Raw genomic sequence first — 144179 nt, forward strand, 5'->3', positions numbered from 1 at the left:
CATGAACCTGAATGTTGCGTCATGCAGCTCCAGGCGCCAGGGCCAGTGCTGCGCAATACAACATCCAGCATCAATGGGTTAATCAATTTATTGAAGTGTATTACATGGATTATAAGGAGCTAATGGTTGTGCGTCCATCGTTGCCTTTATTTCCTCACATCCCTATCCATGGCTGAAATGCCCTTGAGAAAGGCAGATAACTCCAACTATAACCAATTCCATGTACCAAAAACAACTGAGTTGCTTTGGATGAAAGTGTCAGTTACTGTAATGTAATAATCAGGGCTCTAAATTAACACACGCCAACCCGCCAAACACGGGTGAAAATTCATTTTGGCTAGTAGAAAAAAATACCTACCCGCCAATTTGGCTAGTAGCGCCCGAGTACAGTAAATTATGAACGGTAATCCGCTGCTATGACGAACGTGCGCACGTTAAGTATGCAGAGCCCTTAAGGCGAGATTTCCTACAATACCCATGGACACTAGCGTCACGACGTAGCCTCCCACCGTGGCCTTTCCAGTGCAGCGAGCGGCAACTCCATGCTGTTGCGCGCGCCAGCATTGAACACATTTCAGACGACCAGCCTTCTGTCAGCTACGCTCACACTATTCTGACAGGCAGCTCTCCTCCTATGCTCTCGTCGATTTCGCTACAACCTTTTTAACGTCACTACTGCTATTATTACTAGGCTGAACCTTGCTGTAACAGGCTGCCTTTTTGAAGCAGCGAGGCCCTGACCGTTTCAATAACAGGACTAACGAAGATTATGCATAGAGCTACTTCTGTTCTGTAGGCCTATGTTTTGTGCGAGTGATGAGAATGTGGCGGGGGTTAGAGCAAGGTTCTGTGTGTTGGTGAATGCTAGTAGTAATTGTAACCGTAATAATAGTGACGTTAAAAAAGGAGTGGTTGTGGAACGAAATAGCGACAAGGGCAGAGGAGGAGAGCTGACTGTCAGAGTAGTGTGAGCGTAGCTGTCAGTTCAGTTGTCTTCTGAAATGTTCCGAGTCCTGGCGCAACTAAGTGGGAAAGCCCACACCATCGGAAAGAAAACAAATAACAGAAAAGCAACCAACGACGAAGCTGTGGAAGTACCAAAGGAAGCGAAGATTCCCGTGATATTATTTACTTTTAGTTAAACTAGGCTTCTTGTCATTTTGTTGCGCATGGTAGATAAGAGAAGAGAGCCTCCTCTCTCCTCTCCTTTTCCTCTCATCTCTTTTCCTTCCTTGGGGTGTGCGTATGTGAGGTTTTGGAGAGTTTGGCTGTGTGCTTGGTTACTGTATGTTAAAGGTCTGTTATCCGAGTGGCTTGTGTGATGTGATTCAGCTGTTTTCAGAGGAATTGAACAAAAACGAATCAAATTGATTAGGCTTAAGTAATGAAAGTAAAACATAAAGCTGAAGTTTAAAAAAAATGAAAAAATATATAGCCTATAATAGGCCTATGCTTATAGGCATAGGCCTATAGCAGGGGTACTCAATTAAAAGTCCCCGAGGGCCAGTTTTTCAAAATTCCTCCCAATAAAGGGCCGGGCCAACACGACCCCCCCCCAAAAAAAATAAATAAAAATAAATAAAATAAAACATGATAAGTCCTTTGTAAGCACAATACACACGCACTCACACCAACAGCAGATATTTAGTTTCTAGTGACAGGATGGGAGAACATTTCTCTCATAAAGGGCCTGCATTGTGGGGTGAGGTGCCTGCCTTGCTCTCATTGCCACCCACCCTTCAGTATTTTTTTTAAATGACATAAGATTATCTGATAGCCTATATTTGCAGACTACGTTCATAAAGATTTATTTCTTAGTGAGAAAACCAATAAGCCTGAAGATAACACTTTTCAAACACATCTTGCTTATTATGACTTTGTTTATGCAGCTCTCACATGCATAATGAGAATCAGAGGCAATAATGGACCCAAAGAGGACACATAGATAGGAGAACACCAAGTTTTGTCAACAAGAAAATGGCACATTTGATGCCATGTTGATTAAATGCAAAAGCCAATAATAAATTGTCAAGTTGCTCATAACTTTGTTTGCAGTCTTATGAGGGTCTTTGCATTCCAAACGAACTATGGGGGGACTGTTTAAAAGTGTTGGGGACTGTTTAAAAGTGTGAAAATCAAAAACGATGCATAGAGAACTTTGTGAATAATTTATTTACAGGCTCTGATACAGTCCTTCCCTTGTAGTCTACCTCACAACCTCTAATGCCAGCGTCGTAGGTGCTTCTGACCGGAGCCTGCAGTGACTGACACGCTGACACAAAGAGGGAGAAACTGTCTGAGGGGGCGGGGCACGGCACGCTTCTTCATTGCGTCTGTGGCGCGATTTCAAAATAAGAGCCGACAGCGCGATCGGACCAAAAAAAAAAAAATTTTTTTTTTGTTTTTTTTTTTTCAAAATTATTCGAGAGCCAAAAATAGATGCCCCGAGAGCCACAAATGGCTCGCGAGCCGCTATTTGAGTATGGGGGGCCTATAGTATGCAGGCCTATATATAGTGTATCTGTGTTGTAGAAATTGTTGAACAAAATTACCATAATTTAAAAAAAATAACTAGCCTAACGCATAGTTTATTTTGGCGAGATTTTAAAAAAAAATGGCTAGTTGAACTTCTGTTTGGCTGGTAAGAAAAAATTTCCACTAGCCAAATTGGCTGGTGGTGGAAAAAGTTAATTTAGAGCCCTGGTAATAATGTAATGTTAAACCCACATAGGAATTATTATGAAACCCCGACCTCCGCCGCGGGAGAGTGCAACAGAACGGGTACTTCAATTGAGGTTTCGGAACACAAACTTGGAGCAGTTCAGTGTACTCTGAGTTCGTAAAATATTAGTGTGTTTTTTTTCTTCACACATTTGTGTTGTCCCCAGCTGTTGCAATAGAATGCAATTACAACGGATGTCGGGAGAACAAACTCGGGTCTACCGACAATCGAGTTTCAAAAGAATGAGCCATTTCTCTTCCCATGATTCAGAGTCAATAATTTAGCATTAGGACATGCTTGCTGCAGGATATGTGTGCACATGCTCTTTTCGTGTATGAATGTGCTGCCATGCAAATTTTATGTTAATTTTGTGCGTGTTTAGTTAGCATCAGTCACTCTGAACACAGACGCGCCTTATTGTCATTAAGAATGAAAAATCTGTCATCAATAACAACACTGCATAGTTTCGTGTAAAGCGTTTTGAGATTATTAACCTGTGAAATGTAACATGCCATAAGTCCTTAAACCCCAGAATCCCCCTATATAAACACAATCCAGGATCTAAACAGTAGTTCAGTAGTCTTATCATCTCCAGAGTTTAACAGGCTCATAGAGTGCATTCCAATATGTGACCTTGCATCCTCCACTTGTGCTTGTGGCCTCGCCCCGCCTCCTGGCCCCTCCTCCTTGGAGAAAATAGATAAGTTTCACCGCTGTCAGCCTAGCCAAAACAATTTGTGGGGGACTATCCTTCATTCACCATCCAGTTTGCAAATGAGAAAATGACTTTACAATTGAGCTTTTGCGAGATATTGAAATATAATGCTGTTGTCAGTGATGTCATCACGACATATTACTTCCTGTTATGAGGCCACAAGCACAAGTGGAGGATGTAAGGTCACATATTGGAACGCACTCATAGTATCTGTGTCTGAGTGTGTGTGAGAAACATGACCTTTTTAAATTGCTGGGCCACTCTGCTGAGATTGTTTAAGTGCCATATGTAGACATACAGCCTATATCTGAAGACTGAAGTCTATACGCACCAGGTTCTGAGTTGCAGCACTAAAGTGCAGAGATTGCTGGTGATCCAACTCACTGCTGTTGGTGAAAAAAGCTATTTTGACGATTAAGTTATAATAATGCTATGACACGAGATTATAAAGTTTCTCTTTCCAGAATCCATGCTGCCCATTCACAAAGTTACCTTCTTCACAAATACTTAGCACACTATCAAACTCTAAGTATTCATTGTGATTCATGAGGAAATTGCACTTTTCACACATAAAAAGGTGGATCAACTATTTCTGGAAATTCAAAATGGCAGACATGACGTTTTCATCTGCAAAACATACTGTACCTTGGTCATAATAGTAAATACTTATTATTTAGTAAACCTTGTGGTGAATTGGGGAGCATTTGAACCTATACAATACACCACCCTGTATAAGTTTTTATATTAAAAAAATGCCTCTTGGCTTCTTGTTGACAAGCTACCTACAAGTACAAGCTTTGTTAAATCTCTGGCCCACATTTTGCATTGTTTTCATGTCTTTGTGGTGTATAATTATTGGGATCCAGGCACCTCTTCCAACAGATAAATTGGGTGAAAAAAACGTTCCTAAAAAACGTCCCAAAAATAAGCACTCGTATTCGGAAGATGAATTTTGAGCTGCCACAAGAAGACAATGCAGAATTTATTATGTTAGTGTTTGTATTAGTTTTTCTGTGTGAAGTGTGAGTGTAGTGAGTGAGTGAGTGTGTGTGTTGACAGAATGAGTGTGTGTTGAGAGTGTGTGTTGAGAGTGTGTGTGTGTGTGTGTTTTGGTGCTCGACTCTCAGTGGCCTCCAAAGCCTAGCATATTGGTAATCCAACTCAGCACAGAGCTTGGCTTTTGCCCCTGAAAGTTCTCGGCCTGGCCGTCGCTGACTTCCTCTACATTGATCACCACCTCGTCTTTCTTTGCATCGGTCTGGCCGTCGCTGACTTCCTCTATATTGATCACCACCTCGTCTTTCTTTGCATCGATGGATCCTGTTGTTTGGGGGACTTTCGAGATGATGTCCTGAGGTTTCTCAACCGTCGTCCAGTCCTCAGAGTCAAAGTCTTGTGCGCTGTCCATTTTTTTCTCTCGTGCAGCTATGGGTGCCTCGCTCCTCTCCAGCTCCAGAGCTGCTATCCTTGCCTCCAGATCTCCAATCCTGTGCTGTTGCGCTTCCCTTTCTTGCTCCTTCTTCTCCCTCAGAGCCCTGGCTTTCTTCAGAAAAGCTTTTCTTCTTTTTTCACTGATGACGTTTACAGGTGCTTTGCTCTTCTCCTGCTCCAAAACGGCCAGTCTCTCCCCGAGATTTTTTATTTGGCTGTCTTGCGCTTCTCTTTCTTCCTCCTGCTGCTGTCTCAGGGCCCGAGCTTTCTTCCGAATGGCCTTTTTTCGGTCTTCTGACAGCATGTCAACGTGTGGCCGACAACTGGTCTGACCTCTCTCCTCTGTCTTCTCCACGACCTCTGCCCTTGTTCTTGCTTCTTCAAAGGCTCTGCGGATCTGTCTGAGCTCTAGATCCTTTTCCTTCTGGGCCTCTGCTCTCCTCCTCTCCAGCTTCCACTGTCCCATCACTTGGTCCATGGCGTTGCGTTGCACGTCCAATTTGTATTCGGCATCCATCCTGGCGATCTCAAGCTCTCGCCTCATCTCACCAACCACCTTCTGTAGCTCCTTCAGCTTTCTCTTGTATAATTCTCGTTCCATTTCTGTTGGGAAAGGGGCTATTTTAGTTTCTTGTTGTTTTGTTAGCCTCTATTGTGATTAGTTTCAGTACATTGTTCAATTACAGACCTTGACGAACAAAACATTTGACCCTGCTAAGAATGCACATAGTGTGTGTCAAATGAACCGAATTACACAAGTGTTTATGGAAGCCGTTTCCATGATGATGTAATTGTTACAACATGACAAAGTATTATTGACATCAATATACATTTGATTTGACCAATGGGCATTAAATAAAACAGAATGCTTATTTCACCTAGCAATGTCATTATGATCTTATGACTACAGTATTGCACACTGCACACAAATTGCTCTTATTGGAACCCAAGTTGTTATGATGTCATGTTTCCAAGACAACCAAATCATCCAATGAGACTTGTTGGATTTAATATATTGACAATATTCATGAATATCTTCCAAGTAATATGGTTATCGTGACTTTCTTAGTAGGTGTAAGACGGCATAGTTTTTTTGTTCATTTAAAAAAATCTGTCATTGAATATTATGTAGTATGTCATTTAAAACAATTTAGTCGAAGGGCATTAATTCAATTCACAGCCAAGCTATGAATACACATTAGGCCTATAGCCTGTAAAATCTAAAAAGGGCACAAATCTTCATATTAATTAATTTCCCCCTTCTACGTTATCAGGTGGATTCTTTTTCCTCCAGACCAGTAATAATCAGGAAATAATGTGCTTGGAAATAGATTTCCCAATATAAAGTCACTCAAGTCACTCAAAGTTTTAATCAAGAAATCACAGGTGGACTTAAATGTTTCCTATTTACGGTAATATTGCCAAAAATAATTTGTATCAGAATTAACATTGCACCCAAATAATTAAATAAAATTTCTAGTAAGTAATATGTATATAATAATTATTTACATTTAGAAATTGCTTAAATCATTTAAAAAGTTGAGCAGTTCAGTAACTTACCTCTATCTCTTGTCTGTTCATGTGTAGAATGAGTGTCTTTGGGGTTCTCAAGGCCAAGATTACAGCAATGGAACTTTGGTCATTGTGACATCATAATAATAACCATCTGCATTGAAAATCTCTACCATTCATAACTGAGTAGGCTAGATTCCATACTTTTCTGACCTGAAATACCAGTAGTAATATTTATATCAATGTTGTCTATTTGAGATAAAGTCCATGTTTAGAATTGAATGTGAATATTTGAAAATTCAACAAGAATGGTCATGTGGTGTTTTAATGGTGCACTGTTAAATATTTTGACACTTCCTTTCCAGATTCCATGCTGCCCATTCACAAATGTTAACTTACTTTCTTCAAGAATACTTATCACCACCACCGCCACATTTTAAGAATTCATTATTACTGGGGAATATAGTATTTTTCATACATGAAAAGGTGGATCTTCTCCATGTCTGCCATTTTGAATTTCCAGAAATAGATATATTTAGATGTAAAACTTACTGTACTTTGGTCATAGTAAACATTAGTTTGCCATTTAGTAAATATTTACGAAAAGATCAAATTTAGCCATAGGCAGCACAGTTTCAATGAGCAGCATATTTGCAATACATACTCTGACCGCCATCCTACACAGTGCTCCTTTTAAGTAAAATTGTGGGCAGTTGAGTAATCAACAGGTGTGATGCTTGTTCATACAAAAGGCTTAACGGTTTCAGTCTCGCTGTGCTCTGAAGAAGGCTCAATCACCTCTACACGTGGGCACTTTTTTTAAAAAGTGGACATGTCATTATAATAAACACATTTTAACTATACTTTTTGGAGTGCCTTGGTGAAGTTTTTTTCCTTTTCAAGTACCTTGTCAGTACCTTGTCCTTGAACCAAAGATCACCCACCAGAACACATTTTTTCACATTTTCTAAAGGGACTGAGCACTCCTCTGACAGTCTGACTTGCAAAATTAAGTAAATATAAAACTTGGTCAATACAATTTAAGTAACAACGGCAAGCTCATAATGTAGGCTGTGTATAAACAGCTTTAACCCATTTTAGCCTAAGCCCTTTTTGGGAAGCCATCTGCCTATTAAACCTAAATATCACGGCCTCCGACGCACATGCAAACATCATCAAATAAGTTGCATTTAAAAGCTGGAACCTTCATTTTGCGCTAGAATGTGTTCATTCAGCTCCAACATACCCACATGTTTAATCAAACAGCTCAAATCTCAAGAGCCTGAATGCAGCCTACATGTCACTGCAGGATACAATGGGTTAAACAAATTCTCACTCCCGCCATGTGTTTCTTTTTCCAGATCTAAAGCAGGAGCTGGCCGTGAAGCAGAAGCCTCCCCTGAGTGTCTCCAAGGGAGACGCAGACAAGTCGGAGGCGCCATCGTCACAACTTCCTGGCCGTCCCTTCATCCCGAGCACACCAGCCAACCCCTTGAGCTCTTTCTGCACTCCCTCAACAGCCTATAGAGGTGAACTATTGCTACACTTAATCAAGCAGAACTTCTTTCTTTTCTTTTTTTAAAAGTATTTTTTGGGGCTTTTCAAGGCTTAATTATGATACAGGACAGTGAATGACAGACAGGAAGAGAGTTGGGACGAGAGACGGGTAAGGGCCGGTAAGGGATCCGGATGCGGTATTGAACCCGGGTCGGCCACGTAGTAAACGAGTGCCCTACCGTTACGCTACGTTCAGGGCCCCTAAGAACTTCTTTCATGTACTGTATGTGTCCCTGTGATGGCTAACGAAAACAGGTGGGACTAGGTTTTCAAGCTTTTATTTTGATTCATTCTGAACAATTTATATTTGACTGAATACACAGTTTGGTATGCTCTCACATGTTAGTCCAATGATGTTTTTAATTCTGAATTAATGATTCAGAATTAAATAGTTCCATTGAGTTTACATTGCAATTTCATTTAATTACAAATTGGGAGGTGTTTACATCATGTTTCAAGGTGAAATTAAGTTTTATTCAGAATATATCTCATTTAAAGGGACACTGTGTGAGATTTTTAGTCGTTTATTTCCAGCATTCATGCTGCCCATTCACTAATGTTACCTTTTTCATGAATACTTACCACCAGCATCAAATTCTAAGTATTCATTATCTCTGGAAAAATTGCACTTTTCATACATGAAAAGGGGGATTTTCACCATGGTCCGCCATTTTGAATTTCCAAAAATAGCCAATCTTAGCTGCAAAAATGACTGTACTTGGACCATACTTGAAAATATATGTTTAATACTTAACTTAATAATTAAACTTTCATGTAAAGATCAAATTTGGCAATAGGCAGCCCCATTTCAATAAGCAGCATAGTTGCAGTACCTTTTTTGACAATTTCCTGCACAGTGTCCCTTTAAAACAAGGCCACTGTAGGAGATTTTGCTCTATCCAATTTCATTTTTCCCCTACCCCCCTCCCTAGGTGTATCCATGACGGGCACGCCTCTCACCACATCGGCTCGTATCTCTGCCCTCAACATTGTTGGAGAGCTGCTCAGGAAAGTGGGGGTGAGTGCTAAAAACCTTAAGCCTCTGTCTCTCTCCGGCTTTTACAACGTGCTGCACACTGCACCCCCAACATTGCGTTGCAGTTATTTGCAGCAACATTACACCTGTACACTTAAAATGACTCTGGGGGCTATTTTTGTCCACACCGCTCCTTTGTGTATCGTAATGGATATAGATCGAATTTGATCATGCCGGCGTCTGGCGGAGGCGCTGGAGTGTACTGTTCTTCAGCTGTGCATATGTCTGCCCTTCACGCACAGAGTTTTGTCTTTTTTTTCTGATGTTACTCTATGAAAGGTAGACAAAGAATTTGTGGAATTTGAAAGTACACACACACACACACACACACACACACACACACACACACACACACACACACACACACACAGAGCAACCAGCACCTGATTGAATATGAATATGGAAAGTGTAGTGTAGCCCGTAACCAACATAATGCAAAAGACCAAGCAAAGTCCACTATCCAGGTTCAGAGGTAGTGCCAGGGTCAAGCATCCATACAGTGACACACACACACACACTCACTACGGGTAGGTAGCGCGTTGCACACAAGTAAAAACTCTTCTCTAAGCTCGGTTGCAGAAGTCTTTGTGTGTGTTTCTTTGATTGTATGCTTGACTGCTTTTCACTTTGAGCACAGCAAAGATATACAGCGATAAATCACTCGTAGAACTTTATAACTGTCGGTGGAGGTTATTTAATTATGCAGATCACACGCATAAGATATAAAGATCACTATAAGAATTAGGATACCTGTTGCTAATGCATACTGTATACTCTGTGACTTACTGGCCCTTCTGAAAACAGAACCTAGAATCCAAGCTGGCTTCCTGTCGAGACTTTGTGTTTGACACGTCGACCGGCAGACCAGCGCTCCCTCCCGGCACCGCCTCTCCCGCCACGCTCAGAGACCACCACGACGTCAACTCCCCCAGCCAAACTCAGCACTCAGGGTGAGGGCACTTGGCATTTGATTCATGGGCATGATATGATATGAGATTGTATTTTTTTAATGCACGTGTGTGTGTGTGTCAGGGGTGGATATACAGTATATGCACTTATACAGTCATAGACAAATGGGAAATAACATTTCCCAGCCGCTCAATACTAAATTATTATATTGTGTTTAGAATTTTCCCGTAATCATTATATTTCAGATGATCGGTGACTGGTGCAAATTCCCATAATGTGTGCATATGTAATACAATTACATCAAAATAACCATGCAATAGCAGGTCTAAAGGCTTTGTAGCCTTCAGAAATGTTAAACATCTATCTTCTTTTATCAGACCGTTGATTGGTTAAAACCTTACATGTGCTCTGGTCTGAACACAACAGTCTTCTCTTCTCTCCTAGTTTGGTGAAGCGTCTGGAGTTTGGGCCAGCGCCAGCACACACCGCTCCATCGCCTGTGCAGTCTCCGCAGGCAGGGGTGAAGATGCTCCTGTAGGAGCTACTATTACCACACTACCTCACATACTTATCAAACATCCCTGTGGGGCTCTTTTTTATTTGTTTGTTTGTTGTTTTTTTGTGTTTGTTTTAGGCTGCAGGTTATTCTATGTAGTTCCTCCCGTCCTTGCCTCCAGCCGTGTGAAAAGTTTCAATTTTTATACCTAATTTTAATATCAACGACAGAAACATTATTCATAAGTTGTTCACTCATTTGCAACTGCGATGAGGGGCTAAGTACCAGAAAAGCTACATTTCGCGACTTCATGCAAGGAGGCACAAGGCCAGAGTAAAGGACGGGATGTACTACAATGATTTCCAGTCTAAATGTCTCTGTGTTTTCCTCCTGCGTACCTCATAACATTACTTCCTTTCGAAGTATTTCAAAACCTGCTCGCTTGCTGCTTGCTTTTTTATGACTGTCTACGAAATTGTAGAGTAACCAGCATCCAGCTATCCATCCCTTCTTTTTACCAAGTTTTTTTTCGAGTTTGTTGTGTGTTCGTCTGTTCGCGGTGCGTGTTTGTTACTGTCCACCAGAGAGCGGAGGTGCGCTCTCTGAGTGCTTTTCTCGTTCTTTTCATGTTAGCCATGTTGTGTTAAGTAAGTGTTGGTGAGAAATAAACTTAGCCGCCCTCATGGAACCAAACTGAAAAAATACTCTTACAACTGCTAAACCCTTCATACGTACATGCTAAAACCAGCTTTGTATCTTTTTTTGTAGTCTTTGTCTTGAAAGAGAAGTTCTTCCTATGGAAAAGCAATATTCTCCCGTTTGTCCTTATTCATCATTTTCACCTCATTTGACCCGTCTTTGGGTGTCTGTGTGGGCCAATAGCTCTCTCTGTTTCCCAAATGGGGACAAGAGGCTTGTCAGGGAGTCTGTATCAACATCACTCCTTCATAGTGGGTGGATTCCAATATGCGGACTCCTGTCCTCCCTCGCTCACTTGCCTACTTGTGACCTCATGATGACGTCACAGACGACTAGGGCTGGGTATCGCAGCCATGTTCCTGTATCGATTCGATTTCTATTCTTAGGGCTTTGAATCGATAAATCACGATTCGATTCATTCCGAATCGATTCAATCCGTTCCCTTCTTGGTGCCAGGATTTCCCCCAAAAGATGCTGTTGCCTATTTTTATATAATAATGGCTTGACAGTGTTAACAGATTGCTACTTTGTAATAAGTAGGCCTAGGCCTAATTGACTAATATCTACTGTGTATTTTCCATAGACCTAAAATTAAACAAAAAGAAGAAGAACCAAAAAAATCGATTTTGTGCCCTGTGAATCGATGATGTGAATTTCGATTCGATTCGATCGATTATCAATTAACTCGATTATTTTACCCAGCCCTACAGACGACAGAAAATTAATTCAATATCTTGCAAAAGCGCACTTCTAATGTCATTTTCATATTTGCAATTGGGATGGTGAATGAAGAACAGTCCCCCAAAAGTTGTTGTGGCTAGGTTGACGGTGGGGAAACTTAATCGTTTACTCCATGGAGGCGGGGCGTCAGCAAAACGCGAGGCCACAAGCAAAAAGGGAGGACGGAAGTCCGCATATTGGAATGCACCTACAGTCCTGAGTCATTGTTGCCTGGAGACTCGACGCCATTGAGGTCAGAAAGTTAGAAAACAAAGGACAAAAGAGGGAGATGGTGTATGTGGAAGCATATTCCAATTGACCTGGTTTTACCAGGACGCCGTGATGAGCAGCCTGCATTCATAAGCTTACCATCCAGTGCCACATGCTTGAGAGACCCCTGAATTAGGGCAATCACCTGGCTGAATTGGACAGGTAAGCCCAGGTCGTCTAGCACTATAGCTGTATGTCTATGACTGTAGCGTCTGAATCCAGGCTGCCCATTGCTGCGTAGAAGCAGGTCTACACGTGGTGCTTGATTCCTCCACCTTCCCTTGATTTGTTCTTTGTGAAGGGCGACACCAAGTCAGCAGGAAACGGCTAGAGCAATGATATTGATACGGACTCTGGAGTCTTTAGCTGTTAGCCTTTTAGCCACTGCTGCCTTTGACTGAGATATCTTGACGTCTGTTCAGTACAATAGGACGCTTTCGCTGTGAGCCACGCGCAACCCAGCTTTCCATCAGCGCAGTGGCGGAACTACTGCACACAGCAGGGCCCCAGGGCTAAACACTGACCGGGCCCCCCATATGGCCTGCAAAGGTCATAATGGGGCCCCCACCACCAATACGAGAGGGCTCGGGGCAAATGCCCTCCTTGCCCCTCCCTGTTGCTCTGCCCCTGCATAGTGAAGTCACTGAGCGTGATGGCCGTCTGCGTTTCTGTGGTCTGCGTTTCGTTAGTAGCTGCTGTTGTAGACGGCTATATTTGCACTGCGACATGAGACGTCACTTCGCTATAGTGCTGTTTTTTATAACGCGGCTGTTAGTTGCCCCGAGGTCTTACAGCAGGATCTAGGTCAGATTGTACGCTTTACATAACTTTTTTTATTGACGTTAAGAAAGCCTTTCATCTACTTTGTCACATGATTTACACAGCCTTTTACTTCAAACTTTGTTTAAGAGTATAGGCAATTAAGATTCAATTGGTTGGACGACACATTAGAGCTATTTTGGCTGTCAAATCTGGTCTTGCCACACTGCTTGGCTCCTCCATATCTAGTTTTAAACCTACAGTAGTGACGTACTAAAGGAGCAATAACACATGTGGTGGTTATATTCCTTCACTGTATGTACTAATATAAACATTTAATCTGTATGTCTTGAATTGATATATATACAGGAGCTGCTGTATTTTTTGCCACATAAAAGGCAATAGTAGAAAATGCCATTGCAGCCCAAATATGTCTTCTGAAGCTGGTGATTGTTAACCGTTTTTAAATGTGGTCAACTTGTTTGCCAGGTTATAGATTTATAATGTAGTATTACACACTTATGACATTCACTGACATATCAGCTAGGTGTGTGTGTACATCTCAAAGAAAATGTCATTTTGAGGAGGTACGGCAAAAAGAGTGGTGGTTCTACTGACTTGGAGGCCCTAGTGAGATATGGATATGGGGCCCCTCTTGAATTAGTTTTGCTTGTATTCACCACGGCAGGGCTGACTGTTGAGGGCCCTTACAGAGGGCATGTTTTAGTGGGGCCTTGGGCAATTGCCCAGTCTGCCTATTGGTGAACCGGCTCTGGCAGAAATATGCACTACTTAGAGAATTGTACGGGGCCCTTAAAATGACATGTGAGAGTAAAAAAAAACAAGGGTTTCTCGTGCCCACCAGAAACTACAGTTTTAGGTGTGCATGCACAAGTTTCTGGTGGCCACGACAAAGTTTCTGGTGCGCACAAGAAACACTTGTGGGTTTTTTTACTCTCACATGTCATTTTAAGGGCTCGGTAGTATTGAAATAGCCTGTGTGTACAGTATTATAGAAAGATTAGGCTTAAAGGTCAAGATTGTGGTATTATTGGAGTATGACAGTTTTTTTTTTAATGAAATTATTCGTCATCCACAACATTGGAAGGTTTAATTTTTTTTACACTTTCTCTGAACCAAGGTTGTAAATGGTCAAACACGAATGTTATAAAGAGAGGTTTTTCATCGGATTTGCATTCTTTTCCAGACTGTTCACATGTTTTTGAGTGGCATTTAAAGAGATATTAGTTCTGTTAGTTATTGTCTGTTCTAGTCTAGTCTTAAGTTCAGTCAAAAACGACGACATTACTTTGCTCCATAGTGGTTTACCCTTTATTTTGTTTATTGCGCTGTCATTTTACAGTGCATTTTTTTTTTGTAACAAACAGCACAAGAAACCAGAGCGATGGTTACAGGCCCATAATTTGCTGCCCAGCATTGAATTATTTATTGAGTAAATACATTTTTTTCTGTATTGATCAACTCTGATGATTTTGGAGTAATGGGGTGAAAAAGTCACTGTGAGATATGAGATGAGAGCAATATATGCAACAGAATAAGAGTGTGATGTTGCAGTTGTTTTTGATACTGTGCTTCTTTGTGTGGAGAAATAGCAATAAACAGATAATTAAACCTGAAGTGTATGTGTGTTTTTGTAATTTGCATGCCATATAATCAAGTAGCAGTTCAATTTGAAATGGCAACATGGATGTAGTGTGAGCAGTATTGATAGCTGTTCGAGGTCTTCCCAGAGTAGACTATGAATGAGCTGCATGGTGTGTTTGGTGTTGTATTTGCGTATTGACACCCCTTAAATGTTCAGGCAAAAGACACACAAAACATCACAAAAATAAAAGGACTCAATGGACAGGGTTTTGTCAAACTTTATTTTTAAGTGCAAGTGGTTCATAAATTTGCAATGTTTAGTGACATGTATGCCAATTTATGTAAAATAAAATAATACATATATTTTTTTAAAGTGAAGTGGTATGAAGTTCAAGGATATATTAAGATATATTAAATTAGTTATTTTAAGAGACCACAGATTGCAGACTGCATGTGAAATATGTGATGTCAATTGTCAATTGAGTCAATTGTTGTTAATGAGGAGATTGCATATGGCTTCATAAGGCAAAGATGGCAGTGACAGAAGTATCAGGTCCTTAAACTTTGCTAATCATTTTTTTTAACATTTGAAATATGTTGTTTTAATTTTCTGACGAAGTTGCAAGAAATAATATACAATAAAAGTGCAGAGAAATTCATGGTTGGGGATCGTTATCATTGCTTAGATTTTTGTTAAAAGTAATTTTAAAGTCATTTTTAAAAGATGAATTAAAAAAACTTTTATCCCCGTTAGTGGAAAGCAAAAAAAAAAAAAATTAGACGTACCTGAGAAAAGTGTAAATCACTAAAAAGTACACAATCATCAAATGTTCTAAATAAAATAGTTCAGTGCAGTTAAAAAGAAAACAAAATGTGCCGGGGAAAATAAGGTAATACGTATAGGCCTACTAAATTAAATAAATTTCGTGTTTGTTTTAGACTGGCATGATGGTCGCTGCCAACACAATGTCCTTGTGGGATCACATGTCTTAACAGCTTGTGCGGCCGGGAATATTTAAACATTTAAGCATGTAATTCTTCTAAAATATTTTAAACAAGTCCCACCAGGAAGTTAGTTAGTAGTGGCACAGGGCCCAAGGCCTTAGAAGAGGCCCATGTGTGGTGGTGGTGGTGAAAAGAGAGAAAAGGCTTTATTGCAGTGTTTTTGGCACGGCCAGCAAGCTAACGGGTAACTTCAGTGTGTGTTTGTATCTGTATGTGTATGTGTGCTTCAGGGGGTATTCCAAGAAGCTGGTTTATATCAGGGGCAATCCAGGTTAAGTTATCCAGGAGGTGGTGGTAAATCAGCTAATAGAAGAGCCTGGAGTCCTCATTTTCTTAACCAAATGACTCCCAAAGGCTTAAAAGAGCCCTGTCTATGAAAACATATAGCCTGATAGACCACAATTATTCTATAGCCTGGGTTCCTTTTAAGAAGAACAATGGAAGGGGAGTAAAATGTAAAATATCTTTGCTCCATACGACGATAATAAAATATCTTTGCTCCATACTGTCTATTAGCAGGTTTACCACTGTCTGTAGGTTAACTTAGCTAGGCTAGTGATACTTAACCATGTTCTTGGAATACCCCCCAGGTTTATGTAACACAGCAGAAGAGAGGGACGGGACGGGGAGAGTGTGTACAAGTCATTTCTTCAAACCAGCCTCCTCTGTCCTAATTGTCGACCTGGGTAACAGACAGTTTTATGATGGGCATTCACCAAGCATTTAAAAATACAAATGCGATCTGTCTGAAAAATAGCACGTTATCAAACTCTGAACTCTGAAATGCAGAATAACAGCCTCATGTGCCATAGGCGTTCATTTCTTTTCCAGATATTGTGCATCACGATTGTAGTTTGGATGTTCAGTGACTCTCTGATATAAAACTGACTTTGACTGACTACCCAAGTCGAGGAAAAGGATGCGAGTTTGGAGAAATCACTTGCATACCGTTTTTTTCCCCCCCAATATCCTAACTCCTGTCCTAGACTTGTGCTTGTGGCCTCATGCTTCGCCCCGCCTCCCTTGAGAAAACAATTAAGTTTCCCTGTTGTCAGACTAGCCACAACAACTTTTGAGGGACTAATCCCCATTCAGCGTCCCGATTGCAAATTACAAAATGAAATCTGAAATACAATTTTTCGAGCAATTGAAATAACCTTCTATCGTCAATGACGTGTTGCGACGTCATCGAGCACAAGGCCACAAGCACAAGAGAGGATGGGAGTTAGGATAATGTAAAGAACCCACACAGTACAAAATACAGTGTTAATTTAACACTTAGAGAGTACCCTGGGACCAAATACTCGTAAATTTACTCTCTAAGTGTTGAATTAATATGGCATTTTTACTGTGCAGGGAGTGAGAGCATTAAGGAGGTGTAACCGGCGGGTGACGGGCCCCTCTACTCTACTCTCCTCTGCTCTCCTCTACTCTCCCTTGGTGCCGTTGTAGTCTCCGCCCATGCCCACGTCGTCCTCCATGGCGTCGCTGCTGTCAATCACCGCCCTCCTGCTGCTGGACCCGCCCCCTCCGGTGCGCCTGCTGGGCGTGCTGCTGAAGGAGGGCGTGTCATTACCCCGTCTGGAACACATGACACACCACACCAGAGAGGGGGGGGGGGGGGGGGAGATATAGAGGAGGAGAGAGAGAGAGATGGAGAGAGGGGGGGTGGGGGGGTGGAGAAAGAAAGAGAGGGAGGGGGAGAGGCAGAGGGAGAAAGGGTAGGAAGGATGAGAGAGAGAGGGACAGTGGTGGAGAGAGAGGGTGGGAAGGATGGAGAGAGAGGGAGTGAGGGAAGGATGGAGAGAGAGAGTGCGGGAGGGAGAGAGAGAGAGAGAGGGAAAGAGGTAGAGGGAGGGAGGGATGGATGAAGAGAGGGAGAGGCATTAGATTAGTTAAGTGGAAGAGCTTAATGACTTGGCCAGAGATTAGGGTTAGAAGATGGTCAGCATAAGCACTTTGCATGTTGGGAGACTCAGCTGCCTGCTGGTAGTAATGGTGACCTGGAAATCCAAAGCAACCTTGCTGTGAATGAAGAAATAAAAAGTGAGCAAAAGTAGCAATGAACACTAAAAGTATGTAGAAAACTGAAAGGAGCAAAGATAAACAGCTGAACTGTAAAATTTTTCAACCCAAGACATGACTCCAAATGATAGATATGGAGGTGTGTTGCAGAAATGGTCTTCAGTCCAAAGGCAATTTCTGGATATTGTCAATAAGTCTGGATATTTGTAGAGATGGTTGTGTTCACTCTGGACAGTATTAAACATGATGACTTAAAGGTGCACTGTGCTGGATGGTGGCCAGAGTAAGCATTGCCACTATGCTGCACATTGAAACTGTGCCACCTATTGCCAAATATAATCTTTTCATGAATATTTACTAAACAATAAATTAATGTTTACTAGTATTACAAATGTATAGCACGTTTTGCAACTAAAAATGTCTATTTCTGGAAGTTCAAAATGGCGGACCATGGACAATTTTTCCAGTCATAATCAATACTTAGAATTTTATGGTTGTGGTAAGTACTTGTGGAAAAGGTAACATTTCTGAATGGGCAGCATGAATTCTGGAGATAAGCTACTACAAATATAACACAGTGCACATTTAATGTGTTTAACCTACAAAGTGGGATTCCTCCACTTGCATATGATTCAGAATAAGGGCTTCCGCACACCGGCTCCGACAGCACTGCGGTGCACTTTTGCTTCCGACAGAATTCGGACCCCAAACCCAATTTCACACCAACATAGCATTGAAAGTCAATGGGCGGCGCCAACAAAATAGAACTTGTCTCTAATTGCTATCCGACATCGGTGAATGTCCGCGGACATCGGCGCCAGTGTGCGTGGTTCTATTGAAAACAATGGAATCGAATTTTAGCTGAGCAGTGCTCAGCACTTTGTCGGAGCCGGTGTGCAGAAGCCCTAAGAATAAGAAAACGTCACAAATGGATTATTACATCATCGTTGGACCATCTTGCTAATGGTGTTGTATGATTTGTTTAATTTCGAAAGCCATGGAGCTGGGTGGTGGTAAGCAGGCCTGGACTGGGGGATAAATGGGGCCCGGGCACTTTTGTCTTAAAGGGGCCCCCTCATAATTAGTGGTGTAGAACTAACTCACCGGTGGGCCCCGCACGCTCGTGGGGCCCTATTTTCAGAAATGTGTAAAAAAAATAAATAAATTCATCTCTGAGAATAGGGGCCCACCGGGAAATGCCCGCTATGCCAGATGGCCAGTCCTGCCCTGGTAGTAAGATGACATGAAACGTGAATGAAGCGGCAACACTGAAAAAGCCTCCAGTCAACCAAAGCCTTTCAGAATTATGATTATCCACCAGGCACTTACAGGCCTTTGTGGATTACTACTCATCTGGGGCCTCCTTACACAAACTGCCGAACTCTGAAATCCAATCCTATCTTCATACAAGCACTCAAACACAGGAAAAACAATTCCCTAATGTGACCTATTAACAGTAGGCTACCCTTAACTCTTAAATATGCATTCCTATCTTAACCCTCCACTTGTGTTCGGGTTGCCACCGACCCCTTTCAGTTTTTAAAGGTGAAAAACAACAAGAAGCAGATTTGGAGCTACAGAATGTTTTTTTTCTTGTCTGTGAGAGCTGATTGAACTGAAAACCGACCTGGACACAAGGGAAGGTAACAGAAGTTGAACACAATACGAGGGTTAGGGTAGGATTTCAGAGTTGGGAAGTTGGGTAATTAGGCCTTACCTACCTCTAGACCACTTTTCAAACCCAGTTACCTGTATATATATGGATAGAATGTGGATATCATGCCAAACGTTTCCACAAAATGTAATCAGTTCAATGCAGAGCTGTTGTAAGTCTATTAAAAGTGACCGTGAAGTACGTTTGCAGTACATGAACATGTCACTGTTCAGTTTCTCAGAGAATAGATTCGTCAGAAGTGACTGGACAGAAAGATTTCAGTACAACATTGCTGTACTTGGCAATTGGTAGACTCAGGTCATAAAGGTATAAATAGCATATTGCAAAGACAATATGGTGAGGAGTCGCAACATAAAATAAACTGTTATCCCAATAAATATTTTTGAAGCATCTAAATGTGGCGAAGTTAAAGCTTCATGCACAGTCACCTGATTGAAACAAAACCATATGCAGGGGTTTGCTTGACCAATCAGAGAAGGCAAAACAAACACAGGAAAACATCATAGTACACACACAACACACAACACAATTGATTAGAGCAGTTTCAGAATAAAGTGTTAATATAGCTGGTGCAACTCATTTGAGTCTTCTCCACACAAACAAATGAGTTTGGTTTAGAGAGATCTAAACCATGCCTTGAAAAATGAGAGAAATATGGTCAAAATAATGGACCTTCTCATCTTCTCAACATTGTGCTACCTTCAGGTGTCCCGTTTTTTTGTACTGTGAATATTGAAACCAAATACTGTATGTTTCATTTTAGCTTTTAAGGTGCACTGTGTAAGATTGTGGCCAGAATAGGTATTGTAACTACTGTATGATTCTCATTGAAAGTGTGCTGCCTATTGCCAAATTTGATCTTTTCATGAATATTTACTAAGTAATAAACTAGTATTTACTAGTATGATCAAAGTACAGTATGTTTTGCAGCTAAAATGCCTATTTCTGGAAATTCAAAATGGCGGACCATGGAGAAGATCCCCCTTTTCATGTATGAAAAGTGCAAATTTCCCAGTCATATTGAATACTTAGAATTTGTGTATGGGCAGCATGGATTCTGGAAATGAACTACTGAAAATATTACACGGTGCACCTTTAACAAAATAATATTATAGCATTAACCATATTTCACTCTGGAAGAAAGAAGAACAAAATGGCAAGTAAGAGGTGCTCTGTGACCAAAAAAGGTATCACAATGTGATCCACTCCTAGGTACCTGCATAGTCACTGCGAAGGCTCAGGATTGCCTCTGTAATACAGACAGACACACTTCTGAATCTCTATATATATATATGAGTTGTTTGACTTAAATGCCACTGGACAACAGAAATGTAAAAAAACAGTGGCTAAAATATAAAAATCGTTTGTTTGGTCGTATGTTACCATTGTCAATCAGAGCTGTTTGATGGTAAGCATGGTCACTTTATGTTGTGACCTCATGATGACAGTATGCTCCGAAAACGAACAACAGACACAAATATGAGACAAGACAAGACAAGACAAGACAAGCGACTAACAGACATTGGGACACTGACAGAAGAGAATACAATATGCTGCTGAAGCCATGTCACTTCAATTATAACCACTCTTTAATTGTTGCGGTCACTGATTCCCAAACCCTGCCCAAACTGCCACCTCATCCCATGTGTCTCTCCCCCTGTCCCCTACTATACCTGAGTTTGGTCTTGAGGGAGTTGACCTCGCGGGTCATGGCATCATTGGCCTCGGTGGCCTCCTCCAGCTCCCTCTGTAGCTTCCTGCGGGCGGCCGTGATGCGCTGGGACTCCTCCTCCGACTCCTCCAGCTGACGCTTCAGCTGCTTCATCCGCGAGGTGGCCTTGTCCGACTGGAAAAGGACGAGAGGCAGCACGGCAGAACAAATCCAAAAAAGTCAGAGAATGCAGTGCACGCACATGACATCAGCAGGGAAGCCGACAAGGGGGGGGACAAAGGTGTCAGTTGTCCCGGGCCCAAGGACATGGGGGGCCCATAATTGGGTTCTCATTACATTGAATGTATTGGGTAGGGGCCCCTTCAGATGAATTTGTCCTGGGCCCAGCCAAAGCTGTCAGCAGCCCTGGACATCAGTAACACAGTTGCTGGACCAAAGAGAAGATAACTGTTACTGAAAGGGAATGATAAAGGTCTGCAGCAACAATGTTCTATGCTCCCACAAAAATGGTGTAATTGCAGGACGTTTCAGACGCCCTATCCTTCATCTAAGTGCATCAGCAGTTGTCACTGCATACACATCTTCTAGTTAAAAATCAAGTAAACAAAGTTGCAAAATCAAGTAAGGTTGATCTAGAACTGACACGAAGGGAATCAGTAATCTGGAGGTAGTTTATCTGCATACAACGGTGGTGCATTGAAGTAAAGAAAAATAGACATAAATAAAGTAATACAATAAAGTAGCAATAAAGTGATGGGGGAAAACATGTGTAAGCATGGGTTTAAATTACTGTCATGCAAATTGGGCAAATACAGGGCATTCTAAAATTAAAACGAAGTGAAAAAATATATTCCTTAAATGTTTTAAACATATCCATTACTAGTTGTGAAAATTTACAAAATGGCATGAAAAAGGGAGGTGGCAAAATAAAAGTTCCTTGTGCATCATCGCACCTGGTCTTTGTACTGCTCGGCTTGTTTCCTCTCATCCTCCACCTGGATGATCAGATCCTTCATCTTCTTGTCCTTCTGGCGCAGAGCCTTGGCAGTGTTCTGCTTATCCCTACACAAGGCACAGTCGCATACAATCAGATTGTGTCATAGCAGCAGTTAAATGTTTTGTTTTCTTTTGTTTATTTATTTTTTGTTCTTTGTTTATTAGGCAGGTAGGCAGATGCTGACGGCTAAAACCTAACTTCATCAAAACATTGTGGTGATATGTGTACATCTTAACGTCTTTTTAAAATGTATTTATATGGATATATACAGTATTTCGCGACTTCACCAATGTGACAATAAATAATTGTGAGGCTGATAGCAATACTGATATAGTAAGTATACTTATTGCTATTTATATGGTTCTTATATGTGACAATATAGGCTACACATCACATTACACACTTCTGACGATGTCCTTATTAGTAAATGTAGTAATGTAATGATTATTTGAGTTGGTTATTATACATGACAATTAATTTATTAGCGCACAAGGAGAATCCTTCAATCAATCAATCAATCAATCAATCAATCAATCAATCAATCAATCAATCAATCAATCATTTGATCAAGCCCGCACATTATCATTCAATGCTCTTTGATCGCCATTTAACCTATTGTAACCTGTTTTGTAAAAAAGCCTAAACCTAAATATCTCAGCCTCCGAAGCACATAAAACCCTGAAATAAGCTGCATTTAAAAGCTAGGACCCTCATTTTGCATTCAAATGTGTTCATTCAGCTCTAACATACCCACATTGTTAATAAAAAAAATCTAAAATGTCCAGAACTTGCATGCAGTGTATACGTCGCTCCAGGATAAAATGGCTTAATTGTCATGCAATGTCTATTGGGGGGCTACCAACCTGTTCTCCTGCTCGAGCGCCTCCTCCAGCTGTGCCACCTTGGCCTCCAGGGCGGTGATGGAGGACTTGAACTTGCTCTTGACCTGGTTCTCCATCTCCTGCAGCTTGGCCTTCAGGTCTTTGTTCTGCCTCTCCATCTGCTGGCGCGCGCTCTCGTTCTTCTGGGACGTGGAGCGCTCCGACTGGAGCTCGTTGTTCAGTTGGTCGACCTGAAGAGATTTTAGATTGAGAGTGATGAATGTTACTTGTAAAATGTCAGTGGTAATGGCATCGCATTATATTGTAGTGCTATAAGATGTGCTTGTGCTTGGTTTTCCGTCACGTGTGTTGCATTAAGTTCTTGATCCGCATCACGTTCAAGTGAATCATCTTGTTGATAGAAAAAAGGGGCTACTGATAATGTCCACTTCCACGTCTTGTGGAGTTGAAGACATCAGTGAGAACAGCAGCTCTGACTTCATGCTGCACCCAAGCAGCTAATGGTGTATACTGTATACTACTTGTACGTACGCTGTAAAATATTGCAAGCCAGTTAAACGTAAAAAAGTAAGTTGCCCTCCTTCCTTCAGTTTGTAAGTGAACTCAACTCAATGCTTATCTCAATTTCAGTTAGCAGCAGGGCAATGTTTAATTGGCTGCAATGTTTTACAGTACACTGACATCTCAATTTCACTTTATTGAATGGTGTGAACGAGTAGAGATCATTCTCAGTGTTCACCTGCCGTTTCATGTCATACATTCAATCTTATATAGCAACGTTACCTGCTGTGTGCTCTTTCTGAGGCGGTCGTTGACCATCTCCATGTTGCTCTGCTCCTCCTCCAGCTCCTCCTCCAACTGGGAGATCTTGGCCTCCAGTCTACGCTTGTCATCGATAAGGGCTGACCTGCACAACGTCCAAAAAATGTTAAAGGTGTATCCCCATAATGCACGTCGTTCCACCACTAGAACACTGTGATAGTCATTGAAAGTTAACTACCATAGTACGTACTTCTCAACTATGACATACAACAGGGCCTTTAGTAATGCACTACAACTTGGTCATTGCCATTCTAGTAACAAGAAATGTATAACGCTGTGTCGCTGCGAGGTGGGCCAAATGAAATTAAACATTTGAATAATGTCCAACGCACTTTCCAGAAGAGTTGCTGGTCAGCTCATCAGCAAGTTCATCTCTCTCAGACTCTGCTTGTTTCTTTCCTCTCTCTGCAGCAGCCAGGTCCTAAATAAATGAAAAACATGAAGTGAAGAAAAACTCCAAAGTCCTCAGAAACTGTTGAAAAAGACCTTGCAGTGGGGGAAAAACAATGTCTCTGTTTTGCCCACATGTTTTGTCCACATGTTTTTAACTTAAAAAATGCCCGTGTTTGAATAAAGGCTTTTGAACATTTTTGGATGAAGAGTGCCCTGGACTCCCAGTTTGAAAAGAAAAAAACATTATTGCAGTTTTACACATGTAAAATAATAACCAATCAGAACTCTAGGCCAGATAGCCAGGCCGTGCCCTCTTAGTGACGCAACACCTTCAGCATTGCTACTAGTCAGGCCAAGAGCAATACAATTTTGTTTCTGAGCTCCCGGAAAATCGGAAACTCCTCCCACTTTGTCCCGAAGTATACGTACAACCATTAGCAAACCAAGGGAGGCCATGCCGTTTGGGAAATGTTAATTATCATGCTCTTGGTTAATTATGCTCTTGGTCAGATCAAGTCTTGAAGAGATTTGAAAGTCCATGATAATCAGGCTAGGGCCAGCCCAGTACCTCCTGCAGCTGCATGAGTTCTGCCTCCAGGCTCTTAGCCTTCCTCTCGCTCTCCTTAGCGGTGGTCAGCACCTCCTCCCGGGCCGAGCGAGCATCGTCCAGCTCCCTCTGGTAGTCCTTCATCTGGGCCTGAGAGATGAGGAGAGAAAGAGTAGAGTAACTTTACTGATCCCTGAGGGAAAATTCAGGTGTCAAGTAGCTTACATAAATACACATAATGCCCACATGAGCAATTAAGACACATACGGTACCTGTATAACAGAGGTTAAGTCAGGGAGGGGTAAAATAAAAACTAAAGAAAAAATAAGAAGGCAATGTGCAAAAACATATTCTGATTAGACAAATGTGCAAAAAAACACTCAGAGTTCAGGTAGATTTTGGGATTTTTAGCCTTTAAAAAAAAAAATACTAATGAATTACTGTACACGAGACTAAATATCTTGTAATATCGTCATAGTCACTGGCCACAGATCTCACCTGGATTTTGCGTAGCTGCTTGATGGCCTCGTCTCGGCCCTTGTTGGAGGTCTCGATCTGGTCCTCCAGGTCCTTCAGGTCTCCCTCCATCTTCTTCTTGGCGGCGGCCATGCTGGCTCTCTGCTTCCTCTCGTCTTCCAGCTCCGTCTCCATCTCACGCACCTGCAGTGTTGCCAGATGGAAATGGCCAGATGCTGGATTATCGTACCAAAACCTCAAACCTATCGTTTTTGGGGGCTTTTTGGGAGGAAATTATCGTACAAGACCCAAACTGTTGTACTGATCTAAATGAACTGAATGTCAACTCTGAAATTATCGTACATCATGCTTTTTTTGATCGTAGAGAGGGCAAAATGGGCAGAATTATGGTACAAATACGATAATTATTGTACATCTGGCAACACTGCGCACCTGCCAAACGTGCACACACGTTTATTTTTTTACATTTCCCAACAGCTTTCATGGTTTTTTTTGTCTATATTCTGGTCTTTTGTTGCTTTATTGATAGGAAAGTGAAGATTATTTCAGGCAGGGTGGGAAAGAGAAATGTGATAGGCTTGGGGAAAGCCAGACACAGGCAAGTAATCTGCAATGCACTACTGCCAACCCCTTCTTTTTACATTGATGACATTGAAGTTCAGGCGCCTTTGAGTACCAAGAAAAGCGCAATATAAAACGGATCTATTGTTATTATTACAAAGTTTGTCAATTTGACTTTTTTTTAGCTTTGTTTAAATGGCCTCTCTTGTGGTTTTCAGGCCGACCAGAACGGAGCCGGAGCCAAAGCCGGTGTCGGTGCCCGCACCAGTTAGGGCTTCCGCACACCGGCTCCAACAAAGTGCTGAGCACTGCTCAGCTAAAATTCGATTCCATTGTTTTCAATAGAACCACGCACACTGGCGCCGATGTCCGTGGACATTGGCCGATGTCGGATAGCAATTAGAGACGAGTTCTATTTTGTCGGCGCCGCCCATTGACTATCAATGCAATGTTCGTGTGAAATTTGGTTTGGGGGTCCGAATTCTGTCGGAAGCAAAAGTGCACCGCACTTTGTCGGAGCCGGTGTACGGAAGCCCTTCTGAGAACCACTCATGTTCATACCGGGATCTGAACTTGTTCCGCACATGACTATGTTACCCGGATGAACCTGCTGATGGCCACATTGTCGTCACGGTTCGCGGAGAAAAAACAAGTGTTTTGCCGTTCGCATTGCGAAACAACTTTCCAACTTTCCAACACTAAGATATGTGGCGTGAACATGACGGCCGGTTCGTGATTAGGTGCAGGAACGGGGACTAGCACGGTTCCCAGTCTGCCTGAATGCGCCATCTGTGGTGTACTGTGCTGTACCAGAGAGAGTAGAGAGAGAGAGGTTCCATTGGCCCATTGTTTCCGGGTTCTATTATTGCAAGGGGGAGGGGGGGGGATCCCCCTTTAGGCAGACCTAGACAGACCTAAGGACTGTTCTATTCAATGCTAGGAGCATTATGACACGCCCCTTTAGGCAGACCAGAACCTGGTCATGTTAGGTGCCTATAGCAACCTATTACATTGGCATATCTCTATATACTTAAAGAATCTCTGGCTGTACTGTACCTGCTTCACCAGTTGCCTCTTCTTGTCCTCTCCCTGCTCGTCTCTGCCCAGCAGGTCCCTCTCGAACTGGGCCTTCATGGCCTGCATGTTGACCTCCAGGCGCAGCTTGGCGTCCTCGGCCGCCTGCAGCTCGTCCTCCAGCTCCTCCAACTGAGTCTTCATCTCCTCCACCTGGGCCTCCAGGCCACGCTTCCCCTTCTCCAGCTCGTGCACCTGTCATTCAGTAGTAGCGTTTACTTACGTATATGTAGTTTTTAAAGGTACTGCAACTATGCTGCTCATTGAAACTGGACCGCCTATTGCCAAATTTTATGTTTTCATGAACGTTTACTAAGTAATGAACTTATATTTTGTAGTATGGCCCAAGTACAGTCATTTTTGCAGCTAAAAATAGCTATTTCTGGAAATTCAAAATGGCAGACCATGGAGAAGATGCCCCTTTTCATGTATGAAAGTCATAATGAATACTTGGAATTTGATGGTGGTGGTAAGTATTCATGAAAAATGTAACATTAGTGAGTGGGTAGCATGAATTCTGGAAATTAACAACTAATAATTGTGCACAGTGTACCTTTAATCAAATGCTATGGCACACATGAAGGTGGCATAATAAAACTCACGCTCTTGCCAACGTCGTCCTTAGAGCTCATCAGGTCCTCCATCTCGGCCTTCAGGGACTTGTTGACCCTCTCCAGCTCCTCGCGGGAGTCCTGTGCCTCCTCCAGGGCGCGGGCCAGAGACAGCGCCTTGGTCTCCTTCTCGCGGGCCTCCGCCTCGGCCCGGTCCCGCTCGTCAGCATACTTGCTGGAGATGCTCTTCTCCTCAGCCAGCATCTGTAAAGAGAGGCAATCCGAGGTTAGCATCTGACTTCAAGTAGCCTACGCAGAGTTGTATACAGCAAAAGTATAAGTACTCTTACAGATGTAATTACAACACTCATAGTATGATATTACAAAGTTGAAACTTTTCATGTTCATAAGGGCTGATGATCAACGTTTGTAACGTTACTGGATCACTTTTCATGATCTTGAGGGCTGATGATCAATGTTTGTCAGTTTCTCATCAGACTATGAATGGCTCATATTTCATCATAGCAGGCATTGTGCATTATACCAACCTGGGTTGCGTTTCCCAAAAACTCTTAAGTAGTACTTAAGCCTAAGTAGTACTTAAGTATGAGGGGCCGCCTAGGCAATATACCACATCACTAACAGTTTATGCATACAATAATTGTATAGGTCTACATACAATATTTTTTTTCTCACACATGCAAATAAAATGGTTGCGCCAAGTACATGTGTGAGGTAAAATAGTGTATGTATAAACTTTTAGTGATGATGTCAGACCTATTTCTCATATATTGCCTAGGAGGCCCCTCATACTTAAGTACTAATTAGGCTTAAGTACTACTTAAGAGTTTTTGGGAAACGCAGCCCTGATCTAACTGTCAATTGTTCAATTAAATTGAAGCCAAATTCAATTTAAAAACTCATTCATTCATTAACGCACAGCGAAATAATAATGGATTACGAAAAAAACTTCAGTGAATAATGTGCATTATTTTAATGTCTATTTAAGATCATAACTACCGGCCCTACCAAGGCCTAATGGTAGGGCACTAGCTTACTACGCCGGCGACCAGGGTTCTATTCCAGCCCGGGTCACTTGCTAAACCTTCCCCGTCTCTCTCTCCCCACATGTTTCCTGTCCCTCTCACTATCCTCTCTCAAATAAAGCCCAAAAGCCCACCGCCCAGACCTCCAAAGATCATATCTACCATTTACACGTCACATGTTACCTGGTCGAACTTCTTCTGCTTCTTCTCCAGGTTGGAGACAACGCCGCGCTGAGAGTCCAGGTCCATGAGCACGTCCTCCAGCTCCTGCTGCAGCCGGGTCTTGCTCTTCTCCAGCTTGTCGAAGGCCGCCGCCTTCTCCTCGAACTGGGTGTTGGAGGCCTCCAGGTCGCGCTGCAGCTTCTTCTTGTTCTCCTCCAGCATCTCCACGTTGCCCGACATGTCCTCCAGCTTCTTCTTGAAGTCTGACAACTGTGTGGATTGCAAGATTCAAGATTTACATAATATAATAACCTCATAATAACCTCCAGCATCTCCACGTTCCCAGACATGTCCTCCAGCTTCTTCTTGAAGTCTGACAGCTAGTACATTTAGCACAAATCATATGTAGTTTAGAGATATATAGGCCTACAGGTATAAACAAAGAGTATAAGCAAAGAGTGTCTATTAGAGTTAGATACTTCTAGTCTGTCCTCCAGCTTCTTCTTGAAGCCTGACAGCTGTGAAGATTTCAACATTCAAGATTCAAGATTTACAATTATAGTAACCTCGGCTCAAGCAATTATTATGTTTCCGGACATGTCCTCCAGCTCCTTCTTGAAGTCTGACAGCTAGTGGATTTCAAGATTCAAGATTTCTTTTATTACATCTCATTATAGGTGTATAAGACACTAAAAGTCTTTTTGTTTTGTCTCCTCAAAAGATAGATGAAAGATGAATGTGTGTCCTTCAGCTTCTTATTGAAGTCTGACAGACAGCTGTGTGGATTTATAGATCATATAGTACAGGGCCTCAAAATATGGAAACCGTTACCAAAAAGGTGGCAAAGGCGACAATACAACTTCTTAAAGCTTGGAATCTCAGCTTCTCAATGATGTGTGATGGCCATCTGACAAGAGTAGCTGTTGTGAGATACTATAAGCTTTCAACAAGTGGAACCGCATGGTGTTGACTGTGACTGTATACTTCATAATGAGACACACGATCTCATCTGACAGCTGTGAATTTAGCACACCTGGGTGTGCTGACACAATTGCAGTGGTGTAGTCTACGTAGAAAACAGGTATTCACAGTATACCCACCTGAAAATGTTAGGGATTTCAGAGTACCCACCTTAAATTGATTGATTCAATATTTACAATAGTAAACACTACTAATATACACTATGGATGTTCTTGTCTATTATATGGAACTACTATGGCAGGCCCGTGCAGTAATCCATCCTCACCTGGATGTTGAGCATGCTGACGTGTCTCTCCACGTTCCTCTTGGCCTCCGACTCCTCCTCCAGCTGCTCCTGGAGGCTGTTGCGGTCATCCTCACTCTGCCTCAGCTTGGTGGAGAACTGCAACTTCTGCCTCGTCTCCTCAGCAAGCAGCTCCTGATTACATTACATTACATTACTACATTACATGATTATTATATTATATTATGGAACTATGGTAACAGCTTGGTGGAGAACTGCAACTTCTGCCTCGTCTCCTCAGCAAGCAGCTCCTGATGTCACACACAGTTCATTTTGCAGTGTTAATTCAAGCATTTATTATGAGAGTAGAGTATTATTATAGGTCACAGAAGGTCTATCTATATACCAATACCTAAAAAAATACACTGGTCTGTTGATCTTGCTTAATTACATCATTGAAAAAACCCAATATTTTGTTGATTAATCCAAACCTTATACTGTATATTATCTGTCCTGATTATGGCTCCCCAATGTGCACAAGGCCAATAAAACTCTGAGGTTATCTCTCCTGTCGATCATGGTGGATGTTAATGATGACAATGGTCACTGACAGAGAAAAAAGACTTGATAACTTTACCTGTGTGTCATGGAACTGAGTGGTCAAGATAGCCACGTCCTTGTTCAGCTTGATGTTCTTGCCCTCTGCTTCGTTCAAGAGGTTGGTGACACTCTCCAACTCGATCTATCATGAAGGCAACAACAAATGTAAGTTCAGGCACTCGCATGCAATATGTCATAGTCATACAATCCTATACAATGTACAATGTAATGTAAAACTTGTATCTCTAAGTTCATTTGAATCACATTTTCATGACATGGTATGTGGAGGAGAGGAGTATGTGTATGTATGTGGATGTATTAGGATATCTATCTGTATGTGTAAATGTATGTGTGCTTGTATATGAGATGTGAATCACAAAAGATCTGACTAATGCTGATCCTGATGGAAGTGACCTGTCTGATGTGAAAACTCAAATTTCCCTATGGGACTAAGACTCTAATCTAATCTAGTCTAGTCTGGAGTAGGGCTGCACAATATTAGAAAAATATGCGTTACACAATAACATGACTATATACCGTGATATCGATATTACTCGCGATATTTCATATATACATATATTTTCCCCTCTCTACTTGCCATTCTACACTTTATCATGTATAAAACAACTGATTTGCTGTTATTTGGCTGTATATTTTGCTGTAATTAAAAATTAAAAACTTTTTGCGAAACGTGTATTGCAAGCCGTGATATCGCGATAACGATACATTTTCGATATATTGTGCAGCCTTATATTGTGTTACTCACGGTGACTTTACAGACGCGGTCGTTGAGCTCGGCCTTCTGCCTCTCTCCCTCGTTGAAGCGGCCCTGCAGGTCCCCGAGCTGTCCCTCCAGCTTCTTCCTCTTGTGCTCTACGTCCTGCTTGGCGTTGCTGATGGAGCGGATCTCGATGTGCAGCTCCGACGTCTCCTTCTCCAGCGCCTGCTTGGCCTTCTCCAGGTTCACCCTCACCTGAACAGAGCAGGAGCAGCAGGAAAAAGAAAAGATATTGTCATTTTTTGTATTGGGCATTGCATTGCAAAATGCATTTTAAATAGGTTTAAAAAGTATGTTCTCAAAATATTTAAATGGCCAGAATTCATGCATTGACGAAAGGACGTCTGAACAGTCATTTTCAATAATAAAATGCGAGAGTCAAATAATGGTGTTTCACCCATTGATGCCTAAAGCACCTGCAAAAAATGCCATCTGAATGCCTAAGCCCCTGTTGGGAAAGTTGTCCTCAGCCTTTTAAAATCTAAATATCTTAGCATCTGATGCACATACAAACATGACATAAGTTGCATTTAAACCCTAAGACCCTCATCTTGCATTAGAACGTGTTCATTCAGGTGTAACATACTCACATTTTAATTTAAAAAAGTTAAAATCACAAGAGCCAGAAAGCAGCGTATATGTGTCTCCAGGCACCAAAGGTCAAACAACATATATAAGTCATCAGGCTAAAACGGTGTTAAAGTAATTTTCCAGTGAAACTCAACGTACCCTCTTGGAGGCCTCCACCTGCTCGGTGAGCTCCTCCACGGCCTGCGTGTGCTTGGTCCTCATCTCCTGCACCTGGGCCTCGTGGTTGCGGCTCTCCTCCTCCATCGCCCTCTTCAGCACCGTCACCTCCTGCTCACGCTTCGCCCTGCACGCCACCACCACACACACCACCACACACCACACCACAGGTTCCAGTGACACAGCAGCACATTTAAAGGGAAAGATAAAGCTCAGCAACACTGTTGGATGCTCCCAGACAAAGTTTTTTTTTTTTTTTTTTTAATATATTTTTAGGGGCTTTTATGCCTTTATTTGAAAGGACAGTCTGAGAGGGTGACAGGAAGTGAGTGGGACAGAGAGACGGGGTGGGATCGGGAAATGACCCCGGTCGGACTCGAACTGGGGTCCCCGTGGGCATGCAAGCCCAAATGTGGGGGGCTCAGCGTGCTGCGCCACAGCGCCCCCGCTCCCAGACAAAGTTTAATGGCCCAACGTTTCGATCTCTCAGTCCTTTATCAAAGCACTGTGCTGTGGGCCTTTATCTTCTCCTTTCAGTGCACCTGTGCTACAAATGTGCGCGCATTCTCTGACTTTTTACAGCAGCATGTTTACACACAGTAAAACAGCAAAGTAGCAGTTATAGTAGTATAGAACTTCACTGTTCCTCTCCTAATTTCAATAAGCACCGCCCCCACCCCACACACACACACACCATATCACACCCATATCAATACAGGGTCCAATAGCACAACAGCATATTTACACATAGTATATAAACTTAACTTTATTACAGGATAGAGGCCCACAAGGGAAACACATTCATCAACTAGAAAAGTGCTCAGCGAACAGGGTGCACTGCCGCCCTCTGGTGGACAGAAACACTCATGCACCGCGAACGAACTAACAAGGTGAACAATATACTAACAAAGAAGAACATACATTTGCAAATGAAAATGAATCACCCATTTGCCACTGCATTTTTTAGTAAGTTAGTTCTGCTTCCTTGCCGTACATTAGACTGAATGGGCAGGAACATTTCCCCACCAATTTAACTACCGGTACTGCTTTTGTGAGCCACATGTAATGGCACAAACAGCAGCTAGATGGCCTTATTATCCCATGAATTGGAGCAGAAGGACCTCTGGTGAGGTTATATCTGTTGTTATTCTATAATGATTAACAGTGCAGTTATCTATGTACACTGTAGTATGGGTTTTATGTTCAACTAAAAACATTGATTTTTTTATTCAGACAAACGAAGATCCAGCTTTAAGCAACACTAAGTTCTGAACAGTTCTGAAAGTTGCTGTTTCAGTAGTTTATCAACGTGCAACTGGGTAAATAGCCAAAACAGTGGCAAGGGAGAAGCGGAATATCTGTATTTCACATCCACCTACTGAGGTGCTGCTTAAAAATCCCTCAACTTGTTGAGGCCATGGTGGTTTGGATGGTTTAGGTGTTTATTATGCTTTTCTTTATGAACTTATGAACTCTGGGTGAAAGGAATGTCTGCATTCCATTTGTATTCCTTGAAAGAAGGAGGGTGCTACTTCATAGCCCCACAAGTCTTCTGAGGTCATGATAAAGTGCGGAGATTGGATTGTGTGTTGACTCTGAAGGAAGCTCTTGCCCACCTGAGCTCATCTTTGGTCAGGGGTTTAAACGCAGTAGCGGAGCAAGTACGGGGCCGAAGGGGCAATCGCCCCAGGCCAACTGGGCCCAGCTCTGTGGAGGGGCCCACCCTCGAGGTCGGGCATGCAGAGCCATTACCAGTGGGTACGAGTGGGCCCTAGAGCGGGAGGGGCTCCACTACAGGAGGGGGGCCCACTACAGGTCGCCGCCCCCTCTGCAACGAACCCCTAGCTTCGACCTGATTTAACAGGTTGTATTGTGTTTACTCTGGAAGTGTCTCCTGCTGTGCTAAGGTAGTGTAGTGTGCAGGCAGTGTGTACTCCAGCAGCAACAAGGAGACTTTTACCGTCAATTAATTAATCAATCAATGGATTATCAAATCTTCATGATAATATATCGTGATAGCTATTTTCACGATATATTGCATCAATTCATGACAATGTATTGCGATATTTATTTTTACGATTCACTACAAAAATTGAAGACACCAAAAATCGATTATTTAATAATAATAAAAATTGTGAACCCCTTGCCAATACCCACCCCTGTTATCAAGTAATTGATCATTAATAATCAATCAATACCAACCTTTTTTAATGATGCTGTGAGAATTAAGAGTTGTAAAGTCTGTGTCCAAGAGTGTGGTGTGGTTACCTGAGCTCCTGCTGTGTGGCGGTGGTGTCCAGCGTGTCCTCCAGCTCTGACTTGAGGGCCTCCAGCTCCTCGCCCAGGTCCCTCTTCATCTTCTCGGCCTTGTTGCGGGCGGCGCGCTCCGAGTCCAGGTCGTCCTGCAGGTCGGAGATGTGGCCCTCCAGCTCGCGGATCTTCTTCTGGGCGTTGTTCTTCTGCGCCGTCTCCTCCTCCAGCCTACAAAGTGGAGTGAAGTTTAAAACAAAAAAAATGTGTAAAAAATTTTTTGGGGGTCTTTTTCAACTTTATTTGTTAGGACAGTGTGAGAGGTGGGCAGGAAGCGAATTGGGAGAGAGACGGGGAGGGGTCGGCAAAGGACCCTGGCCGGAATTGAACCCGGGTCGCCAGAGTAGTACCCTACCGTTAGGCCACAGCAGGGCCGTGAAGTCAAATTTAGAACAAAAGGGAACAAGCTTCAGCAAACAATCCGGTGCAATCCAGAAAAAATAAGGTGAGGTGGGTGCAGCTCAGATATCATCTCAAGGTTTCTGCTCATTCAAGATGCATAACAAATTGAGTATTGTTTCAATATGAGTTGTATGTCTTCCAGGACTCTTGAAGACGTCTTCTTCAGAGGCATATTGAAATATTTGTCATTTTTTTATGCACCTGAATCAACACAAAAGTAAGAGCACCGGCCATACTCACATATGACATTATTAAGTGAAGTACAACTTCTTATACAACTCTTTTCACAGGTAAGACAGGCACAAAGAGCTTTAACAATTATGATTATAGCCAGGATGAGAGAGAGAAAATAGAGCAGTCATAGAAGCAGCAGTAGTAGCAACACAAAATAAACAGCAGGATTTACAGAGGGCAGAACGAAGTAAACAAGACAATTACAGCCCATTAGAGCCAATTACTGCTATGCCTTTGAAACTATGTTTTTCAGTTACTATGTCATTGACTGATGCATCCCTTTGAAACTAAGTTTTGCTGAAAATAAAGCATTCCATTCCTTACCTGGCCAAAGCGTTCTGAAGCTCCTCTTCCTTCTTTGCGAGTTGTGCTTTCAGGTCGGCGATTTGGGCCTGGAGTTCTGCGATCTGCTCGGACATGTCGTTGCCCTCGGCCTCCAGCTTCCTCTTGGCCTTGTCCAGCTCCTGACGGCTCTTCTCCTCTTTCTTCAGGCGCACTATGTGTACATACATTACATTACATTGCACTTAGCTGACGCTTTCATTTATTCAAAGCGACTTACAGTTATTATTTGTCTGGGTATTGGTTACAGTCCCTGGAGCAAATGTGGGGTTAAGTGCCTTGCTCAAGGGCACTTCAGCCATAAAGGGAGAGGTCAGGGGGGATTCGAACCTGCAACCCCCAGATTGAAAGATCAACTCTCTAACCACTAGGTCACGGCTGCCCCCACTACATACATGGCTTTTTGGTGAAGTGTGTGTTTTCAGTCAGTAAGGGTGCTTTTATCGAGGTTGATTGATAAGGGGTTGAGTGGATTTACTCATTGAATCACCACACACCTACAGTACATAATACTTTAAATTGGATTTCTGAGTTGTTTTCAGTTCACAAAATTACAACCATTTGGAGTTATGGAGAAGCTGAGATGGAAATCGAGATATGTCAAATAGAAATTGTGTATGTCTTCTTTACCCTCAAGTTCAGAGATCATTGATTCAAATTACAATCATTTGGAGTCAAGGAGAAGTTGACATGGAAAAAAATCGAGATATCATGTCAAATAGAATTGTGTATTGTATGTCTTTACCCTCAAGTTCAGAGATCATTGATTCATGTTTGTTCTTCAGCTTGGTGAGGTTCTTGGACTTCTCCTCTTCCTCAGTGAGATTGGAGCTCAGGTCGGCCATTCTCTCCTCCATCTGTTTCTTTTCCTATATAAAAAATATTGGTAACATGTAATAATAATGTCTGTTTATAAAGCATTAATAACATGTAGTAAATAATGAACAAATGATGAATAAAGCATTAACAAATGTTTGAAAATGACTTGTAAATGTTTGTAAATGTTTTGTTAATATTTTATATTCATCAAACATTTTAAATTGCTTGGAAATGACTAATAAGTAAGGGTTAACGTTCGGCGAGAAGGTCGCTACCGTGGAATAGCAGCACGACAGAGAGAATCTTTAGACCCCGACGCGGAGCGGAGGGGTCTTGTTCTCTCTGAAGTGCTGCTATTCCACAAAGCGACCGACTCGCCGAAAGTTAACCCGCTTATTATATGGATATACTTAAATGATTCACACATGCGGGCTCATTTCTTTAGACCTATTTAATGTTAAGATTGTTGCTGCGCAAAACAAAACAGTGCCGTTGTGGAACACCGCTAGGCAACAGCTAGGTAGGCTAGCCAGGACAACAGGTGTTGTCTATCACAGCAGCTGATTCGAGTGACAAAAGACCGGACCCCCTGCGGAGTGATATGAAACATTTGCTTTAGCCACTGACTTGTATACAAGCCAGTGGCTTTAGCAGTGAACGTCTTGTTGCCATTGACAGCGGTAGCCAGGAGAACGGGTGCTGTCTATCACAGCAGCTGATTAGAGTCTTGTTGAAAAGTCGCTTTAGCAGTGAAAAGTCTTGTTGTTGCCATTGACAGCGGTCTGTTATAGACCAACCCGTCCGTTATCGAAAAATAACAGACGTCCGAACGTTGGGGAGCCCCGTTGAAATGAATGGAGCATTCGACAGATGACGTCACAACCATATAATAATACTCTGTTAAAAGATTTAAGGGTAACACTTTATAATAATGTCTGCTCAATAATATGTTCAAGAATTTACAAATCAGTTTATTGGTAACACTTTATAATAATGGCTGTATATAAAGACTTAGTAAATAATAAACTAATGATGAACAAAACATTGGAAAATGTGTTCATTGTTGACTAAATTGTATTCCTGCTTTATAAAATATCTACAAATAATATTTTCAAAAAATTATATTAATACAAGAGTATTTTACACATTTACAAACAACTTGTAAATGTTTGATGAATATAACATATCGGTAACACTTTATAATAATTCTATGTCATGAACGTTGGATGAATACAAAGTGGTCAGAAATTGAAATAAACATTAATTTAATGTGAGTATGCAGCAGCTCCATGCTATTATTTCTCCACAGTTTATACAAGTAAGACATTGTAGTGATATTTACTTTATTTTACTTTTTATGTATTTTTTTGAAGAGCAACAGGAAGCGAATGTGGGAGAGACGGGGTAGGGATGGCAAATAACCCAGGCCTGATTCGAACCCTGGGTGCAACCCTTGGGCATGCAAGCCCAAATGTGGGGGGCTTAGCACAAATAAATTGTAGTGATTTTGACTAAAATGTTTGTTGTACGCATGCTCCTAAGCTTATCAGACCCCTCATTCCTCTGACTTAGCCATCAGTGGGAGCTCAACGAGCCATTGGAAATGATGGATTTTCACCGGCTCCATTTCAGGGGTACAATTTAAAATGGAAGGGATAGCCAGTTTGGCTGGACAGACTTGTTCGCAACATTTGATACAGCGTCACGGGAAGTATGAGCAGACCTAGGCTAACAAGCTAGGCCTGGCACAAGGAAAGAAATAGGATGACCGCAGCTGCTCAACTCAAGTGATCCTCCTCCTTCACTTGAATTAAGTCCTTCCTGTTAAAGGGGTATGCCACTATTTTGGGGCTTAATACAGTTACAATCGCTGGCCAGGGTTTATAAAGGTGGTAAAGTGTCTTATTTTTCATGTAAGCCGTTGTCTTGCTACATGCTACATGGATCCATTGACTTTCACTAGCTTAGCGACATACTCCCTCTTTTAACTTGTCTTAAAGCAAGACAATGCTTAACATGAATAATAAGACACTTTACCACCTTTATAAACCCCAGCCAACGATTTTAACTTTATTAAGCCCCAAAATAGTGGCATACCCCTTTGATGCACCGGATTGTGAGGTACTGAAGCGCATACAGTGCATATAGAACATACTATACTGCTTTTTCTACTTGGCCTGGCACATTTATAGTAGTACAGGTAGTAGTAGTGTAGTTGTAGTGACCTTCTGCAGCTTGTTGTTCTGGTCGTCCATGACGAGGATGTCGTCCTCCAGCTTCTTGATCTTGCCCTCACAGGTCACCTTCTCCAGCTGCAGCTTCTGACGAGCATCCTCCTCCTCCTCGAGGTGCTCTTCCAGCTCCTGATGGAGAGAACGAGAGAGAGAAAGAGAGACAGAGAGAGGGAGAGAGAGAGAGAGGCTGACCGATCGACCAAGACAGATAACCTAATAAGAACCTCAAATCACGTCTAATGCCTTCAGACAAGTCAGAACAATTTATACAAAGTATGATATTGTGATGAAGTTCACGTATCGTGATAAAGTGCACTTTAGCACGCCTCAGCCAAGGTAGGTTATCATTCAAAATTGCAAGAAAAATCCTTCACACTGTCCAATCCACATGTACTGTGTGTTTTTGTTCACGCCAACATTCTTCAGTAGAGGAAGGTTGGTATGACCAATGCTTTAATAAATACAGCATACTGGACGGATACTATGACACATGTTAAGAGACTGGACGCATACTTACATCTAAGCTAGTCTGGACGGATACTATGAAACATATAAGTGAGTATTGACGGATACTATGAAACATATAAGTGAGTCAGGATGGATACTATGAAACATATAAGTGAGTCAGGATGGATACTATGAAACATATAAGCCAGTCTGGACGGACACTATGAAACATGTGCATTGAGTCTGGACGTGTTACGGAGGTCTTCCTGCACCTGTTCGTCCCCCTCGGGCCGCAAACCTGCGACCTCGTCAACTACAACGGTCCAGCAATGGGAGGCACAATACAATACCGCTGGACTAAAGGACCAGTCCCCCAGCCCAACGGCATCGACACTGTATGAGGTTATCGGGAGGGAGGTTTACTAACGTTAACTCTGCTAGTTAGTCTCCGTTACAGATGGATACTATGAAAAGTATGTGAGTGAGTCCGCACCTGGACTTGCATCTGCATCTTCTTCTTCTCCTCCTGCAGCATGATGGAGCGGTCCTCCTCCTCCTCCAGCCGGTTCTCCATCTCGTGCAGGATCTCCTCCAGCTCCTGCTTCTTGGTGGCCAGCCGCACGCGCATCTCCTCCGCCTCCGCGTACAGCTCCGTCTCAGCCTGCAGCTGCTCCTGCAGCTGGTTCCTCTCCTCCAACACCTAGAGAAACAAATAACGAAACACGCTTATAATAACACATTTATGCCATGTTCACACCAGTAGCGACCAAGGCGAACGGAGCGACGAAAGTCATTATTTCTCATGGAGGGTGTGCCACGACCAGCGCTACCAGAGCGAATTCGCCAGGGGCGAAGCTTCCTGAGCGATCAGAGCGAATTTTAACGATAAAAAGTCAGCTAATCTTATGTTGGAATGTTCATATCAACGAATGTTCTAGGCTGTCAAGCCAGAGCCGTTATGTGATTAGCTAAATCAAACATGTCAATGCCACGTCCAGAGCGAATACAGCGAATTCAAGGTGAAACTTCTTCTGATACCTCTGCTACCAGGTAGCGTAGTTCGCTCTTGGTCTGAATGAGGCATTAGAGAGTTGAATTAACATTGCATCACATAACAACAACTGGTTCCTCCAGCAGCTGCAGAAAGGAGAGAGACATCACACATTTAGAGAGTTGAATTGACACTGCAAAATGCACTGTATATAACAGAACTTTTTTGGTAATTGGACTGCATTTATATAGCGCCTTTCCACTCCTTCGAGCACTCAAAGCGCTTTACATTGCATGCCTCACATTCACCCATTCACACTCGCATTCACACACCGGTGGCAGTGGCTTCCACCCTGCCACCAGGAGCAATTGGGGTTAAGTATCTTGCTCAAGGACACATCAATGAGTCAAGCAGAGCCGGGCTCGAACCTGCAACCATCTGGTTGCCGAACAGGTTCCGCCACCACCGGCCCAGCTGATTCCTCATCTCGACCCGCTAAAGCTTGGGTGGCCATAGCTTGCAAGCCAAGTTTAAAGGGGATGGTCAAAAGCTGACCAAAAGCTTAGCTACTAAAACTTGGTCAAAAGATCTAGCTTAGCGTGCTGACATTTTTTGTCAAGAATCCTAGTTTACAGAGAAACATCTACATGCGTCACAATCATATAAATTAAAATAATTATTGCATAAATACATAATATTACATTGTTGTACTTATAACTTAGTAAGTAATGTAAAAGCTGCTCTGAAGAAAAATAAATAATAATACAATAGAGTTAACAGCTGAACTGGTGTGAGATGAGCTATACTCGTGCGGTAATATAGGTGTACTTGAGTGTGGAAATAGCTTTACCTGAGTGTGCTTTAAGGAGATGTCCTTGAGCTCTGTCTCGAACTTTACAGAGTTCTCTTTGATTTTCTTCAGCTCCTCTTCCTTCAGAGTCATCTCCTCCTCCTGCCTGGTCACCTGGAGCAGAGGCTTGACCTGAAAAAGACAAAGCAGATGGGAAGAGTCGTTAGACGCACCCGCAAATATCAATTGTGCACAACTAGGAATCAAGAAGAATCAAGAATCAAGAGCTTTTATTGTCATTGACAAACAAATTTGACAATGAAATTGCGTTTAAGACTACAATGTACAAGTATTCCCTATTATTGTATCACATTACATTACATTAGACTTAGCTGACGCTTTCATCCGAAGCGACTTACAGTTATTTACAGGGTATTGGTTGCGTTCCCTCGAGCAGTATGGGATTAGGTGTGAGATTAAAACCTGCAACAATCTGATCTGAAGTCCATCTCCTTAACCACTATGCCAAGGCACGATTATATTTTGATGACACTTGGTGGCTGGCAAATGATAAAATATGAAGGAAAATGTTCAAGTATCTCTTCATATTACAAGAAAACCCAACAATGCGAATAGTGCATTTTCTCAGAAGATTCTCCTCACATACACACACACACACACACACACACACACACACACACACACACACACACACACACACACACACACACACACACACACACACACACACACACACACACACACACACACACACACACAATGGCTAGATGGTCTCACCTTTGTGAACAGTCTCCACCACTGCCAGTTCCTGAGTTTGAGGTAGGCGGCACAGTTCCTCTGGATGACCTTCATGGCGGTCAGCTGCTGCTGTAGCTTGGCGAAGGCCCTGTGGTGAAGTCACAGCATTTTCAGGGGGTACGTTTCTCGAAACCATAGTTGCTAACGTCATTAGCTAGTAGTTTGTAAAGCAATTCCCCATTGGCAACTACCCAAGTTGCTAACTAGCTAACACCTACGCTTTTGAGAAACGCACCCCTGGCTTGCTTCAGGTAATAATTGGTAGTCGTAGAGAACAACGCAAAGCAAACCCACCTACAGTAGATTCTTCATTGTGATTTACATACTTAATTTAAATGTGTGTTAAATGTGAAAAAGGTATGTTGCCCTGCTGCCTTAAGTTTGTAAGTTAAGAGTTGAGTTAAAGGGGTATGCCACTATTACAGTTAAAATTGTTGGCTGGGGTTTATAAAGGTGGTAAAGTGTCTTATTTTTCATGTGAAGCGTTGTCTTGCTTTAAGACAAGTTAAAAGAGGGAGTATGTTGCTAAGCTAGTGAAAGTCAATGCATCCATGTAGCTACACGGATCCATTGACTTTCACTAGCTTAGCGACATGCTACCTCTTTTAACTCGTCTTAATACAAGACAACGGCTTACATGAAAAATAAGACACTTTACCACCTATGCAAACCCTGGCCAACGATTTTAACTGTATTAAGCCCCAAAATAGTGGCATACCCCTTTAAGTCTAAAGTTGAGTTAACTTACAAACTTAAAGCTGCGGGGCAACTTCCTTCTTTTACGTTTAACTGGCTTGCAACGTTTTACATTGTCCAGTATGCGGTGTAGAAATACAATATTTTCTTTGAAATACCGGCAGTAAGTATGTGCGGGTGACATAAAAAAGTAGGTAACACTTAAGAATAACTACCTATTCACAGCTTTATAAACACTTTACAAATAATGAACCAATTATCAACAAAATGCTAACAAATGTTTATAAATGGGCAAGAAATACTATGCTAACACAGCAGACCAAGCGCAGTCGCATCGGTCCTGGATGGAAGTTTCTCCTCCAAAGACCAGAAGGCATGAAACTACGTAAAACTCACACAGTAGAAGTTGATTCCCATTCCACTGTGCAGTCGTAGTTTGGTTATTACTCATTTTCAAACATTTGTAAATGCTTTGTTAAATGTTAATTATTATTAAATGTTAATAATGTGTTTATAAAGTGTTTGTCACCAAAAAGTACATACTTTCTGGCCAGGAATCCTCGTGCCTGGGACTGGAAGGCAATGATGACGACGGTAATCTTCATGTCTCTCTCCTCCTCCAGCTGGGCCAGCACTCCCGTCCTGAAGAAGATCTTACTCTGGCCGATACGGTACAGGTTGGTGTCCAGGTCCAGACACTTCATCTGAGTGGCAGATATTCAGGGATGTAGTAGCGTTTTGGAGAGCGCACGCATCCAGATATAACAGGTGCCGGACTTAAACACGATTAAAAACATGAAAAGAAGGAAGGTCCGCACACTGTTGCTGCTTCCGGTTTATTAATTTCTTCGTCAGACCAGACTGGTCGAAATGTTGTATTAATAGACTGGGAGCAGCAACAGTGTGCAGACCTTCCTCAGATATTCAGGGATGGTCAGAGTGGATTGATTAATTAGTTTTACAATCCAGTGCCACATATTCCAAATCACTTGGTTTTACCTGTCAATTCAGCCAGGTGATAGGCTGGTTGAATGATATCCTGGTTGAATTGGACAGGTAAAACAAGCTTACCATGAGACAAACAGCTTGTTTTCCGTCCATGAAGCCTTTGGGGATAGTGCCGGCAGCCAAAATTTCATATCTAAAAAGACAAGCAGTAGACAAATGGTATCAGACAAATAAATACAATGAAAGAAAGGAGTGACCGGAGCATCTTCAGATGTGGAAATGTACTTGTTTTATTGTGCAAGTGCTAAGACTTAATGTTTTGACGTTCTCACGTCTTCTTCAGAGTCAATAGTCAAACAAATACAATACCTCAGATTATCACAATAGTCCTCCTGAAGCATAACAATTTGAATGTCTTGCAACATTTACCTCTGTCTGAACTCCTGGAAGACGATTCTGTTGGGGAAGCCCTGTCTGCAGATACGGATGCCCTCCAGCACACCGTTACACCTCAGCTGTTCCAGCACCAGGTTAGCATCCAGCTTTCCTGCCTGCAGTAATGACACCGTGTATTTTCAGTGCTTATTCAAGACTGAAAAAATTGCTCCTACTCCCCTTGCTGAATTCATTGAATAATGTATTGTGGGAGTCAATGAACTACAATCAATAAACTCAATCCAATCACCATCAGAATTACCGGGCGAATACACTGGCCGCGACAAGATCAAGCGACAGAGAAACGCTGGACTGTGCTGCAAGAGCGATGCGAGCGATAGAAGCGACAGAGTATGTCCGTTAAAAGCAGAATGCAAGTATTCCAACATTCCCATTGGCTGTGACGGCTGTCGCCGAACGGCATCATAGCTCATTTGCATAATATTCGCTTAAGTCCAACTACAAACTGTCGCTCAAGTCACCTGAATCACGGCGACTCAATACAAAGACAATTACTTCCGTTGCTGGAATCGCTCATGCCGCACTTGATCTATTCGTGCCTTTAGCCCCTTAAGACACGGCATTATAAATGAGCCGTTACCAGAATGGGAATGACCAAGTCGTAATGCATTACTAAAGGCCCTGTGCACTATCATAGTAATGTAGTATTATATAGTTAACTTTCAATGTCTATTACAGCGTGCCACAGGAGGTACGGCGTGCATTAAGGGGCTACACTTCGTTTACATGTAGTATAACAACTCAAACAAGTATATTAAATTATGCTACATACTGCACACATTCGAGTCTTGGACATATGATATCATCTCACATTAGTGCAGCACTGGTTTAAGATCAAATTTCATAGCTGTCTGTTCTTAATAAATGGGAAACAAGAGAACAAAAGCAGGAACAGATCACTCTCGTTTGCAATCATCACCATATCACTTTACCCTCTTCTCGTGGTTGGGCCCGAGCGAACCTGATGACGCACAGAGGCGAAACGCGTTGTTCGCTCTGAATAAACGAGCAAAAAAAGTCAAACAAATACAAATACTTTACCCTCTTCTCGTGGTTGGGAATGATGCAGCGGACGAAGTTGGGCTGTGTGTTGTGGAGCGTGGTCATGAGCTTGGCCAGGGACTCCTTGTAGAGCTGGCCCACTGTGCGGAACATGCCCTTCTTGGTCTTAGAGGCGCCGGGCCCAGAGGTGTCGCTCATCTTGGCCATGGTGTCCAGACCCACCACTCTGTCAGCTGTGGAGGAAGTATAAGAGTTGTAGCAGAGATATTCTAGACAGAGATACGTCATTCTAGTTCTTTTCTGGTATCCACTTAATGTCGGGTGAACGCCCCTTTAGGAGACCTTCGGTTAGGAGACCTTCGAAGTCCTGGGGTTGAGAATAAATGGAGTCCCCTTAGCGCTGTAGATGGCGGTAGCACACTTCTTGTGCATACACCTCAAAAGTAGAAGGAGGAGGGGACAACACCCCCTTAGGACACCCAACTTGAGCACACTCCTTTGCATTGGATGGGCGGGGTTTGTCATATCTTTCTCTCTTAAATGATTTTTGGTTGTGGTATTAGTTACTGATGTGGGCTGTTTCCAAAAACATTCAAGTAGTACTTAAGCCTAGGTAGTACAGTACTTGACCCCCCGCCAATATATCACATATAATATTTTTGCAGGCCTACATACACATGTTTACACATACAATAATTTTGTAGGCCTACATACAGTACAATATATTTTTCTCACACGTGCACTTTCACATTTCGCAAGCATTTTATTTGCATGTGACAGAAGATATATTGTATGTAGACCTAGGTAAAATAGTGCATGTTTAAACATTAAATGATGATGTGAGACCTATTTCTGATATATTGCCAAAGCGCCTCCTATTTAAGTACTACTTAGGTTTAAGTACGAATTTTAGGAACACGTTTTAGGGAAACGCAGCCGTGATGAATTGAATTATAACAAATAACAGGAATAAAAAATAAGGAATTCACTGATTCATAAAAGTAAAAACTCCACATAGAGAGAAGAATATTTTGTACAGCATATATGGTACACTGTAAATGTGCCCTTTTAAGTCAACACAGCAACACAGGGAGTATGTGTGTTAAATTAACCCATTTTAGCCTGGAGACACATATACGCTGCATTCAGGCTCTTGATATTTGAGGGTTTTTTTTTATTAGACATCTGGGTATGTTAGAGCTGAATGAACACATTCTAATGCCAAATGAGGGTCCTAGCTTTTAAATGCAACTAATTTCATGTTTGTATGTGCATCGGAGGCTGAGATATTGAGGATCTAATAGGCAGAGGGCACCCTTTCCCAAAAAGAGCAAGGCTGAAATGGGTTAAACCCTCCAGGTGTTGAATTAACACTGTAAAATGTCCTGTGCAGGCAATTAATTAGTTGTGACAGATAATGAAGAGAAGCTTCTCACCGTCTCTCCACAGATCTGCCATGAAGTTGTTTGAGGAGGCGGTGAGCAGTGCGGTGACGTTGTCATTCAGAGGATCCATGTTCTTAGTCAGCCACGCTCTGGCATTGTAGTCCACCTGCAGAAGGGAAACCAAAAACGTTGGCATGTGCACCTTTTTTAAACGTTTTTTTGGGCCTTCCAGCCTTTATTATTACAGGACAGAGGACTGTGTGTACCTTAACTAAAAGCCGTGTATTGCTTGCTGTAACTGCTCCACAAAAGTAGTGATACAAAAAATGCCATAAAAATGAGGCACCCACAAGGCTCAAGTTAGAAAAACAAACAGTATTTTGAGGCCGAAAAAGTTACAGACGTTACAGAAGAGCTACAGACGTTTCAGACCAAGTCCAGTTCAAGTGTAATGGTCCAAAACGTCTGTAGCTCCAGTTTTATCCACTGAATTCTTTTGTTACTTTTCGGCCACAGTTTTTTGACTTGGGCCTAGGTTTTTTTCGTCATTTTTAGTCATTTTTGTATAAAAATACTCTAAGGGTTGGGTGGACAAATCTCCACACCGACAAATCACCAACTTTGGAAAAGCAAACAAAACAAAAAAAATTGTCAAATGTGGACACCTCTCCGCTCTCGTTTCTTTTCGAGGGTGGACAGTTTAGTGGACAGTCTCTACCAAAGCGGACATCTCTTGATAGGCAAATTTCTAGAGCTTTTTTCCAAAATGAGACATATCCATTTTGTAGAATGTTGGGAAATTGACATTTTTGTATTGGGCATTCCATTGAATTGCATTGCAAAATGCATTTTTATCTAGGTTTAAAAAGTATGTTCTCAAAACATTTGAATGGCAAGAAGTCAAACATAGATGATAAGATTTTGTAACAGTCAATTCCAGTATTAAAATGCAAAAAGTCAAAAATGGTTTATATCTCATTTTGGAAAAGAGCTCTTAACTTAGTGTCATCTTAGACTTAAGGATTGATTTGGTAGAGATTGGTTTGGTCTAGACACAGTTTGAGATTGATCCCACATAGAAAACACGATTTGTCAGACATCCTGAGAAAAGGTGGTGCTTCAAGTTAAGACTATAGTACCCGGGGGTGCTGTGGCGCAGCGCGTAAAGCCTCCCCACATTTGGGCTTACATTGCCTATTTCCCAATCCTGCCCCATCTCTCTCTCCCACTCGCTTCCTGTCACCATCTCATACTGTCCTGACAATAAGGACATAAAAAGTCCCTAAAATATAGTATATACTGTATATATATAAAGACTGTAGTACCCTTCCAGCGTAGTGGTGTACAGAGAACTCTGTCTTGTCCTTCAGCTGCTTGGGTTTGGAGAACTTGGGTTGCTGGCTGTGTGTGTTGACCAGCTTCTCCACAAAGGAGACGTCTGTGGCCTTGGGGAACCAGCACTCCTCGTCCAGCAGGGCCAAGATGCCAGGAGGGTTGTTCTGTTGAGGACATCACACACATGTTCAGTATAGACAAAACATGCACATCCGTCTCAAAATATTCTGAGTGCAGGACCAGCAAAGTCACATGAAAATAGAAAATAAAATCTGCACACCAGGCTCCCGTTTCTTTATATTTAATGTGACGTTTCGGGCAGCATGCCCTTCATCAGACATCACACACATGCACACGCACACACGCAAACACACACACACACGCACACACACACACAAACACACACACACACACACACACACACACACACACACACACACACACACACACACACACACACACACACACACACACACACACACACGCACACACGCACGCGCACGCACACACACGCATGCACGCACATTTTTCACCACACTTCAAACATATTTCAATACATCATAGATATAATCTGACACAATTCAGGGGAAAAATGCAAACACACTAATCAGGCTTTCAATTAGTTCAATTCACAGCTGCACAAACATACTGTACTTCATTATATAGTCTAAACTACATCTTGGAAAATAGACCAAACGATAATAAGATTAGATAAGATGAGATTAGATTATCCTTTATTGTCTCTTCAGGAGAGAAATTCAGAATGGACATGAGAAAGTGTGACACACATGACACACTAACCGTTTTTTCGATGAGTTCAATGCAAGGCTGCAGGTCCAGGCCGAAGTCGATGAAGTTCCACTCGATGCCCTCCCTCTGGTACTCCTCCTGCTCCAGGATGAACATGGTGTGGTTGAACAGCTGCTGCAGCCTCTCGTTGGTGTAGTTGATGCAGAGCTGCTCAAAGGAATTATCCTGTAAAAAAAGGAAAAAGAAACAAAGGAAAACACCCATGAGCATGAGTCAAGAGTAAGCGGTTAGGGCTTCAGACTTGTAGCCCAAAGGTTGCCGATTCGACTACCAACCCGCCAGGTTGGTGGGGGGAGTAATTAACCAGTGCTCTCCCCCATCCTCCTCCATCACCGAGGTACCCTGAGCATGGTACTGTCCCGCCGCACTGCTCCCTTGGGGCACCATTGGGGGTTGCCCCCTTGCACGAGTGAGGCATAAATGCAATTTAGTTGTGAGCAGTGTTAACTTGTGTGCTGTGGAGTGCTGTGTCACAATTACAATGGGAGTTGGAGTTTCCCAGTTGGGCTTTCACAGGCTTTCACTTAATATGGCCTGGTTGAAACCTGAAACTTCAAAGTGTCATTACTGTGGTTAAACAACAGGGCAGAAAAACAAAGCCACAAACCTCAAAGATCTCAAGCCCAGCCCGCAATAGACTATAACCATTTCATTACAACACAGAGGCTCCCTAAAGTACAGCTGTCAAAAAACGTTGACACACTAACCGACTCTTTCAATTAATTCAATGCAGGGCTGCAAAAACATACCCTGGTCCTGAATCCTTTGGCGGAAGTACGTAGGATGGCTCGCGAGGCTAGCAAAAACACATGTTCTCGTGTCATATATCTAATCTTACATAGATCTTAAAAAAACAAACAAAACAAAAAACAAATGCAAACACACTATTCATTACTGTAGTTAATAAAAAGAAGAACGTTGCTATTTGCCTGCACGCGAACAGCTTATAAAAACAGTTGGGAGTTGGGTGTGCACTTTCTGAATAAAGATAATAAAAAGAAAATTAAACAAAAAAACCCGTACAAACCTCAAAGATCTCAAACCCAGCGATGTCCAAGATCCCCAGGAAAGAAGCCCCCTGTCGTTTGGTTTTGTCCAGGGCCTTGTTGACGCGGGACAGGATGCGGAGGAAGAGACGTTCGTACATGGCCTTGGCCAGGGCCTCCACGGCGAAGTCGGCCTGCTCTTTGGTCTGGGCCTTCTGCACCACCTCGCGGCCCACTTTAATACGGGGAGTCAGGATGGCCTTGGTGAAGTCGATCACGTTGATGCCCTGAAGATGGCACAGCTTCTGGGCAGCTGAGGACAACAAGAAAAGGGGTGAGGTGAGGCAAGTGGCTGGATCAAAGAACTTGGATTTAGCAAGTAGCGAAGGTCAGGTACTTTATGGGAAACAGTCAATAGGGGGGGTTTTGAGTCAGTTTTGAGTCAAATCCGCCATTCTGGAGTGAACAGGCAGTCACGTACGCCATTCTCGAATGAACAGTAGCCATACAAATGAACGTGGCTCTAACGTTAGGCTAGGCTTAATATGGCTAGCTACTTTGGCAACTTTAGCCTTATAGATAACTTCTGCACTGATTGTGCCGAAAAAACACATGAGATGGTATGAGCATTCGTAAATGAAATCATGGGGCCAACTGTTGCTATGGGACGTTGTATTGGCCCACTTTGATACGGGAAGTCAGGATGGCCTTGGTCAAGTCGATCACGTTGATGCCCCGGAGATGGCACAGTTTTTGTGCGGCTGAGGAACAAGGAAGCGAAGGACAGCACTCTTCATATTTTTTCTGTGTTTATTCACCCATAAACATTTTGGGTAGAGCCCTTCTTCAGCATGTAATGGCAATCGATTGATGGTCAAAACTGCTAATTACTATTCCTCAGAGTGACTGGTGCAAATGTCTATCTCTGTTACACCCATGTGTGTCAGCTCTTTGGAACATACATAACACTTGTGTCCCGTTAGTAACCTCACCTGTGTTGTCTGGCATGGTGGCCTGCTCCTGGTTCCTCTCCTTCTTGAACTCAATGTTCCCCAGCTGCAGTACAGATGAGACCACCTTGAGGACATCTGAAGGGAGAAAAAAAGAAGAAAGTAGCTAAAGCAATGATTCCAAAACTATTTTGGCATGGGACCCCATATTGACATCCCAAATTTCTGGGGACCCCATACACATTTTTCAGGACAAAAATGAAAACATGACTGAGCTGCATAAGTTGTAGGGTATTAAACATACAGATACATATGACAGTCCAAGATTGCGCATGGTGTTACAAGGAGGATACTGAATAGTTATGTTATATTAATTAATATTCTTTTTTTTCACACACTTTCAGACATTTCAGGCGACCCCATTTGAATTCTAGGCGACCCAAAATGGGGTCCCGACCCCAGTGTTGAAAAACACTGAGCTAAGGTAAAAGGACTGAACCACAAGAAACCAAAACAGAATTCGTTTTATTAACAAACAAAGATGGTCTTGTGCAACAAATCAGCCAAAAAAGCAGCATACGTGGGTTTCTTACCTTACAATTCATGGTATGACATGATAACCTGCCATCTGATATCTAAACGCAATCACTTTTTTTTCTCTTACCAGAAACTGTTTTGAAACGGGGGACCCTTCATTTTGCAATGGCCCCATACCTTGGAAGCTTAGGTTTTCAGTACCGGCATGTGGCCTGCAAACAGAAAAGTTTGCCCACCCCTCATCTCGATCATCTCCTTTGTCTACTCACTGTGACAGCTTTTGGCCGAGCCCAGGACAAAGTCATCTCAAAGCCCCCCCAATACATACAATGCAATGAGCATTATTCTGGGCCAACCTTTTTCCTTGGGCCCAGGACAAATGACCCCTTTATCATCCCCTACCCTGTCTTCTACTTTGATGTTACAAATTCTACCTTCTGCTACCAGCACCTTAGACCACCAGATGTTCTCAACATATGCAATTCCTGAAAAACGTACCCGAAAGTATGGAGAGAAAAAAAGAAAACGATTTTTTGCACTATTTTAATTTTGGAGTCGTGAAATGTCGTCTTTTACCTATCCTCTCCTCCTCTGAGAAGCCCATGATCTCCATGGCCTCCATGGTCTCCACGTACATGTCGTCGTCCTCGTTGCCGGGGATCTGCACGTGGCCCTCCAGGAGGAAGTTGTACTTGTTCCACGGCTCAAGCAGCAAGTCCTCTGGGGAACATCACAACCGCACAAAACAGAACAGGCCCAGTGAGTTGACATATACTGTTCAACAGTGATTCTCAACCTTTCTTGAAGAAGCGCCCCTTGGCCTCATCACAAGCCTCCAAACGCCCCCTTGACATCATCACAACGTCCCCCTTAGTATTAAAAAAATAAAAGGACCAATGCCCCAGAATGGCAACTAAGCACCACCCCCTCTCAGCTGTATCCTTCTCAACCCCCCCCCCCCCCCACCCCCAGCTCTCCAACGCCCCCTGGGGGACTGTACCGCCCCCGTTGAGAAACACTAGTTTACATGCAGTTCCTGTAGTGTTATTTTCCAAGGGTTAATTTCATGTCCTTTCATACCTCTCAGCTTGTCCTTTGCCCCGGCCACCATGTAGTAGAAGATGTGGAAGGCTCTCTCTGTTTTCGCCTGCCTGATACAGCGAGACTTTTCCAGAAGGTCTGGAGGGATTCACCTGTTAAGGAGATTCCTGGGAGATAGATGTTCTAGATATACACTGTAAAACATTGCAGCCAGTTAAACATAAAAAAGCAAGTTGCTATGCTGCCTTAAGGTTGTAAGTTAACTCAACTTCAGAAAGCCTCAAATTGAGTTAAATCTCGATTTGAGTTAACTTACAAGCGTAAGGCAGCAGGCAAACTTTTCTTGTTTTTGTTTCACTTGCTAGCAATGCTTTACAGTGTACCAGAAGCTACGAATAGTGAAACAAATAGTGAAACAACCTTAGACTGTGCGTCGTCAGTAATGCTTGCTGGTGTTTGAGATGTCATTCAAGTATGTCTCAAATAGCTGGTTTAAAATGCTTGCTTTGGCCTAAAAGGTAAGACTCTTGGGGTCCAACATAAAACCATTTGAGTGATATAAGATTGATCACTCCTTTTGTTGGTCTTGACACCACATCACTCCTTTTGTTACTGTGCCCAGAAGCCTTGCTGTGTTTGCTTAATATCAAGTGTAGCCCCTTGGGAATTTTCATAGGCTGGTGATGAGAGTAGTGGAGTGTTGCAGTGTTCGGCTCTGTGTGTGTGTACTGTGTGTGTGTGTGTGTGTGTGTGTGTGTGTGTGTGTGTGTGTGTGTGTGTGTGTGTGTGTGTGTGTGTGTGTGTGTGTGTGTGTGTGTGTGTGTGTGTGTGTGTGTGTGTGTGTGTGTGTGTGTGTGTGTGTGTGTGTGTGTGTGTGTGTGTGTGCGTGTGTTTATGCTGCTTCACAAACGAAGGATACAGGTCTCAATGTTGGCACCGACGATGTAGCCTGTCACATCAAAGTTGATGCGGATGAATTTACCCTGGGGATACAAAAACACCAAGTCAGGAGCAGGGAATATCAACTAAACTCAACTAAATAATCAATTAAACCTTACTGACAGTAGTTTGCTATGTTTTCTAAACAGAGCATAAATTGAGTGTTTGAGGTCATAACTCGCAACTCTGGACGAGTTGTCATTATATTGTCTCTTTCAATTCAACTGGATCTCACTGACAGTAGTTTGCCACTGTAGCCTATGTTTACACAACAGAGATTAAATTGAGATTTTGAAGCCATAAACTAACAAATCTGGGAGGAGATGTATTTATTTTGCCTATTTTAATTCAAAAAAATCTTCTTGACATTAGTTCACTACATTCATCGGATACTAAACTGATTTAAGCTATAACTCACAAGTTGATGTTATATTGTCTTTTTCAGCAGTTTGTTACTTTTGGGCTTCAGAGATTAAAATGAGAGTCATTGAAGCCATAACTCTCAAATCTGGAGGAGTGTCTGTTGCTTTGTCTATTTCAATTCCATCAAATCTCACTGACAGTAATTTGCTACATTCATCGGATATTAAGCTGTTTAAACAGTGCTATCACTCACAAGTTGTTGTTTTGTCTTTTTCAGCAGTTTGTTACTTTTGGACAAGTAGTTTATTACTGTACGCAATTAAATGGACAGTTCAAAGACATAAACTCAGTTGGCGTTATTTTATCTGTTTCAATTTTAACAAATCTCACTGACAGTAGTAGGTCAATGATGTGATTAGATTGAAGGATTCCAAGTCACGAACTCACAAATCTGGAGGAGTTGTCGTTCTTGATGGTCTTGGCGTTACCGAAGGCCTCCAGGATGGGGTTAGCCTGCAGAAGCTGCTTCTCCAGCTCCCCCTGCAGCACGGAAATACACAAAAGTTTTTAATCCGGGTGTTAGAAAACATCTGCGCCGTAGACGGAGTGGCAAGAGGCCACTTGGAAATGGCATGCAGGTAACAAACACAGCTCTCCAGTGTCTCTACTGCACTACAAGTACCAGTCGCATGCTTCTCAAAACACACACACACAAACACACCACCCAGAATCACAATGGTCGGAGAGCCATTAAATTTAAAAAATAAATACATTAAATTGAAAAAAAAAAGATGGAAGAAAAACACACCATTCTCCTGTATGACAAAAAATAATTTAACGATTTCCAGAGGGCAGTCAAAACTAACCTGAGCTATCATATCGTACTCACGGAGAGTTCAACGTTTTGCTAAAGTTCAGTCAGCCTACCACTGTTGTCACCCTCCGTGTTTTGGTCTGTATAATTTCACATCTCTACACAACCCCTCTATTATCAGTCTATTTCTCTCTTTTTTTTGACTAAAATAGCAGCCCCGGATGACAGTGGATCTTCAACATAAACAGTGAAGACCCAGAGCAACCAAGAGTACACGACTATTCTGGCAAACACAGTTGTGCACTACACACTACACACACTCGGGTCATGAAAAAGATTGAAATTTAAGCTGATAGCTCATTCTTTCTGCGAACTTGGAATGCTGCTACCCCAAAGCCCTTTCTAAATGATGTGTGATTAAATGTTGTTTTAGTAAACTCACTGGAAACATAATCTTTCCATTAAGTCATCGCAAGAAATGAATTTGTAAAAAAAAAAAAAGAGAGAGAGAGAGAGAGAGAGAGAGAGAGAGAGAGAGAGAGAGAGAGAGAGAGAGAGAGAGAGAGAGAGAGAGAGAGAGAGAGAGAGAGAGAAAGAAACAACAGATGCCTAGTAGTTTCAAACTGAATTTCTCACATGTTAGGAAAGGGGAAAAAGGAAAAAAGAGGAAAGATATGTACCAGAAAGGTTTCATCACAGGAATGGACAGGCCTGTTTGCCTCATAAGCTGGTAGGAAAGAAGAAAAGAAGAAAAGACAAAGAAAGCAGCAAGGAAACAAAGAGTGACAGGACAGGTCTGGAAAAAGGAACAGTTCAAAGAGCAGCACAGTAGATTTTGCAGTGCAACGTCAACACTTAAAGAATTAATTTTAACACTTAGAGGCCCTCATCTGTAAGTGTATTAGAACTGCTAATTTACAGTGTGATAACGGATAAATCAGACTAGACAGTGAGCAGGAGAAAATGAAGTTATGCTTGGCTAGTTAGGAACTGCAGAATAGGCTCTGTAAAAGGTTTCTTAGAAACTGCCCTATACAAGGAATTTATTCACACCCAGATAACAAGCATATGTATGCACTTGGATGCAACTGTACAGTACACAAGGTCAACACGGCAGTATCTCTGTAGTCACCAGAGAAGAGTGAGAAACATAACGTTGATATGGTAACCTACTGTCAAAGAGCATCACCCTTTGATATCTTTGGTCAAAAGTGAAAACAGAAGCTAGGTTTGCAAAGCAAAAGTGCTGAGAAAAAGTCCACACAGGTGCATCAAGGTGTACCACTTCTAATCACTACGGGTAGTACTGGAACAGATCAATCAGTAACGCAATCTGTAAAGCATAAATGTACTACTACATACACGTACATGATTTAAATAGGAAGGATAAAGCATTTTAAAACCTTCACTATGCATTGCCACACGTCTAAGTGATATCTAAAACATTCTTTTTAAGTCTTAGATCTACTCCAAAGACCTACAGTTAAGGCCTATGGCAGTGCGGCTTGCATGGTGAAGGTATTACAATGCATTGCACACAAAACCAAAAGCAGCAGTGCCAGCTTTTAGGCTTGCCAGAGGGTGTTACTGATTAACCTTCGATAATGAGTGAATGAAGGAAATAAGTCAACCAGGAGGTACGGTAGGTATGTGGTGGAAGGACATCAGCTGCTGGACTGATGAGCAGGAAAAACAAAAAAGTAAAGAGGATGGCATGCTCACACACGGTGCTCAAGGTCTGGTGACATCACCGTTTCAATGCCAGCATGGATTCCCGTCGTGGCAGTGAAAGAGTTACAGTAAGAGGTCCCCTGAAGAGAGTGCTATCCCTTTCTTTTTCGTGACACCCTCCCCCTCGCTCCATTAATATCTATGAGACAGCGGGTAAACACTGTACATGGAGTTTAGATACAGCTTGTAGCATGTACTGTAGGTTGCAAGATCCACTGCATGTAAGAATTAAGATTGATCGCAGTGAATCCTTTGAGGGCTTGAAGTTCACAAGGATTGGGGGGGCCCCTCTTGATAACAAAAAGACCACAGTCGAGTCTTATTTTCCCACCCGCTCTTATTTATTAATGTCAGTGACCAAATCCAGCATGCAGTATAGTTCTTGACCCAGAAATTGCACACACACACACACGCACACACACACACGCACACACTCATGACACGCACACAAACAGAACAACACACGACACACGACACACAACACACACGCGAGAAAAACTCCAGGCTTTCCACCCCTACTCACAAAGGACAATCCAGAATCCTTTTGCTGCTGTTTGGGAGGAAATTGTGATACAAGGTTACACAGTCAGCATCCTGTCAACTACACACCATGACCCAATCAGAAAAGAATAGTATGGTTATTTTACTGTTATTAACTAGAAATTATAGCGTAATTGCACTGGAAACCGTATGGTTATTTTGCTGTTGTTCCTAAAAACAAACAGTTATTACTATAAAAGTACACTGATATTACTATGAAATGAACATGAAATTACCACCTTATTAACGATCCGTAAAATAAAGTGTTACCGAATAGTACATATACAAACAACTAGAAAATACCTTGATGAAAGAATAGAATACTGCATATGAAAATGAAAATGAAAGGAATAGCCTACTGCATATGGGTCAATGACGCTTAATTGGGCTCAGACATCAGTTGGAAGAACCATAGCTAATGCCCATAAATGTATTAATTACAGCATGGGAAATTAATCCATTGATGCCTAAAGCACTTGCAAAAAAGGGTGCTGAATGCCTAAGCCCTTTTAAAGAAAAGTTGCCCTCAGTCTATAAAAACGAAATATCTCAGCCTCTGAAGCACATAAAAACATGCCATAAGTTGCATTTAAACGCTAAGACCCTCATCTTGCATTTTTATGAAAAAAAATCTTAAAATAGTGGCACTGGCTGTCGTTGTGCTGCCCTGACGTGTGCTACCGCTGAAACGACACTGACCCATATACATGTACTTTAAGAACTAGGACAGATCTTAGTTGAAAGCTTAGTATGTAATAATGTAAACATTTGTGACATATGTTTGTAGAGATGTCCAGTTCTGCAGAACCATTAATCCTTGGTAATCCTATTAACGTCTGACACTTAACTTTGGGTCAGTTGCACACTGAAAGCTACTACTATTGAAATCTACAACTTCCTTTACTGTAATTTACTATGCATAGTCCTGCACTGCTGTTTGGTTTCGCATTCAGACATTAGATTAATTGAGTAAATAATACAAACTACAGTACTCTCCCAAATGTGTGAAAAAACATTTCATCTAAAAATAAACAATATTGAATTTTGTCATTAATACTATGAGTTACATGTACAGCAATCTACAAAAAATGACAAAATAGAAATAAGAAACCATAAGAAACATAGCAACTATAATACTCCTCTGGTGCTCGGACCCTAAACAAAAGAAAATCTATGCAAATCTCCTAGAAACCTGAAATGACTGCAGTCATCAGTTGACAGCTCCCTTGAAAGGAAAGCAAAGGAACAGGAGGACACCCGGTCAGCATACTTACAGTCTTTTTTTCCCTTTGTTGGAGGACGCAAGAAAGCCGCTGTAAGTATTCTGATGCTCGGGCCCTAATAAAGTACCTAACAAATCTAAAGCAAACACCTAGAAAACTGAACACAATCACCAGTTGAAAGCTTCCTTGAAAGTTAGGGGTGTAAATAATAATCGAAATGTATCGACGCATCGATCCTACGGCCGTCGATTTAATCGAATCGCATCGTATCGTGGGGCATTCTTATGCATCGGAAATAATCAAATCACTTGCCCCTGTCCAATGCACTAGCTTAACATAATAGAAGAATAAAAAATCGAATCAAATCGAATCACATCGTATCGTGGGGAATTCTTAAGAATCGAAAGTAATCGAATCCCTGCTTTAAGAAATCGATACCGTATCGCATCGTCATGGAGGCTGTGATTTACACCCCTATTGAAAGCAAAGCACCGAATAGGAAGACTACACTTGACAGCATAGCATACTTACAGTGTCTTTTTTGCCTTTGTGGGAGGAGGCCACCACAGCAAGGTAAGAGATGACCTTCTTGGTGTTCTCAGTCTTCCCTGCTCCAGACTCTCCTCTGCAAAACACAGCACACCAGGGTTGAATTTCCCGAAACCATAGTTGCTAACTATATTAGCTACTTTGTTGTTTGCAATGCAAATTCCCATTGGCAACTACCAAAGTTGCTAACTGGCTTTCGAGAAACACACCCAGAGCCGGTTTTACCAATAAGCAGACTAGGCAGCTGCATAGGGCCCCACCAAATTTGCCCATTGTAGAGAGCCCCCAACAGTCATACACACCATGGTAAATTCCAGAGAAAGTATTTCAAGAGGGGCCCCATGTCTCTATTTTGCCTAGGGCCCCCAAATGGGTAGAACTGCTGCTTCAACACACCCACAGTTAATTCAACACTTACAGAGTAGGATCGACTATATTAATGTTAAATTCAACTAATTAACCCTGTAAGTAAGACACTGCCCCTGTTATAAATTAGATGTTAACAGAATTGCAATGACCAAGTTGGAATGCCTTACAAAAGATCCTGCGTTATGTCAAAGTGGTGTAGTACTACTGCATGGTAGTAAAGGTTTTCCAGTGACTATTACAGTGTTATTTTGGAATTTTGGAATAGTCTGCATTAATCCCTTAGCGCAGAGGCTATGTTATAACCTTACTGTCACCAAAATTGTAATGACTATATCTTAATCTGTTACTTCAGGCTCTCGGTAATGTCATGGCAATGTTGTTATGGTGTACAGTGGTTGAGTATTTTCAGCAAATGGTGAATAGTCCCGGCAGTGACACCATCTGCACTAAAAGGTTAAGGGGCTATGTGTTGAATTAACACTGCAAAACTCACAGAGGAATAAGTGAGTGACCAAGTGACTAAGGGTTGAATCAACACGACAAAACACCGCAAGACCTATGACACGGGTGAGCAACACCGTTGACAGCACAAGATCAACACTCAACAGCACTTTCAACACACAGCGCTGCTGAGAGGCTACATTTCCACATTCCGACAGCTCTCGCTTCACTGTGACGAATGCGAGAGACAGAGAGAGACGAGTGGAGATGTTTATGCTGAAGATGCGATACACAACAGGGGTGAATTTCTCAAAAGAGAAGTTGTTAGCCTGTTAGCAACTTCTGTAGTTGTCAATGGGGAAAATGCATTGAAAGCAACAAAGTAGCTAATGTAGTAAGCAACTTTGGTTTCGAGAAATCCACAACAGTGTTGTTTTCTCTCTGGAGATGGCACCACGACACAGCTGACAGCAGATGGTTCACATTAACCCATTGATGCCTAAAGCACCTGCAAAAAAGTTGCCCTCAGCCTATAAAAAACGAAATATCTTAGCCTCTGATGCATATAAAAATATGGAATGTTTTGTTGCATTTAAACCCTAAGACCCTCATCTTACATTAGAATGTGTTCATTCAGCTGTAACATACCCACAATTTTATTTTAAAAAAAGCTAAAATCTCAAGAGCCTGAATGCAGCGTATATGTGTCTCCAGGCACCAAAGGTCAAACAACATATACAAGTCACCAGTCTAAAATGGGTTAACAGCACTTTGTGACCTTGCCAAACTAATCCCCTAAAACATTTTCTGAGGAGGTTGACTTATTCCCCCCCCCAAAATATTCTCTCCTCAAGATGCCACTTTTGATATGTGGTTATTATCCTAAAGTGGTGTCGTCTCATGATCTCCTCAACTAAAGCTTTTAGGCGATAATAGCATGGCTGCTTGGAAGCATCGTGAGCAGAGGATTTATGCACAAAAAAAGGTCAGTCTTAGAAAAACACGACTTTCCGACCCTGCCGTGGCTTAATGGTAGGGCACTCGTATGCTATGCGACCGACCCGGGTTCGATTCTGGCCCGGGTCCTTTGCCGATCCTTCCCCGTCTCTCTCTCCCAAACATTTCCTGTCTCTCTCTTAAACTATCCTGTCAAGAATAAAGTCTAAAAGACCAAAAAAATATCTTTAAGAAAAAAGAAAAACACGACTTTCCACAGCAGCTCTGCTCTGTCCTCTCTGCAAGAAGGAATGGGGGGAGCAGATGTTTATGAAGATGCCATTCACTACAGTGTTGTTTTGTCTGGAGATGGGGCGTTTCTCGGGATGCACGCTTTTAAGGATCGGAGATGCATGCTTTTAAGATGGAGTGCTTTTCACATAAAACACCGCAATTCTAAACAGCCAACGCTGTCAATGTGGCAAGTCTAGATGCCTAGTTGGCTAGTTACTATAAAGACATTGACAAACTGTTATGGAAAGGATAGATGGAAGGAGGGGTTGTTGTTTGTGGGGCGGCTTCTTATAAAACGATTGAGCACTTTTCACTCTAAACAAAGCACTTCCAAATAGCCACGCTTGTCAACACTGCAAGTGTAGATGGCCAGTTATATGTACGACATTGGCAAACTGTCAGAAAGGAGTGGTGTGGGGTGGGGTGGGGTGAGGGGTTGTTGATTGTGGGCTCTGTTTTAAAACAGATCTGTGTGTGTGTGTGTGTGTGTGTGTGTGTGTGTGTGTGTGTGTGTGTGTGTGTGTGTGTGTGTGTGTGTGTGTGTGTGTGTGTGTGTGTGTGTGTGTGTGTGTGTGTGTGTGTGTGTGTGTGTGTGTGCGTGCGTGCGGAGTAGTAGTGTGACCAGTGAAAGTGACTGCATGGCTTGGGGTGGGTGGGGGGGGGGGTGTAGAGAGAAAGCCCTGATGTGTGTGGTGTGTGGAGTGCTGTATTATTAGACTTTGATCTGCGATATGGGGGAAACGAGTGATCCCAGTGCACCAGCTGGCTCCAAAATCTCCATATAAGGCAAAGTGTGTGTAGGATTCACAGGGCGTTGCAGTGCAGTGCAGTGCAGTGCGGTGCGGTGCGAAGGGGGGCTTGTTTGGCAGACTAGGCCTAGGAGGCTAGGGGACATCGTTTGTTCTCTTCCATTGAGGCTTGTGTGTGTGTGATCTGCATTATGCACCTCTCTCTCTCTCTCTCAACGACCGTAGTCAAGATTCAAGATTTGTTGATTTGGTCCCAAAGGACATTTGTCCTCCTGGGCGTTCACAGAATCTGTTTTGTTTTGTAGAATCCGCAACGCTACTATATTACAGTAATCCGTATTCCTGTGCTTCACAAATAATATAGGCCCACTCTGTCCTGTCGGAAATTGCACATTATAAAACAAATGCTTTAATGATACCGTATGCGTTATATACGACTTCTCCTTCCCAGTTTTATCTAGAGACGATGAACAAGTCTGTGGCTAGGAGACATCATCCTCTTTCACTGAGGCTTGTGTTATCTGCACCTCTCTCTCTCTCTCTCTCTCTCTCTCTCTCTCTCTCTCTCTCTCTCTCTTACAGTTATCTATTTTGCTGCACTACAGTACATTACAGTAATCCAAGGTAATGTTTCCTGTGTCAAAAAAATAACACTGGTCCACTCTGTCCTGTGGGAAATTGCTCGATTTACAACCCAATGCCTGAATGACGCCATCACTGTTCTTATTACATACGACTGCTCTCAACTTTTATCTGGAGGTGATGAACAGATCTGTTTGCCGTTGCTGTATGCATTCCATCACTAACTGCAAAAGCACGGCTATGTTTTATGATTTTAATGTCTAAAGTCTGCGCACAATAGAAAGTCCAACTTCAGGACCAAACTGTTTACAGTGTGAATGCATTTTACTGGACGGCTTTCAGACGGCTATCCCCCTGGTCTGCTACGGCTAACATCAGACATATTTACGCTGCCAAAATGACATCATCTAGAAAAACAGCCTCTCTAACGAACCATGAAAGGAGCTAGTATAAGCCATAAGGACTGACCAGAGTACTTTAAAGTGTGATTGTGGGTCAAATGTAGTAATGGTCTGCCCTCAGCTATATTATATGGCTTTTTCTTTACTAATGAAGGCTAACATCTGGATTGGTTCAAAAAGTGTGTGCACATCCCAAAGAAACAAATTGCTGTGGGTGCAGAATATCAAAAAACGCATATGGAGAAAAAGAGAAAAAATATTTGCACACCGCAAAAGCTCCCTTGTCATGATTTAATGTGAAAAAATGGCACAACGTTCCCTTGTCGTGATTTAATGTTGTGCCATTATTTCACATTAAATCATGACAAGGAAGCTTTTGCGGTGTGCAAATATTTTTTCTCCTTTTAACATCTGGATTGGGGCATCAGATGTAGATCACAGTATCTAGCATCAAGGAGTACCTGTCAAACACCTGACACTGCATATAGCCTGAAACACATACAGTTTTAGTTTTAGTTCTTAGTTTAGTATATTCCCCCTTAAACATTCGTTCATTGCCAAAGATCTTAGATTATATATGTGGCATTTTCTGTTTCAGGCACAGTGTTTTCAACTGAAAATGAATGAACAACTCTGACGTCCCTTTATTGCAATGTTTAGTTAATCACCTGCTCTTGGGTTTGCCTTGGTTTCATTCCATGGCACAAATACAAATTATATTTCGACAAGAGTAAGTAGCTTTTTGAACCTGGGGAACTTAAGCAAATAACCTCGAAGGATCTTGTGTAAAGTATTTGAAACATTTTCTCCGACAGGTTTTTGCACTGGCACAGTTTATGTTGTCCGACGGCAAAGCATAAGTCGTCGTGTAAACCAGAAAAATATTGACTTCTCTCACATCCTACTGGAGAAAGATATGCATTGCACCCATTAAGTGGCATAAACGACCGTGTGGAATTCCCGCACAGGCTTAAGGTTGGTGTTTACTTTGGGATTACATAAGGCCTCACGACTACAGACAGTATGGGCAGGGCTGGACTGGGGGAGAAATAGGGACGGGGCACTTTTGACGGAAAGGGGCCCCTCATGATTAGCGGCGCAGAACTGATTCACTGGTGGACCACGCACCCTTGTGGGCCTCTATTTTCAGAAATGTAAAAAAATATATATACATGTATATATATTTTTGAAAATAGGGGCCCATGAATGTGCAGGCCCACTGGGAAATGCCTGCTATGTCAGATGGCCAGTCCAGCCCTGAGTATGGGCGTAGGGTTACGTTATGTTCTGCGGCGAGTGCTTTGGTTTTTCCACAGTCCTCTTGTGACGCAAGAAGACCATGCCCCTTGTTAGCTGTTCCCATGCTTTTATACTTCTTCAGTGACTTCACACACCTCCAGGTTATTCATTCAGACAGGCGTGAGATGGGGCACCCTAATGAAACCTCCTAGTATCTAACGTGAAATACGTACGGTAAATGTCAATTTTAATTTTGAGATTTTGATTTGTCAATTAACGCAAACAAACAGGGCAAATTGCAGCCATTTCTTCCTCTCCAAGGAGAAGCCCATAGGAAATGGCAGGCCCCAATTAGGGAAGCACTCTGATGGGATCGGAGTTACAGTGGTGTACAAGTATACAGACATCAGTCAGCTCCTCTCCTCTCCAGTGTTGCCAGATGTGTCTGATCAAATCCCGCCCAAAAGGTTCTAAAAAACCCAGCCAAAATGCGCTAAATTCCGCCCAATTTCAACAACTTACACTGATTTCTATGAGCATAAAACAGCAGAAAAAAAACGCCACGCCATCGCAACGACGGCCATCGCAAGTTGCCCAATTGAGCGGATAACCGCCCAATCTGGCAACACTGCTCCTCTCATCTCCTCTCAGCACAGCACAGCACAGCACAGAGGCAATCAGGACTAGCATCCGTCATTTCCTCTCTCCGGCCGCACTGGCTACGGGCTAAACAGGAAATGCTTCTCCAGCCTCACACAGAGAGATGCCGAGGGCAGGGGTGCATTTCTCGAAACCATAGTTGCTAACTTTTGTGTGTTTTTATGGGTGTCTTCAAGTCCCTTTGTCTGTGTTGTTTCATGTTGTTTCAAGTCTTTACTTAGGCCTTCCTGTTAGCACTTTGGTCAGCTGCTCATGTTGTTTTAAAAGTGCATTACAAATAAACTTTGACTTGACTAACTTCATTAGTTACTTTGTTGTTTGCAATGCAATTTCCCATAGGCAACTATCCAAGTTGCTAACCAGCTAACAACTACGCTTTTGAGAAACACACCCCAGAGCGCTAATGTTTTCAGACCCTATATGCGCTAAAATAGTGCGGTGAGTGACTCTGTGGGTGACAGTATATCAGTGGCAATGTGACATGCTGTGTGAACTTTTAGCTTGAGAAATGTTTCAGTGTCAGTGACAGACGTATATGTACACTAAGATAGTATGCCGATTTTGTGTGATAACATCTTAGCAGCAATGTGAGTTGGCTGTGTGAACTTTGATGCGAGATAAGTGCCAGTGTCAGTGGTTGCCTGCTGTACTGTACTGTATGTGTACAGTTAGTTAGTTGTCACTTTTTTTACCCTTGCGAAAGCTAAGGTAGCCTAAAGCTTTTAGTCACAAAAATGCTGCTGAACCCAACCTCTCCCTAAAGGAGGGAGGATTCCCCTTCTCTTTTCAGAAGTATGTAATTCGCAAAGATAGTTTGAGACAAATAAACAGGCAACGCTGGGCCCAAACACAAACGCTAATCTGCTTTTAGCATCGGTACAGAGGGCAGACTTCCTGAGTGTGTGTGTGTGTGGGGGGGGACTCTGGAGAGAGCTTGCTGACCCCCCTCAGGGCTCTCCTCTGCTCTGTTGTGCTGTGCTGCTGTGAGTATTTCAGCTTCCCACTGCGGCCCCTGCGATTCCCATTAAACACAAATACCAGCTGCACTCTACGCGGCCGATCACACACTTTAAAAAAAATAATTCTCATATCACGTCACAGTAAAGACATAGGAATTATGAGGGTGCACTGCAGTCACACTTTTTAGGTCATAGTTTTATGCAGTTGTTTTAACAAATGCACGTTTTGGGAAGGCACACTTCTATACATTTTCATTGTTACAGTGTCACGAGAAACTATGTAACAAACAAATAGTAACAAACAGTTACTAACAATTTTAAGGTGACTTACGTGCAAAGAATAGACTGGTCTTCGCGATCTGTTTGAAAAGGATGACAAAAAAAGTCACACATTAGTCTTTATTACTTACACACATTTTTGTCAAACATTTAATGTGAAGTGTTAGTGGCATAGTTAAAACGTAAAAATATACATGACATTTCTAAAACGCTGCCACAAGACAGTGCAACAACACACATCATGCATCAAAACGTGCAAAGAAAAACCCTCGTGGTGCTCACACACAGTTCAACTCCATTTAAGGATATTATTGTGAGAGAGAGAGACAGTTCGGCCAGTCCAGAAAACAGGGGAGGGAGGAGGAGGAGGAGATGAGGAGGTGTTCATTTCGGACTCCACTCCAGGCATGTCGTTTGGAACCTTATCAGCCCCATTATCAAGACGGAGGAGGAGGAGGTAAAGGAGGTGAAGGAGTTGGAGGAGGAGGAGAAGGAGGAGGTGAAGGAGGAGGAGGAGGAGGTGGAGGAGGTGAAGGAGGAGGAGGAGGAGGTGAAGGAGGAGGAGGAGGAGGTGAAGGAGGAGGAGGTGAAGGAAGTGAAGGAGGAGGAGGAGGTGAAGGAGGAGGAGGAGGTGAAGGAGGAGTAGGAGAGAGAGGTGAAGGAGGAGGAGGCATATCGTTTGGAACCGCATTAAGCTCCATTATCAAGACGGAGGAGGAGGAGGTGAAGGAGGTGAAGGAGGAGGAAGAGTAGGAGGAGGTGAAGCAAGAGAAGGAGGAGGAGGCCCTTTGGATTGTGCACAAGGGCCACTGACAGCACTGGCTGGACCATAGGACATTTGAAAGGCCACCCCCACCCAATACATACTATCTAATGAGGACCCCATTCTGGGGCCCCCTTTCTCCCTGGGCCCTGGACAACTGACCTGTTTCTGACCCCTCCTCCCCTGTCGGCAGTGTGCCTCAGGCAAAAACATGACCTCTCTCTAAACCCCCCAAAATAACTCCCATTCAACCAACGTCACAGTTACTGTATAGCGTAAGACTGAGGGGCTTACGGGCTGTTGGTTGTTCTGCTGCAGGGGTCCTGCTGTCACACGCAGCATGCAGAGGAACAACACACACATATATATGCACGCACGCACACACGCACAGACATATGCACATAAACGCATACACACAAGCACACACACACATACACACACACCTGCATGCACGCACACTCACAGACACACACACAGACACACTGCTGCAGGTTCCCACACACATGCCTCCCACCACTCTTTCAGAGGCACACACACATGCACGGACACACACACACACACACGCACACACACAGACACGCACACGCACGCACACACACACACGCACACACACACGCACGCAGACACTCACACACACGTATGCACACAGGCACACACACACACATGCACGGACACACACACACACACACACACACACATGCACGGACACACACACACACACACACACACACACATGCACGGACACACACACACACACACACACGCATGCACGCACGCACACACACACACATGCACGGACACACACACACACGCATATCCAATATTACAATAGGTCTGGTGGAGATATTCATCTTCATTGTGGCTATATTTTGTTATTTTGGTAACCTATCACGTGCCGAAAAAAGCAGCACTTCACTTTCGCTCTCTCATCTCATCTCATCCTGATGTAATGAGATGTAATAAAGGCAATCCAATGAAGCAGCTCATCTCATCCTGAAAAAAAAATCTCCTCCATCTCCTCCTCACGCAAGCAAACACGTCAGTGAGCAGTTGCTCCTTTCTGCCCTCTGCCTCTGCCTCTCTCTCTCTCTCTCTCTCTCTCTCTCTCTCTCTCTCTCTCTCTCTGGGCTTGGGTCCACATGCAACAACACGCACTCTGCTTTGCCTTGCTTTGCTTTGCTCGCTCCGTCCTGTTACTTTTCCTAATTAAGGCACAAACTTAGGCAACCTGGACACGGACGGACTGCATCAACAACATGCTGCACACACACATTGTGAGGTGATGAGAGACAGTCACCATTCTGGCAAACCATGGATGGAGTGGCCTTTTTAAAAAAAACATGCCGTTTGTACTCTCCTGACGTCAGTTTCAGGCTATACTGCCCTACAAAGGCAAAGTGCAGTAACTACATATTTTGTCAAAATTGCCAGAAAACCGCCTTCATAGCGCCTCCTTTATCGTGCGAAATGTGTCCCGTTTTAGAGATATCGTCATGTTAAATTGGCCGTCATTACAATATCCAACCTAATACCAAGACTTTGAAGGAATTTTTCTCAGTTTCAATCTTGACGTACTTACTGCACATTGCCTTTGTAGGGCAGTATATAGAAAGACAGTTTGTGCAGCCAGCAACTAAATCAAGTGCAAAAATGCCCCCAAACTTCTGCAAGCAGATGTGGAACCAACTGAGTGCTTGATGGTGGACTTCAACTAGCCTACACCTCGATCCACACATGCACATGTGCAATTACTGCAATCTTTCAATTTAATTGCAGTGCTTTAGACCACTTAGTGCCCATATCATGCACGCACATATGTAAATACCAGGGAAGATTAAGATTTAGGATGTCCTTTCCCATGCACTTACCATGCAAACACTAGCACATGGATGGGTATTTAGCATGTCAGAAGAGAAACCCATGGATGCAGACACGTATTGTTTTTGTTATGACTCAAGAGGTAGATGGCTGGATAAGGTTATAAACGTATGTTTTGTATGCCACACTGCCCTAGTACGAAGGCAAAGTGCAGCAGTTACATAACTACATGAGTGAGACTGAAAATGGTCTCTTCATGCAGTAACATCTCCTTTCTCTTGTGAAAAAGTCTTGTGGTCCAAATGTGTCCCGGTCTAGAGATACGGCTATGTCAAATTTGCAGTAACTGCAATATATTTCATGGCTAGTGATCACCACATCTAGCAGGGCAAAGGCCCATAGACATGTGGAGTGAAGTGGGAATTCTTCTCTGACCAACAAAGGTAAAGTGCAGTAACTATGGCAACACTGAAACTGAGAAAAGAGTCTTCGAAGTATTGGTGTTAGGTTAGATATTGCAGTTACTGCAAATTTGACATAGCAATATCTCTAAACTGGGACACGTTTGGACCATAAGACTTTGTCACAAGATAAAGGGGGTGTTGTGAAGATAATTTATGTAGTTACTGTACTTTGTAGTACAGGGATGGGCAACTTTTATGATGAGGAGGGCCACATTGTTTCATTGCCACCATCGGAGGGCCACATGACCATGGATCTGACTCCAATTTGCAGAGTCGGAGGTGTAGTTGATTGCGCACTGACTGCCCATATTTTTTGGAAGGAATAGAATATTCTTTACTCAATAATCTATTGGGCAACAATATAATTGCAACAGATAATTGTTTAAAAAAAATACAGTCATTATTTTTTGAATTAGGCCTTCTGTTTTATCTATGGGCCGTATTGAGTGAGGAGGCGGGCCGCATGTGGCCCATGGGCCTCCAGTTGCCCATCCTTGTTGTAGTATATGTAGACATATGGAGTGAAGTGGGCATACTACACCCATGTACGCACAGGAAAACAGCACAGACAACACAAGACAACTCCCTGCCTTCTACTTAAGTCTTTGTCGGACTGCTCCTCTCCTCCCTATCCCGAGGTACGGTACAGTATGACACTCACTGGATGCTACTCAGCTCAGTCGAGTGTGAGGACTTCACTGGACTTCAAAGTGTGATCATCCCTAAGCCCTGCAGGTGGAATGTAGCTCTGTGACGCGTCAATATCAACTCACCATCGAGCTGAGCTTCCAAACCACAACAACGCACTGTGGTAGCGCCCCCTAGGGGTTAGGGTTAGGGTTTGGGGGGGGGGGGGGGGCAGTATCTGTGTTTCAGCTTCAAGTGGAATAGGTTCGAAAATCTGGCAAAAGGAGAGAATAGCGAGCGCTCTATAGTCTTTAGACTCCTCCTCTATAGTCTATAGACTTTTGAGCTATGTCCAAAGCACTCTCCTTTGAGTCAAGGTGGTTGAAGCATTTAAAAACCCTTTATGTTTACATCGGGGTCAGGTCTGAAAAGCTTTCCCCATTTCTTTACCTCTCCCAGCTGCCTGGGATATTTTTGCTACGTCATCTTTACTTTGTGTTGGGCAATGTTGTCAGTGTTGCAACTGTACAATGCTCATTATCCTGTTCTAGCTTAAATTTCCTGCTTGGAAGTCGCTTTGGTCAAAGACGTCTGCTAAATGCAATGCAATGTAATGTAATGTAATACGAAATCTTTTGGCTTTGGGCCATGTTAACAGGCTATTGGTAGTCCATCTCGACAAGACCAGCTCATCCCAGAGGGAGGGCTGCCTGCCACCTTGACTCTTCACCTAGATAATCTGACGGGCTCTGTCTCTGGCTTAGGTTCTGAATCTAGTTTTCTGGCCAGTCCACAAGTGCAGGCTTAAAAGCTGCTCCCTCTTACAGACCTTGTGTTCTTTTGTCAGTGTGGCGACCCACTTTTCTTTTTCATTGGCTCCACGCAGCTGATTTGATAACTTATTTTGCATCTACAGCACAACGTAGTGCTGCTCGATTATGAGAAAAATCAATATTACAATTATTTCAGTCCATATTGATATCAAGATATTTCTTTTAAAGACAAATGATTGTGCTAAACAATTCACAATCTTCTCTCCCTTCAACAGTGGGAGTGGAGGGCCATATAAAAACACACAGTAGTGTACATGAGTGTTGGGTAGCAAATCTGCTCTGTGCTCGCAATGGGCATGGCTCAAGTGGAGGGGAATTATTGTGTATTGTGCTTAGCATAACCTACCTTTTGGCAGTATAGACAAATGACAAAAATGTTGTTTCAACTCGATATTATGAAAGTTGATATTTTTTGGCACCAATATTGATATCATTCGATATATTGCACAGCCCTAGCACAACACAACTTCTCTGCACCACAACTGCAGAGATGTCAGCCTGCAAAGACTGCAGGGAGGTCAGGGGTGCATTTCTCAAAAGCGTAGTTGTAAGCCAGTTACCAACTTGGGTAGTTGCCAATGGGAAAATGCATTGAAAACAACAATGCAGCGTAAGTAGTTAGCGACTACGGTTTCGAGAAATGCACCCCAGCAGCGCTGGTCCTAATCAGCTGAAGACGGTCGCAGGAGATTTGTTTGCAGCACCAAACAGCAGGATCTACTGTACTGTACATCTGCACCGCGTGGTTCCTCAAACAAAACGTGTCAGCTTTATTGCTTCCTGTGGTAGTGTGAGTGTGCAAAATGCCATACCACGGTGTGTGTGTGCGTGTGTGTGTGTGTGTGTGTGTGTGTGTGTGTGTGTGTGTGTGTGTGTGTGTGGGTGTGCGCGCGCGCGTGTGTGTGTGTGTGTGTGTGTGTGTGTGTGTGTGTGTGTGTGTGTGTGTGTGTGTGTGTGTGTGTGTGTGTGTGTGTGTGTGTGTGTGTGTGTGTGTGTGGGCCAGGTTCCTCTTTACCAAGTCAAATACAATAGTTCATATACTGTACCAAATACTGTAGCTATGTTGTAATTCTAATCACACAGCAAAAAAGACTGCACAAAAGTCTACGAAAGACCTACTCAAACTACATGTGCTTGATTTAAGTAACTCAAATGAATGTTTGTATTTTAACTGCTTCTTAGTAAAGACTTCTTAAAGGCACAGTTGCTAAGTACAGCTATTAAAGGCAGTTGAAGTACCCCAACAGTGGTTCATTGCATTTTAACCACTTTCCATACAACAGGCTCGCTTCAAAACAAAGCAAATCAGTTGAGGTCATATGGATTGGGATCCTTCAGTGACCTCTGTAGGGTGAGTTAAGTTGAGTCAGTGTGTTTTTAATGAGGTCAGCAGTACAGCCCTGTTGCTTTAACATCTCTATTACTATAAACAGGCAGATCATCTCACTGCAGCTTGGAGGGCCTGAGGAGGATGATGAGGTCCCTCTCTTCTCTGGGGTTATTCCTGTCAAATCCTTACATACAGAGAGCTTTGCGATTAGCTTAAAGAGCAAAGACCAGTCAGTGGAATTCAAATGGAGCCGCCTGTGGACTTCAGGAAAAACTGTTATGGTCCCATTGAAGGTTAAACGTGCTATGTGTCGGGGGGCGCTGTGGCGCAGCGTGCTAAGCCCCCCACATTTGGGCTTGCATGCCCACCCTCGGGGACCCCGGTTCGAGTCCGGCCGGGGTCATTTCCCGATCCTCCCCTGTCTCTCTGCCCCATTCGCTTCCTGTCACCATCTTCAACTGTCCTGTCAAATAAAGGCATAAAAGCCCATAAAAATATATATAAAAAAATAAAATATATATAAACGTGCTATGTGTCTACAGGTAAGCTGAATTGTGGCCATCACTGGTACTGCAATTAAATTTAAGCACATACTGTAAACAAGGTGATATATTACAGACTTTTTCAGACGCTTTCAGATGACGTGCAATGAATTCCTTACAGAACATTTGTATTAAGGGCTCAATCAGATAAGTACATTGATGAGCTTTTAATTCGAAAGCTAACTGAAATTTCACAGTGCTGCAAATTAGTCTGTCTGCAGATTGGTCATCCTACACTCCCACAGACAGAGAGAGAGAGAGAGAGAGAGAGAGAGAGAGAGAGAGAGAGAGAGAGAGAGAGAGAGAGAGAGAGAGAGAGAGAGAGAGAGAGAGACAGAGAGAGAGAGAGAGAGAGAGACTGCACTCAGGGTTGCCAGATGAGACTGATGATTTCCAGTCCAAAATGTTATCAAATCCTGTCCACTTTGAACTCAATTCTATTGTTGTCTATGTCTGTAGAAAAACCCACCCAAATACCCTTTTTGGCCTTTATGTTTACCCGCAGATGGTCATCCCAAACTGCCCAATTGGGGGAGAAACCACCCAATCTGGCAACACTGATTGCCCTATAAGGACTTAACCAGCTTCTGCATTAATACACAACGCAACTGTCCAGCATCCGGTACTTAACATGAACATGTATTAGCCTCTGCTTTTCTTTTTTGCAGTCCCATGTTTTCATTCCCACACTAATCTGCCCGTAACAGCTGAGAAAAAAAGCACAATCAATGTAAAGATCTAAGCACTTCCTTTATACTGTGATGATCGTGAACCCTGCCTTGACTTACAGACTGCCAGACTGTAACTGCTGGCATGCATGCATGGAGCACTGTATGGATGGATGCATGGCATGGCATGCTTACATGCGCTACTCACATGCTTATAGGGCCCCCTCTTGATTTTTTTTGTTTGAAAGATTCCTCCTCGGAGAGTTCCGGAAAAAACTTGTAAATGCTCTCTCTCAGGGTTAAGTGGGCATGACTCTGAGAGCCGCCAGACATAAAAGACGGCTGTGGGAACAACTGTTGTTGGTCGTCGTCCTCCTCCCCCACGGAGAAGAACGTCAAACCCAGAGGAGATGTTTTTTCATCTCAAACAGGGCAAAAAGGGGAGCGCTGTGGCGCAACGCGCTAAGCCCCCCACATTTGGGCTTGCGTGCCCAAGGGTTGCACCCAGGATTTGAATCCTGCCTGGGTCATTAGCCATTCCTACCCCATCTCTCTCTCTCCACATTCGCTTCCTGTCACTCTTCACTGTCCTATCGAAATAAAGCCAAAAAAGCCCATAAAAATACATTAAAAGAAAAAAAAAACCCAAAGGACCAAAAACCTAGAGGAGATGTTTTTTATTTCATCTCAAACGGGGCCAAAAACCCAGAGAAAGCATTCAGGTCAGTTGCCCATCATGGAGTAAGAAGAAGGACCCAGAGGTGTTTTTTAATATCGAAGAACGGCAAAAACGCAGAGGGGCAATCGGATCAACTGAGCAACCCGTCATGGTGGAGAGTTCAAAACTCCATGCGTCAAGGATCTCAAATGGTGCACTTGTGCACTTCAGTGTTCATGTTTCAGTGCGTATGCCGTATTATTTGCGCACTGAAACATAATGTACTACAAACCCCAACTCCGATGAAGTTGGGACGTTTGGTAAACAGTGAATAAAATCAAAATGCTATCATTTTCAAAACATTCAATCTATTCATTAGATGGAGAATAGTGAAAAGACAACATATTAAGTGTTAAAACCGAGAAAAAATATTGTTTTGGGGGACATATGTACTCATTTCCAATTTGATAAATCCAACACGTCTCAAAAGAGTTGGGACGGGGACAATAAATGGCAGCAAATGTCGAGGAAGACTAAAAACAAAACAAAAGACAACACTAAACAGTTAAATACATTAACCGATGAGATGATTTTATATAAAAAACAGTGTTAATTCCTATCTTGGACATGATTTCACCAGCTTAAATGGTGGGTGTATTCCTTGTCCTGTTTTGCAATGTTTTCCTTTCTGTAGTGATTACAGTGTGACAGGTCTTGACCAAAAACCCACCATTTTATCACCTGCTGGTCCTTATGATGGAGCCAAACTTTTAAAACATAGTAGAGAATGCAATTTGACCTTACTATGTGGCAGTAATCGAAGATCTCCCTTCAAAATATAATGCATGAGTGGCTTTTCATGCTGTTTAAAACCCATTTATACCATTCAGCACTGTATTTAACTGTACAGATGAGTGAGAACACCTTAACCAATGCACTACTGCACCCGCATGCCATCATGGAGGCTGACTTTTGAAGCTAGCACTAACACAAGTTGGATGGTCCATTTTCACTGTAGCACAGGATGTGCAATGCTCTATTATTGTCAAAAAGAATGGACTTCTACAACTTCTGCTGACTTCTGTAAGCAAAGGATAGTTTCCCATGTCTTCTGGGTTTATTTCAAGTGAGCTCAGGTGCTTAGGAGAATGTTACACCCCTGTATCATTTGCACGCATTAAGCATTCTTAATATAGTCTATTTTCAATAGCTCTAGCACTCCAGGAATTAGAGTGAGACTACAGCCAATATATATTTCATGATGTCATGAACCTATACAATGATTTTATTAACAAAAATATGTCTTATATACACTCAATCGTGGTAAATCAAAGGGAATTCAAAAATGTATGTAATAACTATGGTAATTATTCCCTTTGCATCTTTAATTCTGAGTGACTCAGCCTCTCTGTGATGATCTTATACCTGGACACCTATATTGTCCGTCAGTACAATTCATTTTGATATGTTCTTCTTTGTTGTTTTATCTTATTTGGATGTTTACTAAATTTCACTGATCCCCGTCCCAACTCTTTTGAGACGTGTTGGATTTATCAAATTAGAAATGAGTACATATGTCCCCCAAAACAATATTTTTTCTCGGTTTTAACACTTAATATGTTGTCTTTTCACTATTCTCCATCTAATGAATAGATTGAATGTTTTGAAAATGATAGCATTTTGATTTTATTCACTGTTTACCAAACGTCCCAACTTCATCGGAGTTGGGGTTTGTAAAACATACATATTAAGAGTGGTTGGGATGGGGTTAGGACTTTGACCATACACTGTAGTGGGCATTGGGCGTGATCAGGGACGGCTTTAACGCCCAGGCTAGATATGGCTGCAATCTAGGGGGCCCGACCTGCCAGGGGCCCCCCAATTACCCAAAAGGGAAAAACTGCATAATAGTGACAAGATGTTGAGTTGTACATTAAGTTGAGTAGACATGTTTTCCTCAATTTCTAGCTCGTAATTATGAGAATGTCTAAATACATGACAGCAACATATAGCCTAGGGGCCCCAGGCCGTCTTAAACCGGCCCTGGGCGTGATGAGGATCATAAATCACGGGTGAATACCATAGAGACTGTATAAGGACACTAACAGGGAGGATGGCAGGAGATGGTTCTGAAATATGGGAGACAGACGCCCGGGAAAAAACAGGAGTGTTGGCAGGCAGCAATGACCTAGACCAGTGATTCTCAGACTGTGGACAGTGGACCCTGAAAGGTATTTCCAAGTGGGCTTTGAAATCATTTTCTGAAAGAATATTAGTCTATTGGGTCAGAGGTGGGCCCCGAATATTTGTTAAAATTTCAAGTGGCCCTCAAGTTGGAGAAGGTTGGGAACCCCCGCCCGACCTAGACCTCAGGAGACCTAGCTAGAAGAGCAGCCGGTGAGGGAAAAACAGGAGCGTTGGCAGCTACTGCACGGACTAGACCTCAAAAGACCTCAAAGACCAACTGTTGCTGAGTGCCTTCATCCACAGGAGGACGTGTTAAGTCAGTGAGCATGAAGTCATGTTAGCAGCTCTCCGCTTCATAAAGCCTCCCCTCCACAAAAGTTGTGTAGAGAGGGTGCCAGGGATGGACTGGTAGTCTGACATACCGGGCATTTTTCCAGGGGGCCGACAGTCCTTATTGGCTGATGCTGTTGTATTTGTTTGTTTGTTTGTTTGTTTGTTTGTTTGTTTTTCTATTTAGATTGGTCTATCTTTAATACACTATACATTGAAATGAGCCAATCATACTATACGTAGAAAAGCAAAGGGCTGTGTTAGGGGCTGGTCTATGCCAAAATTTTTCCCCCTAGTTTTTTTTCTTGTGTCTCCCAAAATTGGGCCCTCATTACATTGACTGTATTGGGTAGGGGGCCCTTTCAGATTACTTTGTCCTGGGCCCTGCCAAAGCTGTCAGAGGCCCTGCTGGAAGGGTGCAGCGGCGCGTGCCGCTAAAGAGCTTTAACAGGCTTCAGGCCATCAGATGAAGCCACATAAGGGGGGGGGGACAACACTGAGGCTGCTCAGGCGCGAAGGGTTTAACAGCCGGCCGTCAAGTGATACTTCTCACATCTAGACTTGACAGCCAACACCCCCTAACACAGATACTAGCGCGCGGGCACACAAACACACATACGCACGCAGGCACACACACACTCTCTCTCACACACACACACACACACACACACACACACACACACACAAACTCCCTCTCTGCTCCTGTTAGAAGCACGTTCACACAAACAGATTCATACACCAACACAACACACACTCCCCACAACACAACACCCTCCTCAATCTCCATGGGCTGTCAAGCAGCACTTCAACAAAGCACAAATCACATTTAAAGAGGTGTCATCAACAGCCGCTAACTCAGAAAGTAGGATCTCTTTAGAAGGTTAGCACTTGTTGCGTTATGATGAGTCGTGTTTTTAATCGTTGTGGAATTCAAGACCTGGGGGGAGGACAACAACTATGCCTCCAGCTGTACCTCTTACGCAGATGGACGACAAGGACGAAATTATGATTAGTGCTATGAAGAAATGCCATGGGTGCAAAGAAGAGGAGGCAAAAACAACATGGACCTAAAATAACATCAAAACCCAATGGGTATTGCATTCGGTGAACTAAGGATACGAACTGAGAAGTTGAGCATCGACCTAAAATAACATTTAAACCCAATGGGTATTGGGAGTACATGTGGCGAACTAGGGACACGGTTAAATATCTGGGATATTTCTGCTATTTTAATATTTGTCGTGTCCATGCAAAGGAGGATTTGTGAGGACGCGCACATGCTGTCCATCATCAGAAGCTGTTGCCTATGGGCCTGCTTTGGTGAAGCACAATAAGGAGCCCACTTGGGCTTACATGCCAATGGGGACTCGGGTTCAAGTCCGGCCTTAGTCATAACCCAATCCTACCCCTTCTCTCTCTCTCTCTCTCTCTCTCTCTCTCTCTCTCTCTCTCTCTCTCTCTCTCTCTCTCTCTCTCTCTCTCTCCTCATGATTTCCTACCTCTATCTTTGACTAACATTATAATTGACGCCGGTGTCAAACATATGACATAACAGTGTCGTAAATGCAGTCATGAATGGACGTCTCATAAACATTATGTCAATGGCATAAACATTTTATGACTGTTGTCATAAAGTCACATTCGGTTATGGTAAAGACAGTCAAATTTGTGTTTATGTTTATGACTTGTCATATGATGTTGATGACTTTCACTGTTATGACACTGTCATGTCATGCGCATGACTCTGGCGTGAAGTGAAGTGCTACCCTTTGTCCTAAAATGGCTAAAATGGCCCAAAAATAAAAAATATATACATAATACATATAAAATGTTGCCTGTGTATGTAGCGTGTGTACCAATATAAAATGTTTTCCTCTTTCTTCTTTGGTATGCATGTACAGCTGATTGTGTGTGTGTGTGTGTGTGTGTGTGTGTGTGTGTGTGTGTGTGTGTGTGTGTGTGTGTGTGTGTGTGTGTGAGTGCGTGCGTGTGTGTGTGTGTGTGTGTGTGTGTGTGTGTGTATGTGTGTGTGCGCGCGCATGTGTCTGTGTGGTGTGGTGTGTTTTGGTGTCCTTACTCTGCATCATGTTCCTGTAGGCGTTGTCAGTGATGGAGTAGATGTGTGGGGGGACCTCGTGGCGCTTCTTTCCTTTGTACATCTCGATGATCTTCTCTGAGTAGATGGGCAGCATTTTGTACGGGTTCACCACCACGCAGAAGAGACCTGAGTAGGTCTGGGAAAGAAAGAAAAAAAAAAACACACAAAAACATTCAGTTCAGCCGCATCAGCGTGTAAATTGAGGTGATGAACTTCCCAAGCAGAGGAGCCGACAGGGGGGGACAAAGGGGTCTGTTGTCCTGGGCTCAGGCAAAGGTGGGGCCCAGAATTAATGGGAGGGCCCTTTCTTACGATTTTGTCCTGGGCCCGGCCAAAGCTGTCAGCGGCCTTGTTACCAAGTAATGTCCTGCTGGCACTGCTCTGGTTTATACTGTGGCAGTGCGTTTCATAACGTACATACACGTACAACATAACATACTAATACGCGTGTCTGTACAATGTGCTGTGTGTATTTTACATGTATGAGCCTGCGCGGCTGAGAACTGCATGAATGGTTTGTTCAATATCCGGTTCTTAACTCTATAAATTACCACAATAAATAGGATCATATTATATAGGTGTATCTCACTAACATCCTGCCACATAATCAGTTCTGGTGCTTGTAATGATTTATCTGCTGAGGTAAACATTAAGAATGGCTATATAGCTTCCAGTCTTACATCTACATCTATTTCATTCTCAGCCTCTTACTGCATATGGGACCGTCGACGGGCCTATTCACTCTTTGCTGAACACATCATAACAACACTGCTATGACAATGACCGATTCAGACTTGGTCATTACCATTTTGGTGGCAATTAGGTTATAATGAATAGAGGCTCTGCGTTAAGGGGTTAACCCAACAAATGACCAAAATGAATACATGAATGTATTGGACTAACCCTCTCTAACTTACTCGTGTGTGTGATGATTTGTTTGCGCTTGAATAAAATCACCACATACTCATGTAAATGAGGGTTGAGAAGAGTCTCTCCCTCATCGTAAGTCGTGAGCTGTCATGAAACGTATTCATTATACAAATCAAGGTCAACAAATGTGTCTGTGTTTTCCTGATGTTACTCAACTTCTGTGGGTTAGCAGGGCAACATGTTCAGTTGACATGAGCACATCATACACTCAAATAGATGAGGATCTACCTCATTTTAACCCGACAAATTACTACAATGAATAAACCTACATGAAGATGCAGTATCTAGGGAATACTTCCTTCCTCTCTGGTGTTAGTGATGATTTCTCTGCAGTGGGGGAGGACTCTCACAACCGACTCTGCCCTGATCTGATGAAGGCCACACTTTGGCCGAAACATGTTGCCGTTTTCAACATTTCTATAATTATTTAAGACCTGTAGCCACTTAATGCACGCCGTACCTTCAGTGGCTCGCTGTAATAGTCATTGAAACGTTAGCTACAGTACCATAGTAATACAATACTATGACATAACACAGGGCCTTTAGATATGCACTACGACTTGGTCATTGTCATTCTGGTAACAGCAAATGTATAACACCGTGTCTTAATGGGTTAATGACGTTATTTTCACTTTTTTGAGAGAGTGCCTTGGATACTTCAACTCTAGATGGGGAGGACCCTGTCAGAGCATAGCACCATGCAACTCACGTAGATGAGTCCGGAGAAGTATCTTTCCCGCAGGTTGTGCAGCACCGAGGCCTCGTTGAGGTGCGTGAGCTCGGCCATGTCCTCCACCTTGCTGAACTTGGGCGGGTTCATCTTCTGCAGGTCGTCCTTGGCCACGGTGATCTTCTTGCTGTTGTCGGCCAGCTCCACCAGCACCTCCTCTCCGTGCTCCTCCTTGACACTGGCAGCCTCAAAGTAGGGGATGATGGGAAATATCACAGTGTTAATTCAACAAGGAAGAGTAGTATGAAGTTGGTGGATAAAGTCTTTTGACCTACATGCGTAACACCGCATTATGTAATGTAATGTAACGGTGCAATATGGAATAGCGTAATAAATTATTACATAATGTGGTGACAATTTACGCATTTCGTAATAATAATACATTTCTTCAATGCATTTCGTAACAACATTTTTCTCATCTTGTAATAAATTATTATATAATGCGTAATTTATTACGAAATGCGGCAACTGTTTTTTTTTTTTACGGAAATGTAATAACATTGTTCATTATGTAATAATCTATGAATATGGATGCCGTGCTCCTCCTTCACGCTGGCCGCCTCGAGGTAGGGTTGAGCACTGCAGAATTTACTGATATAGGGTTGGGCGATATGGCAAAAAATGTCATATCACGATTTTTTTAAGCAAAGAAAGCTCCCACACACTGTTCACATTTGCATGGTTTACTGCCACGTTTTGGTCTGAAACGTCTGAAACGAGACCGAAACGTTGCAGTAAACCATGCAAATGTGAACAGTGTGCGGGGGCTTTCTTTGCTTTAACGTTGGTGACCTAGGGGTTCCACTCCTACGCACCTGACCAAGGAGGTGTGCAAGAATTCTTCACTTACTAAATATCACGATTTTTTAACATGAAATCTCGGTTTTGATTTTTTTATCACAATCTTCCATCCAAAAAATAAAAACAACAAAAATCAATTTTGATCTGCTTGCAATTTGTAATTTGCAGTTAATAAAATGTTAACACACTGATGACACTCTCATAAAGTGCACAATTAGAATACAATACTGTAAAGTAAAGAATAAAAGTAAAGACAGCAACACAAGTAAGTAAACATCACTTTGATACTGATAGTCAACATCCTCACTGCAAGACGATCTATACGATTTCTTCAATTTGGCAGATTCGAGACGATCTTGTAGCCTACTCGACATCATGATTCACGATTTAATATCGTCATCATATCGCCCACCCCTACCTCGAAGCCATTCTTGTCCGAGGGCACCCACACCAGCTTCTTGGCCGCCCAGTCGGCCTGCGCCACGGGGCTGTTGATGAAATCCTTGTCCAGGAAGAGGAACTTCTCGTCCTCGGTCATCTGCTTCTTCGCCATGGCGATGGTTGGTGGGTGTGGTTATTTTTTTTCGGGGGTGGGTGGGGAACACTGTGGAAAATAGAAGATGAGAAGATGCGAGAACATTACCAAACACGTCGTTTCAGGAATAGTAGGCCCTTAAAGCATGCCATACCATCTGAGGCACGCTGTAATATTCACACGGCTCGGTCATTGCCATTATGGTAACAACAAATGTATAACGCCGTATTTTAACAGGTTAAAAGGACGGTAGGGGGCGATATTGGATTGTTAGGTGCAGCAGAGAGATGACTGTCAATGCAAGACGGTGAACATGAATCCATCGATCAATCGATCAATCAATCAATCAATCAAACAATCAAACACATTGCAGCATTCTGGGGATAGTCACGTCTACAGCAATAGTTGGTGGATGGTGTGTTGGTAGTGGCGTTGGGTGGGGAGCACTGTTGGAAGAGATGGAAGAAGATGTATTTTAGCGTAATTAAAGGGGGGATTCAATTTAGTGTTAACTGCTTACTCCGTAAATGGTGGATGTTGTTGGGTTTTATGGCGAGGACTGACAGAGAAGATGCAAAAACAAGAAAAGACATGTTTTTCAGCACAATTAAAAAGGAGGTGGGGGAGGGGGGGCATTTCACATTTAATGTGTATCTTTAATTGTGCACTGCTCACTGAGTAAATTGTTTAATTCTGCTGGAATGTGGATGTGACTGTACCCATCCTTTCCCAACACATCAGAAAAGACAAAGGTGTTGTTGTTTGCATACAGATAAAGCCCAAGATCATAATTTTAATAAGAAGGGAAAATAGTTGGCTACACTTCATAATTTAACGAGACAGGCATGCAGGTTTGCAACATGTATGCAACATGTAACTTCACTTCAAGTGTCTTCCTGCACCTCCCCAGTCCATTATTACATTACATTTCACTTAGCTGACGCTTTCATTTGTTCAAAGCGACTTACAACTATTATTTTTCAGGGTATTGGTTACAGTCCCTGCAGCAATGTGGGGTTAGGTGCCTTGCTCAAGGGCACTCCAGCCATGGATGGAGGTGTAGGGTGAGGTCAGGGGGGATTCGAACCGGCAACCCCTAGATTGAAAGACCAACTCTCCAACCACTAGGCCACGGCTGACCCAAGAAGCAAAGAGTCCAGTCCAGAAGCAAAACAACATCTGTCATGTTATCCCAGAAAAAAACAGGTCCACACCACAGCATTGCTCACTCATCGTCCAAGACGCTAATGGATTAAACATTCATTCTCCATTAGCTAAATATTTAAAAGATGCGGTAACAGAAAGTTGACATTCCAAAAACCAAAATGTCCCAGCATTGAACCAAAACTGTACACGATGCCTCATTTAATGGATATCATTTTACTTCAACACTATGGGCCATTTGCAGGTCCTAACTTAATAAGTTAATTCAGCTTCACCGAAAGTTTCACCATTCACCATTTTAATTCCATTTTAATCGATCCATGTCTGCATGTTACACATGAGTCCACACATACCCAATATACACCAATAATAAACTTCATGGAACTATGCCATTTGTAGAATTTTTGTCTGCGTGATAGTTACACACTGCACACATAAATAAATCCCACAGATATCTAAAGTACACCTTTAACCAGAGTCACAAAATTCACAATGCCATTTGTAGAATTAATGAAAGAGAATTCTGTGACTGGCCACATAAAAAGATGAAACGATCTCAAAGCATACGTGAACATTCATATCACAACAATCAAGCTAAAAGCATAAGAGTGCGTAATGGCATGATAATTACTATGGCAGCAACAATGTTATTCTTTCCCCCCCCCTGTCTCCTCTTTCTTGTTCTTCTTCTCCTGTTTGATTGCTGGGTCTTCTGCTTTCCCTTCAGCTTGCACAGCAGCACAGGCCCCTCTCTGCCTCTCCCGTGCCGCAGACCAGTTACCATATAAGGGCAACCTTCCCCACAGTGGACTTGTTTCAGCAGACCTAAACACCAGAGGCAAGCCGGCTCCCAAACACAAGCCTTATAGGGAAGACTATGTCTTCGGGTACACTCGCAGTTTACTCCAAAATGATAACACAGAGTGAGGATATATTGGGGGGTGGGAGGGGTGTGTGTGTATTTGTGCGTGTGTGTGTGTGTATGTTTAAGAGAAAAAGAGAGGGGGTGGGGGGGGGGTGGGTCCCTTTCTTCTTCAGTCCTCTACCTGCTACTTTTCAAACAATTTATTGTCTGCAGCCGTCTGATGCTGAGAACGGGATGACTTACTCGTTTGATTACAGTGTGATGTATGGGGAGACATGCCTGCGTGTGCGTGCACATTAATAACGAGCTCGGACACAGTGTGCCTCCATTGGTCTGGACAATGACTTATTGCTGTTCTCTAAAGAGAAAAAAAAATAGCAAGAAGACAGCTCAAAGTGTTATTAACACTATTCAAACAATGCAATGTGTCATCTTATGTTATATTGCATAAAAGGAGTTTCATTCAGTGCCTCTGAGTCAATGGCAGCTTTGCACACAATTCTGTTCGCGGAAGTGTAAATGTTGAACATTGGGCTTCCATTGGTCACACTAAAGAAAAAGTGCAAGGAGCAAGCTCACATGCAGTAGCAAATTATTCCAATAGCAATGCAACATCTTATGGTATATTACATTTAAAAGGTATTCATTCATTCAGTACATCTTCGAAGTCAATGGCAGCAGCAGTGTGCACACATGCAGTTGCGTTCGACAAGTGTGAATGACAGACACACTGTGCCTTCATTGGTCAGGACATTGACTTATTATTCTCCTCTAAAGAATAAGAGCAATAAGCAAGCAGCACTGCCGCAGTATTAAACGATTCCAACACCAGTGTGCCATCTACATAAAAAAGGTGTTTCATTCATTCAGTCATGTCTATGTCAATGGCGGCAGCGACAAATAAGTGTGCACGGTGGAGTTCGACAAGTGTGAATGACTGGCATAGTCCTAGACACAATACTAACTCCCCAAGAACCTGCAGTTGCCAGACCAGTGGACTGGGGAGGGGGGGGGGAGAGTAAAAATAAACCGGCCCTTCTCATGGGAAGCATCCGATCGTCTCTAGAAAAGCACAACTCCGACATTCTGAGTGCTCCCACAGGAGCAGTTCGCGTGAGTCAATATTAACATTCAGCTTCAGCGAAAACATATGGAAGAGAGAAAAAAAGGGGGGGTGGGGGGAGAGAAACTTTTTGCTGTCGACATGTCACAGTGGTGGTGGTGGTGGTGGCATTAAACCAGCGTTGAAGGGGAGAGATATGCAACCCAACGTTACTACAACACTCTGTTGCCCTTAAGTGGACTTGTCAACGACGCGACGAGCCCCCAAACATTTTCCAAACAATGAGCCAACATTATCGCCATATAAAGGTCCAAAGACGTGGGCAGCAGGGGATGTCTGTGTTAATCTCTCTGCGTTGGGGCACAGATAGAGTTTATAGAAGCTCCGATAAAGAGACCCTCTAAGCAACATGATTTTCGCTCACCCCATTACCAGAGGAGAGCCCCATGTGAAACACCAATAAATGGTCTGTTGCATGAAATATGCATACACGGTGGTAGGCACAGGCAGGGCCGAATTAAGATGGCCTGGGGACCCTAGGCTACAGTTTGCTGTGGTGGGGTCCCCCGGAAAGCTAATCTTGTAACAAATGTACTGTACATACAGTAGACAGTGTCATAATTATAAATTAGGAATCAAGGATAACATGTCTACCAATTGTATTCAACGCAACAGCTGAATTTTTCAATATCGTGTCTTGTCACAATTCTGTAATGCTTTACTTTTGGCCAATCGGGGGGCCCCTGGCAGGTGGGGGCCCCTAGGCTGCAGGCATATCTAGCCTGTGCATTAAGCTTAATCCATCCCTGGGCACAGGCACTAACGTCTGGCCATTACATCACATTACATTACATTACATGACACTTAGCGGACGCTTTCATCCACAGGGACTTACAGTTGTTTAGGTGGGGTAGTGGTTACAGTCCCTGGACCAGCATGGACAGGGATGTTACAGGGCACCCATATTATTCCTACCAGCCCAGGATTAGAACCTGCAACCTCCCAGTTCCCAGGGACAACCTCCATTAGCATTAAGCCACGGGTGCCCCATTGCCACTCTTTCGGGCTTTGTTGTTCTCCTCACCGCAAATTTGAAAACGTCTGGTATGGGATTCGAAAATGTAACCTACCTATCCAAGGACCAAACTCCACAAACCATTAGACCATGGCTGCCCCATTGGAACTCAAACAGTCTTCATTTTTTTCACCCTTAGGTCTGAAGACAGATGGTACAGGATTCGGACCTCCAACAAATACCTCTTTTAGACAAGTGTATGTTCTCTACATGTCTTCTGTTGTCCAGTCTTGCACTTTAAATGTCTGTATGTGTACTGTCTATGTCTATCCTTTCTATGTCCATACCTAAAGTATGTCTATGTTTGCATGGGAAAGTAAGAAACATAATTCTTTGCATGTAAAGAATTTGACAATAAAACCGACATGACTTGACTTGACAATCCCAGGAACAAACTCCACAGATCATTAGACCACAGCTTTCCGATTGCCACTATACTTCAAGCTTGTTTTGTGTTTTTTTTCTCCCTCTGTGAGTTAGAAGAGAGATGTTTCTACATGGCTATATGGCTCTGTCCATGCAAGAGTTTGTTGAAAAGTGGACAAGAGTCGGACTCGGGACTCCGGGGACATCATTGTGAAGATTGCCAAGAGGGTCCCAGAGGTCAACAAGTTTGGTCGTTACAGTGCGGCTCATGAGGCCTCTGCGGCGTCAGTCACTGACTGCTTTGGTTTGTTAGTGTAATGAGAAATAGTCTCTTGCCCTTATCATCATTAGATAACAGCTCTTTACATGTAGTATGTCCTAATTGAGGCATCAAAGCAGTCCAGAGATATGGAATTAAGTAAATAATAAATATACCACATTCCACTGCAAAACCACCAAATGAGGACGATGAAGACTGAAGCACCATTTAGGACCATCTATACAATTGAATTTACTACACAGTCATTTCCTCTTGGGGAACAAATAAATTCACCATCACTTTATGTTGGCTATCATATACTTAACTTACACCAAACCTATTTTTCATTTGGGAAGGTAAGTTGAAAGAGCTCTTTTACAACTCCTAACTTAGTTCCTGAATGTTCAAATGTTCAAGGTTGTTCTTTGCTGTTTTGAGTCATTGTTCCGATGATTATTTTCAAGGATTCTTATGATCAGGAAATTGCGTAAAAATTAGCTCTGTCAAGTCAGTCGGAATGAGTGGATGATGAAGGTCATCATACAACTCCTAGTAGTTCCTGAAGGTTCAAGTGTTCAAGGCTGCTGCTGGATCAAATGGAGTTAAAAGTCCTCATCTCATTAGAGATTCCCAGGCTCGCTGACAGATGATGGGACTGGTGATGTTGGAGAAGACAGACTTTAATTAAACGCTGAAGCTTCCTGTGTTGTGCATGTACTGCACTTCTGGGCTACTCACTGACCCGATAGGCCTACCGATGGATGTAAACAAACTTTTCAGAGGATGTTGTTATCCCCATATCCCCCATTACTGCATCCAATAATACTCATCTTCGTCATGCCGTTCTAAAATTAATTTCCAAATTAAATTCTGACTGAACTGACCCCACCCTGAAAAATTATTTTAACCTTTTTGACCACTCTCAAGATGAAACTTGACCCCTCACCCTGAGGATTTCTGAGGCGATTGAAACACATAAGTGTCACAGCAGCTCTTTAAAGGGCTTTAAATAAGATAATTATCCTCACAGGGAGAAACTATTATTGGGGTAGAGATGGAGGAGAGAGGGGAGGAAGAGAGGAATGGGGGTCTCACAGAGAGAAACGACAGAAGAAGAAATGGAGAGAGGAATAGAAGGAAGACGGAGGGAGGGACAGAAGATGAGATGGAGGGAGGGAGGGACAGAAGGAAGGAAGGATGGAGGGAGAGATGGAGGAGGGGAGAGGGAGGGATGGAGGGGATGATAGCTTGTAAATTTTTTTTTTTTTTAAATAAAAAAATCGGGCCTGTTGCCCAGAGCATCATATGACCTCCCAATTTGCAGGAATGGAGCAGTGACCCTTAGGTCTGTGAAAACCATCCCACTCAAAACACACACACACACACACACACACCACACACACGCACACACACACGCACACACGCACGCACGCACGCACGCACGCACGCACACACACACACTCTCTCTCGCTCTCTCTCTCTCTCACACACACACACACCCTCGCTCTCTCTCTCTTACACACACACACACACGGAACACAAACACAAACACACACACACACACACACACACACACACACACACACACACACACACACAAAATCTTGCCACCATCAGCCCCCAAGTTTGCGCTCTCTCACAAAAAATAACTTGAACCAATTCAGCCTCTTTGGATACATCATGTACTGTATGTCTCAACATTCTCTGTGTGTGTGTGTGTGTGTGTGCGTGTGTCTGTGTGTGTGTGTGTTAAGGGGGGCACATACACACAGTCTGATGACTGGGAGGGTCCATTGGAGCGGATTGTACATTGGGCCCAAATTTGCTGCTACGCCTGTGTATGTGTGTGTGTGTGTCTGTGTGTGCTTCACAGAAGATGCTAAAGTACAAGCTTAAGTACGAAGTACGAGTGTTTTACACAGAGGATACCGAAGTACTAGACAACTAAAAAGTGTTGCTTACCCTAACGAAGGTCTCTTTTTTGGATAACACAGTGCTGTGGGCAACGGAGATGCCTTCAGCAGAATCGTGTTAAATCGTTAGCTGGGACAAAACACACGGCAAGATTGTGCTGCCTAAAGATAGAGACTGCAAAGTACTTAACAATCCACCAGCACATGATTAGGTGCTACCCTCCGCCATAATCTGACTGTTGTGATCTTCAGAAGAAATCATTTTGGAGCCCTTTAAAACACAGACCCATCACCCATATGTCACGCGAGAACTCCCAAGAACGCCCAAGTGAGAAGTCTAATTTTGATCTTTAGGCAGGCTGCACAGTATGTGCGACCACCAGTGTTTTGTGTAGAAAATTAAACTGACCTTTCATTTCAGAAGACCCCATCATCACCTCAAACCATAACAACGCAATATAGTACCTTCAGCGCGCGCTGCATTTTCACAACAGACACTTTCTCACTGTCCTAGCATACTCTGACAGTGACAGGTAATCATACGTGCACGCGCGCTTTCGCGCGCAAAACCGTTGAAAAGTTAATCCAAAAAGATACAGCTTTCACTGCAGCTAATTTTGTAAGTTGTCCTTTTAAGTGAGCACATCTTTTTCACAGTTAATGAAAAACAATATTTTCTTAATGGCGTAGCACAAAGTAAACTGTATGCTACAAAACTTCCAAGTGACATTGTTACAACCAAATATGTATTGCAGGAAGCCGTCTGGCTTGCGTTCAGACGTAGGCTATCCGTCTACTCTCACAGGTCACACAGACCGCACTTTCCTTCGACGATGACACATTGATGGGACAGAAGATTGTGGCCATACACCAACACATTTCTGAAGAAGTTCAGAGGAAAGTTCAACCAAAAAATGAACCCTGGAAAAACATATCAGTCTGAGCATCGCATGTGCACCACCAGGACACCTGTTTTGCGCACCGTGCCAAAAGGGAATGACTCCAATGTCGTGGTTTCCATCCCATGGAACATGTTCACGTAACCCAACAAATGTGATAACCATGTTTGCATATCAAGCAATTTCATAACGCTTAATAAAAATGAAAAGGCACCTGTCAATTAGGCTACTGACCATGACTCCAGCAACTGCATAATTATTCAACAACAACAAGCATTCAACACACTTTAACTTACATGGGTTGCGGCTGGTAATCAAGAGAGGGGGGGTGGATTTGGAAAGTCGGGGTTTGGAGAGTCCCGCGTCGAGGAGGTACTCCAAAGACGAACAGTCCAAATTAGTTAGATATGTCTTCACATGGGCATTTAAACTGCGCCGCAAATGTGGAGGGAGGGGCTGTCGTCGCACAGGACCTCCTCCGTCATAGGTTATCTCTCTGTCTGTCTCTCTCTCTCTCACACACACACACACACACACACACACACACACGCTGATCCTGACAGGCTTTGAGATCCGCTAGAAAAAAAAACCTTCATGCAAGAACTTCGCTGCATGCGTTGCGCACGAGCGGCTGTCATCGCGGCACGTCAGTTAAGTCAGTCATTTCACGTGTGCTGGTATGAATGAAATGTAGGCTACCTGTCCATGAAATATGCTATCAATGTGAACTCGTGGGAATTGTTTTTGGTGGGGTTTTTTTGGTGTTGCTCAAACACTACATTAAACATTGAAAGATAAGACTGGCATCCTGGAAAAAACCCAGGGGGAAATACAGGAAGTAGAGCTCTAGGCCTAAACAAACAGGGAACAAAGTTGCTGCTAAATGTGCAGTGTAGCCCGTAACATTTCTATCTCACTAATGTTACTGCTGTTCATCTCCTATTACAGTGGTTCTCAACTTTTTTTGAACAAACGCCCCCTTGGTCTCATCAGAAGCCTGCCATCGCCCCCTTCACCTCATCATAAGCCTAACAACGCCCCCTTAGTGGTAAAAAATAAAATGGGGAAATGCCTCCCAATGGCAACTAATCTTGCCCCCTTTCAGCTGTATCCTTTTCAGGGCTCCCCAACGTCCCCTGGGGGGCTGTAGAGCCCCCATTGAGAAACACTGTCCTATTAGAAAATGATCTTGTTCCAGCTGTTGAAGAGAGAGATATTCGGGGTTTGTCAGGCCGGGGAAGGCGAGTGGGCGTGAAGGAGACCTCCCTTAGATTACATGTGTTTTAGGAAGTCCCACAAATCCCACAAGTCGTGTTCTACTTGTACCCTCCTCTATCACTACACACATCGCATTCTTCCACCCCCACCCTCCCAAGCAGCAGCAGCAGCAGCACACATTCCCACAACTGGGCTTTTTAACTCTTCTCAAGTTGAGCTTCCTATAAAAGGACAGCTTCCTATTTTGTCCACTAAATCATGGGCGCTGTGTCAGTCAGTGGCAGAGTTTTCCAGGGAACAAGCAAAGGGGACGGACTGGTATGCTCACAAACTTCACAACAGTGGCCAGGCCTGCAGAAGAGAAGAGAGGTGAGGAGAGGAGAGGAGATGAGATGTGCAGGAGTAACATGAAGCGGTCTTGGAAAGAGAACCCCCGTCTCTGGTCAGTGTCACTGCTGGCGTCCTGCAGTGATGGGCTGCTTCGTTGGAATGAGCTACCAATAGGTTTTAAACATACTGGTAGCCAGGGTCGCTGACAGGTTTGGCCAGGCTCGGGACAAAGTCATCTGAAAGGGCCCCACACCCAATACATAACACGAAACGAGGACTCAGTTCTGGGTCCCTGGTCCTCTTGGGCCCCGGACAACTGTCCCCTGTGTCCCCCCCTGTCAGCTGCCCTGCTTGTAGCCAGTGATGGGCAAAATTGAGTCATTAGTTACAATCTAGGGCCACATTTACGTATCAAATGGCCTTGTTTTACCTGTCCAATGCTGCCAGGTGATTGCAGCCATGTGATCATTCAATCGGCCAATCACCTGGCTGCATTGAGCAGGTAAAACATGGTCATTTGAAAAATGTGTCCCTAGATTGTAACTAATGAATCCATTTTGTCAATCACTGCTGGTAGCTCAAATTAACATTGGCTTGGAAGTTAAGTTCAACTAGCAGCTCATATCGAGCACAGGGAAGTGGCCTGGACGCAGGATTGGACAGGACAGGGAGAGGCCAGGAATCAAGAGAAGGGGACAGGAGGATTAGAATGGAGGTGGGGGGAGAAAGTCAGAAGAGTAGTTTATTTGTCACATAAAACACCTTAACCCAGGGGTCCCCAAATGGATACGGCCTGCCACGCCCGTTTGACCGGCCTATAAAGCCCACATGATTGATCCCGGCCCCTGATCACTGTCAGGAATGATAATGTGGCCCCCAGAGAAAAAGTTTGGGGACCCCTGCCTTAAACTCTAGACTATATAGCTTTTAGTGAAATGGCTGTCTGGATAATTCTGGTTAGCATGTGCAGAAAGCTGACATTATACCCACAGTAATTAATAATAGGCCCTGCAGGCTATCAGACAAAAGAAAAGTAACCTCTTGATAGCTTTGTGTAGAAATATACTATGTTGATGGCATAGTTTTGGACTGTGAATGTTGCATAGTAGAGAGCAAAAGAGAGAGAGAGAGAGAGAGACAGAGAGAGAGAGAGAGAGAGAGAGAGAGAGAGAGAGAGAGAGAGAGAGAGAGAGAGAGAGAGAGAGAGACAGAGAGAGCGACAGAGAGAGAGAGAGAGAAAGAGTAAGATAGAGAGAGATGGGATAGGGGCAAGAAAAAGCAAGATGTAGAAGAGGGAAGTGTGTGAGGGTGAGTGCTGAGATCTGAGATGGGGGGAGGGGACAGAGAGAGAGAGGAGGAAAGGGAGTGAGAACAGAAAGCAAGAGAGATGGATAGGTGAACAGGCTAGCGACATGAGGGAGAGGTAGAGAGCAAGTAAGCAGGATGGCCAAGATTGAGAGAGGGAGGGGAGTGAGAGAGAGATAGATAGTCAGAGCGAGAGAGAGATGGGGGGGGAGCAGAGGTAGGGAGAGAGAGCGAGTGTGCAGGATGGCTAAGATTGAGAGAGGGAGGGGAGAGAGAGAGATAGATAGTCAGAGAGAGAGAGAGACAGAAGTAGGGAGAGGGAGCGACGGAGAGAGAAAGCCAAGTTTGAGAGAGGTAGGGGCGTGAGAGAGAGAGAGAGGGAGAGAGAAAGAGAAAGCCAGAGAGACAGAGAGAGGGAGGGAGAGAGAGAGAGAGAGAGAGAGAGAGAGAGAGAGAGAGAGAGAGAGAGAGAGAGAGAGAGAGAGAGAGAGAGAGAGAGAGAGAGCCAAGATTGAGCGACTAGGAAAATGTACAGTCCTCCTTCCATGGTGGTTGTTGTGCCATATAAGGCCAGTGGGGTCTGCCTGGAATCTCTTGAGCATTCTGCAACAGCGCTGTGCTGTGAGGGGCAGGAAAGGAGCAAGGCGAGAGGGCTAGCCCCGGGGAACTGCAGGGGCCAGAGTGACTTTATATGGTGCAGCGTAGCATTGTTGAGACAAACAGGCCATCGCTAGGCCCCCGCCGCCACACAGAGGACTCTTACTTTTACTTATTTACCGTACCCGGGCCTACTACAGTAAAAGGCTGTCACCTTGTAAATCATAGGAGAGGTGGTTATGACAAGCGAAGTTTTTTTGTGTGACATGAAAGGGTTTGCGGTTTGGTTGTGCTTGTGGTATTGCTTTCAGACTGGGATGGTAGTTATGACTGATTAGGTATTACAGTTAGGATATTACAAACTAAATTTCAATAAACTATACCTGCATACTAGTGGTGTCAACAATAATCGATTCGGCAATGCAATGCAATGCGGGGCATGGACGATTCAATTCAATGCTGCAAGATCCATAATCGATGCGGCAAATTCTTTAAGTTTCAATTACTTCCGTGGATATTTTGGGAGCAAATGAATGTTAAATTAAATAAATGCACTTCAAAGCATTGAAAACTGCAAGACTGATACAGAAAACAGCCAATAAAATGTTGCTCAGTGACTACTTGTATTGCCTCATCATGACTGATGAAACCTTTGCTTTGCTTTCAGTAGAAATGTAATGCATTGCAATGCATTGTAGAATTGAATGGAATGGAATCGCTACCTCCCGAATCATAATCGAATCGCATCGTGAGGGCAGTGCCAATGCACACCACTAGTGCATACTATACATGTATTTCAAGTGTTTCATGAAAAAAGCTTTTATGAAAAGCATCATGTTACGCAGACTGCCATGTAATGTCACCTGTCCCATTAAAAGGGTGTTAGAGTTAGAAGCTCGAAGGTCTCTCAGACCAAAAGCTTGCAGCTACCGTAAAGTTCTTTTGCACAGGGCAGTCATGGGTAAGCGGTTAGGGTGTCAGACTTGTAGCCCAAAGGTTGTCAGTTCGACTCCCGACCCGTCAGGTTGGTCGGGGAAGTAATCAATCAGTGTTCTCCCTCATCCTCCTCCATGACTGAGGTACCCTGAGCATGGTACCGTCCTGCCACACTTGCTATGCTATGGCCCTGTCCATGTGTGTATGTGTGTGTGTGTGTGTGTGTGTGTCTGGTCGTCTGCACAATAACTCCATTAATTGCTTGATTGCTACCAAACATTTTTTATTAAACTTAAATTGCATTTCAACATCACGTGTGCATGAACATTACTGTACATTTCTGCACAATTCATTTATCAATAACTCCATTAACTGCTTGATTACCACATTTGGTTTGAAGCCTCATATGGAAGCATTTTTTCTTAAACATAAATTACAATTTGACATCACTTGTGCCTAAATAATGTAATAATGTAAATTACCGTTACATTGAAATTATCAATCACGATAAGATATACCCAGCACAATGTACTGCAGTATACACTGCACAGTGCAATATTTCCTGCAACTGACGTGCAGTAGCCTACCACACGCATATTTACATTTTTCGCTGCCACTTTTCCCTTCATCACTGCTGCTGACAATGTGCTTTGCCACACACACACACACACACACACACGCACACACGTACAGTACACGGATGGAACACACACTCTCTCTCACACACACACACACACACACACACACACACACACACACACACACACACACACACACCTACATGTACAGTACACGGATGGAAACAGCACTAGAGGGGCTGGAGTGGAGGAATCTGGGGCCAGTGAGTCGGCGCGTCAAGGCCATCCTTCAGAGGCTGCACTGCACCCGTAGACCCTGGACTCATTCCATCCCCGATCGGGAAACAGAAGAGACTCTCCTTCATCATGGACAAACATGCATGCAGTGTTGCCAGATTGAGCAGTTACCCGCCCAATTGGGCTGCTTGGGATGGCCATCTGCGGGTAAAAACGGGGGAAAAAAATTGTCATTTGGCGTTTTTTTCCCTGCAGTTTTATGCCCATAGAAATCAATGCAATTAGTTGAAATTGGGCAGAATTTAGCGCTTCTTGGCGGTTTTTGAGCACCTTTTGGGCGGGATTTGATCAAACAAATCTGGCAACACTGCATGCATGCATGCTCGCTCTTCCAATGTGAGTAAAAAGAATCATCCAACCTGTTATTAGATACAACACATATAGTTGGAAACGTGGTTTATTGTAACATACAAACAAATCTTGTAATTATTTTTGATCAATTATTCAGTAGACATTGTGCTCCAGTTGTATGGCGCGTATTACTAGATCTCACTGTGTATAAACATATGCTTAGAAAGAGAGAGATAGCAAGAGCGACAGAGAGAGAGAGAGAGAGAGAGAGAGACAGAGAGAGAGAGAGAGAGAGAGAGAGAGAGACAGAGAGAGAGAGAGACAGAGAGAGCCTACTCAGCCCTGTGTTTGGTCGTCAGCGTAAACACACCACTAGGTGGGAGTTTATCTATACTACCATATGAGGTGTTGAAAATGACTCCTGGAAAGCGTTACGACAGCATCCATATATTAATAACAGCAGAAGGAGCAGGGGTCCCTTTGAAATGTAAATGCATGGCCAGGTATAGTCTCAGCCTTTTCAAGTAACGATAAACCTAACAATAAAGTTTCAGTTTCGTTTCAAAATGACAACGGTAATGATGACATAATATCCAACTTCTTTCCAAAAAAAATGAAATCTCTTGTATTCTGAAACACTGCTAGTGCTTGTCTCACTGCTGGTACAGATGTACATGATGAGCAGGGGTGTTGTACAGGTACAGGGGGGTAAAGTGACTGAGACACATGGCCCCATGTAGGCCTACTGTATGAAGGGGGCTCACACACAGTCCAATGTATGTACTCATAGACCTATCGCTGGGGGGGTCCGTTGGAGCTGATCATACACAGGGCCCACAATTTGCTGCTGCACCCCTGATTATGAGCAGGGCCGCTGACAGCTTTGACTGGTCCCAGGACAAAGTCATCAGAAAGGGCCCCCCCACCCTATACATACAATGTAATGAGAACCCAATTTTGGGCCCCTTCTGTCCCTGGCCCTGGGACCACTGCCCCCTTTGTCCCCCCTGTTGGCTTCCCTGATTATGAGTCATCATTTCAAAGCATCTCTAGAGTTCTAATGGGTCCACAGTGAGAGTAGTGAGTTCAAACATGACATATGGGCAAGTTCAAGTAGCGCAAGTTTCCTCGAGCACGAATAACCAGTGTTGCCAGATTGGGAGGTTACCCGCCCAATTGGGATACTTGGGATGGCCGTCTGCGGATAAAAACGGGAAAAATTGGCCATTTGGCGTTTTTTTTCCTGCCGTTTTGGGCCCATAGAAGTCAATGCAATTTACTGAAATTGGGCGGAATTAAGCGCATTTTGGCGGTTTTTGAGAACCTTTTGGGTGGGATTTGATCAGACACATCTGGCAACACTGTGAATAACAGCAGACTGGCAGAGGGAAATGGCAAATGATCCGGCTGGCTCGGACTTTAAACAAGAAAAAAATATGTGCCTTACCTAATAACCATGCACACACTCAGGCCCGCCGACAGGTCCCGGGTCCCGGGTCCAGGGAGATAGGGGGCCCAGAATTGGGTCCCCATTACATTGTATGTATTGGGTAGGGGGCCCGTTCAGATGACTTTGTCCCGGGCCCAGCAAAAGCTGTCAGCGGCCCTGCACACACTGTTTGGACTGAAAATACATCAAACTCAAGCTCATTGCTCAACCGAGTTGAGTGAATCTAATTGTTCGGTGGGTATTTTATGCGTCAAACTGGATTTACCAGTTAAAAATATCCGAATGCTGTCAGAGTATTATTTACGTTACCTCTGCCCCCCTTCCATCACTCAACGACAAAATCCCTGTGACAGATCAATTTGCTGAGGTATGCTTCATTCGAAATATGTCTTCCGAAAACATTTTTCCCCTATCGCTCGCACTAGGAGACCCTGCTACCAAACATCAGCATATTTTTATGGACAGATGACCTCTGTGGAATGTTACCACCGCACTAATTTAGTCCCCTAAACAAACAGCACTCATAGTTGAGACTTCTGCTCTGCGTGGCCCTCCTCACTGCTTAGTTAGGGCCTCCTAAGTGTTTCCTAACTGACGATAACATGTCTGTAATTGCATATACAGTACATTTCTGCATATGTGTAGTTTTATATGTATTCACAGAACCGCCAACAGGGGGGAGAGAAATGGGTCTGTTGTCCTGGGCCCAGGGAGAGGGGGGGGTCCCAGAATTGCGTTCTCATTAGATTGAATGTATATTTAGGTGGGGTGGCCCCCTTTCCAATAACTTTGTCTTGGGCCCGGCCAAGGCTGTCAACGACCCTGACGATGACACACACTGCCGTCTTGACACTGACTTAAATGGCTGCGATAACCACACGGTGATGCTTCTTTCTCAGCGTCCTAAGTGTTTCCTTACTGATAATAAGTAAGGGTTAACGTTCGGCGAGAAGGTCGCTACCGTGGAATAGCAGCACGACAGAGAGAATCTTTAGACCCCGACGCGGAGCGGAGGGGTCTTGTTCTCTCTGAAGTGCTGCTATTCCACAAAGCGACCGACTCGCCGAAAGTTAACCCGCTTATTATATGGATATACTTAAATGATTCACACATGCGGGGACATTGCTTTAGACCTATTTAATGTTAAGATTGTTGCTGCGCAAAACAAAACAGTGCCGTTGTGGAACACCGCTAGGCAACAGCTAGGTAGGCTAGCCAGGACAACAGGTGTTGTCTATCACAGCAGCTGATTAGTGACTAAACACCGGACCCCCTGCGGAGTGATATGAAACATTCGCTTTAGCCACTTACTTGTATACAAGCCAGTGGCTTTAGCAGTGAACGTCTTGTTGCCATTGACAGCGGTAGCCAGGACAACGGGTGCTGTCTATCACAGCAGCTGATTAGAGTCTTGTTGAAAAGTCGCTTTAGCAGTGAAAAGTCTTGTTGCCATTGACAGCGGTCTGTTATAGACCAACCCGTCCGTTATCGAAAAATGCCCCGTTGAAATGAATGGAGCATTCGACAGATGACGTCACAACCATATATTAAATGATGATAATGCCTGTAATTACATACAGTATACAGTACATTTCTGCATGTATACAGTAGATGTATCTTTCCTACACGACATATAGTACTGTGACATTCATAACTACAAGGACATCACTTCACACCAAGTTTTAAAGGGCTATGCTAACCCTATTGGGTACATTCCATTGTCCAAACTCCTGTCCTCCCTTGTGCTTGTGTCTTCGTGATGACGTTGCAAGGCATCATTGACGATAGAAGTTTAATTCAATACCTCGCACAAGCTCAAATGTAATTTTCTCATTTACAATCAGGATGTTGAATGGGTAAATGTGCCCCAAACTTTTTTGTGCCTCGGCTGACAGTGGGGAAACGTGATTGTTTTCTCAACAGAGGCGGGGCATCACAGCAAAGCGCAAGCCAGGACGGTATAGTTTAGAAAATGGAATGTACCGGTACCCATTGTGCTTTCTCAGCTACATAAGTGATGGCATATATATAATTGAATATACTACATTTGTGCATACATTATACAGTATCTGTGATAGTATGTATGTCATATAAGACATTATATATATGCAGGGGTGGAAAAGTAACTTTTTACTTTTACTCAATATTGTACTTGAGTAGCTTTTATGAATACTTTGTACTTTTTAAGTAATTTTTTAAATTAATACTTTTACTTGTACTTGAGTACATTTTGACCCAAGTACTTTACTCAATTACACTGGAACCTGGCCTGAGTACTGAGTAAAAAAAAAAAAAAAACGACTGAGAGACAAAATGCCATGCACAATAATGCCACAATTCGCCGGAAATGAAAGATTGTGCAGGATGGCACACAGCATTTCCACTATTTTACTATCTTGTATCAATGTATTGGATGATGGCTGGTGCCAAGCAAGAGATAGAGGTTATGGAGGACGATATTCAAGAAAAATAAACATGACATTCTCAAGAGGAAAGCTAATTAAAAGTAACTAAGTACTTTTTACTCAAATTACATTTTAAGTGAAGTACTTTTTACTTTTACTTGAGTAGATTTTTAGATAGGTACTTTTACTTGTACTTGAGTAGATGTTAGGCAAAGTAAAGATACTTTTACTTGAGTACACATTTTCTGTACTCTTTCCACCTCTGTCTATATATATATTACATTCTCTGCAGATACTAAGATATGAAGTCTCATTACTGTAATAGCCACACCATGGTGCTTGTTTTTCCAGCTTCACAAGTGTTGCTTCAATGATGATAACATACGTATCTGAAAACACGTAAAACATTTCTGTATGTGTTTGTATCCGTCAAACTTGGACAGTATTAACAACTCAGATAGGATTGCACACTAAGTCTTGCATATCTGTAATGACCACATAACGTATGTTGCTTCTTTCCCAGCTCAGTTTCCTTGCATTCCAGTCTCAAATTCTTCTCAGGACAAACTTTCCTGACTGCTGCTACAGGACTAAATACCCTCCCTGTACCTGCATTCCCTTACTGTACTAATACCCTCTCTGTACTCAGGGACTGGGGGTCCAGAATTGTGGCATCATTACATTGGACATATTGGGTGTGTGTGGGGGGGGCGTTTCAGATGACTTTGTCCTGGGCCTAGCTAAAGCTGCCAGCGGCCATGTCTGTCCTAAACACCCTTGCAGCAAACAGAGACAGAGGAGGTAATTGCATCTAATATGCCCACCAGCCTCTGGCTAAAAGAATGTTCAACTTCCATTTATGGAGTATCCCAAGAAAACCTTGTGAAAACGTGACGAAAAACCGTGGCCAGGGCAGACTAAGATGGATGACTGACTGACCTGTGCTAATTCAGAGCAGAATTATCTTTAGAAGCTAGCTCACCAGACTCGAGGGAAGAAGAAAGCGCTTCATTGTTTCTCTATGTGTTTTAAAACACAATGTTTTTTGGTGACTTCCAAAAGAATGTTAGGCTACCTTCAGTTCCCAAGAGTTCTGTGAAACCAGCACCTTCATTATTTATAACTGTTTCCACTCCAGTCAGTGGTGTAGTCCAGTGTTTCCCAACCAGGGGTACGTGTACCATTAGGGGTACGCGAGCACATTGCAGGGGGTACTTGGAAAAATATAATTTTAACAAATACATGGAGCTTAGTTACATTGGGATAGAGAAAGCGATATAAAACTTGACTTAGGGGGTACTCATGGCACAACGGCAATGCTTAGGGGGTACACAAGACAAAAAAGGTTGGGAAACACTGGTGTAGTCTACGTAGAACGCAGGTATACGCAGTATACCCACCTGAAAATGGCAGTGATATCAGTATACCCACCTAAAATTGATTGATTCAATATTTAGAATAGCACCGTATACCCACCACAAAAAATGCTCCAATATAGAGTATACCCACCTCAAAAAAGACTACACACCACTGACTCCAGTATAATAAAAAAAACATCTTGAAGTGGACCCAGAGTTGCTGTTATGAGGTCTATAAATCCATTAATATTACCTCCGCCAAGGAGGTTGTGTTTTCGATCGCGTTGGTCTGTCTGTCTGTCTGTTTGTCTATCTGTCTGTCAGCAGGACAACTCAAAAAGTTTTGCATGGATTTGGATGAAACTTTGTGGAGTTGTTGGAAATGAGGAACAAGTGATTACATTTTGGTAGTGATCCAGATCATGATCCCGAACCAGGATTTTTGAAAAGACTCTTCATCATTGTTAGCCTAGAAATCTAGACTGCCAATTAAAGTGCGATACAGGGCAAATTTTGACATTCCAGTTTTCAACTCCACAAAAAGAAGGCAGAAAGACTAAGAAGAAAAATGAGGGTGTACCATAGTCAAATGTTCTATCAAACAGCTTCCTTGAGGAAGGTCTGCACTCTCTGAGTGCATTTCTAGATTTGTCTTGTAATGGTGATATTTGTTAAAAGAACTGATGAGGTGTCCTGCAAAAACACTAAACTAAACATTAAACTAAACTAAACGTCACACCACTATCACATGTCCACCCTCTATTAAGTTCCCCTCAGCTCTGATTGAAAGTTAGTAAACGTCTTAGAACCCTTATCAATAACTCCACCCCTTATCCGTCCCATCGAATCCCTTCAAAAGCCTTCTCAAAACTGATTGACACACTCACAGATTTCTTGAGGACACACAAGAGAATGGGAAACAACATTCACGCACACAGACACAAACGCACACTATGTTCACACACAGACAGAGACAGAGAGGGAATCATATGGGGAAACATCACACACGGTTCAGTGTTGTTCAGTGCAGGGGGCCTTGCTGCTACAATAAAGTTTTGCAACACCCTGATAGGGTTTTAAAGTCTTGAACATATTCCACCGAAGGGCTTTAATGGACTTGTTTACTTGCTTGCTCACTTACTGTAGGAGCGGGAAAGGATCTGCACACTGCTTGCAAAAGACTTAATTTATTGGGAGCAACGTTTCGATGCCTGAAGAAGATCTAACGATCGAAACGTTGCTCCCAATAAATTAAGTCTTTTGCAAGCAGTGTGCAGATCCTTTCCCGCTCCTACATGTGACAGTTTTTTGATCTGGCACCTGCTGATGCTTTTTTGCTGGATGTGCGCACTTTCCACTACACTCTTGCTCACTTACTGCCCATTTAGCCTCCTAGCAAGTAGGGCAGCAACAAAAGCTCTCCACTCTGGTCTACTCTGGACACTGTCCCATGCGAGCCTCATAGATTTCATTTCTTCCACTACTGTGCACCTCCAGGTGTTAATGGAAACCATACCCAGTTTTAAAGACCTGACAGATAAACTTATCACATCCAGCCAAGACTTCAGACGAAGGATACGGCTCTTCACCAAGTGTACAAAGGGCACAAATGACCCCTACATCTTTTGTCCATGAAAGCCTAGATGCTTTCTCTCTCCTCTGATGTGATGTGGCCGGTGGTGTCACAAACAGCGAGACCATGGGACCTAGGCAACGCTGCTACATGCTCTGGACCGAGGGCAGTGTCAATTGGTTGGGGTTTTATCTTTCGTCGCCTGTCTCCGCTGCCCATGATAATGACAGTCTTTAATGAGCTCTGTTACTGTGCGGAGGGCAAGCAAGCACCCAGAAATCAGTGTCACATCAGTAAATATGTGGTAGTTTGCCCAACAGGACAACGGACAAAGGACACAGTTGGTTTTAGTTTCCTTACTTTAGATACCTTGAAAGATTTATAGTCTTTCACTAGAATCATGCATTTTGCATCCTGCAGCTTGAGCTTTTCCTTGTGTGTGGGCCTGTCTTGTTCTGTCTCTCATTGAGTTTGTGGTGGCATACTTGCCAAATATTATTTACAACCAGGTCCCTAAATTAACATTTTTCTCCACCAGCCAAAATGACTACTAGATGAAATCTTACTAACCAAACACACTCACGAATGTGTGAAAGTGGTTAGTAAGTTGGTCTTTTCTACCAGACAAAATTACTTTTGACCAGCATTTGGCCGGTTGGCTGGTGTTAATTTAGAGCCCTGCCTACAAATCATTGTAGATGACTCGCATTCATCATGTCCACTCATTAAATCATATCACTAGCTTCCTTTTGTTTGACATGAAGGTAACACCTCTGTATCATCAGTTCATTACACAGCACATCAAACACTAACATCTGTGCGACCCTCTGATGAAGATGTTACACTGTCGTTGAATCATGTTAGTTTTTGTTTGATCGCCATTAGTTTTTGATTAGAGTTTTGATTTAGTTTTCATGGTGATATTGCACTTGGCATATTGGATATTGCACTTGTCACTAGAGTGCGCCCACCACCCTGTTTTCTTCCATACGGTTCCAGGGAATTGAGCTAGTTAAATTGTCAAGACAGGGGTGGAATTCCATAAGGTCAAGATGCTTTCAAATGCATGCACGATGATTGCTCTGGTCTACTGTGCATGTTAGTGAATTGTTCACTAATGTTCATGCTTGTGGTCAGGGGAAAAGACTGCAATCCTTTCATCTATGATATTCACTGGTCAGGGATATTTTTTTAAGTACAGTAAGTATTTAGTGTGTAGTAACTAGACCATTGGCTCTCAGCCTTTTTTTGAACAAACGCCCCTTGACCTCATCATAAGTCTGCCAACCCCCCAGTATTAAAAAAATTAAGAAGACTAAGTTAAATAATGCCCACCTCTGCTGTATCCTTCTGAATGCCCCCTTAGGGCTTTCATACACCCCCTGGGGGGCTGTAGAGTCCCCATTGAGAAACACTAAAGTAGACCAAAGAAGTCAATCAGACTGTGGTAGATCTTTCTACTAGAAGACACCAATGGGTTCGTTTTCACTAATGGTCTACTGAGGGTGGTCTAAATAAAAATTATAGCAAGGGAAGTGGCTAAAAACAGCAAAATGCCCCCTGGCCTGAAGGATGGAAAAATCATACTGTGAGAGCAACATATTTTGACTTGAATGTATGTTTGTTTTTTCCTCTGCATGTGCAGTAGAATACACAAGGATAAATGCATCTCTCCAAATGATCTTCCTGATAGAGAAGTGTTGATCACTACTTTATTTTGAAATAGTTGTGCGAAAAGATTAATGTTTTATCGCAGGGAAGGTTCAACTCTTGATTAATTATTTCTTTGGAGGAGAAGAGAAGTGAAGTGGGTGGGTGCCAAGTGCTTTGGTGCTTTCCTTACTGATCTGATCCCGCTTTTAAGATCACCGGAGAATATCATTCTCCTTTGAGATGCGCCTTGATTACCGTTCCTGCCTGCCCTACGTATGTAATGCTGCTGCCCTCGTGTGGTCATTTGGTAATTTCATGGAATGAGACTGATATCACTGACTTCACAGTACATTACAATTACACTGTAATAAACTTAACCCAGTAAGACACGGCCCCTGTTAGCTGTTACCTGAATGCCATTGACCATGTTGTAATGTATTACTAAAAGGCCCTGTGTATTGTCATAGTGGTGTAGTACAATGGTAATAAAGCTCTATCAGTGAATATTAAAACCCAATACTTGAACAGTTTGTCCTACATTTTAAGACAGGAACGACATTGTGTTACCAAATTCAAATTTAATTGATGTAATAAAATAAATACAAAATAAAACTTTTTAAGAACAAAAATATAAAGTATCTTGACAAAAGGAATGTGCACAGAAGCAGCCTATCCACCCCCCCCCCCCCCCTCCCCTTACATTCTTGCCATAAAACAGACCCCTGAATTTACAGCAATAATTGGTCACTGTGCATTGTTGGGTGATCCGACTCGAAGTTACAGTCCAGCACCCACTATGTGTTCCATCCATTCCCTGCACCAGTTAATTAGTGAAATCACAGATAATCGGATTACACCAATTACTTAAACATTACAATTATGAGGACTCCAGGTTCTTCTATTAGATGATTTACCAGTTAACTTAACCTGGTTTACTCCTGAACCAGCTTTGTAGTATAGGCCCCCTGAAGCTGGAATACCCAACACTGCCTCTGAACAGACAACACGTAACTCAGTTCAGTTGTCCTTGGTGCTGGGCTTTTGTGAGGCGGAGGGAGCTGCAGAGCTTCTGAGGAACAGTTTATCCTTACTGTTTCCGCTCTGGAGGAAATGGGAGAGTAAGCCGTAAAGAAGCGGCCTGTGGGGGAGGAGAGAAATGAGTACCCTTAAGGCTACATTTCAAAATAAATAAAGTTATGATTTTGTTATATTTCTACTTTATTTGTCCCTTATTTTACCAGCAGTTTCTTTTTTCAATTGAGCCCCTTATGCATTTTTTTCAAAATCAGTGTGAATGTTGTACATGCAAAAATATACTCACATTGTTTTAGCTACTGGATCCTCCACAACGTTTAGTTCATTAGCCACAAACTGCCTATCCAGAGGGACCTCAGGCTGGCCAGACTCTGAAAGAGCAACAAGTACAGTATGAAAGGCAGTGCTAATATTACTACAGGCAAGTGCAAAGAGGGGGTGCTGCTTGGCTCTAGCCTATGTCCTTTGTATAATTGATGTTTTTGACCTGATATGTTTTTGAGTTTTTAGATGTGTCCACGCATCTCTATATGAGGCTTTGTCTGTTTGTGGTTCGTCCGCCGTGACGTGTTTTCCCAATCATTGAAAACTGCTTCAAAATGATAATTAACAACTGAAATATGATTCCCAATGAACATTTTTGCTCTTCTTGAACTCTTGGGATCATATCTGTTTGGAAGTATCGTTGTCGGCCTGTTGGACTTGTTTTTAAAATGTTTTAAAATTAGAATTAAATGGACTGAGAGCCACATACAAAGAAATACAATACTCATAGACTAACAGTAGCCTATCATTTGCAGAGGTGGAATTTGAGTTGTCCACATACATGACAGCTGTGCATGTAGGTAGTCTATGTGTGATGAAGAGGGTGGCTAATGTCGGCAAGGGCGCCTGGAGCCGTACGGCCGTACGCACTGTGCGTACCTTCACCAGTGGAGGAAGTTTTTTTTTTTTTTTTTTTAATAAATATTACGCCTATTGTGTCTTCTATGAATGTTGTGACAATGCAACATATTATATGAGAAGAAACAGAATGAAGCAAATTAAAGAGCAGAGACTATGGTTGGGCACCATTAATTTACAAAGGCAGATAGCCTGCTTTTTGCTTCTGTGCGTAAAACTCGCGCGCTCCTGAAAAAAGATACAGCAACAAGTTCTAGTTCCATCAGCGGAATTCTAACTTGAGCGGCTACCTCCAGTCAGACATAGCCCACAAATTTAAGTCTAGTAGTTCTAGTTAGCAAAGACAGCTCTCCATTTCCCACTTGGAATAACACATAGGATGTCGTGGCGTCGCTGATGGCAGAAAAATCAAATAACCGAAGTTAATGTCTTGAAAGTGACAAGTTTCAATCGTAGCCAAAATCCAGTTGTCATGTGGGCTAGGACGAAGGCATTGGATGGTAGCAGTAACAGGTAGGCTAAGCTGTTTCATTCATCACTGAGCCCGCCGCGGCAAATATTATAGGGTACTTTGCTTGTGTCATATTTAAAGTATTTTGGTTACCGTTCTGTGTATTGTGGCTTACTACAGAGACGGTTTTATGAGAGGTACGGAACTTTGCTTTGTAGCCTCCTAGCTTCGGACGGCAGCACTGACAGCTGGTTAGCTATGTGTGACATTATGTTCGGGAAAGCATTTAGTTCTAAAGCAATTCTGCATGTTTTGATGACATGCAGTTTGGGTGTTTTCTAATGCTTATTGCGCACGTTTTCCTGTTTGCTGACATGAACAGCATTCTGCGATTTGTGTGCGAGTGCGTCGGTGGTTCTCTTGTGCTCTGTCTCTATTGCGCATTTGTTATCAGCCTGGACTAACATTCAGTGCACTCCCCGGTGGGTTAACAGGCTGATGTAGTCGCTGTCTGCCTTTTCTTGCACAACGTGCCCGGGCTTTTTATGGTCCCAGCTCAGCCATTGTGACGTGAACTTCATTCATCATGCTGCAGCAGACACCTCTGCGCCAACTTTCTACCCGAGTCGAAAAGTATAGCCTAACGCTTGAAAAGTTGTATCTAATGATATGGCGTCTGCCATACTTGTTTCATCCCCATGCACGAGAGAGAACACAAGTGCATGCAGGCCTTCCTAGTAGCATAGTCGGGGAAGTCGCTGCAGTTCAATGTCGCAGTTAAAAAAAAAAAAAAAAGTAATAGTAAGCGTATGCATGGCTGCACAAAAAGAAGTGAAACGCCAATATAGCCAAAAGGTTTTCAAAACCGTATAGGCCAACACCTTAATTGTCAACGTCAACAAGTTACCTTGTTTCCTAGCCTAAAGCAATAAGAAAAATTGACAACTGATAAAGAAAACCACCCCAGACATACTCCAATCCTATGTTTTTTTTCTCCTCCGGTATCATCGTCCGCTGTCATTTCTCCGGTGTTTTTTTTTTTTTTTTTGGGGGGGGGGGGTGTTGGTGCGTACCTTACTGGTCAAGTCTGCAGGCGCCCAGGAGAATGGCGGCTGTGGGGGGTGACATGGGCTGCCTGCCTGAGTCATATGTGGAAGAACATGCTATGGACTGAGTGACTGTGGACTGGACTGGACTGACTGTGTTGGCTGTGTGTGTGTGTGTGTGAGAGAGAGAGAGAGAGAGAGAGAGAGAGAGAGAGAGAGAGAGAGAGAGAGAGAGAGAGAGAGAGAGAGAGAGAGAGAGAGAGAGAGAGAGAGAATGAGTGAGTGGATATTGGTGTGTGTGGGCTATTGGATGAACTACCTGCTGTAAGCACCGATGCGGTGTAGTGATACTTGTTGAATTCCAAATACTCGCGTATGAGCTCATTGATGAGCAGATTCTCGTGCGACAAGGGAGGGCGCTGCTCGCTCTGGTCGTCCAATGCTTTGAACACTTCTGCACGGATTCTTGCTTTCAGTTGTCCCATCACTCCTCGTGCTTCCAGGGTTTCCCTGAGAGCTTGAAACAGTAGATCATATGGCAGCTTAGTATACAGCAAGCACATGCCCTTTTCAGCTTTGCAACAAACTGTAAGCATGCCAAAGTGAACCATTTCTGTCTGCGCTGTTGTTGTCATCACTACTGTTTATGTTTGCTAGTAGCTACCACCAGCAGCATGCTAAGTATGCTAACAAGCTACATTGTGACTTATGAAGTTACAGCTCGTTGTGATATCATTTTCATCAACATAAATGTATTCACGGTTAAGCCTTACTTACCACACTTCAACTCCGTTATCGACGACATTCTTATTTTTTTTCTGTTAGGCTATCACACAAAGCAGAGACGACTCTCTCCCACTCACACTGTTGCAGAAAAACACCGTAGTTGCAGTCAGCCAGTCGGCACAGAAGCGCTCTCTGTCAAGCCGCAAAGTGCGCGGCGTAGGCTACACAGGCGCCGCATCGGCTTTGTTTACCTTTGGAGCCACTTGGTGGAGGTTATGTGTACTACAGGCCTACTGTACTGAAACTATTTTAATGCATGTCACAAAAGTTAAGTACGGGACGTATATTAAGTCTGATGTATAATGGAGAAAAAACTGATGGCACTGATTAGGACTTTCTCTTTGTTGGCAATGGCCTACACTGGTAGGCCTACCAGTAGAGTAGCCTAATAGAAATCACTGAGTGATAGGCTAGTTCTAATTGCCAAATGGACTTGTTTGTGATTTTCACACATCATGGAAGTAGTAGCCTTTTGCCCCTAGACTAGGCTAGTAGGCCTAGGCCTATAATCCAGTAGGCCACCACCGGACTATGTTTATTGCACCAAGGACCAGATATTTGTAGGCTATTTATAGGGTGCTTATTTTGTGCGTTAGATTAAAACAATGTGTAATATTCAAGGTAGGCCTATAGCCCATTCAGAACCAGTTGGATCTCCTCATGGAGATTCGTCTTTCAAATCTTTCTGACCCCATAATTCTACAGAGAAAAAAGAAAGAGAAGAGAAAAGAAAAGAAAAGAAAAGAAAAGAAAGGAAAAGTGGGCTAATGACAACCTCACAGGTGTATCATCATACTCGCACATAATAAAAGGCACATTCTCACAAAATATATTCTGTAAAATGTTTATTTTTTCCTCAGAAAGTCAAAAATATGAACATGACTAAATTTACAGATTAAATATATTCAGAAAACGTATAAATAATATACAACCCAGAGCAAATATAAGTCATTTTGTTTTTTATGTATAAAAACAAGACATTTTGGTCTTTAACAAAAAAAGACAGACAATTCCTCTTATATTCCATAAACTGTTCAACAGCTACTGTACAGAGCTTTAGACATCATCAAATAATACATAATAATACAAACCACTCAGTTGCCCTTCTTAAAATGTCAGAGGATATAGCAGTTAACTGAACTGAAATACTGCAAGTCGTTTGAGGTGCAGAGTTAAATGTGTACTCGCCTGTCTTTTATCAAGTCTGCTGTAGATTTGTGGGCATCATAAACTCTTGTTAACATTTGCTTCAATTTTTAAGTTTGTTGATTGTAAAAACCTTTCTACAAGAATATATTTCTGCCAGCCATTCCACTCATGTCAACCATTTTATGTGTTTACTTTGCTTTAAAAATAAAAAAAGCACCACAGCATACTTGGATACCAACATCTTGGCTATCTCAACACGCCTTTCCCCTGTAAAATACTAAATGGTCGGTTTGAGAGTGCTGTGCACAGGCCCAAAAAGCCTTTTTCTAGGTCAAGTTTGTGCGGCAGTATGTGAGTAAACATATTTGTCCTACTTTCTCATATCACAAGATCTTGTGAATGTGCAATAACAAAAGTTGTGATATACTACAGGATTTAAAAAACCCCAAACGTTGGAATGTATCAGTCCTCAAGGAATGCTTCATTGCTTTAATGGATAGCTGCTACACACCGGATGCAAAAATAGATTTGGTTTATTTCGTAATATTCCCATTCAGTGATACTTTGATTTGTTTGTTGGAGTCACCTCAGCACAGCTGTATCTCTTTGACGTATAAACAAACAACTATTTACAGTACAAGTCTGAAAAAAATCCTGCATGAGAACTATTGCAACAAAACAAAAAACAGTACCTGTCTTCATCTCAAAACCGCCCCCCTTTTCTCTAAGTGGGCATTAGTGAGAACCCACCACAGAACTTGAGGACAGAAAAAAAGCTGCACCTTCACGTCCCTTAAAGGACATGTGCATAACTGTGTGCTCTTATAAGCACCGTCTTCAACCTGAGTTAAAGTTCAATGTACGTATATACTTGGCACGGCCGGAGGCCCACAGAGTCTGCGTTGGCTCTGACACGTTGTTGTTGCAAACATCGATCATCCACTTCGCAGCAGGGGCATCCTGTCACTGTTACGCCAGAAAAAAAACACACACACACACAACTCATGCAAGTCCAGCTTCTCTGCACATTCTGAAGAACTGGCCTCGTTGTGCGAGAAGGTTTTCTGGTGAGTCCATCTCCTTTATGTGTCCCTTGTCCATGACGATGATTCTGTAAACAAACCGTATAGAGAAGACACGTTAAACCACAGATTTATGATAGCGTATACATACAGCCATGCTTTCACAACGATAGCTTTTGTAGATCAGATCATCACGTGCTCTATACACGCTCTGTTCACACGACTGTGTGACTGACAGCGTCATGGAGCACGTGTTGGCGCTACATTTCCACCACTCCTACTCTCATGCTAGAGAATGTACTGTATATGCCAAACTAAAATACATACAATGCAGTGATGGGAAACCTGGATTTATTTGTTTATAATCCAGTGTCACATATTACAAATGACCTAGTTTTACCTGCCCAATTCAGTCAGGTGAAAAAGAAGTGTATGTGATGCGCGCACATCCAGTAAAACAGGTGCTGGATCAAAACAAACGTGCGTAAAGGAAAAAAGGAAATCCGCACACTGTTGCTGCTCACCGATTTATTCGAACACAACGTTTCGACCTCAGGCGGTCTTCGTCAGGTGTATCTCAGGCGGTCTTCGTCAGGTGTATAGACCTATACACCTGACGAAGACCGCCTGAGGTCGAAACGTTGTGTTCGAATAAATCGGTGAGCAGCAACAGTGTGCGGATTTCCTTTTTTCCAATTCAACCAGTTGATCATTCAACCAGGCAATGGACAGGTAATTCCAGGTCATATTGGATCATGGAATATGTGACACTGGATTACAAACGAATGAATCCAGGTTTCCCATCACTGATAAATGGGGGAAAAGATTTCTGCCTCTCACCTTGTGTAGTCCATGATGGTGTTGAGTCGGTGGGCGATGGTTAAGACTGTGCAGTCCTCGAACTGGGTGCGGATGGTGGACTGGATCAGGGTGTCCGTCTCCAGGTCCACCGCCGCCGTCGCCTCGTCCAGAACCAGCACTTTGGTCTTGCGGAGGAGAGCCCGGGCCAGGCACACCAGCTGACGCTGTCCAAGACTGTGGGACGACAACAGGCAGAGGATTATTCACCAAATAAAGTCGGTAGCATTTAGTATACTATTACATAAGTGTACAGGTGGTACATGTAAACTAATTGGTTTTATTTGTGTTCATTAACATTTCAAGAGGCAGATTACTCAGTAATGGTCAACCACAATGTCAGTACACCCAACAAACAACAGACGGTACATATACAATTATTTGTCTACTTCTACTCTGTAATTATCGTGCTGGGAGACCATGGAGGGGGTTTTAGATCTGCATGGGCGCTTGGGATGTTACATATATTATTGTACACTATATTGCATAACTGTATGTTTATGCTGAGGCTAAAGTTATTACACATAGTCTGCAATATATTTATGTCTGCAATATTACCCTTTGTTTTATATATGTTGATAATTAAGGCTGTATCAGATAATGTGGTGGTAATTGTGTAATCCTTTAATAATTCTTTATGTCTCGACGACATACGTATGCATCCAGCCCTCTCTAAATCCAAGTATGTCTTCATGGTTAATGTACTGTATGTTGTTTGATCTCTGCATCACGAGCGTGAAGCCTGAAAAGCCCCTGTTGCCTCACTCACCTGAGGTTTTCCCCGCCCTCGGAGCATTCGAAGTTGAGCTTGTCTGGCAGCCCGGACACAAAGTTCTTGAGGTGAGCGAGTTCAAGGGAGCTCCACACCTCCTCGTCCGAGTACGCATCGAACGGGTCCAGGTTCATACGCAGCGAGCCAGAGAACAGCACGGGGTCCTGGAAAAAGTTCCAACGAGTATTTAAGTAATGGTGTTATTTAAACTATTAAGACAAGGCCCTTGTTATAAATTTGATGGCAATGCCATAATGTACTTCTAAAGACTATGACAGAATCATAGTGTTATACAGTAGTACTGGAAGTAAGGTCTCTTGTCAATGACTAGAACAGCATTGCACTAGTACCAACTGATACGCTACCAGGATGCTTAAATGATAAGCCTGGTTTAGGTAGTTGTAAGTCTTATAGTATGTCTTATAGACAGGGCTTATTGAAAGATAATTCTAAAGTAAGTTGGTCAAAGACAATGTCTGAAGTAAACTAAGTCTCTAAAATAATAACCATAGTAGGAAGAACAACAAGAATACAGTACCTGTGGGATGATGGTGATGCGTGATCTGAGGTCATGGAGTCCAATCTCTGAGATGTCGACGCCGTCGATGAAGATCTTTCCCTTGGCCGCCTCCAGGATCCGGAAGATTCCCAGAGCCAGAGAGGACTTTCCGGCCCCCGTCCGCCCAACAATGCCGATCTGAAAATGGAGAGAAGAGGATGTAGTAGGAGGACTTGGATGACGAATATGCTAAGTACATACAGGCACACAAAGAGTTCAAAATACGCAATTGTTTTCATGTGTTTTTATAACACCACAATATGACGAAAAGTAAATAGGAATTGCTGAAATTTCCAGTAGTGTTTACTTTTTATCTGTTTTTGTATTATTTATCTTTTTTTTTCCGTAAGGAACGCCTTGGGTATATCCAAGGGTCTCAAGGGTACATCCTTTAAAAACTACACAAATAAACAAACGGATTTACTGTTCCACTGACCTTCTCTCTTCGCTGGATGGTGAGGGAGATGCCTTTGAGTGCCAGCTCCAAGCCCTTGCGGTATTGCAGGCCATACTCCTGGAATTCCATCGTCCCGGTTTCGGGCCAGCCAACGGATAAAGAACTTCCTTCCACTGTCCACGGTGCCTTAAGGTTGATAAAAAAATAGAGTTAAGTTAAGACAATGATGCTAAAAAGGCTTTTGAATAACATTTTTTTGTGTGTCTTTTTTTGTTTGATTGTCCTGGTCTCTCTTGATGTGTATTTGTACTGTCTGTCTTGTGTGGATTTGGACACGTCTTTGCCGAATAAACAATTGAATTGAATTGAATAAAAGCAGCATTTATTCTTTAGAGATAATCTGTAAAAAAAAATATATACTGTATTTTGGTCACTATCATGCATATATGCCACTTAATGATACGTTCATTGAAGAAAACCCATACATTGTCAGGACAAGGCCCTTGTTTTTGCTGTTACCAGAATGGCGATGACCAAGTTGTAATGTGTTACTGAGGACTCTATGTGAGGCTGTAGTAGTGCAGTACTAAAGTATTTAAAAAGTCTTAAAAAGTCTGATGTATATTTACCTCTTTTGGAGTGTCTGCGTACTCCTTCACACGCTCCACTGAGACAATGTTGTTCTCCACGTCTGTCCAAGACCGCACGATCCAGCTCAGTATAGCTGTCACCTGTTAATGCAAACAGATCAACAACAAGATTTACACATCAGTTACATACAGTATCGGCTAGAGATCAACATCAAGATTTACTGTACACATCAGTTACATTTCTGCGGTGTGGTTCAAGGTGTTTAAGACAACCCTGTTGTGCAACCCGGGTAATCATACAGATGAACAACGTTTCTTTTGAACAGGGCTAACCACTAATTGAGAAACGGAGAATATAATGACATTGTGACGCAAGAGGGAGCTGTACTTTTTTTTTCTTACTCTTTACTGAGGTTAAGGCAGTAGATCCTCAGATGAAAAAAAAACGCAAAGGGAACAAGGTTTCTTTTGTTGACTGGCTTGTGTGTTATACAACTTTCCTTTGGTTTTAGGCTACTGTGTATTACTGTATTATTATTATTCACAAGAGCTATGGCTTACCTGAAGGGAATGCGATACAGCCAAGCCGACAATCCCGGGACTGAGGGTGTCTTTCCCCATCACAGACAGGATCGCAGCTGCTAAGACAACGCCGTTGCCAAGGAACTCAAGGTTGACCGCCAGCCACCTGCAGAGAGTTAAGGAACACAAATCGGTTACGACACTTTTTTAAACATTCTATTTCCAAAAATACCCACTTTTTGGTTAACATCATCATTACCTCGTAAAAATCCCAGGACAATAAGACTATGAATGAAACGGTCTGTCTGTCTACCGGTGGTGCTCAGACTGTGCTGATGCCAGACCACAAACCAAGACATAAAGTCATTCTTCCCACACACTGAGAAATGAAAGTAACGCTGTGTACCTGAATGGGCACAACGCTTGTCACTGGTGCATTACATTAGCAGGACAATTATGTAACTTCAAAGCTACAACATGTTTATCATGAAGGATATTTCTGGTACCCTTCTAGGTACAAAATGATTTTTCATCATGATATTAAAAAGAAAGAACATAATTGTTGTGCAAAAGGTATTGCCCCAGCAACAAGCTTTGCCACAGTGGTAACAGCACTTTGAAATTGAACAACTTCGCGAAGTCCACATGAACATTTCTCGTGGGGTCCCCTTTGACCAAGTTCCCTTGGCCAGAATCAGGATAAGATATCTTGCCAAAATGGCCGGAATTGCCCTTTAACGTGTATCCAAAGGTTTCTTCTAACCTGGTGGCCACGAATCGTGGGAAGTAGGCCGTCTGGTTGTGGTCCACGCGCTGGTTGGCCTGCAGGATGAAGCGCGACTGCTCCCCGAAGGCCCGGATGACGCTGGCGCCTTGCACCGTCTCGTTGAAGTGCGTGTAGATCGGGGAGCGGCTCACAGCCTCCAGACGACGCAGCTGACAGGACGTGGCCACGTAGAAACTCTGTTGCCAAAGAGACAAGAGATAAAAAAAGCCACACAGGTCAAGGCATGTAGAAATGATATAGCCGAAAGACGAACAGAGGAAAGAGAAAGGAATAAACACAGGTACTGGTCAAGTCATAGTTGCCAAAGGGAAGAGAGACACAAAAAATCAAGCCATGTAGAAATGTTGCTGCTGCCACAAAAGAATGGGTGGAAAAGCACACAGGTTAGGACCAAAGAGCCAAAATAGAAACTATGGTTGTCACAAAGACAACAGGGGAAAACACTGATTATGACCAACAATCCTGTGTAGAGACAGTTATCGAATAAGGGACACCGTAAAGACAAAGGAAACAGAACAGGTTTTGGTTGCTCCCCATAGATTTTTTGTTGCCACAAAAGAATGGGGGGACACACAGGATTCAGCCAAACGATCCAACATAGAAATTCCGTTACCGAAAGGAGAACAAGGTGAAGAAAAATGAAAAAAAGAGAAGCACACAGGTTTTGGTCAAGCCACGTAGAAACTCTGTTACCACAAGAAGAACAGAACAGTGAAGAGAAAGGGGGGAAAAACAGTCAGGTTTTGGTCAAGCCAGACGAGCCACAAAGTTTTTTTCCAGCCAAGTTTCACAAAAAGTGCCTATGTCAGCAGATTTTGGTGGAAAGAAACCTGGCCTGCTGTGCCCACAGTGCAATGCACCATGCAAGTATAAACATATCTGGTGTTAGGCCTACAGCAAGACATCTGCTTTGCAACCTCAACATTGGAAAGTACAGTAGAACCTAGCCGCACCTGATGAATGAATAAGTATCGTTTTATGTGTATGAAAAATAACTCGCTGTCAGTACAGTTTTTGGCCATACCAGGTATGACAGTGATCCTGCCTGCCTGCCTGTCTGTCTGCCTGTCTGTCTGTCTGTCTGTCTTGTCTATCTGTCTGCCCGTCTGCCTTGTCTGTCTGTCTGGCTGCTTGCCTGTCTGTCTGTCTGTCTGTCCGTCTGTCTGTCTGCCCGTCTGCCATGTCTGTCTGTCTGGCTGCTTGCCTGTCTGTCCGTCTGTCTGTCTGTCCGTCTGTCTGTCTGTCTGTCTGCCTTGTCTGTCTGTCTGTCTGGCTGCTTGCCTGTCTGTCTGTCTTGCTGGCTGGCTGCTTGCCTGTCTGTCTGTCTGTCTGGTCTGTCAAAAGAAAAGTCACCAGCAGCTTCAGGCAGTTACCATCTCTGATTGCACTTGTTACTCTTTTTTTTTACTTTTTTGTAGTTGCAATATTTAATTTAGTCTTTTTTGTGGTTTTCACATCTCCACTACCTCTACTTCAGCCGTGGCTCAGTGGTTGAGGAGATGGGATTTAGATCAGAGGGTTGCGTTGCAGGTTCGAATCCCACCCTTCCATTCCTTATTTCCTACAAGGCTGAGGTGCCCTTGAGCAAGGCACTTGGCATCCTCCATATTGCTCGAGGGACTATCGCAAATACCCTGTAATATCTGTCAGTCTCTTTGGATAAAAGTGACCGGTACTGTAAGTGTAATGTAATAATGTAATGATATTTTTTTGGCTTTTGTGCCAGGACCGTGCGAGAGGGATAGGAAATGAATGGGCAGAGAGAGAGCCGGGGAAAGATCAGAAAAAAGTATAAATACTGTATGAACAAAAAAAGGAACCGACCTGCACGAATGCGTAGAGGATGGCGAGGGGCAGGATGATGACGGCGGCGAAGGGCGTGGCCAGCAGCACGATGACGCAGACCTCCATGAGCTTGAAGAGGTAGTTGAGCATCATCTTCAGGCCCTCGGGGATCATGCAGTCGATGGCGTCGATCTCCTTGGCGAAGCGGTTGAGCAGGTTGCCGCTCGGCGTGGACTCGAAGAAGGACATGGGCGAGCGCAGCACGTTGTTGAGCAGCTCCATGTGGAGGTGGCGCGAGGCGATGATGCCGCCCAGAGAGATGGCCACCGTGGTGCCGAAGATGCCAATGCCTGGAGGAGGAGGGGGACAGTAAAACATCAATACAATCAAATCAAAACAATCAAAACAATACAACCAGTTAGCCTAACAGCTGTTAATACTGACAGTAATTAAAATGGCCACAGTGGTGCCCAAGATGCCAATGGTGGGGGGGTGAAATAAACAGGACAGTCTGGGGGAAAGCAGAATTTAAAGGTCCTAAACATTTTTTTGTGCGGCTTTTTATGCCTTTAAAGTGACAGTGACAGTAATCCTTTTTCCATCCAATTCTGAAGCGACTTGTACCTTGTGTCGATTTTATTTAAAGCGACACAAGTCGCACCAGAACCGTTTTCCATCAAAAAAGTACTTGAAGCGCATTGAAGCTACGTCACAATGCCTCTCGTTAATCCACATATTTCTGTCGCGCTTGGTCGTTTTCCATCCACTGCGTCGCTCTTTTAGAACGTTTGTGCCAAAAGAAAAATAGACTTTATCGCGCGTGAGAATATAGCCTTGACCGACAAAACAAGATGGACAGTCTACGTGTCGTGTTATTAATAATCAATATACTATCCGCAATAATTGTGATCAGGAAAGGATGACAGTCCGGAGAAGGCGACTCGCATGTTGTGGTGGGAGATGGACGTGCCAACTAGCTACGGAGCGTCAGTTTGACAGATTTCGAGTTAGCAAACATCTGTTTCGAGAGAGGTATGTGTGCTTGTAGAGCCACATATGAGGCCTGACCCTGCGAGCAGGGAGAGCAGAGGTGGTGTCGTGCCAAAAAGCGAGTGCCTGCCAAAACACGAGTGCCCTCATTGAAACCAATGACATTTTTTGTCGTTGGGGAAACGGGTGGCAATAGCACTTTTTAAGTTAGCTTTAGGCACTACAAAACAATTGCAATTTTACAAACAGCCCTGCAAAAAAAAAGTATGTGTCTGTCGTGGAGGATGTTCATTCAGTGATTTTAGGGTTTTATTTATTTATTTATTTATTTAAAGAAAAATGATGAATCACAGACCCAACCCAAAACTGCCTTGTCAGACAGACACAGAGCAGCATACAGGCCATCATACTACAGTAGGCCTAGACCCGTGAGAGCAACACCTCCCCGCCCTCCATGGCCAACCCCTGTACCTGTCCTGTCTGAAAAGGACTAGCTAACATCAACTGAATGAACATCCTACATGACAGGTGATTTTTTATTTTGTCTGAGGTTGTATGCCTATCACATGGTAAAATTTGCAGTCTCAAGTCAACACTGCTTAGAGCATATGGTCCCACTCATTTTAGTGTTAATGTACTGTTGAATTAACACTTGAAGAGTTGAATTTAACATTATAAAGCAGAGGAGAAGATCCCGAGTCAGCTGAGGAGGACACTGAGGCAGCGGCAATAAGAGATACCCTGATGCGTCACCTGATGCGTCACATGCATTTGTGAAAGACCACAGAATTCACATCAAGTGAATATGTATATTATAAACAAACAAACAAACATGGGCATTTTTCACAAAAATGCATTTAATAAATATTCATAATTAGTATTAAATATTAAATAACATTAAATGGTAAGCCCACTTGGCTGCTTGAAGAGGCAATGGGCGGGTTATTCTGATGCTCCAAACTGGCGCTTGACGGACGTTCTCAGAGAAGTTAGCATCTCTCCATCTTCCTCCTCCTGCCTCTTGCCTTTTCAGTAAGTCCGACAGCTGCTGACTCTATGCAGCTAGTACAGACTTTTTCTTCAGTGGCCTGCGAAACAGGCGACTACCTCCTGCTGCAGCTGGGGTGGGGCCTGGGGGCTCTAAATCCTCCATGGTCACTTGTCCACTGTAGTCTTCTATTACATGAGGAAACGCATAAAATACAAACACATTTAATTAAGTTATCCGAGACATGGTATTACACTAGAGGTTTTTTTAATCCAAGTTAAAGGGTGTCAACTAAGCTGGAACATATTAGCCTGAAAGTAAGCGTGAACATATTCAGTTCCAATGATTTAATGGATGTCAGTGTTAAGAATATTTTGAAGCTGTTTATCAAAATGACACCTCAACCTCTGACAAGAGGAAAAGTGAGTACAACCCCTATTTGAAAATGCATAGAAAGGTCTTCAGTGAGGCATGTTTTGGTTCAGTGTCACAGTGCTTTGGACCATTTCTTGTGGACTGATAAGCCCAAGATAAACAATTTTGTTTTAGATGGTGTCAAGTACGTGTGACAGTACCCAAGTGAGTAGTTTGAAGACAACAGTGTGTTATGCCTCTAGTGAGGCATGGTACTGGTACTGACATGGTTTGACATGAATGCTGCCAACATTTGGATGCTTACAATACAGGTAAGTTAAAGTGAATAAAGTCCTAAACACTACTTGTCTTCTGTTAAATTGAATAGTGAGAGCGTAACTTTTCGACCCTCAGGTCTTAATCAGGCAAAGTGCATCCTTGACAAGCAGAAGGCCTACCAGCACTATGAGTACCAGTGATGAAAGAAGTGCAGGGCATAGTGTCAGTGTCAGACAAGTCACCTAGAGGCAGTGACCAAGGCAAAAGGTTACTCCAGCAGGAGTACTATTTAAACATGATGTGCCCCAATGGTCTTATTGAAGATTTTGACATCAAACCATTCTTGTACATCTAAATTTAACAAAAGAGAAGCAGTGTTGCAGATTTTATTCACTTCACGGGACTATTCTATTACTCTTTCACTGGATTAATACTTTTATTGTCCTGCACCTGACTCTTTCTGGGCATTTTCGCATAGGGGTGCCGGAGTACTCACTTTGGTCAGATGTTGAATTGTTTAAAAAAAACAAACAAAAAAAAAACAGAGAAATGTGTAGGCTACTCACTTTTGTGTTACACAATATTAGCATGAATAACATGACATTCAAAGCATGATGATCCTGACTTACCAGCACCCTCTTCTTCATCATCATCCCCTTCATCCTCTTTCTCGTCTTCCACACCAGATTGGTCATCAGGGGGAACTATTTGTACAGAGCCAGACGAACAATGTAAACAGTGAGAAATCGTTTATCAGATCCATAGCTTCATTAGCAAAAGTCAGTCCTCGTCTTTCTGTTTACTTAGCTACTGCGCTATGTCTGTCTGAGTATCGTCTCCTGTTTGATACAAACATATCATTACTTGTGCGAGCGATATACGAGGGGGGAAGATCTCACAAAGTAGACCTAGAAGACATTTATGTAAACAGCTGTACTACCTGGAGTCTTTTACGTGACACCTGAGGAGGGCTATCTATTAGCAAGTTTACAGTAGCCTAGCAAGTTCCCCTTCGGATAAAGTAGCCAGGTTAACACTAGCCTACATCAACAACAATTAATCCACTCACCGGTGCTGTCAACAGCAGAGGACCTCGCAACCACGACCGGTCTGGCACCCAGTAGCTAGCTGGTCAATTTCTTCGAAAAAATCAAAACAGCGTTTTCCCCCAGCCCCATTCCTTGACGCCTGCCTTTTCTCGACCAAACTCAGCTTTCAAATTCTCGCGCATATAATAAACAGCACTGCGCATGTACGAACTTCCTACGTCGCTTTAACGCTTTTCCATCAATTTTATGTCGACTTATCTCTAGCCAATCCACCTTTTTAGAGCGATATAAATGAGGTCGACAAAGCTGGCGTTGAAGCGACTTAACCGCTTTTCCATCACTTGTGTCGCATCAACTTTTTAATGCGCATTATTTTAAAGCGACTTTATATTGGATGGAAAAAGGATTAGTGACAGTGAAGAGATGGCAGGAAATGAATGGGTGAGAGAGATAGGGCTGGGCTGGGAAATGACCCAGGCCGAATTCAAACCGGGGTCTCCATGGACATGCAAGCCCAAATGTGGGGGACTTTGTGCCAAAACAACCGGTGACGGTGTTACACAGCTGCAAACACTGTGTAGTGCCTACCCGTTCCAAAAAGTGCAAATACTAGGCAAACCTAACAGCAACTCCATTCAACAAATCTTACCTTGAGCAAATCCGAGAGCCCCATAGACGCCGAGCTTCATGTCGGTGTTGAGCTGCGTGCCGTTGACCACGGGCTCATCGGCCCACATGCTCAGCCAGTAGCTGTAGGCCAGCGAGGCGGCCTGCTGGAAGACGTACAGGAAGACGATGGGCAGGATGAACGCCAGGCCGATGGTGCGGAAGTACTCCACGTACATCTCCAACTTCACCTGGGGAACGGGAGACAAGAACACACAATACAAACGACCTGTGTTAGTTCAGTTCAGTAGCTTTATTTGTCCCAGTATGGGCAATTGTTGTGCAGTAGTAATACACCTCACTTCACACACATGCACACACACATACTTCACATAAAAACATAAAAAACACAAGAAACACATAAAAGGTTTAGGAATAATAATGGAATGATAAAAGCATGGTGGAGAAATAAATAAACTCGGTAGTGCAGATCGGAGCACGTGCACCCATAGCCTCAGGATTTGGAAAGTTGATTTTTATTGAACCAGACAATGGTTGAAACGTAATCCTGACAAGGATTTTAAGTGTGCGTACTCCTCGTTCCAAAACACAAATACAATACAACAACCTGGGTTGACTCTGTAGTGTAGGTCGATGCACATGCAGCCATGGCCTAATCCGATTTGGGACTAGGTCTTGAAATTGGACATTCACAGGTTCGAATCCCATCCCATCAGTGCATGTCCTTGAAAAAGGCACCTAACCCCACATAGCATCAGTTACCGTAAGTGCAACGTAATGTGATGTAATGTCTCACAGGTGTTGAGGCTTGCACTGCTTTTGGCAAATTTGGTGGTGTTCTCGCAGTATAACCTCATGTCTGATTTGGGCTCTGCGCTTGTTAAAGCTTGCATGCACTCTTTGAATATTACAGCAAAGGGCCTTTAAATGTCATGGCCTCATTATAAACCAAAGAAAAACATGGCATGATTCCCTGCAAGTTAAAACGGCATAATGCACACTGTACCTTGTGTGGCACGCTGTGATAGTAATTGAAAAGTTAGCTACCATAGTAGTACTACACTACTATGACATAACACAGGGCCTCTTTGGTAATGCACTATGACTTGGTCATTGCCATTCTGGTAACGGCAAATTTATAATGGCATGTCCAACTGGTTAAGAAGTGAACTTACTCGGCCAGTGCGGGCCTTGTCGGCCTCGGTTAGTTTCCCCAAGTCCTCCAGAACCGGCTCTGGGTCGGACTCTGGGATCTGTTCCATGTTCTGTATGATGACGCTGTTCCTGTCACCCCTGAGGAAACACGTTTCAGAACATGTTTAAAAAGACAGAAGAGGTTTTTACTGTCACTCACAGACAACAGGAACAAGGAGTGTATACACTTAAAGGAAGGATGTCTGTGCTTCAGCCTTTGTGGTGCTCACAGTCCAGACCGTAGAATGAAGACAGACTGGGCTATTTCTCAGTGACTAGACCCAGTCGGACTCTCAAGAAGACGCAGGTGTGTCTAAACGTCAGTCACTTTGTGCACCAAAAAATTAAAAAACCTCTAAAAGTATGCGGTGTGCTCCGGTCATCCCTGGGTCTAGTCACTGAGAAGTAGCCCAGTATGTCTTCAAGGAGTGTATACATTTGAAGAATGACAACTGATAATGATAGTGTAACAGAGATGAAGCAGCCTTTAACCCTTAGGCTAAGACAGAAGATGTTTAAAACCATCACAGCACACGACAACAGGAATATCAAGTGTAAGCATTTCAAGAATGAGAAACGATGCAGTTTTTAACCCTTACCCAATAAGCTGCTCTTGTGAAAGATCTCTGGAGAGAAGATCTCTGAAGTCGGTCACACTTAAGCGAGCGATGGACTTCCTTGACCCTGAGGGGAAAGACATTACATTTGATTATCCGGAAACAAAAGATGATGATTCTTGTTTGTACCACCCTGCCACTACGATCAATTTGTGGTATCTTTCTCAAGGACACATTGATGGGGGTCAGACAAGAGAGTGGGGCTTGAGCCTGCAACTTTCTGGTTGCCTCACAGGCTCCTCTAAAGGAACCACCACCCCACTTAGATTTAAAGCTGGTTACCTTTCTGCGTGACGCTCTCCTTCCTCTCGGAGGTGGCGAAGTTGCGTATGAAGTCTGCGAAGGCTCCCTTGCGGCTGAGGAGCTCCTGGTAGGAGCCGCTCTCCGTGATCTCGCCGTCCGCCAGCACCAGGATCAGGTCGGCCTGAGGCAGGAAGCCCATGCCATGGGTCACCAGGACACGCGTCTACAGCACGCAGAGAAAAAACAAGACATTTATGAGATTAAAAAAAGGTTTGATGCCAGATTTGTGGAGTAAGCTAGTATTGCAACTGGAAAGTACCGGTATTAACCTCTTAGTGCAGAGCCTGTGTTATAACCTTATTGTCGCCAAAATGGTAATGACCAAGTCTTAATCTGTTACTTAAGACTCCCTGCATTGTCATAACAATGTTGTTATGATGTAGTTGTTATCAGAAAAGAGTGAACAGGCCCTTCGACAGGCCCATCTGCAGTCAAAGGCTACAACAGTTACTTTAAGTCATTGGTTTGAGTAAGGCTCGATCTTTGGTTTACTTCCTAAACAAATCAATGACTTACCTTGTCTCTGAGCACTCCCTTGGGTCCGATGACTTTGTCAAAGATGTGCTGGCCCACATGAGCGTCGACGGCAGAGAGAGGGTCGTCCAGGAGGTAAACGTCTGCCTTCCTATATACGGCACGCGCCAGGCTCACTCTCTGCTTCTGACCACCAGACAGATTCAGGCCCTGGAGGAGACAACAGAAGCAAAAAAAAATGTTAGGTCAGATTTGTTTACTACTTGGGATCTCAGGATGAGCTCTTCATAGTCAAAGTATGTTTGGTGAGAACATTACACTTCAGCACTTCATGTTTGCTTCATTTCCTCCAGAAAGTATGCTATCTTTGTGTAGTATTACTTTGCACTATTATACTGTATGTGGATAACAATAAAGATTCTGAGCATTAGAGTGAAGACGTATTTGTATATGTTTTATTTTCTCCTCAATTCCATATTCTGAATTTCCATCAGGATAAATATCTTGACTATATAATGGATTATGGCCCTGCCGTGGCCAAACAGTGGGGCACTCGTCTACCATGCGGCTGTCTAGGGTTCGATTCCCGGCCCGGGTCCTTTGCCAGCCCTTCTCCGTCTCTCTCTCCCCACTCACTTCCTGTCACCACCTTCACTGTCCTATCATAAATAAAGTCAAAAATACCCAAAAACATCTTTAAAATAATGGAGTCCAGTTCTCCTACCTTCTCCCCGATCTCGGTGGCGTCTCCGGCGGGCAGGATGTCGAGGTCGGGCAGCAGGGCGCAGGCCTCCAGGACGCGCTGGTACCAGCTCTTCCTCTTCTCCAGCCCGAACAGGATGTTGTCATGCAGGGTGGCGTTCTGGATCCAGGCCTGCTGAGGGACGTACGCCACAGAGCCCTGTGTACAACAGTAACAGTGGTGCTTAATATCAGCATCAATATTCATTTAGCCTTTTTTGCCCATTACAGTGTCACATTACATTGCATGAAAACTGCGTGGACGCTGTGATGGAAAATCGTATCTTTCAGAAGTTCTCCACGTCAAATGTGCAAATTAGCAGTCTACAGAATAATTACATAATCTACTTTGTACTATCTACAGACACTTCATTTTGTTAGAGGCTGCAACAAAGACGTGGCACTGGATTATAGATTTGGAAGCCATGTTGGCCATCACTGTAACGTGTTTTATTATTGTATAATCGTTGAGCTATTTTCTACCTCAGACTGTGGCTCTCGACTCACCTTGACAGAGATGCTGCCACTCCTCCTCTCAGTGTCCCCGAGCATGGCAGACAAGAGGGAAGACTTCCCACAGCCCACATGGCCAACGACAGCAACCAACGACCCACGAGGAACTCTAACATTAATCCTACAGAGATGAGAACAAAGACAGGGAAAAGACAAAGAAAAGAGACGTGAATGATAATGGAAAATGATTATCTTCTTTTACTGTGCTGTATGCATGGTTCATTTATGCTTAATGGAGGTCGCCATCGACATGTGCTTACCTTTTCAGACACGGGGCGCTGTCTTTAGACCACGAGAACGTTGCATTGTCAATAACGACACCATCTTCATCTGATGAGACAGAGAAACATGTGCAAAACACCGTACAATCAAACGCCATGAATCACAGATTGGTGTTGGCTAGACTTCTGTGTGTGGGCTTGATACATAGTATGCTGTACATTATGCATGCACATTACAGAAGTCATAAAACATTCCTACATAAATGCTTCTTATACAGTAGTGACTATTTAAGTTCTCGGTCGCTTGATTCATAAGCATACAGACACACTCACTAATTTTCTTTTCTCTGTAATGACACCTTAATTAACTACGTCTTGAAAAATATCTGTGATTCCATTGGTTTTACGAGCTGCCAAGGGAGGTGTTGACAGATTTTGAGGCATGGGCCCGGGTGGGGTGTTGTGTTGTGCAGTATGTGCTTGTGGCCGAGCTCTAGGCCTATATATCTCCAGCCTGCTGTGCTGCGCGATGGGGTGTTAACGGATCTCTAATTGCTTGCCGCGTCTGAGTCACAGCAAATGGTAGGATGTGAAAATATACCAACGTGTATATGTGGAATTCACAACAGATGTAAACAACCGTTCTGTCTGTCTGCGGGGATACGTAATTGAACACGTACTGTAGGGAGTGGGATCAACACTATATGTGTTATATTTCACTCCTCACTGGTGCTGAATTAACACTACACACTGGACTATGCACACAGTAAATTCTGCACTGTTCATTTAACATTTAGGTAGAGTAGAATTAGGAGTAGTAGTGACACTACGTATTAGGGTTGAAATTAACTCTTTTGTATGAAATTCTTTAAGTGTTGAACTCTTAAAGTGTTGAATTAACACTGCAGAATTTACCATGCAGGCTACCCCTCTCATTTTAAATGTTCAGAGTGAAACCAGACAAAAGTGTTTTGGATGCTTAGTTCTTAGAGTGCCTGTTTTTAAAATGAACTTATTTTCTATTTCACTCACCTGCTTTGAATGGTTCTCTGATCACACTGTCTTGCTGCAGTTCCTCTTGACACAGAAATTTCCCCAAGCGCTTCAGTGATACAATGGCCTGAAAATGAAGGAAATAGTAAATATTAGTTTATTCTCAACATAGTATTAATCGCGTGTTTGTTTGCTAATTTACTCTTTTTAGCGGATGTGGTCATGGCACGCATCGGAGTTCCCCCAATGAATCTAAAAGTGGGACAAAATAATGTGCCGCAGCAATGGAAGGTAATTTATTCCCCCTTGAATTTATGAATGGACTTGAGGATGTGAATGTCATTGACAACGTGTGAAGCAGGCGTGTTGGTGTGAGACTTGGCTCTGGGTCCTGAACGCGCTCTGTTTAGGAAAATAAATCTCCTTTGCTCTCATTACTGCAGGGGGAACTCCATGATTGAGTGGGCTTGGTGTTTGTGAGTGTGTTTACTACTAAAAGGGGGTACATGACACATCATGGTGAGAGAGAGAAAGCGTGAGACAGAGTGAAAGTGAGAGAGAGAGAGAGAGAAAAAAGAGAAAGAGAGAGAGAGAGAGAAAGAGACAAGGAGAGAGAGAGATAAATAAAGAGAGGTAGAGAGAGACAGAAAGAAAAGAGACAATGAGGGAGAGAGAGAGAGAGAGAGAGAGAGAGAGAGAGAGAGAGAGAGAGAGAGAGAGAGAGTTTACCTGCATGGTAGTGCTCATGGCGAATGGCAGCTGGCTTAGGGGGGTCTTGAGGATGTTGATCAGCGCCATGGAAACAAACACCTTCTGGGCATCCAGCACGTTCTTGTCATCGATCGTGACGTACAGGCCGAACATCGCAAAGGCAATCTGAAGGAATAAAAAAACACCTTTTAGTATAACACGACCCTAAACAGACTACATCATAACAGAATAGAACAGGAGATAATTATTTTAAAACCATATTGCCTATGCCTTAAAAATTCATGTAGGGTAAGGGAGACCCACACATATCATGGAAATAAAAATGGATTAAAATGAGCTCATTGGTGTGCAACTCTTCCTTTACCCTACATTATGGTAATTGAACATGTACTGTACAACATAGTAAAACATATTATTATTCTGGAATGTTGCAGTTCTTACCAGGAAGGATGAGGAGTTGAAGGAGGCGATGGAGATGGAGTAGAGGACCTGGGACTTCTTGAGGGCGTTGAGCTCCTTCTGGCGGTAGCCCATCACCTGCTCCAGGAAGGCCTTCTCCCACGCGTAGAACTTCAGGATCTTGATGCCGTTCAGGATCTCGTTCATCAGCTTGATGCGGCCGTCCATGTACTTCAGCTGGATCTCCTGCGAGGGGCGGGGGGGATTATTGTGAAAAGGTTGGTTATTGTTTCAAGATGGAGAACGTGTAGTTCTGCTGACATATAATCAAAGAGCATTTATTGTATCCATGTAATTCAGCTGAATCTCATTGCAGTGGTTATTTTTTATTAAAAGGATGGTGGTTATTGCTTGAATATGAAAGATGTGTTAGCCTAGCAAGCCATATTGTAACATGCTAGAGATTTTTTCTTACTAAGCTAAAGATGTGTGGTTTGCTGACTTTGAGAAAATCTGAGAACATTTTATTGCATCCTTTTTTTGTTTCTCATAAAAATATGTACTGTGTGTGTCTAATAATTCCCACACCATAGGGCTGTACTCAGAAGACAATGTGATGTTTACAATAAAAAATGGGAACAAAATATTTGCACACGGTGAGTCAGGGTTTAGAGTCACGGACTGGTCAACCATGACGAGACTGCAGGTGAAAAGTTCGGTCAGAGAAACGTTCGTTCTTCTGAAGGTCCGAACCAAAACACGTCACCCTCCTCTTCCAACAAGAAGTGAAAAATATTTAACTTTTTACTGCCGCTGTTGTTTTCTATTGTGGTTATTTTATGATGTCAACACCATGAACACATTAAAGGGATGACCCAGCCAGGGGTGACCAGAAACCCACATCGCCACACCCCTCTCCTTCCCCACATAAACTAACCGTTGAACACTGACCATCCAGGCTCTCTCCTTCTCCCAGAGCTGGTTGGGGGAGAAATAGGGCCCGGGCACTTTTGGCTGAAAGGGGCCCCTCATAATTAGTGGAGCAGAACTGAAAATAGGGGCCCACGAGGGTGCAGGGCTCACCGGGAAATACCAGGTATACCAGATGGCCAGTCCAGCCCTGCCTTCTCCACATAAACTAAGCTGTGGAACACTGACCATCCACGCTGTGGCCTGCCTGGCTTTAGTCTACTGCACAGTAGGCTGGCAAGAGCACTTGGCAAGGACAGTGACAAATGGGGCATAGAAGAATGTTTTTTTTAATTATACTGTACCAATGACGATATTTTCTGTACTGTACTGCACTGTACCTGGAGTTTGCTCCTGTGTTTGGCGATGTATCCGTTGAGAGGGAAGATGAGGATGACCGTAGCAATGCCTGCCAAAGCTGAAGGGCCCAGGTGCTGATGGGAAATAATAACAAAACATGACAATTTGCGGTGAGTACCAGAAGAGATGTTGATACATTAGATGAACAGGGTACTACTGTATTTATAACAAAAAACATAATCATTTGTGGTCGGTACAAGAACGTAAATGTATGCATTTAGGTGAATAAGGTTACTGGCTGGTATTTATAACCAAAAATGGTTACATAATATTCATAATAATACCACATAATGTAACTGCATAATATTATTAATGCTTACTCGTATAGTCCATGAGGCAATGCTGACTTCTATATTTAGTTGAATATGGTACTAGCTGGTATTTATATCTAAAAATGTTTATATAATATTCATAACATCAAAAACTGTGACTCCATAATATTGTTCATACCTGCCAGTACATGAATTCATGCAAAAAAATGTTTATATAATATTCACAAAATCTAAAAAAAACCTACTAAAAATAATATTGTTTTAGCTGACAGTACATGAGACAATTAGATTTAGAATCTTACATTTAGATGAATACAATATTGAATAGTATTGACAACAAAAATGTTCGTAACATTCGTAACATTCGTAATAGTGAAAAAACACAACTCCATCAACACGGTATTGTTCATACCTGCCAAAGGAAGAAGAGGCAGAGAGTGATCTCAATGGGGGCCAGCCAGACGGCGTTGAAGTACACCACAAAGTCCATCAGCTTCTGGGTGTCTGCAGAGACCAGGTTCACGATCTCCCCCACTGTACACGTCCGCCGGGCCGCACTGCTTATGATGAGAGACTGCAAGCAAAGAGTGCAGGAAGACAGACAGGCGTTACAAAATGTCATATTGTGCACAATAATACAAAGTTGCTACAACTGCCACTTTTGGAGGTACTGTACAGTACATCAAATGATGTGGCCAGGTAAGGACAGGTTACGATCAGCTGACTCTACGCTGGTTGGAGGACATTTCTGGTGGGTTCTTGATAGGCTTTCAGTAGCAATAACACAGTCTATCTATCTCATTAGATACAATGGAGCAAATGGTGTAACAGCTATGTAATATCATGTTCCAGTGCTGTACTTACACCATGAATTTACTTTTACTTTTTTCACTTTTGACACCTTTGCCCCTATGAGCATCCAGGACAACAACAAAAAAGATCTGGGGTGCAGTTCTCAAAAGTGTAGTTGCTACTGTAACTATGTTAGCTACTTTGTTGGTTACAATGCAATTTCCCATTGAATGGCAACTAACCAAGTTGCTAACTGCTACCAACTGCACTTTTGAGAAACGCTTTCGAGCCCTGATGTTTTGGGCAGCGTAGGCCTACCTTCCTGTAGACCAGTCCCATGACGGCGGTCTTGACCCGCATGCCCACGGTGAAGCAGCTGTACATGTACTGGTGGCTGAAGAGAGACTGCATGCAGGACAGCACGAACATCAGGGAGGCGTAGAAGTAGCCCTTCCAGGGAGCCGCATCTTTGTCATTCATGAAACCCAGCAACAGGCTGTGGGGAGGGAGAGAGAGAGCGAGAGAGAGAGGGAGAGGGAGAGAGAGAGAGAGAGAGAGAGAGAAGGAGAGAGAGAGAGAGAGAGAAGGAGAGAGAGAGAGAGAGAGAGAGAGAGAGAGAGAGAGAGAGAGAGAGAGAGAGAGAAGAGAGACATGATTAATATAAATTACATTCAGGAGCCTAACTTAACTTTTTTCATCACCAGCCAAAATGTCTAGTAGGCCTAGATGTTAATTTCACTAGCCAAATACACACTCACAAATGGGTCAAGGTGGCTAGTAAGTTTGGCCTATATCAGTGGCCTACATTACTTTTTATGTATTAATATTTTATTTATAACCATGATATTCTAGCTAGAGCTTAATATTTTGTAGTTACCATGGTAACACACTCATCAAAACTCTTTTCTTAAATATGTGTCACTTCATAACTCATACACCGGTACGCTGTTACCAGAACCAAAAGGCCTGTAAAGTGCCAGCTTATACTCCGTCAAGTCCGTCCGTCTTGAACTCAAAAAGCCTGATGAAAAACTCAGAGAGCCGTGGCATTCTTCGCTGCCAGGCCATATATTTGTTTTACAGCGGCTCCAGGGCGCGTGCCAGCGACCACAACTTTCACTGCATTGTCAACAGGGCTGCATAGTAGGTCACTCGGCAGTGTAATATGGCACCGCCCGAGCGCCCTCCCTCACGCCTGCCTGGTCCGAGGGCCACACACACACACACACACACAACAACAACGGCCAGTGTGGCGGTTGGTCAGTTGTCTGCTGGCCACTGGCCACTTGGTCCGGCCAGGATGGAATGGTGTGGAGAGGGACCCTGATTGGTGCTAGCTGACCCTGTTATTGTGGCTGGCGGGGCTGACCACAGCTGTTTTGCTTGGGCTTAGTATACAGCCATATAGTATACCGTTCCCTTACAATGCACTACTTACTGCCTAGGAGGAAGAGCGGATACGTCTTTGCTTGTGTGCTTGCTTATACTTATACACGTATAGCGTGGGCCGGTTGTTGTGTATTCTGTTTGACTATTTGACTGTCTTGCTTGACTAAAAAGCCTCTTGGTTCTACTGGGTAGAGGAAGACCAACCAGGGTGAGAAAGCAAAACTCCTGACATTTCTTCTTGCTAATACTTTTACACGTATAGCGTGAGCCGGTTGTTTTGTGTTCTGCTTTACTATTTGACTGTTTTGCTTGCTTGAATAAAAAGCCTCTTGGTTCTACTGGGTAGAGGAAGACCAACCTGTGTGAGAAATCAAAACTCCTAACATTCCTTTGACGCAGGTGCCAGAGCTTTTACTTTCTGAATCTCTGCTATCTGGTGTTGGCATTGAGGTTAGATCAGAATTTCAGCAGTTCACATTCCTTGGTGCTCTTTGGGCGGATATGGGAAGTTCTGATGGCATATTACCTGAGGACTTGAGGAATGGTGAACGTGCGTTCCTAATTAGATTGTGTTTTGGGCATCTCTGTTTTGGGCAAGCGTTCTGACCATTGCCTGACTACCTCCGGGTCTTGGCGATACTAGGATTTGGATCATTGGGTTTCTTGGGACGTCTTACCTGAGGACTTGAGGAATGGCGAACATGAAGGCGTCGTGGACCACCAGGCACAGCGTTCCCATCAGGAAGTAGGAGCCGAAGTTGCGTGCAAGCGTGCGCAACAGGCAGAACGCCGAGCTCTGCTCCTTCCGCAGTTTCCTCAGCAGCTGGGCCTGCTCCGGCAGCCTGGTGCCCAACGCCACAGTGTTGTTCATAGCCTTCTGCTGCCTGCACAGAGACAATACATAATATGACATTACATTACACGTAGCTGAGGCTTTTATACAAAGCAACTTTAGTTATTTAGGTACAGGGTATTGGTTACAGCCTCTAGACTAGAGTGATGTGGGGTTAGGTGCCTTGCTCAAGTGCACTTCAAGCCAAGGATGAAGGTGCTGGTAAGGGTGGTATTTGAACCTGCAGCCCTCTGATCTAAAGGCTCTATTCAACATGCTTTACTGATGGTATATACTTGTGACAGATGGGTAGTTTATTTGGGTTGTCTGCCGGCAGATACATTATTAACAGTCTCTGAAATTCATCTTCATTTTGTTTATTGTTTACTGAACCGCCCCATTTCCAAATTCAGCAATTAAAAAAATCTTAAATAGTATCAGCAGATGTTGTATGTACTGTCTAAGTAAGAAGACATTCCACGGGACCATCTGTGCGACCGCCAAAGCCCGGACGGTCTTTGATTTGAGGCTTTGATGGAATAATGGCAAGAAAAGTTGACTCGAAACGATGTAACCGACACAGCCAATGTCTCTGGATTGTACCATATTAAGTCAGAAAGCACATGAGACGCACAGACAGACCTTGGGAGGAAGAGTAGTATAGTATTTCAAAGTGTTCCCCCCTATGGGTGCGTCACTAGGTCTTCAAACATAAAATGGCGGAGACTCCCAGGGTCGTAAAAACCCATTACTGTCCATTCCGTATGACCTCTGCCATGCCACGCAGTCGTTAACGCGATGTTTGTGGCACTTAACAGCAAAAACTTCAAAGCCTAAGTGACCTAACATAACAACAAAAAATGCAAAGTGTCTAAGAGATCCAATCTGGATCATCCGAATGTCTAAAATGTACCATTCCGACCTGTTTTCTGACTCAAGTCTGTGGGCTGCGCTGCTTGACTGACGGATTTGATTACTTGCGGTTTAATGGTGAGGGCAGCGAAACCAATTAGCGACAAGCACTGCCTTTGATTTACATCGAGTTGAAATACCACATTTCCGTTAAGGTAAAAGCAAAACCAGGACATAGAGAATGGGAACATTTGTTACACGTTTTGAGGAAAATTCTTGTTATTTACATACTGTATAAGGCTTAGAGAACAATCACTTGACAGCAGTAAATTCCATTACATCAAGTTTTTAAGTAGTGCCGTTTTAAAGTTTTCCTCAGACATTATGGCTGACTGATGTATTTACAGACCACCAAAAACTATCTGTATCTATCATACAATCTTGATGAGTTTGGAGAAAAAGCAAACAAAACAAGGAAACAAAACCAAGGGTCCCTGAGGGCTGTCAGCCCACCGGGAAAATGCCCCATATGCCAGATTACCAGTCCAGCCATGCTTACTGTTGGAGTTTGCTGCATACGGACGTCCACTCCTCCTCCAGACTGGAGATGATCTTATTGGACGTGTCCTCCTCACGCAAAGGCCAAAGGTCCTCCGACTGCAGAGGAGTTCGATAACCCTTAACCACCAGCCTTGATGAACACGAACACACACACACACACACACACACACACACACACACACACACACACACACACACACACACACACACACACACACACACACACACGCACGCACGCACGCACGCACGCACGCACACACACACACACACACACACACACAAAGTATTAATATTTTGATATAACATCATTGGAAACACTTTCTGCAAAGGTTGACAAATTAGAAATAACTGTTTAAAAATGGCTTACCCACTGAACCACCAGAACAGAAATTTGGAGAGGAAAGAGGCGTCTTCCACAGGACATGGGTTCTGAGGAGAGAGGGGATAAACAACTTTGGTTAAAGAGGCAATCACCACAAACCCCTGACCAATTTGTATCAGATTCAGTGGCGGAGAAATATTCTCTCAGAGTGAAACACAACACATGTGGCGACAACCTCATGTTTCAACTGGATTTACAAATGTTTATTTGCTGAAATTCATCGTGGCTTTCAATAAGCACAAAGAAGTCAAACTTAGCCGTGAAATAAATTTTGCACCTAATGAAATCACTTGTGTGACAGATTAGTGTATTTGGGGATAAATTATGTTCTTTCTGGACAGGGAGAAAGAGGGAGAAAGGGAGAAAGGGTGGGGGGAGAGAGAGAGAGAGGGAGAGAGAGAGAGAGAGAGAGAGAGAGAGAGAGAGAGGCTGAGAAAGACAGAGATACAGTCAGACAGGGAGAAAGAGAAATAGAGAGAGAGAGAGAGAGAGAGAGAGAGAGAGAGAGAGAGAGAGAGAGAGAGAGAGAGAGAGAGAGAGAGAGAGAGAGAGAGAGAGAGAGAGAGAGAGAGAGAGCGAGACATAAACGGACCAACTAAAAGTTTGGGCTGGTACACTACTGTGTGCATAAATAAGAGGATGTGCAGTGTCTGGGCTCATGAGTGGGCTACAGATGACTTACTGATGACACGTCACCACCCACCAGACCAGACCACAGCATCCCTCTCCATCACAGCACCTCTTCCATTACCACCCCCTCCCCATTACCAGCCTTCTTCTCCCCCTTCCACCCCTTCACTCTCCTGCCCTCCCCTCCTCTCCTCTCCCTTCTTCTCTTCCTTCCTCTCCTCTCCACTCCTCTCTTCTCATGTCCTCTCTTCTCTTCTCTTCTCTTCTCTTCTCTTCTCTTCTCTTCTTTCATCTCCTCTCCTCTCCTCTCCTCTCCACTCCTATCTTCTCATTTCCTCTCTTCTCTTCTCTCCTCTCTTTTCTCCACTCCACTCTTCTCCTTTCCTTTCGTCTCTTCTCACATCTTCTTTTCTCTCCTCTCCTCTCCTCTCCTCTCCTCTCCTCTCCTCTCCTCTCCTCTCCTCTCCTCTCCTCTCCTCTTCCATCTCCTTCTCAGTCTCTCGCCCCCACACCGGAGATCCCATCCCACTCGGGGCCAGAAAAACAACCCAGGAAGTGACTGAGCCAGCCAGCCGGTCGTGTTGTGCCTCTGGGTGGGGCACCGTCTGTGGCTTTCAACCATCCCAACCTCAATGCAGTCGGCAAACATATACACACACACACACATATAACACACACACACACATATGACAAATGCGCACACACACACACACACACACACACACGCACACATACATACACACACACACACTATAAAAAATGTGGTTGCCCTCTCTCTTTTTTTCCCTTCGCCCTCTACGTACAGTTTGTTTTCCAGTTTTTTTCCCCCCGGAAGTCTTGCGTCACGGACCACTGTGACAGCACATGGTTCATCGTGATTCATGATTCATTCGGTTTGTGTTGGAAAGCAACTCTGATCTGCGTGTGAAATTTTCTTTCGCATGATGTGCCGCGATTGAGTAAAAAAAAAAGATGGATGGAAAGAGTGGGAAGAACGTTGGTCAGGGGGCAAAAATCTCCCCCGTCAGATCCGAGGGAAGTGTTTATGCTGCTGCCATGTGGGACGGTAGTTTCCAGAAACAGTCCGATGCCATACTTATATGAATATGATCTGTAGTGCGCATCAAACTATTACCACTAACATTACCGTTATGTGTGCACTTACCTTTTATACAAGTGTGATTATAGAGCTGAAGATATTAGGTGCTGATATACAATTTGTTTGTCTATTATATTGTATTGCTCTGTATAGTGTAAGCGTATTACATATTGTATTATACTGTATGTATGCTACTTAGACAGTATGTTTGATGTACAGTCCTTGTGCCGTACATGTATTTGGGCAACAAAACTGATTCTGATTCCTATTCATTCACACATGAATTTTGATTCTGTAGCAGCGTGTTTTTGCTCAACCAGAGGTGAAAGATCTTTCTGAAAGAGACTTAGAATCTCATTGTACTGAGTATAATGACCATAAAAGGCTTTCAATTTCTATTTCTATTTCTATTCCTATTTTCTATTTTCTTTTTCTATTTGTATCTCACCTTGACGTAGCTGGCCTTCCCAGTGGGCCGCTGGTCGGCGAAGCCGCTGAGTATGAGCTGGGCCAACTGGAGTGCGAAGTAGGAGAAGAAGGCCAAGTAGCGCACCATGTCCGGGGAGAGACCCTGCAGGACAAAACACACACACACACACACACACACACACGCACACACACACACGCACACACACACACACACACACGCACGCACGCACGCACGCACGCACGCACGCACGCACACACACGCACGCACACACACATGCGCACACAAGCACGCGCACACACACACACACACACACACACACACACACACACACACACACACACACACACACACACACACACACACACACACACACACACACACACACACACACACACACACACACACACATACACAGACACATACATATAGACAATTACGGTGTGAGACAATAGCAACATACAATCAAACTTTATCAATGCAAGTGATGACAAGTGGTTGGCATATCGCAGAACCGTTTGCATAGTTACAGGCATATACTAAATGTGTATGTTACCGTCAACATATAATATGCAACATACCATCAAAGCATGTCAACACAAGAGATCACAAGTGGCCCCAGTACATATCGTACAACAGTTTGCATAGCGCTGGCAGGTACTATAGTGTACATTACAGAGTAAGACGATATAAGCAACATACAATCATATATAGCAGTGGTTCTTAACCTGGGGTGCGGGCACCCCCTGGGGGTGCGGCAGAAACTTCAGGGGGTGCGCGGAATTTTGTTTGTGTTGAGGTTGTGACCAAAATTCTGCTGGCAAACATTATAATTAGGCCAAATTAAGAGCAAATTAAAACATATTTTGGTCCCCATCAAGGTATTGATCAATGGCTGAAGCAAGAATCATTGTAATTAATCACTTAAATATTTTTTTTGTGTGAATACACGAGTAGAAGTTTGGATTGGGGGTGCGCGGCTTGTCTTAGACACAGGGAAGGGGTGCGTTCAGAAAAAAAGGTTACGAATCACTGATATATAGCACTACTGTGGTGTACTGTATATAACAATCATACAGTCAGCCATATACAATCAAATCATACCACCACAAGTGATGACAAGTGGGCCATATCACGGAACAGTTTGCTATCACTTCACGGGCATATACAATACATACTGTTCAAACTTATTGCACTGTACACTAGAGTATGTGCTGTCTGTGACTTTTTGTACACAGTCCAAAATAAAGAGGGACAAACCCCATTAATTACAGGCTGAGAGCTGCATGGGATGGGGTGGGAAGATGGTGGCACGGAGGTTTGGTGACATGCAAACAGGAACGGAAGGGTTTCCATAGGCCCACCACACCGCGGCTTCGATACCGCACTGTGGGATTTCCCATAATCCTATGAGAGCAGATTTTCCCCATTGCCATTCCCATCCCATCGCATCGTGTCGCTTACCCACACTGCACCACCACCATACCACCACGCCACCATCACCCATTCCCATTGACTCGCTGCTAGCCGCACCACCACCAAAACAAGGGGACTCGTGGGACTGTGTGTATGTGTACCGCTGCTATGACAACGCACTTTTTAGTCAAGGGTTCACAGTTCATGCACGGAACCCGTGGCAGCTGCAACCATTTAAATGGTTCGTCATCTACCGGTATATAAGTATCATTATGTAAGCATTTTCTTTTTGCTATGAAATCCAATATAGCCCATACATCCATTTAGTACTGTATGTGGGCTGCATGATGCAGACCTACTGTTTACATTGGATATATCCATGTTTACCATATACGGGTATATATATATATAGAACTGTACATAACGTATATAGATACACCCGCAACTGGTGGTTGCAAAATAATATTTTCTTTCTTGTGTTGGATTATTTGTTTCAGTTTGTGCCTTGGGGTTGGGCCGTTGTGTGTTTGTAAAATTAAGGAAAAACCCACATAAAGATTTTTTTTCAAACAAATCCGGTCTGCAGACTATACATTTATGTGCCTTCTAGGGCTGCTCTGTAGTCATTAAGCGGACTTTCCCATTTCCCTATGTTGCCCTTATTTACTTCTGAGGTTTGCGTTATACTTCTGGGTAGAACTGGAATTAAGCATTAATGGAACTATAAAGCGTATTTTGAACAGTTAAGACAAATCATGGTGAAAACCGAGGTCTTTAATGGTCCCCTTTAAAACAGAGTGTATTACGCATGCGAAAAATAGTAAAAAGCCTCCCAGTCACGCTATAGAGGCCGTATCTGGAAGAGGCTCTGTGGTTCTGTGGCCCTGAGTTCGTTTTCACTCACTGGAATGCCGCCAGTAACCGATATTAACCGAAAACCAGGGCCCTCGAGTCGACACAAGCTGTGTGTGCATATATTTGTTAGTTTGCACGACGTATAACCAAAATGTTGGCATCGAGAGCTTTGCTTATTCGTAAGTCTGACTTGTGTGAAGCGCTGCCCATTGCGCCAGGCCGCAGCTGAGACGTCTGCTGTGAAATCGTAGTAAACAACAGCCTTATCCACAAGGTCTGAACTGGGACCAAAAAATGCCTGTTTTTACACTTTTTTTTTACACAGCCCCCTTCCTAAATTATAGGCCAGTCTCTGAAAACGTACAAGAAAAACCCAACGGCATTGGCACTTGAGTTGAGTGTCGGCCCACTGAGAAATACCCTGTGTGTTAGATTCCCGGTCCAGCTGCCCGCTTATCCACAATGGCTTCCCGCTGCCTTGCCAAGGAATTGGAAGTGCACTGCACGCTCCACTCCACTCCACCACAGAACAAAAGAGGGTCAGTTGGTTTCGAGTGGGCAGAAAATATAGGTCAGGCCCCGAAAAGAAAAGCTCTGGGAGTTACAGCTCTGCTGCTGCTGCAGTTGCAGATATAACTCCTGGTGCAAAGACTCAGCTTTTTCACAGGCCGGGGTGAAAACACGCTAAAAATGAGCCGTGAATATTTGGGGAAATGGGTCAACAACAGAAAAAAGCCTGCTCTCTTCCGTGTCCTGCACCTCAATAACTTTGATAATTGCTTGTTCTTAACCATTTCCAGTTGCTCTAGATTTTTTTTCTTCAGACTCCATGTGGTCACAGCTGAAAGTTTTTTTTTCTTCTTCTCCGCATCAGTCTATTACAAGCTGCGGCTTTGATTACATAAATGTTTACCAAAACTATATGTCTAAGTCTCTTCCTTATTTGCTTTCCCCAATGTGTTTTCACGAGGCATACAGACTGCACAATCGTATGACCTACTCAAAATGTGAAAGTTTAATAGTTTTTGCTGTAATGTACACCATCAATGCATATGTATATCTGCACAATATGCATTGACACAGAATTTAGTCATTATTATAAGAAAACCCATAACGTACATAACACATAACAAAAGTACCAACACAAATGAAAGTAACACCGGACAAAGAAAAGTATTATTCTAAGAAGGACAAATCAATTCCAATCCCAAATCCGGACTCAGTCACTCTGAGTCTCAGGCCTGTGCATTTTTGGGCAGGTGGTGTGAGATGCATGGCCCAGATTAAGGTGTGTGTGTGTGTGTGTGTGTGTGTGTGTGTGTGTGTGTGTGTGTGTGTGTGTGTGTGTGTGTGTGTGCGTGTGCGTGCGCACATGGGTGTGTCACTGTGAGTGTGTGTATCAGTGTGTGTGTGCGCACCGGCATGAGTGCGTGACTGTGAGTGTGTGTATCCCTGTGTGTGTGTGTGTGTGTGTGTGTGTGTGTGTGTGTGTGCGTGATTCAGAGTGTGTGTGTGATTCAGAGTGTGTGTGTGTGTGTGTGTGTGTGTGTGTGTGTGTGTGTGTGTGTGTGTGTGTGTGTGTGTGTGTGTGTGTGTGTGTGTGTGTGTGTGTGTGTGTGTGTGTGTGTGTGTGTGCGTGATTCAGAGTGTGTGTGACTTGTCTCACCTCCTCCACGGCCAGCTGGATCTTGGCCCTGAGGGGCACCAGGGAGCAGAGCACGGCCAGCAGCCAGAACAGGAACAGGAAGACGGAGGAGCGACGGCCCCTCATGCGCTCCCATTGGATGATGCACACCGCCAGCACCTGGAGTACGGAGGAGGAGGAGGAGGACAGGAGGAGGAGGAGGGGGGGGGAGGAGGACAGCACAGGAGAAGGAGGAGGGAAGGAGGGAGAGGAGGAGGAGAAAGAGGAGGAGGAGCAGGAGGGAGAGGAGGAGGAGGAGGAGGAGGAGGGAGAGGAGGAGGAGGAAGGGGTGGAGGAGGAGGAGGAGGAGTGGGAGGAGGGAGAGGAAGGGGAGGAGGAGGAGGAGGAGGACAGGAGGAGGACAGGAGGAGGACAGGAGGAGGAGGAGGTGGAGGAGGAGAGGACAGGAGAAGGAGGAGGAGGAGGAGGGGGACGGCAGGAGGAGGACAGGAGGAGGAGGAGGAGGAGGAGCACAGGGCAGGAGAAGGAGGAGGAAGAGGAGGAGGAGGAGGAGGAGGACATGACAGGAGAAGGAGGAGGAGGAGGAGGAGGAGGAGGAGGAGGAGCACAGGGCAGGACAGGACAGGACAGGAGGAGGAGGAGGAGGAGGAGGAGGAGGAGGACAGGGCAGGACAGGATAGTGGTGAGATATTCAGGAACATCCTACAAAGATACAGGACATATACCTTTCTTTTTTTTGTCTTTTACGACTTTGTTTGACAGGACAGTCTGAGAGGTGGACATGAAGTGAATTGAAAGAGAGATGGGGAGGGGTTAGCAAATGACCCAGGCCGGGAATCGAACCCGGGTCGGCTGCATGGCAGAGGAGTGCCCTACAGGTTGGCCACGGCAGGGCCAGGGCATATACCTTTCATATCACCAGCAGGTAGCAGCAGATAGACGGGTGGCTTCTTGCCCATATTGCTAGATATCAAAATACCGTCCACGTAAAGTCCTAAAGACCTATGTTGCTTCCTTATTATTAGTGAAACTAATTAAGAGCATCCCTCTGGTCAGTAATAGGCCACTGGAATCACCCCTTTCCCTGTCGTGCCTATACTACGCCTGCCCAATTTAATGCCTCTGTAAACTGGTTTAATCAACAGCGCCACGTGAGTGAGTGAGTGAGTGAGTGAGTGAGTGAGTGAGTGAGTGAGTGAGTGAGTGAGACCTTTCTCTCGTAAAAAGGGTTTAATACTTTTGTGCACGTGTGGCCAGGGCCAGCGTTTTGCACTGCAGACAGACGTTTAAACTGGGATTTCCCCGTCTGCCATACTGTAGCATCTGCACGAAGGGAAAGGGCTGCTCTCCATTCCCTTCCCTGCCCTGCCTCATAAAAACTAAACCAGATTCATGCCCTTTTCCGCCAGTGTCACAGCACAAGCCTCCTAATTACCCTGTCTCTCCTCATCCCATGAATGTAAAAAAACGACACACACACACAGACAAACAAAACAAACAAAATTGTAATTTGCTTAAAATCCAGACAGTGCTACGTCTGGGGGTCATCCCTTTTTCTGTCTGCCTGTGCGGCGGGCGTGTAGGCAGACTAGACAGTCGCTTGCTGCATGCTGCATTGCCTACCCATTTTAAGTTTCCATTTTTAGTCGGATGAGACATCATTTGTCATGTCATGTCACTCTCTGGCGAAAGGGGGGAAAAAACACAGTCTGCGACGTCTTAGAGAGGAGGAGATGAAATGGGAAACATCCGAGCGAGGCTGTCTGTGAGGAGACAGGCACCAAAAAACCACATCCAACCACCTCCAGGATTTTTGCGTAAAGGAAGAAGTGCGAGTGTGAAAGAAAAAAACCCAAAAACGATCTAAGTAGAATCGAAAGCTGTAGGCTTAGAGCAACACATCATTACCCATTTACTGTAAGGCCGGATTGAACATATGCGTGCCCATTAGATCGTGGAAAAGTGGAAAAGCAGGACAAGGTTTGGTCTTCTTATTGACCTTTTCTTTAATGTGACTCCAACACCATTGCCCCTTCCTTCACTCAGAGGCGATTCTAGGATCAGGTGGGGCCCCAAAATGCAAAAGGATGAACATTTGAACCAAAATTGCCACTACTGTGGTAAAGTGTGGGCTGTTATTTATTATCTAGGGGCTTGGGGGCCCCAAGCGGCTGCCTGCCTTGCCTGGTGGCAAGATGCGCCCCTGCCTTCACTCACTCGCTCGCTCACTCGCTTCCTCATAGAGGGGAGAGTTGGTCGGCACATCTGGGAGGTGGGTGGAAGTCAAAAGTATCACTTAGCTCTAGGGCTCTGAAAGTCATTTCCCACCTAGTAATTACAGGAGGGGAGGGATAGAGGCTGTGAGCATTTTCGGAACTTGAGGGGCATTACGTCAGTGCCCACCAGGGTTGCCAGATTGGGCAGTTACCCGCCCAATTGGGCTACTTGGGATGGCCGTCTGCGGGTAAAAAAACGGGAAAAATGGGCCATTTGGGCCCATAGAAATCAATCATCATGGCAACACATCTGGCAACACTGGTGCCCACTTGCTGTACGCTGCAATGCTGCAGCCCTGGTCGCAGTAGCCTGCACCGCCCTTGCGGGGGAGGCAAAGAGGGCCATTCATGCAGAGCAGACCGAGACCAATCGCTCACTTCTAATTCCAATATGGTGGTCAGTTGTCCGCAGGAAACCAGTCAACAACACATGGGTTTCTAAGGGTCATAGTCCACAGTGCGCTTTGCTGTCAGTTGAGTTACATAAAGGGGACTTAACCAGTCTTACGCAAGGCTAAAAAACATTGCCCCGCTGCGGTATCAGTGGGAGGCACCAGACCGCGAAAGGGAATATTTTTGTATAATATCTGTGTTTGTCTACATCTGTGTGCCCGACGAGTCCACTGAGACACAAGTAAGCAGGTTAGCCAACTACTTCCCATTTCCTCATTCTCTTTGTTCCTCCTGCCCCGAGGTTTGTTTTCGTCGCGGATCTCATGTGAGATATACAAACTTACAGTATGATTTTTTTTTTAAACGCTTTACAACTGCAGGAATATTTTTGTATAATATCTATTTGTTTATGTCTGTGTGCACTGAGCCGCAAGCAAGTTAGCCTAGCACTTCCCATTTCCTACCTCCATTATTCTCCCAGAGGTTTGCTTGAATCGCTGATCTCATGTCAGATAAACGAGACAAACGTACAGTATGATGTAAAAATCACCGGTTTATACAGTAGGCCTAGTACAACAGACGCCTTTGACTCAGGTAGAGTGTTATGACTGAAGCCGTTTGCCGCTGGTGTTGACTTAGGCGTCTGAGGTTAGCGCAGTCTGGCTTAGGGGGAGTATGCAGCCTATACAGGCTGTCTACTGAGGCCACTAGGGCCTCTGGGGAGGATTGGGATGGGGTGACCTGTGGCCAGGTTTATGGGTCTGTGGGTTGCAGGGGCTAGACACACTAGCCTAGTTCCCACTGCAGCATCCTGGCCACTCCCCAAACATAGACACGCTCACAGACATACAGTACAGATACACACAGACATACTGTATACATACGTACTGTACACACATACACATGCATAAACACTGCACACAGACATACTATATACAGTACATACGTACTGTACACACATGCACAAGCATAAACACACACACACATGCATAAACAGACAAACACACGCACGCACACACGCATACACACACTCTCTCTCACACACACACACACACACGCGCACACACGCACACGCACATGCACACGCGCACACACACACACACACACACACACACACACACACACACACACACACACACACACACACACACACACACACACACACACACACACACACACACACACACACACACACCACAGTGGCTCAGTCATGCCCGCTGGCCAGCCCTAACTGCTGTGCAAACAAACACTCAGTATAGTGACCGTGACATGGTGTTAAAATAACACCTCCCATTGTGCAATTCTACAAGGAAACCAAAATGTGAAGGAGGGAACAAAAAAGAAAATGTTGTTTTGGTGGCAATGGCCCAAAAATATACAGTGCATATTTCGACAGGAGATGGGATGACATAGCCTGGGGCAGTATGTGCCACTAAAGAAATTCAGACCACAAGTCAGACCACCTTATGCTCTTGCCATTTGGGAGAGCGGTACCAGTGGTCACATGCTGCTCATTCCGAATGTACAATATAGCTGATGCCCTATATTGTGGATCTACGTCTGGTGCAAAATTCCTTTAAATGTACAAAAATACTCAAGTCGTGTTTGTCAGATTTAGTACAAATGTGCAACTGGAGTTATAAGACTCAAGGATGCAGTGATTCTGAGCATAAGGCAGGGAAAAAAATCCAAGTATTTGCTTACAGTGGTGTCTGATTGACCCTGTTCCTTTATGTATGTGGGTTAACTTCCTTAAAGATGTGAAGACAATAATTGAGGCAATTATTGAGTAATGCACTACATGCCTCACCATCATGTGAATTTTAGGTCTAGGTCAATTCTAGGTCAAATGTTTACGTGGTCATCTGATGCTTGACGTGAATCATCAAGTGGTAATATAAAAGTCATTTTGCGTTCAAGGACAAGGCCTTTTGTGGAACTTTTGATTATTACATTGAAGGTTAAAGGAACACCAGTATGCAACATTGTGTGATCTTACTAAATAATCCTAATCTTATTATGTCTGAAGATGGCTGAAAGATATCATTATATGGTGACTTAATGTTTGCACTGTTTGATAGCTTGTGTTAGATTTTTTGTAAGTTGTGTCACCCATGACTTGACAACTCTCACCTACTAAGCATTTGTCAAGTTGCATTCTGTCCCTTCACCTGTGGAGATTGGGGAGTACATGTATTCAGGGCTCTCAATTAACACCAACCAACCGGCCACATGCAGGTAAAATTGTAGTGTGGCTGGAAGAAAAGACCAACTTACTAGCCACTTTGACTCATTAGTGAGTGTGTGTTTGGCTAGTGAGACCACCATCTACTAGCCATTTTGGCTGGTGATTGCAAACATTAATTTAGAGTGGCCCTTCACGTATTAGTATTTACAGTATGTGGGGGGAGGAGTATTTATTTACCACTGTCATGCTGCGGATGACGGGGCTGAGGAGGAAGACCATGTGGTTCTGGATCTCCTGGTTCTTCATCAGCAGGATGTAGAAGAACTCCACGAAGCCAAACGAGGCCAAGAAGAACCCCAGCAGCTGCAGAAACATCACACAAGAGATCAGAGGTGTCGAAAGTAAAAGTAAAAGTAAAAAAAGAAACACAGTTTTCTTCCAACACAGGTAACTTATCTGAGTAACACACAAGAGGCACAAGGCAGAGAAGATCAGTTGAGCTGTGGTAATGACCATCAAACTGGCAAAAACATCATTGTCTGTCAGTGTTTGCTAGCCTGAAGAGGTGTCAACAGTAAAAGTGAAATCAGTTTCACTTTTTTTCACAGTTTCCTTCCAACACAGGTAGGGCTTAACTTGTCTGAGTAACCAGTAACCAGCCTGATGATCAGCTAACTGGTTGGATCAAGTTTGGGATGGTTCATGTTAAGTTTTTAGTATTTTTCAGTGACAACACATTCTATCTATATTATTAGGTACAATAGAGTAAATGGTGTAACAGCTATGTAATATAATGTGCTAGTGTTGAACTTACACCATGAATTTACCTGTTCTTTTACTTTTGACATCTCTGCAGGCTAAAGGTTTGCCGTTGATCGACAATGATTTCGTCTTCTTGTCAAGTCGCTTTGAATAAAAGTGCCTTGTTCTAAATATAATGTAACTACATATATGTCTAGAACTAAACGGGCATTAAAATGATTCTAAATGCAATCAGGAAACCTGCTCTGTCACATTTAGCGTTCCTAAAAGTAGGCCTACTGAGGAAGTTCTCCAACGAGATGTGTTGATTGTTTCCCCTTTGCAATTGCCAGCATTCCACTTCAGTGCATTTAATTGACACTCGCTACTTTCTTATCACTTTACTGCTCCATAAACTTCCTACTGCTACTCTGTGACTTGACTGCGGATCACTGATGCGTTAAATTGCACTGCCTATATACTGTCTACCGTATATCCCCTGCGCTGTACTATATGTGTGCTGTGTGTTTTCTACACTTTACTCCGCAGCTTTATAGACACCGGGCCAGTCGCACTTGTTTTTGCAAACAACATGCACCCACAACGTAGGTCTGGTATATAACGCTAATGAGTGCAGTGCTCTGTTCCTGTGGTCTGTGTGTGTAGCCTGGCTTACGCCACTGCAACTGTAGCCTGGCCTGTCTGGCAAGGCAAACCATCTGCAACCTGGGGACCCCAACCTTTTCCAACTTGGAGCCCACTTGAAATTTTCACAAATGTTTGGACCACTAGCGTATCGAGGCATTTGCGGGTATGATGTTCCTGGCCCAGAGAGGGAAGGGGCCCAGACTTGGGTCTTCACTACATTGAGAAGGGGGGCCCTTTCAAATGATTTTATCCTGGACCCAGTCAAGGCTGTCAGTTGCCCTGACTGTGTGTGTGTGTGTGTGTGTGTGTGTGTGTGTGTGTGTGTGTGTGTGTGTGTGTGTGTGTGTGTGTGTGTGTGTGTGTGTGTGTGTGTGTGTGTGTGTGTGTGTGTGTGTCTGACTCACCAGCTTCGCGCTGCAGAGGACGGAGACGGGAATGCGGCCGCGGTCATTGCAGTACAGGTAGAGGCAGTAGAAGGGGGCGAGGAGCCAGAGGTAGAGACAAGGGACCCACACAAGCACCGTGTTCTGGAAGCACTGGGTCAGGTCAGGGTAAGGCGTGTACCATGTCGTGTTCCAGTCCTGTGTGTGGAAACCATAAGTAAGGATGGATACACACACACACACACACACACACACGCACACACACACACACACACACACACACACACACACACACACACACGGGCAGGCAGAGAATGAAGGATTAAATATAATAAACCAACCTAAAATATTAAATAGTGCAATATTATGGCACAGGGAACTTATTTTATTTCCTGTGCTAACATTTGTAGAAAGCCATATGTTGTTGTGAGGTCAGGTTTGGGATGGATGAATGGATGGTGGAAGGATGGATGGGTGGATGGCCACCTGAGAGTGCAAGATTTGGCTCTGCTAGCTACTGGCACCGTTTGCCTGCAGACACCCTGTATCGATCCTGAAGGGGCTGTTGTAAGGGCTTGCTTGACCACACAGAATTTCACAGTTTACCGAACAAGTATGAATAACAGCATGAATAAGTTTGTTGGCTCTAAAAACTTAAACCTGAAAGTCTTACTCTCTCTCTCTGACCTCTGACTGGACCACACAATTTGGGGAGAAACCCTGGAAACTGAAAATAAAACCGCAATTACTCAACAGTTGTCTAGCTGGCATCGAGTGCTGTTGTTTCAACCAGTCATCAGTGGCCAGCGTTTTCTTACAGTGGCAGCAGTACAT

At 43.4% G+C, this 144179-nt stretch overlaps 5 protein-coding genes across 8 annotated transcripts in view; 1 reads left to right on the plus strand and 4 right to left on the minus strand.

Moving 5' to 3' along the window:
• LOC134451814 (nuclear distribution protein nudE homolog 1-A-like) overlaps positions 1-14458 on the plus strand; it is a 22328-nt gene extending 7870 nt beyond the window's left edge. For both annotated transcript variants that reach the window (XM_063202222.1, XM_063202215.1), the window contains exons 6-9: positions 7742-7909; positions 8870-8955; positions 9778-9923; positions 10327-14458. In XM_063202222.1, the coding sequence (XP_063058292.1) occupies positions 7742-7909; positions 8870-8955; positions 9778-9923; positions 10327-10420 (494 nt within the window). In that variant the 3' untranslated portion in view covers positions 10421-14458. The remainder of the gene's footprint in view (positions 1-7741; positions 7910-8869; positions 8956-9777; positions 9924-10326) is intronic.
• On the minus strand, positions 4384-6469 carry LOC134451847 (caldesmon-like). The gene is made up of 2 exons (XM_063202248.1): positions 6429-6469; positions 4384-5471 (listed from the first exon to the last, which is right to left on the minus strand). Exon 2 carries the CDS (start codon positions 5467-5469, stop codon positions 4561-4563), a length of 909 nt encoding a protein of 302 aa, XP_063058318.1. The 5' UTR covers positions 5470-5471; positions 6429-6469; the 3' UTR covers positions 4384-4560.
• A 1944-nt stretch (positions 14459-16402) lies between the features above and the next one.
• myh11a (myosin, heavy chain 11a, smooth muscle) lies at positions 16403-87534 on the minus strand. Of its 3 annotated transcripts, XM_063202209.1 has the most exons (43): positions 87426-87534; positions 79409-79594; positions 78169-78375; positions 76509-76665; positions 64264-64291; positions 57285-57378; positions 55514-55540; positions 52893-52985; positions 52063-52126; positions 51183-51281; positions 50679-50822; positions 49608-49703; positions 48657-48928; positions 47621-47794; positions 46810-46983; positions 45536-45650; positions 44139-44332; positions 43071-43192; positions 42765-42834; positions 42237-42397; positions 40977-41085; positions 40239-40370; positions 38891-39097; positions 37942-38079; positions 35643-35766; positions 34880-35051; positions 33878-34090; positions 31592-31736; positions 30851-31057; positions 30122-30226; positions 29527-29679; positions 28302-28550; positions 27124-27336; positions 26504-26716; positions 24908-25069; positions 24431-24559; positions 23802-23890; positions 23431-23554; positions 22669-22877; positions 21762-21870; positions 20810-20982; positions 20353-20385; positions 16926-17017 (listed from the first exon to the last, which is right to left on the minus strand). In XM_063202209.1, the coding sequence occupies exons 2-42, from the start codon at positions 79541-79543 to the stop codon at positions 20361-20363; spliced, it is 5826 nt and encodes a 1941-aa protein (XP_063058279.1). In that variant the 5' UTR covers positions 79544-79594; positions 87426-87534; the 3' UTR covers positions 16926-17017; positions 20353-20360. The 3 variants fall into 3 exon arrangements, with proteins under 3 accessions (XP_063058266.1, XP_063058271.1, XP_063058279.1); XM_063202196.1 differs by lacking the exon at positions 20353-20385 and having other exon boundaries at positions 16403-17017; XM_063202201.1 differs by lacking the exons at positions 20353-20385; positions 55514-55540 and having other exon boundaries at positions 16403-17017.
• A 14144-nt stretch (positions 87535-101678) lies between these two features.
• cep20 (centrosomal protein 20) lies at positions 101679-105492 on the minus strand. The gene is made up of 4 exons (XM_063222438.1): positions 105333-105492; positions 104875-105072; positions 102442-102526; positions 101679-102258 (listed from the first exon to the last, which is right to left on the minus strand). The coding sequence occupies exons 1-4, from the start codon at positions 105358-105360 to the stop codon at positions 102138-102140; spliced, it is 432 nt and encodes a 143-aa protein (XP_063078508.1). The 5' UTR covers positions 105361-105492; the 3' UTR covers positions 101679-102137.
• Positions 105493-106205: 713 nt separating this feature from the next.
• Positions 106206-144179, minus strand: part of abcc6a (ATP-binding cassette, sub-family C (CFTR/MRP), member 6a) — a 39479-nt gene continuing 1505 nt past the window's right edge. The window contains exons 2-31 of the mRNA XM_063202258.1: positions 143367-143543; positions 141811-141936; positions 136738-136875; positions 132822-132944; positions 130630-130691; positions 130261-130392; positions 128695-128901; positions 126947-127124; positions 126249-126410; positions 125546-125638; positions 124278-124481; positions 123855-124001; positions 123165-123252; positions 122172-122241; positions 121906-122032; positions 121382-121558; positions 120700-120867; positions 120163-120346; positions 119863-119947; positions 119245-119362; positions 118092-118299; positions 113822-114132; positions 111974-112173; positions 111250-111376; positions 110728-110829; positions 110138-110284; positions 109681-109839; positions 109140-109306; positions 108353-108547; positions 106206-107601 (exon numbers count right to left, since the gene is read on the minus strand). Coding sequence (XP_063058328.1) covers positions 107493-107601; positions 108353-108547; positions 109140-109306; positions 109681-109839; positions 110138-110284; positions 110728-110829; positions 111250-111376; positions 111974-112173; positions 113822-114132; positions 118092-118299; positions 119245-119362; positions 119863-119947; positions 120163-120346; positions 120700-120867; positions 121382-121558; positions 121906-122032; positions 122172-122241; positions 123165-123252; positions 123855-124001; positions 124278-124481; positions 125546-125638; positions 126249-126410; positions 126947-127124; positions 128695-128901; positions 130261-130392; positions 130630-130691; positions 132822-132944; positions 136738-136875; positions 141811-141936; positions 143367-143543 — 4491 coding nt within the window. The 3' untranslated portion in view covers positions 106206-107492. The remainder of the gene's footprint in view (positions 107602-108352; positions 108548-109139; positions 109307-109680; positions 109840-110137; positions 110285-110727; positions 110830-111249; positions 111377-111973; positions 112174-113821; positions 114133-118091; positions 118300-119244; positions 119363-119862; positions 119948-120162; positions 120347-120699; positions 120868-121381; positions 121559-121905; positions 122033-122171; positions 122242-123164; positions 123253-123854; positions 124002-124277; positions 124482-125545; positions 125639-126248; positions 126411-126946; positions 127125-128694; positions 128902-130260; positions 130393-130629; positions 130692-132821; positions 132945-136737; positions 136876-141810; positions 141937-143366; positions 143544-144179) is intronic.

The sequence above is a fragment of the Engraulis encrasicolus genome, chromosome 1, assembly GCF_034702125.1.
Source record: "Engraulis encrasicolus isolate BLACKSEA-1 chromosome 1, IST_EnEncr_1.0, whole genome shotgun sequence".
Classification (NCBI taxonomy): domain Eukaryota; kingdom Metazoa; phylum Chordata; class Actinopteri; order Clupeiformes; family Engraulidae; genus Engraulis; species Engraulis encrasicolus.

Bases quoted from the DNA above. Each gene is read 5' to 3' on its own strand.
- LOC134451847 (XM_063202248.1), bottom strand. From the start codon at position 5,469: ATGGAACGAGAATTATACAAGAGAAAGCTGAAGGAGCTACAGAAGGTG.
- myh11a (XM_063202196.1), bottom strand. From the start codon at position 79,543: ATGGCGAAGAAGCAGATGACCGAGGACGAGAAGTTCCTCTTCCTGGAC. The intron at 40,371-40,976 runs GTGAGACCATCT...TGTCTTTTTCAG, and splicing joins GGTGGAGACTGTTCACAAAG to GTCAAGCCTCTGCTCCAGGT. The intron at 28,551-29,526 runs GTGAGGATGGAT...CAATCCACACAG, and splicing joins TCAGCATGCTCAACATCCAG to TTGTCAGACTTCAAGAAGAA.
- cep20 (XM_063222438.1), bottom strand. From the start codon at position 105,360: ATGTCGTCGATAACGGAGTTGAAGTGTG. The intron at 105,073-105,332 runs GTAAGTAAGGCT...TACTGTTTCAAG, and splicing joins GATAACGGAGTTGAAGTGTG to CTCTCAGGGAAACCCTGGAA. The intron at 102,259-102,441 runs GTGAGTATATTT...CCTCCCCCACAG, and splicing joins GATCCAGTAGCTAAAACAAT to GCCGCTTCTTTACGGCTTAC.